The sequence below is a fragment of the Castor canadensis genome, chromosome X (genome assembly GCF_047511655.1).
Source record: "Castor canadensis chromosome X, mCasCan1.hap1v2, whole genome shotgun sequence".
NCBI lineage: Eukaryota > Metazoa > Chordata > Mammalia > Rodentia > Castoridae > Castor > Castor canadensis.
Window position 1 is genome coordinate 84,057,403 of NC_133405.1, and position 143,389 is coordinate 84,200,791.

A 143,389-nucleotide genomic window follows, 5' to 3' on the forward strand; every position below is an offset into this window, starting at 1 on the left:
ACAATTCTCAAGTTTCTTTGATAATGAGCATTCAGTTTTTCTTATGTCAGTTGGGTGCCCTATAAACAATACACAAGCATGTGCATGAAGACACACAATCTGCACTTACACATGTAAAACAGAAGACAAAGGCTTGTTTCCTGAGAAACCGTCAAAACTCACAAACCAGGAATTACTCGAGGCTCCAATGATGTGCTGCATCATGGCCCCTCAACATGAGGGCCAATCTTTCCTCTTAGGGGACCTGCCTGAACTCAGTCTTGAGATGGATTGCTGCTTTTCTGGTCACCACTGAGACAGTTGTGACAATCCCCTTCCAGGGTGCCCTTTCTTCTAACAATATGCACACTGGTTATTACCCTGGCACGTTTGTTCTCTCTGATAAAATTTCCAGGGGACTTTTGGATAACCCTGAGGGAGTGGTTGCATTAGGATGCCCACAAACTGCATCTTTCTCTCAATCCTTTCATCTTTTCTGGCCTTCTCAGTTCATGCTGACAATGGGATTTGGGGTCTTGCCTTAAATTTCTGTGGCTTCCATTGGGCATCTGGGTCAGGTTTGTAGGCCCAGGTGGCTTGAAGATTATATTTGACACAAATCCAATAGGAGCTCCTTAGTCTAGGGTCCTGGTATAATTTCGTAAAGGCCTGGGTGTAGGGATTTCTTCCCATCTTCCCTCTGTTTTGCAAAGGAGTTCTAGCTTGAGAATGGTGTTATAACACAGAGACCCATTCTCTAGTCAGCGCTCTCTGTCTCCCAGTTCCTACTGAAACCAGACATGGTTACAAATGAAAGCTAGTCTTTTTCTTGAGCCCTGCTCATTTAAATTCACCCTGGTTAGCCATTAATCACCTAAGAGGTGAGTCCTTTGGAATTCCAAAGCTGTTTCCCATGTCTACTCCTTCTATTGAAGGAAGGAAGGGGGAGAGAGGGAGGGAAAAAAGAAGAGAGAAGAGAGAGAGACAGAGACAGAGAGATTCTAGTGAGATGAAAGAAACAGAAACCTCAAGGCCTCCAAGAACTATTTGCATAGAACAGGTGTCAAATTCTCACAGGTGCTCACTTCAGATACCAGATCCCAGGTACAGATGCACGCTCACCAGGTCCAGGGTTCCAGAAATAAGGTTTGCCAAAATTTCAGAAACTATTGCAGAGACCACCGTTAGGGCTTAACCAGCAACCCAAGATAAAAGTCAAGGATCTCACAGCCGCTGAGTGCCAGGCCACTGGTCGTGGAAGGCAGAGAAGAAAGCCTGTAACCTGAGCGCCTAGAGCTGTTAAGTCCCTGGCTTCTGAGGCCTAGAGGCCTAAGTCCCTAGTTCTCAGGGACTGGCGCGACAAGGCCCTGAGTCTGTGAGCCCAGCCCATAGAAGCTTTTGGCACTCAAGGGCCCAGGATACCCAACACTAGAAGAGCTAATCCCTGCCTACTCCTGATTTCCACAGGCATAGAGCAAAAGAACCCCCTCCAGCTCACTGGTAACACTCCTGTGCTCTTTAAATCATTTCTAGATTATACGTAAAGAGCTGTTATACCATATCGCGTAGAGAATAATGACAAGAAAAGAGGGCTGTGCAGAATCAGTACAGACACGTTTTTTCCGAATGTTTTTCTTCTGTGACTGGCGGAATCCATGGACACAGAAGGCTAGCTGTACTTCAGAAGTGGTCGTTGATAACACCCCTCTCCACAATATGCCCTTCTCTTTCAGAGGCAGAGGGACTTGAGAGGGTTCCTCTGAGGCAAGTGTAGAGAGGGGCAGAGGTAGCTGCCTGCAGACATGAGTCCCAGTCCCAGTCCCTGGCCCCATCAGAAGGCAACAGCTGTGTTCAGTTCCTTGCTCTGGGCTGCAGCAAGGTAGGAACTGAGGGTCTGTCCATTTTAGAGATGAGGAGACTAAGACAGAGAGGCAAAGAAATTTGTCTGAGATCCTTTAGCTACTAGGCAACAGAACCGGGACAGGATTTCAGATAGTGTGGCTCCAGATCTCATGTGCTTGCTTCAATGCCTTTCCACATCACACTCCTGACAATACAGCACCAGTATCACATGGTAAGGACATTCCAATAAAGAAGGAGAAAGCTCCTACTATGTGCTGGACAGGCAAAGTCCCTGCCCTAATGGACTTACAGTGTAAATAAGTCTAGTTCAGGGAGCTAGACAATAAACCAAGAAATAAGTATATAATATGTTAAGTTGCAAGAAGTGCTTTGAAGAAAAACAGAGGAGCAGTATGCTAGGATCAATTTATTTTTCATTGCATATATTTATACACTTTATTGTATATATTTATGGGTAGAATGTAGTGTTTAGATGAAGGTGATATTTTCATCTAAACAATGAGATGGTCAGAGACAGCCTCATGAAGTGCTGATTTTTTTTGTGAAGTTGAGTATTTTATCATTTCTTCTTATTTTTCTGCAGAGCTATTGCTTTACCGTATAAAAATAGCACCAATAAATGCAGTACATTGTAAAATCAAGCTAGTACTGTTCTGGGGCTGAGGGTGATGTAGCTTAGTGATAGAGTGCTTGCCTAGCATCCATAAGGCCTTGGGTTCCATCCCCAGCGCCACGTACACACACACACAAAGAGATAGTATTGTTCCTTATCTGATTCTTTAAGCTAAAAAAAAAAAAAACCTTTTCACTTTCAGTTATTTACAATGGAAAGATCAATAAATATTTTGACCCAAATCCAGGGATGGTTCTAAGCAAGTTAGAACATAAGGCTTTCAATAACAGTTTATCCTGGAGTTACATAACTTTTATGACTAGTTTTTACCATGAACAGTTACATGGTTTCTGAATACTAGGGCATTGTGGAAAGGACACACCTTGTATATCTACAGCCACGAGGAAGTTAAGGGAAACTTTCTTTCAGGACAGGGTCCCGAATAGCTCTTTTTCCATCTGTGTTGCTGAAAGTTACCTTTTCTTTTTTCCTTTCCTTTCTTTTCCCATCCCCGATGTCCCCTTTCCTGCCAAGTCTCACTCTGTTACCCAGGGTGGTCTCAAACTCCTGGACTCAAGCAATACTCTCGCCTCAGCTGCCCAAGTAGCTGGGATGTGGGCAGCTTAAAAGTTGCTATTTAGAATCTCCTATCCACGACTACTGTGAGAAAGCCGTGCTGGGTTGTTTCATGATGGTTGACTTAGGGGCTCCAGTTTACTCCACAATGGACCTTCCGTGTCTCTCATACGCCTCTTTACTCATGAGTTCATCTAGCTCTGAAGGCTTCCTCCTTGGATCTTGACCAGCCAAACATCCTCTTAAGAAAAGATTTGTTGTCAAGCCCTGGATTTTCTGCAAGGCTTCATTGATTTTTAAGTACTTCTCCAAATAGAGAACAGAGCCTCTGGCAGCTTACATTTTCCAAGGCACCAAACTCTTCTTGCCTTTACAGTTGTGTCCCCACCTCAGGCAGATTACAGCAAGCCATATCTCCCAAATTCCCTGTGCAAAACTTCTGATTCCCACTTACAATGCCATGTTTGGTTGTATCCACTTGTGTTGCTCTGTGAAATCTACACTGAGAGCAGAGTGGGTCCCTTGTGCAGTGACCAGACAGTGCCACCTTCAGCCCCGTGGGCACCGGCTGACAGGATATGGTAGGCCTCAGGCCACAAGCTCCTTTTTAAATAGATGATTTTTTATGCTTTTTCTTGAGATGTAATTCACATACATTCAGCGATATGTTACATTTATGCACCCTGTATGAGCACCACCCAGACTAAGACTCAGGCCCCTTTCAGCACCCCAGAAGTTCCCTGTTCCCCAGGTTCCACCCTAGAGGTCACCACTATTCTGAATGCTGTCACTGTCAATTCATTTTGCTATTGTCTGACTTTTTCTACTTAGCATATTGTCTTTGAGAATCAAACATGCTGTCATGTATGTCACTTCATTCTTTTTTGTTGCTGTGTGTTTCTCCATGGGTACCCCACACTTGACTATTTGTTCTGTTGTTGGATGTCAGAGTTGTTACCATTTGGAGCTATCATGAATAAAGCTACTCTGGATATTGATTTGTTTCTTTATGTGTTCTAGCTATGAGTCCTTTACAGATGTATGGATAGGTGGGTAAATACACACACACACACTGAATATCTTGTCCCTGCCTGTGGTTACACTTTTATTCTCTTTTAAATCCTGTTTAGGATGTCATTGCCCACCTCAAGATTTCAAATGCATTCTCATTTTTTTCCAGAAGCTATTTTACCTATCACATTTAGGTCTATGATGCAACTCAAATTCACTTTTGTACACAATGGGAGGTAAGGAACAAGGATCATTTCCCCGTGTAGATGGTCAATTGCCCCAGCACCTTGTATGGAAAAGACTGCCCCTTCCTCCACTGAATCACAGTGGGGGGCTTTGTTAGAAATCAGTGACCATGGACATGGGAGTCTGTTTCGGAGGGGAGGTAATATTTGAGCTGAAGTGTGACTGAAATAAGTGAAGAGTCCAGCCATGGTGCTAAAGTCTGGAAAGGGTGAGGCACTGGCCTCAGGAGAAAATGTAAGGGAACGCCAAAGCCCTCAGTAATGATGAATAATATTTTGGCACAGTATCTTACAAATAGAATGCACACAGGAAATTGATTATAAATAATATATCAAAGTTGCCCGTAAGGGTAGGATGGGCGTTATCAATTTTCAATTATCAATTGTCTTACAGTCAATACGGCTTGGCACAGCACTGATGCATCCCTTTCTGAAGGTGAGATAGATGTAGCAAGAAAGTTGAATCGAATGGCCAAACACAAGGGAGGAGAGTATGGGAGAAAGCTGCCTGGAGGAGGTGGCTTTTGGCCTAGTCTTGGAGGAAAAGTAGGAACTTGCCAGACAGAGTGTGGGGCAGGAGTGCATCCCAGGCACCTTACATTGTGAGTAAAGGGACACAGGCCCAGAGAGCTTGGAACTGGGGAAGAAGCAGCAGGTCTGGTGTGGCTGTGCCCTGCCCACAACGGGAGGGAGAAAAGGCAGGAGAAGAGGCTGTAAAGATAGACTGAAACCAGATGGCAAAAGGTGTGCAGTTCCAGCCTGAGAAGTATGGGCTTGTCTTGAAGGTGAAGGGCGGCCCTACCTATACCTTCTGCAGGGGTGCATACAGCATTTAGGAAGCTGCCAGTCGAGCAGGGCTCCACCTCTGTCGGTAGCCTTGTCTGCTTAGGAACTGCGAAGGGAATTACTAAGAGAGTGTGGTTTGCACTGGAGGATAAGAGCTCCAGGGAAAGAAGCCCAGAGCAGAGGACCAGAAGATTTCTATACTCGCCCTACTCCCTCTTGGACCTTATCTGGGTTGCCAACCTCTGCAGCCCCCAGGCTTTCCAGCTGGATATTGGGTCACTGCCTTTGTAAGTGCAGATGTCACCCACTGTCCTCCCACATCCTCTCAGCAGGTGGCCAGCCACCAGTGTCCAATCCACTTCAGCACTGCCTTCCTGGACAAGTCTGCAGCCCTCCTTCCCCCCGCTCAGTGTGCTCTCCCACCCAGCAACCACAGTCTCTGAGCCAGGGAATTTAGATCTGGAAGGGGGCGTGTTCATGGACTATCTAGGATAATGACTCTCAGCCCTGCCTGCGAGACCCTATCTCGAAAAAACCTATCACAAAAAAAAAGAACTGGTGGAGTGGCCCGAGCAGTGAGAGCACCTGCCTAGCAAGTGTTAGGCCTTGTGGTCAAACTCCAGTGCCACAAAAAAAAATGTAGGTTCCCATCCAGTGCTCAGAGGTGGAAGCAAGAGGATCTTGCTTGGGCTGCATAGTAATTCTCTGCCTCAAAATACAATAAGTAAATGAAGAAATGGAAGTTTTCTAGGTGATTTCAATGTGCAGGTAGGGATGAAAGCCACCATCCTAAACTCCCTCGCTTACAGACGGCTGCTGACTGATGAGCAGGAGAGGACAAGGGAGGTAAAAGGGACAGGCCGCTCTGGGAAGGCAGTGTTGAAGTGGAGGGGGCACGAGGCTTAGAAGCAGTTGGCCCTCAATCTTATCCCCAACTTGCTATACCGTGGGCTTGGCTAAATCGCCTTCCTTTTCCAGAACCATAATCTGGGTTGGAGAGATGGTAATTGATAGCAATCTTTTCTCTGCAGAGCTCCAAAGTTTATCCTGAGAACCACTTGAAATATAGTTTGTCAAAATACATTATAATAGTCCAAGAAAAACACTACATGAACCTTAAAAGCTTATCTCTATCAGGATACAAAATTCATCTCCATTGTCAGTAATTCCTCCAACACTTAGGAGGGGGACATCCCATGGCCTTTCAGATCAGTACATCTGAATTGTTGTCTTAATTCCAAAAGGCAAGGGATCATAAACAGAATACAAAGAATAATGATCAAGATAATGCTCCCTTAAGTTTTTTTCTGGGTTTTGCATAAGCTAAGAGGTCACTTCGGGAACTAGTTAATCTGGCCAACTCCTCACAACAACCCTCCCAGATACATTGTTATTATCTCCATTGTGTAGATGAGTCAGAGAGGTGAAGAGCTTTATCTGAGGTCACACAAGTAAAACTCGAGTGGCACATTAACCAGACCAGCTCAATGAATTTACAAACCATCAGCATAAATCATAGGCATTTCTTCAACAAATGATACAGGAAAACTGCATACTCAAATGCAAAGAATGAAATTGGAATTTTACCTTCCTCTAGAAACAAAAAATTAACTTGGAAACCTAAATGTATAAACCTAAACTGTGGAACCATTAGTAGAAAACATAGGGGTAAATCTTCATGGCCTCAGATTTGGTAAAGAATTCTTACATTTGATACCAAAGAGCATGAGAAACCAAAGAAAAAATAAATAAATTGGATTTCATCATAATTAAGAACTTTTGTGCCTCAAAGGATGCTATCGTGTTAGTGAACAAGCTATAGAATGGAAAATATTTGTCAATTATATATATCTGATAAAGCTTTAGTGTTCAGAATAAAGGAGAACATTTTACAACTCAAGAAACAAGCCAATTCAAAACTGGGCAAAGGACTCAAATAGACATTTCTCTCTCCAAGGAAAATACACAAATAGCCGACAAATACATGAAAAGATGTTCAACATAATTAATCATTAACGAAATGCAAATGAGATACAACTTCACAGCTACTAAGATGGCTATAAAAATTTTTTTACAAAAAGAAAACCCACAAGCCTTGCTGAAGATGTGGAGAAATGGGAACGCTTATACTTTGCTAGTGAGAATGTAAAATGGTGCAGCCACTATGGAAAACATTTTGACAGTTCCTTGGAAAGTTAACCATAGCAGTACATATGATCCAGGTTTTCCACTCCTAGGTCAAACAAATTAAAACAGGTACTCAAACAGATACTTGATTACGAATGTTTGTAGTGGTACTACTCACAATGACCAAAAGATAGAAAAAGCTTAAATCTACCCATGAATGAATAAACAAATTGTATCCACACAATGAAATACTATTCAGCCTTAAAGGGGAATGAAGTACTGATACATACCTGGGTGAACCTCAAAAAACATTCAAATAAGTGAGAGAAGCCACACACAAACAGTCACATGTGGTGTGGTTCTTTTTATATGAAATAACTAGAATAGGCAAATCCTAGAGACAGCAGATGAGTGGTTACCAGGCGAAGGGATAATGGGGAGTGACTGCTTAATGGACATGGGTGTTCTTTGGAGATGATGAAGCTCTGGAACTAGAGAGAGGTGATGGGTTGTGCAACACTGTGAATGCACTAAACACCACTGATAAGTATACTTTAAATGGTCAAGCATATGTTAGATGAATCTCACCTTAATAAAAGCCTAAGGGGGATCACAGGTGCCATCTGAAAAATGAGACATGCCACCTAAGCAATCAGCTCTGATCCTGTATCTTATGGCAACATGAGCAACACGTTTCTATATAGTCAGAGCTTAGCTTGATAACCAATGGCAGCTGTAAGATGCAAATAGTGTCCCTGGCTAATTGATCTTGTTATACCCAGTTAATTCACAGTAGGAAAACTAGGGCCTCCCTGACTCCATGCCTCTCACTTTCCTACTGGAACCCGATTATGTTCCTGTATCCACCACTGTGCATGGTCACGTGTGTAAAGAGTGGATTTTCATTTTTAAAGCCTATTTTAGAGGTTCCAGCTCCTGGTCTATTATTATCTTAGCTATGGGTATATGACAATGTTCATGCTAATGAACTACTTGGGAAAGCCTACAATGGGTGCTTCTGGGAAAGGTGCTCTTGCTTCAAAACAGAGTTACCAAGGAAGAGATGATCTTTCCCTTTTTCTGGGCCATATTGTACCAGTGGCGGTCTTCAACCAGACTCAGGATGAAGCGAGGAATCAGATGGATCAGGGAAGAGCCAAGAGAGACACAGGGAGGTGGACCCTGAAATCCTCTCAGTACATATCCTGATCCATTTGTAATACAGGAGAACAATTGCCACCCACGGCTATTAATCCCTGATCCTTGGGGAAAGGGTCTTTGCAGATATCTTTGGATAGAAGATGCTGAGATGAGGCGATTATCATGGACTGTCTGGGTGGACCCTAAATGCAGTTGTATGTATCCTCCTAAGAGAAATGCAGGGGGAGTTTTGAGAGATACAGGGAGAAGAATGTGATATGATGACAGAAGTTAGACTGGTGAGGCTACAGCCAAGGAATGCCAATGATTGGCAACAGCCAGCAGAATCTGGAGAGAGAGAGACATGGGACAGGTTCTTCTCAGAGCCTCAGGTGGGGCTGTAGTCCTGCCAATATGTTGATTTCAGACTTCTGACCTCCAGAGAATAAATTTGTGTTGGGTTAAGCCACCCAGAGGATGGCAGTTCATTACAGCAGTTGGGAGAAGCTAAGATAATACTCTCTACCCCCACACAATCTTTGTGTCCCTTGAGCAGATTCTAGCCTCAGTGTAGGGTGGGGTTCCCATCAGCTCTGCTCTCTGGGTCAGTTTCCCACTCCCAGCCTCTGCACTGCAGCAATGAACTGAACTGTGCCATGTGGGGCTGATGAGAATTATGGGTGAATCTTACCTGCCTTTTCCCTACTGCTAACCAACCCAGCCATGCTAGGAGTTTCTGGAGGCCCTTCTGCTCCATGAATGCCAATACACCTGACTCCTAGCTTTATATGATCTGCCTCTAGATTCCTGGCACTGGGCCTATGGACCAAAACGTCTATCTCCTTGTTCTCTCCAAAGGTTGACCTCTCCATTCTCTTCTTCCCTACATCTCAGAAGCTACCTCCCCAGGGATATGGCTCATCAAATTCCAACACTCGAAGAGTAGTCAACCAGTCTACCAATCAGGAAGGGTTAGACACAGGAGAAGCAGGAGTGGTGCTCCCTTGCCACTCAAATCCACTACCTCTCTTCCCTGTATCCCAGACTCCTCCTTCGACCATAAAAACTTCAGAATCAGCAGGTATGAGTTTTAAATCCCACTGCCACACCCCACTTAGTTGTGTAGCTCAGGCCACTTCCCTAGCCCTTCAGTGCAAAAGACTTTTTATCTAGAGTGAATGTTGTCCTTCCCAGATTAACCAACGTGGTATCTGAACCAGATTATCAATATTTCCAAAGGTGGACACGTTCACTCCAAAAGGAGAACAATGACTTTTTAAAGGGACCGCTTATATATTTATATATGCACAATTTTTGTTAACCATGAGTACACATAAAGAATTCATTGCTGACACTACTAAACGTGCGTTACCAGTGAGACTGCCATTGTGTATCACTAAGCTGAGTACTACCCACAGCATTCTGTTCATATGGCATGGATTGGGCCATTGTGACCGCAACCAGTCTTGTGATGATCTGCCCTGTTAAAATATCCACATGGGATGATGATGATACTATGATGTTAATGGTTGATTTTTGAAAAAAATGTATTCATTTCTTTTTTCCTTTTTTTTTTTTTTTGTGGTACTGGGGATTGAACGCCAGGGCCTAGTGCTTGCTAGGTGTGTGCTCTACCACTTGAGCCACAGCCCCAGTCCCAAAATGTTCATTTTTTTAGAATATTTAAGATAAGAAGCCACCAGTGTCTAGAGTCTATGTGGGTGATCTTTTACTGGTCTCCCTTTCTCCTAGGGTGGTTGGTATCAAGGGAGAACTTTTGTGTCCCTATCCACAGTTCTCCATGGAACCTCTTGGCACATGGGAATCCTCATACTGAGGAAGAAAGGAGGACCTGCCTGGGGACTGTCTAGCAACCCCTCCCCCAACTCTATTCTCTTGTCTCCCCTCCAGTGAATGAAAGTGTATGGTCCCACCTCTTGAACTTAATTCAGAAAGTGAAACAAGAGAACATATTCTGGATAACTTGAATCCATGTTCTTGGGCCAGGATCACTCAGAATAAACTTTTCTATTTCCTTAGAAAAAGAAAGTTAAATGAATGGAAAAGTGGGCTAGAGAGGACCAACCATGAAGTCAGTAGTTGCCAACAGGACGGGAGCTTCTCCCCAGATGTTGTGGTTAGTTTTACATGTTAACTTGACTGGGCTATAAGGTACCCAGATATTTGGTCACACATTATTACGGGTGTGTTGTGAGGGTGAATCAGTAAACTGAGTAAAGCAGATTGTCCTCCCTGTGTGGGTAGTCCTCACCCAATGATAAAGAGGCTTCAAGAGAACAAAACTCAGAGGGAACTCCTGCTTTATTGTTAAGCTGGAACGTAAGTCTACTGCCTTTGAACTTGAATTGAAACATCAGCTCTTATTGGGTCTGGAGCCTGCTGACTTTCAGACTGTAACTTACACCATTGGCTCTCTTGGTTCTCCAGTCCTTGTGATGGGATGGGAGCTACGCATCATCTTGCCTGTGTTTCCAAATGGCCGATTACAAATCTAGAGACTTCCCCAGACTCTATGATCACAGGAGCAAATTCCTTATAAGAAATATCTTTCTTTCTATTTATATATCCTGTTGACTCTTTTTCTAAAGACCCTGATGATACACCAGGACATGAATTTCCTTCAAGACACAGGGCTCCTTCTGCCTTGGCAGTCCCAGGATTGAGAATCAGGAAATTCTGCCACTACCTTGCTATGGTCACTTAGGTAAATCATCCACCATGTATCTCTGGCTTTGGTAGAGGGTCCTGTCAGGTGAAATTATCAATACCTGCCCTGCCATCTTGCACAATCTTAGTGCAGCCAGCCATATGACAATGATGATGAAATTTTCTGCTTCTTCACGTCCACCTTTTCATCAAGAGAGAAAATATTTTTCTTTTTATTTCCTGGCAGAGAGAAAAAAGCCTTTAAGTAGGAGGGAGTCTGAAATACTGGCATCTGGCTTCTCCTGTATTCATTTCTCACTGGGAAGCTCTGGGCTGGGCCTTTCTGTCTTCAGGGTGTCAGTTGTCCCATGGCAATAGTAAGGAAGTTGGCTAAAACGGAGGACAGGAAGGTTTTTTTTTTTTATTCATATGTGCATACAAAGCTTGGTTCATTTCTCCCCCCTGCCCCCACCCCCTCCCTTACCACCCACTCTGCCCCCTCCATCTCCCCCCCACCCCCTCAATACCCAGCAGAAGCTATTTTGCCCTTATCTCTAATTTTGTTGAAGAGAGAGTATAAGCAATAATAGGAAGGAACAAGGGTTTTTGCTGGTTGAGATAAGGATAGCTATACAGGGAGTTGACTCACATTGATTTCCTGTGCGTGTGTGTTACCTTCTAGGTTAATTCCTTTTGATCTAACCTTTTCTCTAGTTCCTGGTCCCCTTTTCCTATTGGCCTCAGTTGCTTTTAAGGTATCTGCTTTAGTTTCTCTGCGTTAAGGGCAACAAATGCTAGCTAGTTTTTTAGGTGTCTTACCTATCCTCACCCCTCCCTTGTGTGCTAAAGCTTTTATCTTGTGTTCAAAGTTCAATCCCCTTGTTGTGTTTGCCCTTGATCTAATGTCCGCATACGAGGGAGAACATAAGATTTTTGGTCTTTTGGGCCAGGCTAACCTCACTCAGAATGATGTTCTCCAATTCTATCCATTTACCAGCGAATGATAACATTTCGTTCTTCTTCATGGCTGCATAAAATTGACAGGAAGGTTTTAAAACAAGTCCTGTCTGGATGGTTGGTACCAGTGGGAGGTGGGAGGACATAAGGAAAGGGTGTAGGAGGTGAATATGGTGGAAATGCTATGTACTCATGTATGAAAATGGAAAAATGAGACCTGTTGAAACTATTCCAGGAATGGGGAGGGGGGTTAAAGAAGAATGATGGAGGGGTGAATTCAACTATGATACATTGTAAGAAATTTTGTAAATGTCACAATGTACCCCCAGTACAACAACAACAACAACAATAATAAAATAATCCAAACAAGGAAGGTGGCCAAGAATTGAACCATCTTAGGAATCTAAGAAACACTGAAACACAACCACATACTTTTAGAGATGCCCTTCCTGAAGTCATCCCCCAGGCACTTGGGCCCAGAACTCTTCAAGCCCCAGCTACCAAGAGACAATTTGGCTTTGGGTCTGGAAAGCAGGCAGCTCTGATCCTGTTCTCCAAATCCAACCAATCTATGAGCCTCTCCCCATCCCCTTCAGAAAGCAGATTTGCTCAGCTCTGATGCTCAGAATGCACCAGGCAGTATGGTCTCTCGACTCACAAACCTGTGCATGAAAACTATGTCCAGGCCACTTATTTGCTTATGGCCCTTTCTTCAAGATTAACATTAGCTTCTAATTGCAAGAATTCTTTACAGGCTAATTTCCCATTAAAGAGACATGATTCGTTTAACACTCAGCAAGATGTGGGTCCCGGGTGCTTTGCAGTTGTTGCTAGCACCTAGCTCTTCTCTTCCCCTCCACCCCTTTGCCTGGGTCCTCTCTTCTGCCCTTCGTAAAGCACATCATTGATATCCTTAAAAAAGAAAGCCCAGTGGCCCCAAGATTACCAATGAATAGAGGTGGTCTATTTGAGGAAACTCACCCTCTCCCTGGGGACCTGTCACTAATTTCTGCTGCACCCATTCTCCCCAGACTCCATACACACACTAGTTGCTTCTGTTTAATGCTCTGGCACCTGGGAGGACCTAGGACCTTTCCCTTAATTCCCTGTCCCCGGTCTGGAATATATACCTAAGACTTTCCTAAAGGCACATGAACGATAGCAGGAGAGCAAACACACAGAATAACGTGGAGCTACATCATCTAGCTTACGTAAGAAGTCATTCCTGAGGCCCATGTCGGTCCCATTCCACTCTGACCTGTCTCCACAATGTGGGCATCACTCAGAAATCATGTCTGTGTATCTGCCCTTGCCAAGGGTAACCCCAAGAGCTCAGGGCTCAGACAGAGCTCAAGAGGTCATTTCCTCTCTCTCACAGTACAGGTGCCCGTGTGAGGACCTGCCGCTCCCTTAGGAAAAGGCACCTGCACATAGAGTGCCCGAATACAACCCAATCATCCCACCGTTCAGACCCATGAGACAGGAATTCTTTCTGTCCCTGGTCCACTCCTCACAACCATCTGCCTCTCAGTCTTCTTCCTTCTTTTTGGCCATCCACAAGCACAAGGTCTTTTCTGCTTCTGCCTTCTGATGTCCTTCCCAATGCCAGAGTAACAAAGCCTTCCTTAATGTCTGCTCTGTCTTTGATGAGCAGCTCAGGTAGATGGTTGTGTGTGCCTCTTCTTCGAGAGTCACATTTGTGCCCATTCAGCTGATATTCACAGTCATTCAATGAGCATAGACTAAGCTCTCTCAGGCCAGGTGCTGGTTAGGTGCCAGGGATTCTGGGAGAAAGCAGTCACGGTTCCTGCCTTCTGGTAATCCATAGATAGTTGAAAAATAGGCACAAAAGTGGGCAAGAAATGTGCAGTGGCATCAATGCAATGTGAGGAAACCTCGGGGCACACAGTGAAATCCTCAGATGGGGGTGGCGGAGGAAGACTGAGAAAGGTTTCCAAGAAGTCAAGTTCAACTTGTGATCTGAAGGAGAACTGAAAGCTAACTAGACAAAAGGCAAGGCAGAGGGACCGTACACATCCAGAGCCTAGGAAGAAAACAAAAGTATGACATATCCTAGGAACAGCAAGAAGGACTAGGGCCAGAGCAAGGAATGTGAGGGAGAGGAGCACGGACAGTGAGACACAGGGTCAGGGACAGGTGTGAAGACCTGGCATGGTACACCAGGAAGATGAGACTTTATCCTGAAGGCCTGATGGAGCCACTGAAGGAGGAACCTTGACTTTGGTTCCAAGGCAGAGAGTGGGTGTGGCCCTCAAAGGTTGCATGCCCAGTTCACACGACGATGTGACCAAGAGACTGAGCACCATCAGGGCTCTGAAGTCAGAGCTGCGCTGGTTCTTGTTCTTCCATGAGTGGCTTTGGACAAGTTCCTGAACCTCACTAGGCCTCCAAAATCGCATCACCTTTAAAGTAAGGCTAAGTACAGTACCAGCCTCAGAGGGCAGGGATGAGGGTTAAATGACATAATACATGCACAGCACCAGATGTCTAGCAAGCACTTGGTGCCGAGTAGTTATTATTTTGTATCTATTAAACCCACAAAGCTCTTGCCATGTGCCAGGCACTGTTCTAAGTATAACCTCATTTAACCCCTACCATGACCCTATGATATAAATAGTATTATTGTCACCCCCATTTTACAGATTAAAAAACTGGGGCATGGAGAGGTTAAGTCATTTGTCCTAAATCATGCACTCAGTGACAGAGCCAGGATTCAAAGTCAAAGAGTTGGCCTCTAGCAGCTGTGCCCGTATCCACTAGACTACACGGCCCGGTATCATCACTGTAATCATTATTACTATTCTCCCTTGCAGCATCTTAGCATAAGACACACCAGACCCTCCAGCTCTTACCTTAAAGCCTCCCCAGTCCCAACTAGGTGCCTCCCCAGAGATGCCATTTCCCATTCTGTTTTTACCTAGCAGCCTTCGGTACCTATATCTCCTCAGGACCTCCCGAGAAGAGCTAGGCTTAGTTAAGGAATACTTCACAAATGTGCAACTGATCACGTGAACACTTTGGACAATACATCAGCATGAACTTCCTCAAAGCAAGAGTTTGGAGGGAGCCCATCTGCCTCGGGACAGGGGGAGGTTTGATGGAGCTTTTAGAGATCAGTAATCAGAGGATATAGCAAATGCTCCATCCCCCGCAAGTCACCCACTGCTCATCAGTGGAGGCATGGAGCACAACTGGGAGCCATTGCCTCTGACCTTTGGAGTTTGTGCTCTCTTGTGACCTCTCAGGGCTGTGTCTCCCTCACCTGGAGTACAGCTCTGGGAACATAACCTTGGCTGCTCCAGAGCCTCGGAACTGTCACTTGGGTCTCAGGCAGCATAACAGTTCTGTTATGGTGAGCAGTGGCGGATGTCTGGGCAGAAGGAACTACCAAAACCTCTGGGAAAATAAGCCTAAGGAGGCCAGTGGTCAGCAGAAGCTGAACATAGTTAGTTCCACAAGCATGGGTCAGGGTAGTGAGACACTCCCCTGAGAACGACAGAAGGTTCTGGTTGGACTGGTGTGATGCCTCTCTGTGTATGGTATTGGGGATGTGGAAGTAAAGGCGAGAGACAGTGCCATATACCAGACCCATCTCCTTCCCCTCCAGCCTCCAGCAGATGGCATCCTACAGAGCTGAGCTGGGGGCCAGACCTCTCCATAGGCTGCTTTTGTGTGTGCACCTGTGAATCTTTCTTCTGTGCTGCTGTACGGCCACATGCCTGCATGCCCTGCATGTCCTTGCAGGGCCTTACTACAACACATCCTGACACTGAGAACACCATGAGGACCATTCTGCTGGTGACACTATGCCCAGATGGCTGTGTTCCCAGGAAACGTCACCATGTTTGACCGTCAGGTGATGGGCTCCTCTGAATAGTGCCTCATTCCTCGTTCCTCATTCAGGGTAGGGTCACCAATAGAGTGAAGTTAAGTGGTGAACTGAAGATGTCCTTTTCAAATAGTACTGGATAAAAATGCTCATTTTTTAAGCTGAAAGTTTAATGGTTTGATTTTAGGCCTTATAAGAATCTCTTTGTGCCAAAGCCATCTTATCAAGCAGTCAGAACACAATGTTCCTTGCATCCAAATGGATGTGCATCAAAGCAGTCAGGTCAAAATGTCATGTGCCCGTGTGAGGGTATGTGTGTGAGCGCCCATGCCTCTGCGATCTGAGCCTCACCAGCCACACGCGCTTCCATTTATGAGCATTTGAACCAGCCCCAGGTCTCTGAAGGTCTGGGAGCCTTGTTCAGCCTACACTGTATGTGGGGAGAGATGCCCACAGCATTCCCCAGAGAAATGGCCTGGCTGGGGGTGTCTACCTATGACTTTGGCCCTACACTTTTCTGCAGTGAAGAAATGAGGCTGACCGCTTGGGACAAGAGCTACTATTTTCATCTCCTTAGAGCTCAGAACCTCTCTCCACCCCCATTTCATCTTTTCATCACTGCCATCAGTCCAGCCCACCTTAACAACAAAGATCCTCTAGTGGGAAGTCATAAAATGCTTTGTAAAAGAGAAAGGAGATGGAGCCAGCCCACCTGACTGCGATCCCATTAGGGAGAAATGAGTTGAAGACGGTGGGCTTTGTAGGACCCCAGCCTTTCAAGGTTTTCAGGTAGAGAGAGGCCAGAAACCTAGCTTCTTCCAGTGCCAGCACACAGGTATCCTGTACAGTCTGGAAGGGCCGGGGCAGAGAAACTGGAATAGGGCCAGGCTGGGGAGAGTGCAGAGGCTAAAGCCAGGGCAAGCCTGGGTAGAACAAGGGGACTCAGTTCTGGGCTGTGGGCAGGCCTCGAGGTGCATTGACTAGATCCACTTCAAAGATGATAACAGGTCCAACCTCACTGTCATCCCCGCTCCACCATTGCTATGGGCAGGACTCTGGTTTCTCCTGCCTGGACAATGGCAGGAGTCACGCTCCAGAGCTCCCTGCTGCTCTTCTCTCCCATTCCGGCCCCCAGCCCACATGGCATCCAGAGGGAGCATCCTGAAACACAGGCCTAACTCCATCACCCCTACCTAAAACCTTGCTGCATCAACATTTCTCAAACTATGTGGCCTGGGATGGCCACTGGGATTTGGTAACAAAAGGGGTTCCAAGGACAAATAAGTTGGGAAGATGCTGGACCCAACAAAGTAATACAGGTGTCTTCGTTCACATTACACACCAGAATCTCAACCATGCTAAGATTTACTGCTCTACATGCCATATGCAATAATCTGGGACCTGGCACCTGTGGACCCCTCCAGCCCCTCGTCTTTACTCATGCTGTCCCTCTAACTGGAATGCCTTCCCTGCCCCTCTGCACCACCAAGGACTCAGTCTGTCCTTCCTCCAGGAAACCCACCCATTCCCCATCCCTCATTCTTCAGGCTGGACCAAGGTGTGTGTTCACCTTACACCCTGTGACCACCTCTGACTTGCCAACTTCCATTGTGTATTGGAACACTTTCCATATTTGTCCCCTTCATTGGGATTTTGAGCACCTTGCAGACAGGAGCTGGCCGTTATTCAACTCTGGGCCCAGAGCCCAGCACAAGTCCTGCCAGTTCTCAGTGAGTACTGGATGGACAGATGAGAAAGAAAGTAGGAAAGAAAGAAGGAGAAAGGTAGCTTAAGAGAGGGCTAGAAAGAGAGAAGAAAGCAAGAATTTGGAGACTTTTTTCAAGAACCCCTCAGGGGGCGGAGTGGGTGGTAAGGGAGGGGGTGGGGGCAGGGGGGAGAAATGAACCAAGCCTTGTATGCACATATGAATAATAAAAGAAAAATGAAAAAAAAAAGAACCCCTCAGGATGCCCAAGGTTCCATGTGTCAAACCAACGCAGCTGAAATTGAGTGGTATCTATTAGACGAGGTACTCTGTGTAGCTCCAGCAGAAATGACTACTCATTCTTGGCTTACATTGGCATCCAGTAAGACTATATCCCACACACAACAGCAAGGGGGCACAGTAGGCCAGGCCAGCCTGCTAATCCCAAAATGCTCACTAAAAAAGCTCAGATGGGCCAATCCCCAGGCAGGTGGCCCCCATTTGGCCCTCAAGCAGCATGTCCAGTGTCAGGTTCTACTGCATTGAGTCCTGGCCCTGAGTTGCCATGGGTACCTCCTTGGGACTGAACTGGGATGTAACGGCTTGGGGGATCACCCACCTCCATAGGGGGCGGTGAGATAGCTTGGTCCGTATCTACCTCCACCTATGTGATACACCTCTCATCTTTCTGTGTCTGTTTCCTTCTCCTTTCGTCTGACACTCGGAGTTAGGAAATAGGGAAAATATGGAAGCTAGAAATAAAGGCCAAAGTTAGGGTTTGGATGGGTTTCCTTGAGGGAAGAACCCTGGCACTCAGCACAGAACCTGATATACAATTAGGGTTCAGTAAATACTTGTTGGATAAATGAACTAAAGCTGAGGAGCATGAGCTTGGGAGCTAGAGTGGGACTCAAGGGACTCCAAAAGTCCTGCTTGTTCCAAAAGAATGGTTCCTTGCACCTGCCACATTCACCTTGGGATCGAAGCATTGTGTCTCCAGGGGACCAAATGGCACAGTGAGTGCTGGCCAGGAATGAGGATGTCTGCTGCCATTTCAAGTAAGTGGTTGGGGAAGGCCTCACTGACATTTGAGTAGGAGCCTCAAAGAGAGGAGGGAGCAGTCCTTGCAGATATGGGGAGTTGGGTAGGGTAAAGATGCTGAAGCAGGAGTGTCCAATAAGGTATACCTACACGGCCAGCCTGGTCAAAGCAGAGGGAAGGAGAGAATGGGAGGGAAAGTGGATGCAGTCAGAGACGGGGCAAAAGGTAAACTTGGAACTGGGTACGTTGGCTCATGCCTATAAATCCCTGCACCCAGGAGCCAGATTGGGATGATCAAGCAAAAACATTAGCAAAACCCCATCTCAACCAATAAACCAGGCATGGTGGCATGCACCTGTCATCCCAGCTACATGGAAGGCATAGGTAGGAGGATTGTGGTCTGAGGCCCTATCTGAAAAATAATTACAGGGCTGGTGGAGTGGCTCAAGTGGTAGAGTGCCTGCCTAGCAAGTGTGAGCCCCTGAGTTCAAAATCCCAGTACCAGCAGAAACAAAATGTGTGGTGATGTTTTCCTACATTGATTGCCTCTGCTGGCTGGGTGCCTGGCTTATGGGAATAAATGAAAAATAACTACAAAAGAAATGAGCATGGCTTGAGTGGTAGAATGCTTGCCCAAGGACCTGAGTTCAAACCCCAGTACCATGGGGGAAAAAAAGGGTGAAGTTAGGTCCTTGTGGACAGTCCTAAGGACTTGAATGAAATCAAAAGCCAATGGAGTTTTGAGCAGAGATCAAAACTAGATCTTTGAGCTTTTCTGTTCAGAGTGGGTTGTAAGAGGCAAGGGTTAGAAGCCGCGAGAGCAGCCAAGAAGCTGCAAGAGCAGCCAAGAAGCTGCTGCAGTGATCCAAGCGAGAGATATTAGCAAGGACCAGCATGGGAGCGGTGGAAGTGGTAGGGAGTGCTAAGACTGGAGAAAATCATGATTTGGATTGGATGTAGGGCATGAGAGAAAGACAGCAGTCAAGTATGGCTCCTTGACTTTTGTCTTGAGCAACTGGAAGAGTGGAGTTGTCATCTATGACTAGTCACCCCAGATAATCAGACCCATGCTGCAGGACAGAGGGAAGGCCAACCAAATTCCTGAAGAGTTCATCAACCTCTCCCTACCATCTGCTCAATGCAGGCCCACTACCAGTGCAGATCCTGGTTGAGTTGGAGAAGCCCCCAGGTGATCCAGATCTCTGGCAGACACAGGAGGAGACTCTACAAAGAGTCAGTGGGGGCCAGGTACAACTTTGAGGGGTCTGGTTCTTCTCTTGGGTCCTGGGTTTCTTGGGACAGGAGAGTATGAGACACTGTATTCCAGCATGTTCCTCTGCCCTCGGCTTCCTTTAGACAGCCCACTCCCCATCATCGTTCCCAAGGCTTCCAGAGGCCTGTCAGAACTGAGGAGTTATGAGGGCCAAGTTTCCCGGATGCAGTCCATGGCTGGTGGTTGGGATGAGAGATGGGGCTGAGGCTTTTGCAGTTAGAGAACACCGGGAGTGGCTAACTTTTTCCCTGTATAACAGGTCATATGAGGATCATAACCAAACAACCAAGAGCTATTGGGCAGAATGGGCACCTAGCTCAGAAATAAATTCAAGATTGAAGGAGTCTTGGTATTGTCTGTAGATCCTAAGCCTGCTGGCCACTGGCTGTCAGCCCTGGATGTGTGAGGGGTCAGCCCCCAGTTGTGAATGACCCTGTATGCAAGAGTTTCACAGTGTGCATCTCAGGACTCACTGATCAGGACTGGAGGGACATCTGTCACATCTCCCTACCCCAAGTCTTGCCAAGTTCCTCCTGAACAAAGATGACCAAGGCTTTAGTCCCCACTCTTGTTGTAAGGACCAGGACTGTGAGTTCACTCTCGCAAGTGAGCAGACTGCACAGAACTATCCCCACTGTCACACCTGCTGTGCTGGCAACCCTGGGCACTAGTGAGCTGGCTGCCCCTTTGGACGCAATAGGATACTTTAGGACAAATGGAACCTTCAGGAAAGCTGATGTTCCTCAGAAGGGCTCTCCAGGGAAAGAGGTCAATGTCCTTCATGGCTAACTAGAAATTTTCCCTGTCCTTCGCTCTTAAGTCAAATTCATTCTTTGGAGGTTGCTTCTCCTCTCAGCAAGCGCTTCTGGGCCTTCCAGAGCTCCCATGGCCCAGGTAAACCCTAGGCCCAGCCCTGCCCATGCCCCAGACTCTGCTCTATCTTCTTGGACCTTCTTACCCCACTGCTCTTTCAAAACCCTTCCTATATGGGGTGGCTATGAGAAGCCTCCTTCCTCCTCTCAGGAGTGCAGTGGAAATGAAGGAAAGTTAAGAAAGAGACTCAGTATCTTTGGTTTTGGTGCTATCACAAAATACCACAGATGGAGTGGTTTATAAACAATACAAATTTATTTCCCACAGTTCCGAAGGTTAGAAAGTCCAAGATCAAAGTGCCAGCAGGATTAATGTCTGATGAGGGCTGATCACTGATTCCAAAATAGCACCTTGTTGCTTCATCTTCTAGCGCTATGTCCCCCAAATAGCAGAATGAGTGGGTGGGCAAAAGAGCACTCCTTCCAAACTTGAGCCCTTTTATCAGGGCACTAATCTCATTCGTGAATGCTCTGCCCTCCCGACTCAATCACCTCCCAAAAGACCCCCTTCTTAATGCTGTTGCATTGAGGATTACGAGTTTTGGAGGGCTCCGCATCCTTCAATCCATAGCAGTGAGCACTGGGAAAGGCAGGTCCATGAGCACACACTCAGGCACGGAAGACTGGGCCTCTGGCTTGGAATAAGTCCTTACCGGCAGACCCAGAGCCCTTGCAAGCCTGCGCTAGTTTGTTGCCTGAGGGGAACTGTCTTTCCCTGTTCAGGACTGGCGCACTAGGCTCTGCTGAAGTGTGCTGCGTGCACGTTCTCAGGCATGCCCAGCTTTCTGCATTTCTGCCTCTAGGGGGTGATGGGGACTAGTCCTTCCTCTGTGCACCTGCTTCCCACCTCGCTGGCACACTCACTTTTCCATCCTATGACCCACGTGGCAGGGGTAGGCAAAAGTTTCTCTCTCCGTTTGGCTTGGTGTTTTGTTTTTTGTTTTTGTTTTTGTTTTGCAGTACTGGGGTTTGAACTGAGGGCCTTCACCTTGAGCCACTCCACCAGCACTATTTTTGTGAAGGGTTTTTTTGAGATGGCTTCGAACTGATCTCTGCCTCCTGAGTAGCTAGGATTACAGGAGCAAGCCACCGGCGCCCGGCTTGGTTTGGTTTTCTAAAACAGTTTTATCGAACCATAATTGTTACGAAAAACCGAACATGCTTAATGTATACAATTTGATGCGTTTAGACATGCAGATAACCATGATGCTATCGCCACAAGCAAAGAAAGGAACACTGCCACATCTCCAAAAGTCCTTTCCCTCCGCCCCCTGCCTTTTGTTGTGGTGAGAGTGCACCATACCTGCTGTCAACTACAGGCGTGGCGATGTGCCACAGATCTCTAGAACTTAGTCATGTTGCACAAGAGAAAACTTAGGGCTGGCAGACTCACTTGAGGGGTAGAGTGCCCGCCTAGCAAGCATGAGGCCCTGAGTTCATGCCCCGGTACAGATCTGAGAGAGAGAGAGAGAGAGAGAGAGAGAGAGAGAGAGAGAGAGAGAGAGAGAGAGAGAGAAAATTTATAGCAGTTGAACAGCAAGAAATTCCCCATTCCTTCCTCCACCGGCCCCTGACAACTACCACTCTATCTTCTGCTTCTTTAACTTCGACTATTTCATATAACTCATATAAGTGAAATCATGTAGTGTTGGTCTTTTCTTTTTTCTTTTCTCTTCTTGTTTGTTTGAAATAGGGTTTTACTATGCAGCCCAGGCTGGCCTGCAACTTGCCTCAAACTCATGATCCTCTAGCCTCAGCCTCTTAATTGCTGGGATTATAAGTGTGTGTCACCACGCCTGGCTAAATATTTGTCCTTTCAAGACTGGCTTACTTCATTTAACATAATGTCCTCCAGATTTATCCAGATTATCCATTAAATGATAGGATTTCCTGCTCCTTTAAAGCTAAATAATAAATAGCCTCGTGGTATGTACGTATCACTTTTTTCCCTTTTTAGCACCAAATTTTCTAGCATTTTTTTTGGTGCTGTGAAGCCCTGAGTTCAAACCCCAGTACCACCACCACAAATAAGAATAAATAAATAAATAAAAACCCACTCCTCTAGCCCTAGCACCAAATTTTCTTTATCTATTTATCTGTCAACAGAATGGGCTGTTCCCATATCTTGGCTATTGTGACTAATGCTGCAGTGAACATGGGATGCAGATTTCTCTTCAATTATTTTGAATATACAAGCAGAAATGGGGTTGCTGTAGGGAGGGCCTCACACTTGCTAGGCAGGTGCACTTATTGTTTGAGCCACTCCGCCAGCTGTTTGTTTTTAATTTTTTGAGGAACCTCCTTACTGCTTCCCACGGTGACTGCAGCATGTGTCACTCCCACTAGCCATGTACAAGGATTCCAACTACTTTACACCCTCACCACCATTCATTATTTTTATAGCTGTCAGAAGAGGTGTGGGGAGCAATCTCATTGTGTTTTGATTTGCATTTCACAGCTTGCTAGTGATGGAGAGTATCTTTGCATACGTGCAGTTGAGGGTTTGGTGAAACATCTATTCAAGTCTTTTGTCCATTTTTTAAGATGAGGATATTTGGGTTTTACCTATTGAGTTGTAGAAATTTCTTATAGATTTTGAATATTAACTTATTATCAGATAAATGGCTCGCAAATATTTTCCTTCCATTCCCTTTCCCTTTTTTGAGTGCTTCCTTTCCCGTGTGGGGGGGTTGCATTTGCAATAACCCTGCTTGTCTATGTTTGCTTTGTTACCTGTGCTTTTGTTGTCAAATCCAGGAAATAATTTCCAAAACTAATGTCAACCAGCTCTTCACCTATTTATCTTTCTGGTTTTACAGCTTCAGGTCTTATTTTATAAGTCTATTTTTATTAGATTTTTGTATATAGTGTGAAATCAGAGCTGATAATTTCTCCAGCAAGCTTCATTGAAGACACTATCTTTTTTTTTTAACTTGTCCATAAAATTTATTTTTATTTTTTTTTTTATTCATATGTGCATACAATGTATGGGTCATTTCTCCCCCCTTCTCCCACCCCCTCCCTCTCCCCCCCACCTCCTCGATACCCGGCAGAAACTATTTTGCCCTTATCACTAATTTTGTTGAAGAGAGAGTATAAGCAATAATAGGAAGGAACAAGGGTTTTTGCTGGTTGAGATAAGGATAGCTATACAGGGAGTTGACTCACATTGCTTTCCTGTACATGTGTGTTACCTTCTAGGTTAATTCTTCTTGATCTAACCTTTTCTCTAGTTCCTGGTCCCCTTCTCCTGTTGGCCTCAGTTGCTTTAAAGTATCTGCTTTAGTTTCTCTGCATTGAGGGCAACAAATGCTATCTAGTTTTTTAGGTGTCTTACCTATCCTCACCCGTCCCTTGTGTGCTCTTGCTTTATCATGTGATCAAAGTCCAATCCCCTTGTTGTGTTTGCCCTTGATCTAATGTCCGCATATGAGGGAGAACATAAGATTTTTGGCCTTTTGGGCCAGGCTAACCTCACTCAGAATGATGTTCTCCAGTTCCATCCATTTACCAGCGAATGATAACATTGTGTTCTTCTTCATGGCTGCATAAAATTCCATTGTGTATAAATACCACATTTTCTATTTTTTCCTTTTTTTTTTTTCCGGTGCTGGGGACCGAACTCAGGGCCTTACACTTGCCAGGCAAGCGCTCTTCCACTGAGCTAAATCCCCAACCCCAATACCACATTTTCTTAATCCATTCATCAGTAGTGGGGCATCTTGGCTGTTTCCATAACTTGGCTATTGTGAATAGTGCTGCAATAAACATGGGTGTGCCGGTGCCTCTGGAGTAACCTGTGAAGACACTGTCTTTTCCCTATTCTGTGTTCTGAGTCCTCTTGCTAAAGATCAGTTGACTGAATGCATGAGCTGAGTTCCAGATTCTCCACTCTGTCCCACTGGTGCATGTACCCTCCTTTATGCACATACGATACTACTTTAATTACTGTACCTTTTTAACACATTTTAAAATCAGGATTTCGATGCCTCTAGCTTTATTTTTTCTCAAGATCACTTTGATTTTTTGGTCACTTGTGGTTTCATATGAATTCTAGATTGTTTTTCTCTATCTGTAAAAATGTCATTTAGATTTAATTGAGAATGGCATTGAATCTGCTGAGTGGTTTGAGTAGTATGGATACATGGACAATTTTAAGTCTTCCAATCTCTGAACATGTGTTATCATTCTATACATTTGTGTTTCTTTAATTTCTGTCACCAGTATAGTGTATCTTTCAGTGGAAAAGTCGTCTTGTGCCTCTTTGTTTATTTCTAAATATTTTCGTTCTTTTCAATGCTATTGTAAATGAAGTTTTCTTTTCTTCTTTTTTTTTTTTTCAGTTTTGGGGCTTGAATGCAGGGCTTACACGTTGAGCCACTCTGCCAGTCCTCTTTTGTGATTTTTTTTCAAGACAGAGTCTCACAAACTATTTGCCCAGACTGGCTTGGAATCACACATCCTCCTAATTTCTGCCTCCTGAGTAGGATTACAAGAGTGAGCCACTGGCACCTGGCAGATGAGGTTTTCTGTTTTTCTTCTTTTATAATTCATTGTTAGCATATAGACACACAACTGATTCTTGTATGTTACTCTTGCCTCCTACAAACTTACTGAACTTGTTTTAGTTCTAGCAGTTTTTGGTAGCATCTTTAAGGGTTCTTCTCTGTCTGTGTAAGCAGAGATAATTTTACTTCTTCTATTGTAATTCGAATGCCATTTATTTCTTTTTTTATGCCTAAATGCTCTAGCTTGAAGTGCCAGTACTGTATTAAATAGAAGTCAGAGGATGAGCATCCCTGCCTTCTTCCAGATCTTAGAGGACAGTTTTCAGTTTTCACTCTCCAGTATGATCCTAACTGTAGGCTTGTCATACATGACCATGGAGCTGCTGAGGTGTGCTCTTTCATACTTAACCTGTTGAGCATTTGTATCATGAAAGGGTATTGAATTTTGTCACATCCTTTTCTTATCATCTATTGCTACGTTCATGAGTTTTTCTTCATTTTGTTAATATGATGTATCACATTTGTTGATTTGCCTATGTTGAGCCATCTTTACGGCCTTGGAACAAATCCCGCTTGATCATGGTATGAATTCTTTTAAGGTGCTGTTGAATTGCTTTGTTGAGGATTTTTACATCTACATTCATTGGAGAGACTGGTCTATAATTTTCTTTTTCTCTGTTATTTTTCTATGACTTTGGCATAAGTGTAACGCTGGCCTGTTCATAAGAGTTTGTAAAATTTCCCCCCCACTTCACTTTTTTGAAAAGTTTCAGAAGGATTGATGTTAATTATTCTATAAATGTTTGGTAGAGTTCTCCATTGAAGCCAACTGGTCTTGGGATTTTCTGGAGGGGGTGTTGGGAGGGAGTGCTTACTGATTCAATCTCCTTATCACTGGCTGTTCAGTTTTCCTTTTTGTTCATAGTTCAGTCTTGGTGGATTGTATATTTCTGGGAATTTATCCATTTCTCTTAGATTGTACAAGTTTTGAGAAATTATTGTTCATAGTAATCCCTTATGATCCTTTTGTTACCCTGCAACATCAGTTATAATGTCTTTTCTTTCACTTCTAATTTTATTTGAGTCCTATCTTTTTTCTTAGTCTAGCTAAAGGCTTGTCAACTGTGTTTATCTTTTTAAAAGAAAACCCCTGTTTCACTGATTTTTCTATTGTTTTTCTATACTCCATTATTTATTTTTACCATAATCTTTTTTAACTTCTGATAACTTAAGGCTTAGTTGTATGGTATTGTAATGTATTATATATTAATACACTTTATAGTTATAGTTTTTCTTAGTATTTTTGTTCTTTTTCTAGTTCCTTTTCCAATTTTTTTTTGGTGGCACTGGGGTTTGAACTCAGGGCTTCACTCTTGCAAAGCAAGTGCTCTACTGCTTGAACCACACCTCCAGTCTTTTTCTAGTTCCTTGAGGTATAAATTTATTTATTTGATATCTTTCATGTATGTAATGTGGGCATTTACTGCAAGAAACTACTGTCTTGCTACTGTCTTCACTGCATCTCATAAGTTTGACATGTTGTATTTTCTTTCTCCTTTTTTTGGTGGCGTGGAGTTGGACTCAGGACCTCACACTTACGAGGCAGGTACTGTTACCACTTGAGCCACTCCTCTAGTTTGTATTTTCTTTTCTATTTGTTTCATGATATTTTCTAATTTTTCTTTTGACTTTTCTTTCACCCATTGGGTGTTCAAGAGTGTGTTGTTTACTTTCCACATAGTTGTTGGACATGGCTGCTCATATCTATAATCCCAGCATGAGAAGGCTGTGGCAGGAGAATCATAAGTTTGAGGCTGGCCTGGACTACATAGCAAACCCTTGCCTCGAAACAAAAGCCCCATAATTATGAATTTTCTAGTTTTCCTTCTGCTATTAATCTCTGGTTTTATTCCATTGTGATAAGAAAAGATATTTGGTATGACTTCAATCTTCTTAAATTTGTTAAGACTTGCTTTGTGACCCAACGTGTAATCTATCCTGGTGAATGTCCCATGTGCACTGGAAAGGAATGTGTATTCTGCTGCCATTGAGTGAAATGCTCTGAATATGTCTGTTAGGTACATTTGTTCTATAGCCTTGTTTAAGCCTGAAGTTTTCTTATTGATCTCTTGTCAGGATGTCCTACCCATTACAGAAGGTGAATTATTGAAATGAGTTGCTTCATTACTGTCATCTTTGCTTTGATGCTGGGTGCATATATAACTATTATATTGACCCATTTATTGTTATAAAATGTCTTTTGTCTCTTGACCATTTTTTACTTAAACACTATTTTGTCCAGTATAAGTTTAGTCACCTCTGCTTTCTTGTTTACCATTTGCATGCAATAACTTTTTTCATCATTCACTTTCAGCTTGTGTGTATCCTTAAATCTAAAGTGAGTCTCTTGTAGGCAGGGTAGTTAGGTCTTGATTTTTTTGTACATTAATCCATTCTATGCCCTTTGATTGGGAAGTTTAATCCATTTACATTTAAAAACAATGATTGATAGTGGTGCCATTTGCTCATTGTTTTCTACCTGTCCTGTAGGGGTTTTTCTTTTTTTCCTCTCTTACTGTCTTCCTTTATGTTTTTGTTTATTATTTTTTGTACTGATGCTATTTGATTCCTTTCTCTTTTCAAGAGTGTCTTTTATAGGTTTTTTGGTGCATGTTATTTACCAATAAGCTTATATTAAGTTCTTATCATTATAGCAGTCTATTTTATACTTCAATCATATGTATGCTTTTACTTTTCACATACACACACTTTATTTATATCAGAATTTATATCTTTTATATTGTATATTAATACATTTTATAGTTATAATTTTTCTTTTATTTATTTATTTATTTTTATTATTTATACATTTAGTCATATGTGCATACATTGTTTGGGTCATTTCTCCCCCCGTCCCCCACCCCCTCATCCCCCATCCCCCTCACTTCCAGGCAGAACCTGTTCTGCCCTCTTCTCCAGTTCTGTTGAAGAGAAAACATAAGAGATAATAAGAAAGGCAAAGCATTTTTGCTAGCTGAGATAAGATAGCTATACAGAGAAATTCCTAGCATTGCTTCCATGCACAAGTGTATTACAACCCGCATTGGTTCAGCTCTACCTGACCTCTTCACTATTTCTCCATCACCTTCCCATGGTGGCCTCTGCCAGTTTAAGATTACTTAACTTTCATAATGTAATTAAGGATGATTTATACACTGTCATTACAGTATTCTATACTTGTCTCTATGTTTACCTTTATGTCATGAATTTAACATTTTTATATGCTTTTGTTTTGCTGTTTATTGACCTTTGCTTTAACTTTAAGAACTCCCTTTAGCATTGTCTCTACTAGGCCAGCCTCCCTCAGCTTTTGTTTTTTCAGGGAAAGTCCTTATTATTCCCTCATTTTGAAAGGATGGTTTTGCTCATTATAGTATTTGGGTTGGATTTTTTTTTCCTTCAATACTTTGAATCACTTCACTCCTTTCTGGCCTGCAAGGTTTCTGCTGAGAAATCTACAGATAGTCTGGATGATCTCCCTTGTAGGTAATAAGTCAGTTTCTCTTACTGTTTTCAAATTCTCTTTGTCTTTGAACTTTGACGATTTGATTATAATATATCTCAGTGTAAACTTCATTTAGTTCATCCTATTTGGGATCATTTAGACTTCAGGAATCTAGTTGTCTTCTTTCCTCCCCAAATTTGGGATGTTTTTGACCATTGTTTCTTTCTATAAGCTTTCTGTCCCTTTCTCTCTCTTTTCTCCTTATTGAACTCCCATGATCTGTACATTGGTTCACTTGATGGTATACCATAATCCTATAGACTTTCTTTCACTATTTTTTATCCTTTTTTATTTTTGTTCTTCTGGATTATTTCTTTTTTTCCCAACCCATGTCTCCCCATTCACAATACAGACCAGGCACAGTGCCTGGGCTGAAGGGTATACAGTGTAGGTGCACTTTGCCTCCTCTTTCTATACAGTCAATGTAAGAACACAGCCTGTGGTAAGCACGAGGAGGCCTCCTCTGGATAATTTTAAATGACCTGTCCCCAAGGGTTTTTTTCTTTTACTTGATCAAGTCTGATGTTGAAACTCTATATAATTTTTTCAAATCAGTTACTTTATTCTTAAGCTCAAGAATTTGGTTCACTTTTTTATGGTTTCTATCTCTTTATTGATATTCTCATTCTATTCATGTATTGTTTACTGATTTGGTTCGGTTGTCTATTTGTGTACCCTTGTGGCTCACTACACTTCTTTCATATGATTATTTTTAATTTTTTGTCAAGCAATTAATTTCCATTTCTTTTTCTTTTACCTCAGTGCTGGGGATCAAATCCTCACCCATACTAGAAAAGCATTCTACCACTGAACTACATCCCTAGCCATAGAAGTCGTTTCCTTGGGGTTAATTTATTTTGTTCCTTGGTAGAGTCACATTAGAGGCCCCTCCCTCCTCAAAAGCCTTCAGTGTTTCTCTACGGCTTAGACCATAGAAAACTAAATTCAAAGTCTCCCTGTGGGCAAACTCATTCCGTTTCTCTTCCTGTCCCCAGGATATTGCCCTCCAAACCAGTTCCCAGGTAACCTTCAACTCCCAACTGTATCTCATACTTTTCTCATTGCATCTGTCTCTATCCTCTCCCACCAATACTGTCCCTGTCTTTTGCAGCTGTACTCACTCTTCTAGCCTTCTCTGAAATACTATCTTGAAGTGATACTTCCTCTGCACCAGCCCATTAGGATGAACTCTTGTCCTCCTGTGAACCTCTCTGCCACCTGGCACATCTCCCATGTTTCCTCTCACATTTTAATCCTCTGGACTCTCATTTTCACTGGCCTACAAGGCTTAAGCACATGATCTAAGTCTTCATTGACACAGAGTTAGATGCCTAACTCTGTGTCATCCTGTGAGGGACTAGTAAGTACAAAGCCTTCCTAGAGGTGGGGCCTCTAAGCCACAGAGTAAGAAGTGAATTTGCCAATCAGGTGTGAACTTTATCAAGTATACATGTAACTGGGACCAGACAAGGCCTGGGAGTGATCAGTTAGTTGGAGACTCATTTCTTCTCCTCCTTACCTCCACCTATGGACTGTTCCTTAGAGAAGGAGCTCAGACCTGCTGTTTACCAGGCAATTTGATTCTTTGCATGTCCTCCACAAATTCTGGTTTTTCTTTGGGCCTTAAGAAGTCATGTAAGACAGCCCCCTGCCTCCAAGCAAGATGCTGCCAAATAATGGATGCTTTGGTGATCCATAGAATGAGGAACTTCTTTCTAATGTCAACCTCGATTTTTCCATCCTTGCCCTCCATCTATTTCCTCTCTTCTTCCACAGACATAGAAAACTACTTCCCATCATCCTCTGGGTGAAGACTAGGCTCAGTCACTTGTTTATCCTTTTAAGACTCTCTTTCATTTTCCATTTCCTGCTGAGTTTATCCCACTGATTCTAATGGCTACCACACTGCTCAGTCCCAGCCTTTCTTTGGACTTTGGAGTCTACTAGACCAAACCAATCCAGGCTCCCTCATTTGCTAGCTCTGTGACCTCAGGTAAAGTTACCTCTCTGGGCTTCATATTTTTTCATCCATAAAATGGGACTATTAATAATAAAAGTGTGACAAAAATAATAATAAGAAGAAATAATGATAATAAAACTGTCATGAAAAGTGAGTTAATGCATATATGGTGCTCGACACAGTACCTGGCATAATAAGTGTATAATAACTGTTAGAGGGGGAAAGGCATGTGAAATGTGTGAGCAGTATACTGTAGGCACAAAATAAATGTTAACAGCTCTGCCAATAGCCAACTTTCAGAAACAAATCGAGTGTACTTTTTTGGAGGTAATGCAGAGACTAACCTGGCTCCTAAGATGTAGTGAAACCAAGTGAAATGGTATCTCTGTCTCACTGTCCCCCAAGCTCCCTGTTGCCACCTCACTGGCCAATCTTGTTCTACCCACCCAACACTTTCAAGTCTCACAGATGTGATTTGTTCCATCTGGCTTCACCACTAAACTAACCGAGTATAATGTTGGGCAAGTTCTTTCCTTCATCTTTCTGAGCCTCATTCTAAAATGAGGGTTAAAAAGTATAGCCTGCAAGTATCTAATGAGAAAACAGATGGGCGAGCCATGTCAACCACACTAGAGAGGTTTGGTTTTTGTTTCTAATTTCCGTGGTACCTCCTCCTTTCCCTGGGCCCTGAAACCTGTCTCTCTTCTTAGCATTCTAATCTCTTAACCTCTATCTGCCCCACCTCCTATCTCCTCTGCTTCCCCTCCTCATAAAGCTGTCATTGTGCAGGACATGTTGGTGTTTTTCTATGACCTGGACAATGTGTCCCACTCAATAGAAGAGCTGGAGTCACTGATTCATCTGTCCCCCACTCTCTGGGGATGCTGGTTGGAGGGAGGCCAGCCTTAAGCTGAGGCCAGTTCTTGCCCCTCCCCTCAGAAGAGAGAAGGCTGAGAGCTCTGGGCCCTCCCTAGCACTTCCTTGGGACTTGCTCCATGCTTTTCCAGGCAGGAGCCCTGTGTCATGACATGCTTTCTTTTGACAGCAAGGAGCCTTGCCCAAGGTCGTAAGAGGCCCTGACAGGAACCTGCCTGCTGCAACTCTGGACTGGGCAGTATGGCTGCAGTGGAGTCGAGGAACAAAGGAGTGTCTACACTCCAGCAAGGGAGACAGGGTGTGCTGCTGCTGCGGGCTTATGTTCTAGGGCCTCCAAAGCGTGGAGACCAGCTTGCAGCTGTCCAGGCCTCAGGACGTCTTGCTGCTGAGCAATGTTTTACTCTTTCCCAGGCTCTGCCAGGCCTGGGTTACCATTAGATTGCAGGCCCAATACCTAAGGACCAGGGAGATCTTTTAATTTTAATTTATTTTAACATTAGAAAAGATGAATATAATAATAATCAATATAGACTAATTAGAATTATTTGTCTTTATATCAATGCAGTTATAAAATAATGTGTTAATGTTATTTATGGAGGAAGGGGCCCATGAAAGCCAAAGCACCTAGGGCCTGGGAAGGTTTATATGCAGCTGTAGACTGTGCTCAATCTCAGGCCATCACCCTTTGCTTGTTTTTGAGGTGCTGCAGCAGCCCAGGACCACCCTAGGGTCCTCCTTAACAGAAGATAGAACCCCAAAGCAGGGCAGAGAAGAACATCTTCAGCAGGCTGTGGAGTGGGCTGGGAAGGAGGTAGGCAGCCTGTTTGGAGCTCTGTGCATGGAGCTAGTACCTGCCCCACTCCCTCACAGCCTCTCTTCTCTTCAGCCAGCTTTCCTCCAACATCCTCATTCAAATGCACTTCTTCCTCTGCTCTACAGCTCTCCCCTGCCACTCTTGGTTCCCTCCCCATGCAACCACTCTGGAATGCCCTGTTCCTCCCTCTTCGCACTGGGCTGCAGTGGCAGGCAAGCTTGAGGGTTGGGTTGAAGTCCTAGTTCCCGTGCCTCTCAGACTCTCCAGTCTCCATCTGGAAAAGGTGATGTAACACATCATAGGGACTTTTGAGGTTGATATGGCATTCTGAATAGGAAGGTATTGGCATGATGCTTGGCATACAGCAGGCACTTAGTATCCACGCATTTCCCCCTGGGCAGTGGAAGGGGTGGATGCCATTCTCACCAGGCTCCTTCAAGTTCTGGTGTCCTCTTGTGCTCCTCCAGCCCCTGAGCTGCCTGACCCCTGGCTCTTCTACACCAGACCCTGTCTGGCCCCTGGGACCAAAGAGATGATTCTCACCTGTCTCTATCCTTGATGCACACAGCCTAGGCCAGGAAGCCTGGCCTATACATTTGAGGTTAGTTTTACGTGACAAAAGTCCACTTGAAAAGTGCTTCAAGAGCCCAGGGGTGGTTGAAAGACTCAGCTACAACTTAAAGGGGGTGAACCCTCAGGAGGGTAAAAGAGGGTGTGCTAAGTCTAGGGTGAGAGACCTTGCAGAGCAAGGTCAGCAGTGGTTACATGCTCACTTTGCGCCTGTGGCTATGCTAGGCAATCCACTGTATGCATTCCACACATTTTATGGAGTCTTGTCAACATCCTACAAAAGCAGGCCCTTCTCTACCCATTCATAGATGAGAAAACTGTGGTTTTGAGAGCAAGGTGGCTTGCACAAGATTCCACTGCTAAGAAGTGGCAGAGGCAGTGTTTAAACCCACCTCTATATGGCTCTGGACAATTTTAGCTGGGCCTCCCTACCTCCCTGAACTGGGCACTGTGAAGGACTGGAAACCGTTATCATGTGCCTGACCCTTGGGGCTCCCAGGCTAATTAGAATCATATGATTGCTACCTCAAGAACACTAAGTGGGGACAAAGACCTGGAAAGAGATGAAAATGACAATGGCAACTCAGAGAAGGGAGAGATCTGACATTCCTGGAAGCTTCAGGGGTGACTTCATGGTGGTGACAGGTTTGAGTTGAGAGTCACTATAGATGGGCAAGGTTTAAGGAGACCTTAAAATCTAGCGACCACTGGGCAGACTGGTGAAACTGTACAATAAACAACCTACATTATTTGAGTGTGGCTCAAGTGTTAAAGACACTTTGCAAGTGCAAAGTCCTGAGTTCCAACTCCAATCCCAACAAACAAAACAAAAAACCCACAACAACCTTCAGTGCTAAGGAATAAACCCATCTCTGAGCCTTCCTTTGCGTATATGGAAACTAAGTCCCTAGAAGGTTAAATAACTTGCCCACGGCTAAAATATGGCAGAGCCGAGCCATGAACCGGTGTCCTCTGAGTCTGTGGCAGAGGGAACTGAAGGGGCATGCCTGGGACCTGACTGGAGAAGGAGCATGATGGGAAGGAGAAACTGGGAGGGCGGGTAAGGCCACATAGTGGGGATCCCAAATGCTGCAATTTGGTAGTCATTTGGAGAGAAGCGAAGGAAATGATGGGTTTTGAACCAGAAAGACATGATGACACCCAATTTTAGAGAGAGTCACTTGGATCCGGTGTAGGTGGAAATGGGAGAGAAGAGGGACACTCCAATACTGCCCAGAGGCTGGAGGCAGAGTCCATAGGATTTGGCAACTTCTCATTGGGCCCCACCACAGGGGGGGGGGTCACCTACCTTGCCAACCTGCCCTTCTCCCTCTCTTCCTTTGATCCCTCTACCCTCTACTCCAGCCCTGCTGACTGTTCCGTCCTTGAAAACACCAACCTGTTCCCTGCCTGGGGCCATTGCACTTGCTCGCTTTTCCTCTGCCCAAAACTCTACTCCCGCGTCTTTCCACAGCTGATTTCTTCCCTTCCTTCAGGTCTTAGCCCAGTAGTTACCTCCTTGGAGTCTTCCTTCCTGCTCACCCTGAACAATTAACCACTCACTCACTGCCACCCCACCCCATTTAATAGCTCTCACAGTCCTTAGCATAGTTGAAGTTAACTTGTACATTTGTTGAATTACCTACCTCTCTCCACTCACCTGTCTATTTGAAAGTGTGTAAGTGGAAGATAGGAGTCTTGTCTGGATGCATGCATGTGCGTTCGTGCATGTATTGGTAGGGTAAAAGGTGAGTGGGAAGAAAGAGTTATGGTTGATGTGGGTGGGGATCAGAGATGGGCATTCTGGAAGACAACAAGAGCCGAAAGCATGGGGAGATCCTGTAGGGAAGTGATGAGGTTGGATTGGCCTATTGAGGGTAAATATGCAGGTGAAGCCTCCAAGTGAAACTATCCACTTGTGCAGTGGGAAGCATTGGCGTGAGCACAAGGAACAGATAGGGACTCTAAATAATGTTGTGAGGACATCTGCACAGAGGCATAAACTGAAATAACAGATGTCAGCAAGATTCCGAATGAGCAAGGTAAGGCAGGGAGGACAATGATAAGGAGGGACATTGAGGAATGCCTGGGGTTGGGCTGATGCTGAAGGAGAAGAGAAGTGTGGGGTAGGGCAAGGGAAGGTCAAGGAGTTGTGAAAGAACTGGGAAGAGATCTCAGAGCATGGAGGAAGAAGAGCTTCAAAAAGGAAAATGGCCATGGAGTCAACTTCTCAAGGAGGAAGTGGAGTGAAAGCCAATCAGTATTTAGGGTGCAATGAGTCCACTGGATGTTTCAAAGCTAGTGACGAGGTAGGCATGTCCAGAATGGTGGAAGGTGAGGCCATGGTGGTATGGAAACCAAGAGAATAGGTAGGACTTTGGATATTGTCTCAGCCTGTTTTGTGTTGCTATAACAAAATACCTGAGACTGGGTAATTTATAAAGAATAGAACTTTATTTGGCTTACAGCTCTGTAGGCTAGGAAGTCCAAGAGCATGGCACCAGTGCTATTTTGGGATCTGGATTATCCTCCAAAGGCCTGCATGCTAGACTTGGTTGCCAGCCTGTGAAGCCATTGAGAACCTAGTAGAGGGAAATTAAGTTGTTGGGGGTGGGTCCTTGAAGGAGATATTTACTGGCCCTGGCCTCTTCCTCTTTCTTCTTTTGCTTCCTGGCTGCCATGAGGTGATCAGACCAACTCCACTACACACTCCCGCCATGATGTACTGTGCCTCCACAGGCCCAAAGTGACAGAATCAAGGGACCATGAACTGAAACTTCTGAAACCATGAAACAAAATAAAACTTTCCCTTTTTTGAGGGGCTAGGGACCAAATTCAGGGCCTCATACATGCTAGGTAGGCACTCTACCACTGAGCTACATCTCCAGCCCCTTTCTCCTTTTTAAGTTGATTTTCTGAGGTATTTTGTCATAGTGACAAAGAGCTGACTAACATAGTTGGCATTTGCCCACCATCTGGGGGAATGCTTGCTGCATGATAACATAGTAGAGAGCACCTGAGCTTGCTAGCCTTGGCCTCTTTTTATCAAGCCACTGATGTCATCATGGGGCCACTTGACCTCATCTAATCCTAATAACCTCCCCAAGGCCCCACCTTCAAATACCATTACCATATGAATTTGGGGATTGTTTCCAGCACATGAACTCCTGGTGGGGGGACATATTCAAACCATGGCAGATGTTAAGTAGAAAATAATGTGCATGTCCACCCACCCAAAGCAGGGAAGTCATACCCCAAACCCTGCTTTTCTTCTGACACCCACTCTTCTGTCCCCAAACCTGCCTTCCTTACTTCCACCCCATCCACAGGGCCTGATCACATTTCCTGGAAGCTGGATGCAGAAGGCTGAGTCAGATGGCAAATTTAGAGCAAGAGAAGCCAATTCGTTTGAAGCTCTATTCTCATGTCTACACTGGGTAGGTTTGAAGGGCCATGCTGTGGGCCTGTGTACACTGAGCCAACTTTATGGAAACAGCTGCTGTTTATTGAAATAGGTGCCTCCCAGTTGCTGTCCACTGTAAAGGTCTTCTTTACATCTGGCTCTCCAAGGTCTGACATGCTTATCTTTGTGTGGCTTGTGTCTTTCTTTACCAATTTCACCTTGGGCAAATGTTGCCTTCTCCACAATCATATAATATTACAACAAATATATACTATTTGTTGAACCAATTGCTGGCCCACAAGAAAGGACACCCTTGAATCTCAACAGACATGGGAGAGCTGAGGGACCCTGCGAAGGGAAAGGAACCCTGAGAAGACTTGGATGTTAGGGTTGTGTTCTGGCAGCTTCCTGTCTCCTGTGACCCACATTCCCACACAAAGCACCAGCGGCCCCTTGTGGACTCTACCAAGGCCTGGCTGGCTCAAGGCTGCTGCTTCCCTTCCACCCACCAGCCCCAGCTCTCCTGGACTTGCTTTCTCCCAACAGTTACTTGGACACTTCCCGCGCTGTGCACAGCTGCAGGCCCAACCCACACATCTCCACTGAGGACCTGCTGTTTCACATCTGTGAATTATGCCTGGGCCACCTACCCAGGCAACCTTTCCATAGAGCATGTGCATGTCTGCTCTGGATCCATCCAGGCCACATGCCATAGCCATCAAGTGCCTGCTGTGAATGTGGGGCAGTACTGGGCAGCACCTGGCCTTGTGCCCAAGAGGGACGGGATGCCTGGCCATGACTCTACAGGACACACCATTTTGGAAATGTGGTTCTAGAGTAGCAGGTGTCAACTAGTATGCTTGTATGCTTGTATGCAGACATGCATGTTTGGACTATTGTGTTCTATTTAATTTTTTTTCTAATTCTCAGTATCTAAAAATATGTAAATTTCACGTAAGTATCTGACTTTCCAGATTCCCAGGAAAAATGTAAGCTGTGGCTGTATGAGTCTGTACCCACATTCCCACCTGCCCATAATGGATGGGAAGGGACTTTCTCCCCCTTTAGATAGGATATGTACTCTCTAAAAGCCATGGTCCTTACCCAGCATGCTTTGCTTACGTGTGCTACCTGCCTGGCTCCTATAGGAATTTCAGCTTGAGACTCCTGAAGTTTTCCAGGAAAGGAATGGGTTGGGCAGCTTATTAATGTGAAACAGCCATCAGGGTCTGAGCAGAGAAGATCTTGGAAGGAGAGTCTTCAGAGGCAGAGACAAAGGAATGATAGCTTGAGGCTAAAGGAGGGCACCCAGAACAGGCACCCTTTTTTCCTCCTTTCCTACCGCCCTTCCCTCCTGAGTTCATCTGTGTCCAAACCAAGCAGTGGATGCTGTTCTGTGTAACAATGGAAGATGCATAGTATTAGTAACATGACAAATAGCATTACAGGGACCTTGTTGAATGAGGTTGACTGCTCATAACCTCCCTATAAGGTAGTATTGTTTCCATTTTACATATGGGGAAACTGAGGCTCTTAAACACATCGCTAGAACCTTGGGCAGAGCCCAGCAATCCATTGCAACAGGCCCTCTGGGTGATGCTGATGAAATTTGAGACCTACTCTAGGAGTTCTGAGCACATACTTGGGAACAACACAGCCTGGATAACGAGCTGGATGGCCTCCCATGTTACTAACTTTGGAATCAAGTGTGCATTCATACCCATTTAGGGCTGTCCATAGCCTGGGCAGCAAGTCCTGCTCTCTCCAAACCCCAACCTCCTCATCCATGGGCCTCCAATCAATCGGCCTCAATTGAGGCTGGTCATACTTTGTCACAAGCTTGGCTCAGAGCATGTTCAGTTGCCCTGTCCCAGTCTGCACTCCCACCTAGTCTAAGCAGATTGGGGTGCATGTCCTCTATTGCCTCCTTCCACAGGCTTCTGGGCTCAATTGTCCCTACACACCTTTGGGCTTTCCTTCCTTATGCTGCAAGGGGCCTTGGCTGGCCCTGTAAGGGAGTGAGGTGGGACAGGTAAACACTCACTCCCTGGCCTTGGAAAACTAAGTGGAGGCATCCCAGGTGAGGGTGTGACCTAGAAGGTCTCATTAGCAGTTATGGGCTTGTGGGACACATGAGGAAGGCATGCAAGGCTTTGTGGTACACGTATTGCTCCACCCTGCTCTTGAGGGGAGGCTGTGGTAATGGCACAATGGATGGGGGTCAGCAGGCTGTTGATGGGTGGGAAATGACCACCAGGAGGTGATGGTCATTAGGAGACAGAGTATGAAGGATGCCCCTGGAAGGACCAGAGAAACCCCCAAACTGTCAGTGCTTTGGACCAGCGGCCAGGGATCACAGGCCCTGTTACACCAGAAGAGTATGGGGTGGTGAGTGAGACCATGGGCTACAGAGCCAGACTGGCTGTATTCAAACTTAGCACAATCGTTTACTGTCTCTGTGGCTTTAGGTCATCATCTCAAGCAGCTGTTAACTTCTCAAAACAGATGCATTCTGGTTAAGTGACATGAGACTATACTTTCTACCTGTTCCTTGGGACCAAGGAATTTTATGGCCGCAGAAACATAGCAAATCAAGGTCCCTTCCTTTGGGGGAAGTGAAGATGAGGGCACCAGTCTAGAGCCCTGGGCTTTGCTGGTCACTGAAGCCAGACCGGAGCTGCCTCAAGGCACTCAGACCTGTCTTAGGAAGGCGTGTGGGGCTGGGTCTCCACTCCTCATCCTTTGCGTGGACATGTGTAGGAGGAGAGGACAGCTTAGCCAGGCTCATCTTTCTTTAGGGCTACTGTAAAGGATGCTCGAGGTCATGCTTACAGGCTACTGCACAGATCCAGGTCATAGGATGGGGTTTGCAGCTTCTGCCTAGGACATGTCTTCTTCAAATTCTGCCTCCCTCACCCCAATCAGCTCCTCAAAACAAGAGCAGAGACCCTCCCCATTCCTCCTATGGTATCACCCCAAATCCTGACAAGGTAAGCTGGGACTCAGGAGAAGGTAAGGTGAATACTCACAATGTCTGTCCCCAGGCCCTAGTCCTTTTCTCAGCAGAAAGCCAGCCACAGATCCAGAGTGTATCTCCAGTAAGGCTTTATTGTTCTGATTAGGGAGCCTGTTGTATCCTGCTCTGCATTGCTCCCCTTATCAGAAGTGACCAGACTCTACTCCCACCGAGAGATTATAATACATTCAGGAGAGAATACATGTGCACGTAAATATTTGCGTGTGCATGTCCACATATGTACACAAATACACATGTATATTCTGACTATACAGCATGTATACATACAAAGAAACTAGGCTTAAAATCACAATGCTGTCTGAGACTCATCCCACCCATTTATTTGGCAGAAAGAAAAATAAAGCACCAGTGGGCTTTGAGTGGCAATTGCATTTCCATCTGAACAAAGATGGTCAGATGGATCACGTTAGAATAAGGCCCAGGTGGTTAAGATGGGCTCTTCCCTGTGGCTGGCTCAGGGGCCAGGTCTTTGCTCCAAGAAGGGGCTATTACTGTAGCCTGTTACCATAGGCAAAAGGGACAAGGACTCAGACACTAGTTTATCTGCCACTATGTGCTCTGCCTAGGCCCATGCAGTGGGAGTGAGCTCGATTACATGTAGACATGGTAGTGTGTGGCCAAAGGCTACCAGTGACCCCACGGAGTGACAAAGTGTGCAGCCAAGCTAAGGAAGGCTGGTTCATTGGTCTCTTGAGACTTGAGAAAGGAAGGTTCCCCACCCTCACGTCCCAAGCTATCCCAAATCGTCATGACACCTGCTAGGGGCCATTAGAACACCTCTAAATCGGCCTCATAGACAGGCATCGTATTTACATGAAGAAAACAGCTCCTGGTGGCTGGGGATGCCCCTGTGCTCTGCCCCTGTGCTCATGTGCTCCAGTTCCATTTCCGGAAAAGCCAGTTCAGGACCAATGTTGGCCCCAAAGGCAGGACCAGAACCTCACTTCCAACTTCAGAAGGCCCCTAGCACCAAACAGGATGGCTTGGCCTCTTGCTGTGGCAGAGAGCTGGGCCCACACACTGCTCTCCACCCCCCTTCCCCCTGCAGGTGGGGGCTGCTGGGGCTCCAGGCTGAGTGAGGGCCTCCTGGCAGGGGTAGGCAGCAGCGGTCTTCTTGCTATTAACGTGATTCTTTTCTCTTGGGAGAGCAGAATGCAGCATTGGGGATGAAAGTGGTATGGACATGGGACACCTAACTTCTCTACCTCTCTTCCCCTCCCCTGGATGTACAGAGCATTAGGAAGTAAGGGGATAGGCAGCTGGAGCCACCAAGCCTGGCTCTGCCCCTGGTAGCAGCCTTGGGGGCTGCTCTTGTTCTTTCCTACTTGCTCCCATGGTGCCAGGGAGCCTGGGCAATGGCAGCCTGAGGCTCACAGCTTTGTCTCAGGGCCAGCTGCCTGCAGTGTAGGGAAGGAGTCCCGGATCTTTGCCACTTCCATGGCACACAGGTGCCCAAAGACTTTGTTGTACCAGTCCGGAGAACGGCCCCTGTGGAGATAAAAGAAACCAAGCCTGAGCAGTGGTGTTTTCACTGGAGCTTTCACCAGGGGGAAGGAAAAAGGAGTTTCCCTCATGTTGGGCATAATGGTATGGGGTAAAAAAGTAGGAGCAGAGGCCCTTGAGGGGCAGGAGGCTAGGGCCAAAGGGACGAGGCAGGCTGTTCTGGGCCTGGTACCTGAGGTCAGCACGGCAGATGTGTGTGAGGCGGGACCGGCCCAGGCCACAAGGCTCCATTAGGTACTGGGAAGTGAGCATGAGGGCCCGCACCCCCGACTCTGGCACTGGTTGCTCGGGATCCAGGGACTGGGAAACAAGCAGGCACCCTCCACGAGGCAGGTCAGAACGCCACATCCTGTGGGAAGAACACATGCTCAGGTTCCTACTGCTGGCTCCCATCCCATCTCTCTGGTCCCCAGCCACAGTAGGGGGCAGCTGGAGTGTCTCACCGCAACACCACGAAGTCACGACAAGGATGGGGTGCCATGCTGTCAGTAACGTAGTGATACAGCTCCACCCCTGGCATCAATGCTTCAAGCACCTGGGCCCGTAGCAGGTCTTCATCCCAAAGGGCCCGCTCCCGTAGGACACGATGGAGGACCACAGCTGGAGGGGCTGCCACCTCTGTGGATGCCTTCCATATGCGCAGTGGGTGCCCATCTGGTGCCTGCAAGTCACAGGTTGGGATGGGGACCAATGTCAGGCTGGAGAACTGCAACTCCAGCCCCTGCCCAGGGCCTCAAACTGCAGGGCCTGGAGCCCCCTCACTCCAACCCTTGATGGGAAGGCTTGTCAGGCTCCTCTGCTCACACTAGACAGATCATGCAGGGCCAGCAGGGCCCCATCCTTGCCTTCCTTCCCAGACGCCTGCTCCTCAGCCTACTCGAGAGCACAGAGAGAAGCTGACGCACTTTCCCACAGACCTTTGGGGCCCTGCCGTGACATTGGTACAGCACATGGAATTTCCAGCAGTAAGCAGGAAGAGAAGGCAGAGGTCATCCTGGAGAGACATGTCATCTAGCATAGGAAATGATTCAAGCACCACAGCAAAAGTGGCCACTTATGGAGCCTCTTGAACCTGCCAGGCTCTGTGCAAGGTCTTCCACCTCAATTCTGTGGGGGAGGTTTTGTCATGAGCATTTTATGCATGGAAAACCTCAGGCTTGCAATCTTACTCCGAATCAGCATCACCAGTGATGGAAGAGAGGGGCATGGAAAGAAACCACCTCCAGCCAAGGCCCTGACATGAGGCTTTGAATGGAGGAGGAGTCTGAGAAGGTAGTCTTGGAAATGTCATGCCTGGGGCAGGCCAGGCCTGGCCATAGGATGGCATAAGCAGAAACAAAAGGCAGAAATGCAAGGTGTTTGACTGGGTGCAAGTGGGTGCTGAGGCTATTACAGTAGTATCATGTCCTGAATGAAGCTTTTGGGGGATGATTCTGGAAGGTGGCCCTGGGAGAGGTCCCTTGGGCTCATTTGGCTCTTGATTCCTTGAGGCACTTGCTTGGCTGGCTGATACCCTCCAAGTATGAGGCCCAGGCTTGGTGAGGCTGGCAGAGCAGCTTTTGTGGCCTACACCCTGCCCTTTCCCAACCCCAGAGAAAACACAGGGAATGTGGCGCCCACCTTCCTGCAGGCCAGCTCCGTGCACTGAGGCCCTGGCACGCTTGTCCAGCCTTTGAAGCGCTCAGCAGCATCCCGCAGCAGCTCCTGCACGCACTCCTCCATGTAGAGACTCAGGCTCAGCCCAGCTGCCTGTGCCTGCCGCAACTCAGCCAGGGCTGGGCCAGGAGGGCTGAGCTCAGCAGCACTATACAAGCCACACAGTTGCACCACCATGTCCTGGGGTACCTGAGAGGGCACACACACATTGGGCAGGGGGCCACAAGGAGCAGAAATCTCCTAGGGTCTATCAAGTCTGTACTAAGGGCAGCGAAAAGACTACTGCAGTGAGGTGGATGGGGGAAAGAACTGGAAACAGGAGCTTGAGGGGTAGTGTCAAGTTGGGCCTCTTCCCTGACTTGACATTCTAAGATCAGGCCTGATGTTTCTGGTGGATCTGGTAAGTAGTCACCTTGGCCAGGGCTGACTCACCTGGAAAAGTTTCTTGCAGTCGCTAATCATGTGTGATAGGCCCTGGGTGGCAGCCATGTTGTCACTCAAGTCCCTAGGACCTGGCCGGCCAACCAGGCTTCTTTTGCTCTTGATCCTGGAGGGAGAGGAGAACATGGCACCGGGGTACAAGATCAGACAGCTGACAGCTGCCTTCTAGCTCCGAGGAAGCCAGTTTGCCAGTCCTGCCCAAAAAGCTACCTGCTATCTTTTAGAAAGGTTCTGCTTCACAGTAGCCAACCAGCCCCAGACCCCTGAGGAATCAGGCTGACTCCCTTGGGATAAGACTGGCAGCCCCTAAAGGCAAAAAATCCACTGAAGCCAAACCCTCCCAGCATGGTCCTGACATGCCCTGCCCTGTTTCACCTGGGTGAGGGGCTGTCCTTCTTGGAGACGTTGAGGTGGAAGATGGAGGGTGCCAGGCACACTGCCAGGTTGCCAGCTGTCATCTGGTTTTCCTCAGCAGAGGCAATGTCACTTAAGAAGTAGAGCAGGGTCTGTAGCACTTCCCGGTTTTCATCAGGGAGCAGCAAAGTGGCAGCTTGCGCTGCTGCCAACCACTGATCCTTGGGGAGGACTGGAGGGAAGGAAGGGCAAAAGGGCCTTCCTTACTTCCCCAAAGGTGTCAGCATCCTGCTTCCAAAAATGCACAAGATCTGGCAGTCCCCAGGGGACTGAGAAGGAACAGGTTGGCTCTGGGAGACCTCCAGATATTAGCTCTAGCTCCTCTCATTGTGTTGTGCAGCCTTAGATAAGCCCCTTCCTTTCCTCAGGACCTCAGTCTACACTGCCATATAAATGGGTTTGGGGGAACAGTAGAATATGGCTATTCTCCAAAGTGCCTTTCTAACCCTAGAGAGTAAATGTTCCCATGAGTTCAAGGGTCGAGCCACAGGCTTATCTCCCTCAAGCCCTCAAAACTAGGCAGACTAAGAATAGGGCAGGTGGATGGGGAGAAGTACAGGGGACTCACGCTGATAGATCTGCAGGAAAGTGGTGGTGAGCTTGCTAGTGAAGATGGGCTCAGGCAGATCCCGGAAGTACTGCTTTAGCAGGTCAGCCACATCGTAAGCCGACTGGCCCTCGTAGCAGACATTGTCAGGGGAGGTCTCATTCATCTGACGCAGGCTCTGGATCCTGGACTTAACCCCAGACTTGCGGAAGATGCCCACCTGGCCCATTCAGAGGAGGGAGACTGTGAGGCCAGCTCTGGACTGGGTGTCAGGAGCATAGGCCACACTAAACTGTGAACCCTGGCAGGCTTCCTGCTGAGCTGGGTAGGCAAGACCAAAGAGAAGGCTTTTTATAGACTGGGAGCCAACAAGTAAGATGGCTGTCATGGAGATGAGAAGGAAGAGGTGACATTAGGCTGAGGCAGGCTCCTAGACCATGGGACTACAGAGCCCGGGCCAAGAGGAAGCTGCCACAGAGGTTCTGGCTGTAAGGAGGGGAGCTTTGGCTCCATTCTTGCTGGGCCGGTGGACAGCCCAACCCAAGGGAAAACCAGAGCAGTTCCTGCTTGGCCCTGGGCCTCCCCCCATCCCCTGACACCATCTCTCTGTAGGCTTCCTGGGGAGGGCTCACCTGGTCCAGGCACTGGCTACGCAAGTAGCGCATGGCTTGCTGAATGCTCTGTGGCAATGGTTGGCCTGTGCGCTGCACATGGATGAGAGGTGGCACCCCAAATACATGCTGTCCCCGGTAGTCCGGGGTCTTGTTCCTTTTCATAAACTTGGGCACTGACCTGTTTGGGTAATGGACAAATGATCAGGAGAGGGACACAATCTGGAGACTATCTATAGCCTCAAGAGTTGGGGTGTGGGGAATAAGGTGCACACCACATCCCCAGAGCCAAAACTTAAAGAGAACCTGCTTTGGGCCCAGTCTGTGGGAGACACAGAGAGCTCTGGTCAGCTCAAGGAGATAGTTGTATCAATAGGCAGTATTAGGCCAAGAACTTCAGGGAAGAACCATGAGGGTGGACAAGGGTACCTAGTAGCTTGGGGATGGCTGCAGAGAGGAGGTGGGAACTCAGCAGGCTCTTGAGGGACAGGAGGGTGTTGGCCCAGAGGATAAATGGGGAAAAGGCATTCCAGGCAGAGAGCACAGCATAAACAAAAGCAAAGAGGCAGGAGAAATCACATGGCACATCCAGGAAAGGTTGCCTAGTCACACTGGCCTTAAGATGGCATTGCTTGAGAGTGGTGGGATGAAGGGCAAGAAGGATGGAGCTGGCCTAGAACATGAGAGGATCATGACAGAAAGGAATCTGAACAACAGGAAGCCACAGGGCTGCTTATTTACCCAGATGACAACCAAAGCTGCATTTCAGAACCATCTCACTGATGGAAGCATAGAGGCTGGGATGAAGAAGGGACAACTGGAGGACCTAAGGTTCCCCACCCCACATCCAGCCTCCTGGCACAGCACACCACTCTACTGCTCTGTAGGCTCAGCCTGCCTGTTTCTGCCTCTGGGCTATGCTCATGGGGCCCTGGATGGGAGTCAGCAGCTCCTGTTCCCACTGCCCAGAGGCCACTCACCAGCCCCAGCTCTGTTTGTGGGGCACAGTGTACTTCTCCATGAAGGCGGTGAGCCTCAGCAGTGAGCCCTTGTGCAGAAGATTGATCTGGCCTGCAAACTGTCGGTTGATTTCCAGTGACTCTGAGTTAAGGCTGGGCCGGTGGGAGTTCTGAAAGCTGTGCCAACGGAGCTTCCTGGTGGGGGTGAGAGGGGTGGAGAAGGTAGAAGACACAGGTTTGGCTGTGTCCTTCCAGTCCACCTTTTTTCCCCCAAAAGAAAGAAAATATAGAGAGGTAGGAGCACCAGGGTCAAAAAAGCTATCTCGAGCACTGGAGGAATGGTAGCACGCCTGCCTAGCAAGTGCAAGGCCCTGAGTTCAAATCCCAGTACCACCAAAAAAAGCTTGGTCTCAGCTCCCTGGACACCAAAGGGCCAAGAGAGTCCCAGGGAGAATGGCCCTGAGCTCAAGCCCATTCATGCCAAAAGGCAGTGTCAGCCCTCTACTCATTTTAAGTCTACCGTGGAGGGGCTGCTCCAAGAAACCTTCATTGGCAGAGCTGAGGGGCAGAGACCATCTCTAACTCCCTCACTGCACAGATGAGGAAAGCGAGGCCCAAGCCACCATGTCCTCAAGGCCACACCAGGTGCCCCCGTTGTTCCTGGACCTAATGATATGAACTCCTGAGTCATGTGCTCTTTCTACTTTTCTCCTGAGACTGGCTGACTTGAAGTTATCATGCAGTCCCCAAGAACCTGCCCCTTGAGCTTTGCAACTAAGAAATGTGAGAATGAACAGGGACTCCTGACCTTGTCCCCATCCCGAACTCCCACCTGCAGGGTCTGGTAAGTGAGGCCCCAACGCCTGAATCACGCCGTTCACGGGGCACTGATGCCTGGAGTCCCACCAGGGACCCTGCAGCCTCAGCCTCATTCATGGAGTTTCCGCTACTGTCAAGTTCGCTGGAGGAGGCGACAGTGTCAGAAATGGAGTGTCCTTCCACAGACAGACTAGAGGCAGAGGTGGGTTCCCCAGCTGAGTTTGCTTCTTGATCATTGTCCTGGGCCATGGCTGGGGCTTCAGCCTTTGCCTGTGCCAACATTTCAGCCTCGGCTGGGGTCTGTGCTGAGATCACTGGCTGGACTTCAACCTGGACCTGGGCTGAGAACTTGCCATAGGCTGGAGTCTCTGCCTGGACCAGAGCCTCAGCCTGGCCTTCCACCTCAGCTGTGGCTATTTCCACCGATGAAGTAGCTTCCTCCTCTTCCTCTTCCTCCTCCTCTTCTTCTTCCTTACCCCCAGGCCCCAGGTCTGGGTACATGGCTTGTGACCAGAGTTCTACCCGTTGCTGTAGCCCCCACACATGCTGGAGGATGTCATCTAAGTGGGCATAGCTAATCCCATCCTTCTCCTCATCTTCAGCCTCTGCCCCAGCCAGGCCAGGTTCAGCTGGGTACAGTTCAGGCAAGTTGTCATAAGTGCTCGCATGGCTGCCAGTTGAACCACAGGAGCCCCGGCGCCCTTCGTAGCCCCAGCGCCTAGCAGGCTGCCAATCTGCCAGGCGATGTCCATCCTCCGGACACAGGCTCTCAATGGACAGAGAGCGAGGGAATGTGCCTGGCTTATGATCCCCAGGCACATGCACCAGGCAGTTACCTCGGTGTACCTGCTGAGGACTTCGGAACGTGGCCACAGGCCAAGCTTCCCAGACCCTCCGAGTCTCACCATCTCTGCCCCCAGCTGAGGTGGCTGTTCGGTTCTTGGCCCTGTAAAATCCAGCCGAGAGGAAGCCACGGCAACTGCGGAAAGATGAGCCTTTGGTGGCCTTCTCTGAGGTGGCTGCGCTTCGCTCAGGCTCTGTTTGCCGGCTATCACACTTTTCCTTCCGTCTCAGAGACTCAAGGTGCTTGAGGAAGCTACGGGAACGGTGCTTCTTAGCTTTATCCTGGGGACCCTCCTGGCCCTGAGTGGGGCTGAGGCGAGGCTGATCATTTGGGCTGGGGACATGGCCTAGCAAGGACAGGTTTGCTGGCTCAGGTGGAAGGCTCACGGTGATGGTTGGCAGGGAGGTGATGCTAAGCTCAGTGAGGACACTCTCACAGCTTGAGGTCCCCAGCAAGCTAGGGCTTGGTGGGGCCAGCAGGGCACAGGAGCCCATGGGAGATGCATGCTTGCTTTCCTGCTGGAAGGCCCAGTGGCTGCTGATGGTACACTGCTCTTCCTCTTCTGAGTCTTCATTCTGGGGAAGCACCACAGGGAGGAGTTAGAGAAGCCCAACCTGCAGTCCTACCTGGTACTCCACTCTGCCTCCAAACTCTTGGGGGGCTTTGAGGTAAAGGAGATTGCTTTCTGGTGGAAGACCTGGCCTAGGAGTGGGGAGCTGGCTCTGAGAGGACTGGAGGAAGCCAGAAGTCACAGACAGAGCCCAACTGTATGGTAACAATCATCTGATTCATTTACTCTCTCATTCCACAGATAAGGAAAGTGACACCTTCAAATGAGAAGCCACTTGCCCGAGGTCATACAATGACATGCAGGCCATCAGTGTCAGAGCCTCCTAAGTGTTTAGGCTTATAGTCTTAGATTAGAATTACAGGACTCAAGAGCTGGAGGGTAATCTAGATTTTCTAATTCATCACCTCTGTGGCAAAGCAAGGAAACTGAGGCCCAAACAGGGAAAGAGGCTTGTCAAGGTCACTCAGCAGTCAGTGGCCAAGCTAGGACCAGATTCCATGACTCTCCTGATTCGCAGGCCAGCACTCTGGCAACATGGCTGCCCCATCTGACTGCAGACCTCTGGTGGAAAAATCCCCAGAAGAAACTAACAAACCTTGTCTCCAGGGAACAATGGGATCATGAAGTCTGCTTTCCAAGGTTATGTACAAACCAAGAGTTCCCATGATTTCTATAACCCCAGAATGGCAGAGTTGGAAAGGCCTTTGGAGGCTACTAATCCAGCCTCCCAATTCATTATAGAATGGGAAAAATGAGGCCCAGAGGGGTAAGACCTTATGGGGGTATGATTGTGGGGTTCCTGACTTCAAAGACTATAGAGGCCACAATCTTTCTACCACAATATTCTGTCTCTGTCCTCATTTAAGTAATTTTAGCCATCCCAAACCAAGTAGTGAGGGCAGATGGCTTGCCCTAGGGAGGGCCATTACTAGGTCAAGTTGTTGGCAAATCCAAAAAGGAGAGGTAGGCTAAGTAGGGGCAGTGAGAGACAAGGGCCAGGCTACTTGCTCTCATACTCTCTCTTGTTGATGAGGCTCACCAAACTCCCAGAGATCTCACAGAGCCTGCTGTAGAGGGGGCTTCTTACATTTCCACCCCCAGGCTAGAGCAAGGCACTGTTCTGGACACTCCAGACTGCCAGGATACTGGAGCTAATTCAGAAGTAGTTTAGGCACATCATGGGAGCATGTTCTTGCAAGGCCAAGTCCTCAGTCCCATGTGTCATAAGCCTACAAGACCCCACCCTTGCCAGGATTCACCTGCTTGCATTGAAAATGAACCTCCAGCTTCATTGAGGCACAATTATTCAAGGTCATCAGCCTCCTGCAACAAAAAGAAAGTGTTTACTTAAGGCTCCCAACCCTCAAAGCCTGGCATAGCCTACAAAGACGTTCTCAAGTGGCCACCCACCAATTCACATAGCTGAGCCATCAAAGCTTCTCCCAAGCCCTACTGTCCATGAAAGCTTAAGTAGTGGACATGATGCTAGGAAGTATGGTCTCTGTCCTCCAGGAGCTTATAGACATGGAAATAAACCATAACAAAAATGGGACAGGTTTAAGAACAGAACAGGCAGAAGGTACAGCAGACACATGGAGAGTGGGACAAGGAACTCCCATGAAGAGATGGACCATAGCCAGAGGATGACAGAAATGGGATTTGGAGGGTGAGAGAAATACAGACTTCTATCCCTGGCTTCTATGGGAGCCTGTGACAAGGAAGAGAGAGACACGGTCAGTAAGTAGACCAGTGAGAGTGAGTGGGATCAAGGCTGTTAAGGTAGGTCAAACGCCATCTGGCAAAGGGCCTCAGGTATCATGGTAAAAGCTTTGCACTTTTGTATGTAGGCAGTGACAGATTTTAAACAAAGGAGCACCCACTTGGGGCTTTAAAAAGCTGACTCTGCCCCATTATTATGGTTATGATTATGAGTATTATAATTTTAGGTACAGAGTCCACATATGAGTGAAAACAGGTAGTGTTTGGCTTTTTAAGCTTGGCTTATATAGCTCAACATGATGATTTCTGGTTCCATCCATTTTCCTACAAACAATATATTTTCACTCTTCTTTATGGCTGAATAATACTCCATTGTATATATATACCACTAAATACTGTTTGAAAAGGGGGAGGAGACAGGGGATTAAGGGTAATAGAAGGGGTGAACTTATTCAAGGTATATCATATGCACCTATGGAAATACCACAACAAAGCCCCTGTACAATTAATGTATGCTAATAAAAATAATCTCTGCCTCATGTGAAACTGATGTTCTAGCAGGAAAGGACAAAATTTTTTAAGAGTTGACCCTGGTAGCTATAGATAGAATAGATGGGGGTTGGAATACAGAGACCAAAGCTACTTAGGAGGTTACTTTAGATCCAAAAAGAAATTATAGTTTGGTCTCAGACAAAAATGGAGAGACTGAATCTGAGACATGTTTGAGGGAATTCTGTTAAAATCGAGGCCAGTCTGGGCTTTCTAGCTAGAGTAGTAGGGTAGGTGAGGAAGTCACAGACACAGAAAACAGAATGAGGAAAGTAACTGCAGAAGCTGACTCTCGCTAATAATCTGTGTTCCTCCTCTGTTAGTAAGAGGGATGATTTTTTTCCATGATGAAACCCTTAAGTGGGCCCTTAGTTTCCTAGGCCTGGCCCTCATCCCCCTACCTGCTCAGGGCCCCCAGAGAGTCCTCGTCCAGAAATCTGTGGTTCTTCTTCACAGAGCTGATATCCAGGGGAAATGCACCTTCTGTGTGGCAGAGAGACGTAAAGATGAGTCTGGCAGGGGATCAGAAATTCAGCCTGAGAAGCCCTTGAGCTATAAGGGGGAGGAGAAGTGGGAAGGCAAGAGCCACAGAATAAGGAAAAGCCAGGAGTAAAAGCATTGGTGTTAGGGTTTGGAACATAAGATCTCTAGTTAATGGCACTGTCAGGAGGTAGTGGAACATTTAGGAGGTGGGACCCAGTAAAAGAAAGTTGGGTCATTGGAGGAATGCCCTCTTAAGGGGTATTGGAATCCCAGCCCCTTCCTCTCTCCCTGATTCCCAGCCCACCATGAGATGAGCAGCTTTCCTACACATCTGCCATGATGTTCTGCCTCTTCATAGGCCCAGAGCAATGGTGTCAAGCAAACATAGACTGAAATGTCTGAAACCATAAGCCAAAATAAATCTTTCCTCCTTTTCAGATATGTATTTCAGGTAATTTTGTCATAGTAACAGAAAATTGACAAACACAAGAGGGACTCAGGGAACTCTGGGCTGGCAGTTGGGGGAAAAGCAGAGAGACTAGGAGCCAGGAGCTGGACTGAAGGATTATGTCAGTCAGTGAGACAGGTCCACAGGGGAAAGCAGGCCTGAGACCCTGGCTGGCTGTCAAGAGCCAACCTGGGTTCTTTTCTCTCATTTGAGTTCTGGGCAATCAGATAGGGAACCTCCTCCCTGGCCCAAGATGCACTGGGGGAAGTAGGGAGGAAATAAGAATAGAAGGCACAGCATATAGCTAAACAATACCCCTCTATTGTCCAGAGCAGTGGGGCCCTCTCCCTGGGACTTGGGAAAGAGAAAGGAGAAAGGAGTGAGGAGAGAGGGAGAGAGAACTCGAGAAGTCCCACAATTCTGTCTTACTGGTAAAGCAAGCCCATTCACTCATTTACTCATTCAATGAATACTGATACCACTTCATGCCAGGAATACTGTAGTGAACACAGTGAAAATGGTCCCTGCCTTCAGAGAGTTTATAGTCTAATAGGAAACAGACAATAAGCAAGCATGAAACCATGAAAGACATGAGCCAAAGTGACAGGGTAGAGAGAGGCTGGAGGGGGTGTGGACTTTTGGAGAGAGGTGGTCAGCACAAGCCTTTCTGAAAAGGTGGCTTCTGACTGAGTCCTGAAGGCTGAGAATAAACAGCTGTGCAGAGAAACTAGCGAGAGTTTCAGGTAGAAGTAACACCAACATCAAGGCTCTGAGGAGCAAAGAGTAGAAAGGATCCTGGAATGCAATGAGTGTAGTCAAAAATGGAAGGCAGATAATGCAGTCTTGTCAGCCCACAGGACAACATTTGTGCTTATTTCACTTATCGAAGCAGAGTGACACAGATCCTTCTTGCTGTGGTGAAGAGTCAAAAGTACAGGAGGGCAAAAGCAAAAGCACAGAGGTTAAGAAGGAGCTGGCAGAGAAGGTGCTCATGCCTTTCATCCCAGCTATTTGGGAGATTGAGATTGGGAGGATCATGGTTCAAGGCCAGCCCAGGCAGGAAGTTTGCAAGATGCACCTCTCATCCCAAGCTACAAGGGAGGCTAAGATCAGGTGGATCTCAGTTCCAGGCCAACCCAGGCAAAAACATTTGTAGAGACACCATTTCAATGGAAAAAAGCTGGGCATCGTGGCACACACCTGTCATCCCAGCAATCTCGGGAAGCTTAGCGTAGGAGGATCATGGTCCAGATTTGCCTGGGCAAAATAACCAGAGCAAAAAAGGGCTGTATATGTAGCTCAAGTGGTAGAGAGCCTGCCTAGCAAGCACAAATCTCTGAGTTCAACCCCTAGCACAACACTAACAAAAAAAAGGAGGCTGGCACACTAGTCTAAGCAAGTGGTGATGGTGGTTCACACCTGATGTAGCAGTGGAGGTGCTGAGAAGTGGATCCATTGAAAACATATTCTGGAAGGAGAAAGGACTTGCAGAAAGGTTAAACAGATGGTACAAAGGAAGAAAGGAATTAAGGATGACTCCTGGATATGGGGCGTTAACAAGTGGGTGGATGGCGGTGCCCTGATCAAATGTTGGTGGTACCAGCAGGTCAGTTTTAAACCTGTTAAATCTCATTTATTGGATATGCTGGACAGCTGAGCAGAGATACTGAATTGGTGTCTGAATAGATGAAGTAGGATCTTGGGAATGAGGTCTGGACAACACATTTGGGAGTCATCAGAGTGCAGATGTACTTAAACAAGGATCTCATGGAAAAAATGAGAGAGTAGAAGACCTAAGCTGAGGCCTGAGACACCCTAGTACTTAGATGTTGGTTAGAGAAAACAGAGTAATTTAAGGAGACTGACATCAGCAGCCAGAGAGGAAGCCAGAAGGGGAGTGCTTCAGAAGCCAAAGGAAAGAGAGGGCACCTGCAATGAATGCTGCTGAGAGATAAAGAGAACTGGGAAATGAACACTGAATCTGACTCCATGGAGGTCACTGGTGTGCTTGACAAGGTGAGGTAGGGGTAAAGCCAGAGCACAATGGGAGCATGGGAAAAAGAGGGGAAGGGGAAAAAGCAATTATGATCCCTAAGAAAAACAGAGAAATGAAGGAAAATGAGACCATCACTGTGGGCAAAGTGAGGTCCATGTTAGGCCAAGGTAAACATTTTCAGGGGACAGCCTTCCCATTGTATCTATGTGAATGGCATCCTTAGAAGTGGCACAGAGCAGTGGCCCCAGGCAAGACAGGTTCTTTAAAACACCAGAGCCTGTGGAAGCTGATGAGAATGATCCAGCAGAGATGATGATGTAGAAGAGAGGAGTTGTAACTTCAGGAGTAAAGGCCCTGAGTAAATTTGAGCAGGGCCAGGATACACAGTAGCTTCTGGTGTGGTTAGAGAAAGGATGTGATTTGCCCATTTTACAGAAGAAAAGTTGCAGGAAAAACAAAGTTTTGGAATGGGGAAAGGCAAACAATTAGTGTCCTTACCTTCAAAAAGTTGAGCATATTGAGGAAATCCTGTTGCTCGGAGCCATTCACAAGCTTTCTTAGCCTCAGCTTCTAAAACAGAACAGGGTGAAAGAAAACAGGTAGAGAAATAAGGTTAGCAGAGCATTGTGGCAGGTGATTCAGAAATGGCAAAGGAGGCACAGAGGGGCTGGCACATATTTGCTCCAGGTCACAGCCAGCTAGGACACCCTCTGCTCCCTGAGCCCTACTCTGTCCTGGCCACGGCTTTCTTGAGCCTCATTTTCTGCCTGTTCCAAACCCCTCCCACTCTCTGTCCCTTGCCCAAGAACAGAACCCAACACCAGCAGCAACTTCCAGGATCATCTGGAGTCAAGGACCACTGCTAGTATAAGAAGCTACAGCTGTGTCCCCTACCCCCAGCCTTCTCAGGGAGCCACCCTTCCACAGCCCTGGTAAGAGCATCCTAATCCAGCTAGGAGACATGAAATGTTCAAAATATTTATTATTCCCTTTCTCATCATCATACCTAACATCCTCCAGCCAAATCTCATTTAATGCATACAATCACCAGCAAAGGTTTCACTACCACCACTGTATGTATAGCTATACAACAGGCTTGGAAAGAAAGTGACTCAAGCCAGGTATGGTGGCCTATGTGTGTAATCTCAGCACTCAGAAGGCTAATGCTGGAGGATCGTTGAGTTCAAGGCCAGCCTGAGCTACATAGTAAAACCCTGTCTCAAAAACCAAAAAAAGAAAAGAAAAGAAAAAAAGGAAATGACTGTCTACAATCTCACAGCAGACAAAGTGGTAGTGCTGGGGCTAGAATCCAAATTCAGTTTAACCCCAGTTTTGGTTTCCTGCCCAAGTGCTCTTCTTCCCTGATCACTCATCAAGTTCCAGTCCTCCCTCCCCAGGGGGCTTCCCAGGACAGCCACAAGCCTCCTTGGTGCCTCTATTTGTGGCACAATCCAGTGCTGAATATTGTGCCGACATAGTGCTGGCCTACAGGAATCTTGGAGGGCAATAGCTGGGTCAGCCTCCCTCCTCTGCTCTGGGAGTGCTAGGCACAGAGTTGGTGACTGCTGCCAGCTTCAGTGGAAATACTCAACCAGACTGAAGCCACAGAGAAGGCCCTCCTGGACACCAGAGTAGGTTCAATACCAGCAGCAAAGTTCTGGGACCGCCCAGGCAGTCCCTTGCTACCGAAGGACCTGTGGGATTGCGACCACAGACCCTGGCATTGTGCGGTTGGTGGGGAAAGGCTGCTGGCTTCAGCAGAGCTGCTTTGACCGTGAGGTTCTGCCCTCAATACTTCCTTCATTTCCTTAGTGCCTGTGGCAGCCCTGCTGACCAGAAATCTAAGGAGACTGGTGGGGGTTTTCCAAGACAGGAAGAGCTCTCTCTTCTCACAAGGAAATCTAGGAGGAGATCCTGGCAGCCAGGGCTAATAAGACAAAGGACTCTTAAAATACTCTTTCAGAGATGACAGGCAAGTAGACAAGAGCAGGAGAAGGTGGAAGGCAGCCACAAACAATCACAGGCTCCTCAAGTATCACACAGTGATAATGACTGGGGGTGAGGTGAGTGGAGAGAAGGTCTGGCAACCCCTGGAGCCCCAGCAGACTTTGGGGACAAACAGGAGTAGGACAGGGATGAACATCTGTGCCTTTCCATTAGTGTCTGCATCAGGTCAGTACCCATTCAGCATCTGTCTCTGCATATAGCTGGAGCCACGTTTGCTCAAGGCCATGATCTATGAGGATCAGTGTGGGATCATGCACCTATATATTCCTGCAGGTGCACTGCTCTGCGCATGAACCCACATCTCTGTGTGTGTGTGTGTGTGTGTGTGTGTGTGTGTGTGTGTGTGCACGCACATGTGCAAGCGAGTGCATATGCACGTGTTTCTTCTTACTGCAATTTCCTAACCTATGAGAGCGATATAGTCTCTAGCAGGACCTCTGAGAGGGACCTGAAAGTGTCTAACAGAATTCTGCTAGCAGTACCTCAGCCTTTCTGGCAGGGGGCGATGCAGGCCTGAGAAAGATCCACCTCTCCAGGTCTGGGAGATGTTAGACCAGCAGGAAGGGGAAGGAACTGAACACCAGCAGGGGGAGGATCTGAACTATATGGTTTTGCTGAGCTGGCTGCCATAACCACTTCCCTGTCCCCTGTCTGTGCCATAAGCCCCAGAAGATACTTCCAGGATTTCAGTGCCCTTCCTGGCAGCTGGCTCTGCCTCCCTGTCATCAAGACAAAAAGGGAGGTGCCAAAGATAGACTAGGTCAGAATTTCCAGAATTTCTCCTCCTGTGACCAGGTCTGGTATGGCCACTCCAGGCAGGGGAGTCAATTCCCTACATGCCAGGAACATACCCTTGAAACTCCACTGCAAACCTCAGCCAGTCACAATGCCAGGCTGAACAGAGGAGAGGTAGGGAGAGAAGTGCCCCCTCCCCTACTCCTCCCTTCCTCAGCCTGAAAAAAGGAAAAGAATGTAGTAATTAAATCCTAGAGCTCACACATCTGTACCATCTGCTCAAGCCACAGGGCCTGTGGAAGAGTGACAGGCTCTGCCAGCCTGCTCCACTAATGTTAGGTAGTGGTCCTAGCTGGGGCTGACAAGAAGGAGACCAGCTCACTTAGGTGAGCACCAGTTAGTTCATTCCTATCTAGAACCCTCTAGCACCTTGCTACTCAAAGTATGGTCCCAGACCAGTCACATCAATATCACCTGGGCACTTGTTAGAAATGCAGAATCCCAGACCCTTTCCTGTCCCAAACCTACTGAATCACAAATTACACTTTCCTAGATCCTTCTGCAATTTGCACACACATTTCAATTGGGAAGAATTCATCTAAATCACATAGCTCAGCAGTTCTCATTCCTGGATGCACATTAGAATCAGGTAGGAAGCGTTTTCAAAATACCAGTACCCGGGGCCCCCTTCCCAGAAGGCTAATTTAATTGGTCTGTGGTAGGACCCCCCACATCAGTATTTTTTTAAGTTATAGTATGGGACACACTGAGGCCTAAGGGACCTCAGGTCCCTTGTGATCAAGGTCACTCAGAGTTAAGTGTTACAGCTAAGACTACAACCCTGACCTTTTAATTCCATGTGCCTTTCCACTGCATTATGCCGTCTGCCCTCAGATGCCAGACAAACAAGAGTCTTAGACTCAAAGGAACCAACTCTAGCCTCCCAGCCTTTTCTGTTCCTTGTGGTCTAGTGGAATCACAAGACCACTCAAATCCTGATTCTGTCAGTCATTAGCTATTTGACTATGGGCAAGTTACAGAGCCTCCTTCCATTTCTTCCTCTGTAAAATGGGGGTCATGGCATCTGATTCTTACAGCTACTGAGAGCGTTTAAGTGAAACACTGGAGAAAAGAAAATCCCTTGACATAGGTATCAAGCACTCAGTAACTATGTTCCCTTCAGAATCCAACTCTGATTCTGAAGCATCCAAAAGAAAAAGGGGAAACTGGAGAAAGAGGCCCAGTTAGTACTTCCTCTGGGTCTGAGCAATGCCTGCACACACACCACTCCCAGAATTAGCCAAAAGGCTCAGGGAAATGAGGTTAGAAGCAGAATTTTCAAGGGGGCTGCAATTGCTCCAAGACAAAAGAGCAAAGGAGTTTGGAGCAGGGCTACAGCCTAAATTCCCCAGCAGCCCTCCTTAGCAGGAATCTAGAGAATGTAATGGGTTATTGCTGAACAGGATGTCAGGGACACTGGCTCCTGACAATACACCATCTCATGAAGGGCTAAGGAGGCCCTGAGGCTCCCTCCAGGATGGAACAGTCAGGAGCATATGTCTTGGTGATTAAGGGTTGAACTATGGTACTTTGCCTTCGTCCCTCTAACCCGTCCCAGCCTGCTCAGGCTGGACCAGGAGCGACCCCACCTCCTGTCTACTCTATTGACCCTCCTGTCTACTCTACTGACAGTAGAGTCAATTCACCTGAGGCTGGAACCCAGGCAGCGTAGACTAAGGATTAGCTTATATGCCCAGCAGTAAGAGTGACACCGGGCAGGCTGAGGCGAGTGAGGTAGGAATGTCTGTGGCCCCTGGCCCTAACCTCTGTGTCCAGATGTGCAGATTCCATGGCATGACTGACTGCTAGCAGTTTCAACAGCTATCTTTTGCAGGCGATGCTCTGGCCAAAGCTGGAGTGATGTGCCAGGACAGGTCAGTAACAGCACTCAGCTGACACACACTGGATTCCACCAAGTTTGAAGCTCAGACTCTCCCTGGAGAACCAGGGGAGCGGGTATTAGAAAACTTCACAGGCAAATCAGGCCTCAGAGCCATGGGCACAGGCTCAAGGAGTGTCGAAAAAGGATTGCAGAGCAGCAGCACATAGTTTCAGAGGTCAATGACAATGTCTGCATCTACATTCCTCTTAGCACAGAAGGAATGAGACAAAAAGCGGGGCTTCTGCTCCTTGCAAACACTCTGTGAATGAGGGTAGAGTTTATGCACCCAGGAAAAAGGCAGCACATATCCCATTGAGGAATTGTAATGGTGCCCAATGATGATAACGAAGTGGAACAAAGCCGGCTTCCCTGCTTGCTGCCTAAGTGATCTTAGGCAACTTGCTTCCTTCTCTGAACTGTGGTTTTCATGTCTATACAGTGAGGATTAACAACACCTCTTGCTGACTTTCATGGTTACCATGTGAAAGTGGCATATGAAAGTCATCAGAAAAGGCTAGTTTGGTGAAGGCTAGTTGAGCTTTGTCTAAGGTGTATTCAGATTGTGTGTTAGTTATAAAGAGATGAGAAAAGAGAGCTAAGAGAAAGATGGAAGGCAATAGGCAACTAGATTGCAGGAGGGAAGGCCTCACCCAGCCAATTTCACCAACCCCATTCCCGGACTGAGCACCCCCTCTTCACACCACTATTGGCAACTGAGTCCTTGTGCCTTGGAGTTACTCAATGTTCTGTGAGAGAGCTTCCCAGGCCCCAGGTTCATACTCTTCCTTCCCAACCATAAAGTCCAGCTCAGGCCCAGGTACCAGGTAAGACCCTGGGCCCAAGGCAAGAAATGGATGGGTGTCACAGGGCCTCAGATGAAAGTATCTCTTGTTAGGTACTGCTCTTGGATATACCATTCCATTTCTCCCTCACCCTCAGCTCTGGCTGTACACTAGCTCCTGGAGAGCTTTGAAAAATGCCAGTGCCCTGGCCCGACCCATGGCTAATTAAATTAGAATCTCTGAGGATAGGGTTAGTTTTCATTTGTTTCTTTGTTTCCGAGAGCTCTCTAGGTGATTCTAAAGTGCAGGCAAGATAGAGTCACTGCCCTAACAGTAACAACCAGCTAAACAGCCTCAGCCTTGGTTGGCTGTGTTCTAATCACTGGCCCAAGTTCTCTCCAGGCCTGAGGGCAGGGGCAAGAGAATGCAATAAAGGTCTGTGGTATTGTAAAGGTGATTTATTCAAATGAAGCAACTGTCAACAAATGTGTTTGGTCTCCTTAACCTTGCTTATTTAGCTTCCTATTGGAAAGGCATCTCTTTTGTGGCCCTCACCATAGGATGGGTTCCTTCTAATCATGGTCTGTCTGGTATCAGCACTGGCCTCCCCACCTTCAGGAGCACAGCAGGAAAAGCCAGTGTACTCAGGGGTAAAGACCCAGAATGCCACTGTCTATGTGACAACCCAGGTTCCCAATTAGGACCCTGAGGTAGGAGTTTGAGGCAGGCAGAGGGGCAGACTACCACTGCAGACCCTGCCACTGCAGCTGGGAAATGCCAGGCCCTGGCTAAAAGCTTCTCTTTAACCAAGATCATTTTTCTTGGTTGATCCAAGGCCCATTTCCTTTGCCCACTCCCCACCCCTAGAGAGGGAGCCTTCTCAAGAAGCTCTCTTCTCAAGAGCCTTTCGGGAGAAAGCTTGTATCTCAGAAGCTTATATCCCAACTGCTCATGACCAGTTCTTTCTACCCTCCCATAAGGTGGGCTAAACCAAAGGAAGTCTGCCCACCCAGCCTCCAGTCCTGGCACAGCACTATATCCCTGAGGTGGTGTTTCATCCCAATTTGCACAAGGGTGCCCTCTCAGTTGGCGGCAGCCCTGGAAGCAATGCTGTGGCAAGTGATTGACTGGCTTTGCCACCTCTCTGCAGCCCTTCACTGAGAGCCATCAGGGATTCCAGGGCCACTGAGACTTCTCTTCCTGACCATGGTGTGGACATTCAGAAGCATCTGCAATAACCTGCCCACTGGGAGATCCACCTCTCTCTACTTGCTGCCTCTCTCTACTCCTGCTGCTCTTAGCTGGAATTGCCACTCTAACTCAATTCTGGCAGGAGAGGGAGGCACAGGGAGAAAGGGAGGCAAGACTAAAATAGCTCCCATCCCACATTCCAACCTCGCCAGAGGGGCACCACAGTAAGGGCTGCTATATTTCAGCCGGCCTAGCTTGGCAGTGCTAGACGCTGGCTGGCCTCTGGCTCTTTAGATCTCAGGAGAGAACTGGGGGCCCCTGCTGCACCTGTTCGGATGCCAGGCTGTCTTAACCAGAACTACAGGGGATGCCAAGCTCCTGGGCCCCTATGAGCAATACTTTTGGAATCTTCCTGTCACAAATGAGGCACCACCAAAGCAAAAAAGCCCAAGAAGGTCCTATGGGATTGGGTGGCAACAAAATCTCAAGCCACCAAATGCTGGCCAGTGGCAGATCTGTGTATGAGGCTCTACCCTCGAATGTATCTCTCTCATTAACACTTAACATCCACACCTGTTCACAGGGCAAAACTTGTAGTCTCTACCACAGCAATTCCCATTGGGGACACTTACCCCTCCAGGAGACATTTTGGCAATGTCTGGAGACATTTTTAGTCATCCCAGTAAGGGGAGAAGAGTATCTGAAGTGTAAAATCATGAAAATCAGCCTCCACCTGAGGCTTCAAGACACCTCAGGCAGCCCTACCCATCTTGGGGAGGGTGTCCTAGGGGTGAGGTGAAGAGTGGATGCAGTAGTCAATGGAAGACCCTTTATGAGTCTGACACAGAGAGGTGGCAGTTCTGCTTGGAGTTTTTATAAATATGACAATTATAAAAAACTCCCTCAACAGTGGTCCCTCCCTGAAGCCATAGCTGAGTCCCACAGGCAACTGTAAGTGAGGAAGTCATGATGGTCCTGAGGTTAAACCAGACCCCTGGCCCACGGGGGCTACTTGAGAATTTGGGTTCAGGGCAGCCCTGCCTGTAACCTCCTAGGCTAGCAATTGACACAGCAGGGCCAAAGCAGACAGCTGACATTCCTGCCTCGTCCAGGGCTTTCCTGTGACAGTGAAGGTCAAAGCTGCCACCTGCTCCACAGCAGTTGCTACACTAGCTTCTTGTCCCCAGGGGGTCCTGCCCCCAACCCAGTCCCAGGCGCTCTGATAAGGTCATGGTGACAAAGAAAGACAGATGTTTTAGTAAGCCTTATGCTATTCCACCACCTTCAGTCTCTAGACTAGAGGCAACAGATGCCAGCTAAACTAGTCAGGGGCAAATGTTAGACTGGCAATAACTGCTCTCCACTGCCATATGGGTTCAAACTTTTGAAATGAAGGTCAGGCGAACTACGTTCAGGCCTTAGCTCCCTGCAACTTGTGTGTAGCCTTAGGTAAGCCACTACCTCTGTCTAAGCCTCAGTCTCCCATCTTCTAACTGTCATTCCCCCAATCCTGGAGCCAGAGCTGAGGTATGTTGTGACAGGCAGTGGCTGATTCAGTAAAGGGAGCCATCCTCCCCCAAAATTCCCTTCTGGGGGATCTCAATGAGGGTCCTCAATGGGGTGCCAATATCAAACCCATCTTCCCCCACAAACTAGCTCTCTTGTAGTTCTTGCCTCACAAAGCACCAAACACCTGGCCTCCAGTTAGCCTGGTCCTCCTCTGTCCTCACAGGAGTTTGGTCACCAGCTTCTAATAACTTTTCCATCAAATGGTTGTTTCCCATACCTAACTGTACTCCTGATTCCCACGCCTGGAGTACTTCACCCTCCAGGTTCCCAACCTCCAGCCTCTCCTGTCAACAGGCCATCCTACCAGCTTCTTCTCCCAAGAGTCCAGCCCTAACCCAGCCACTCATCCTACTCTGCAGCCTAATGGGCTTCTCTCTGCCCACAGCCTGGGCAAAGATCTCAGCTGCTTTCTCCAAGGCTCACTCCAAGGCTCTGCACATTCCAGAACTAGTCTGACTTGAAGCTGCAAAATCCTATTGATTCTTCACAATGGAGGTAAAGTATCCCAATACATGCAGCCTCCCTTGTGCTCTCACCAGCTCCCTATCTGATGGCTTGGGCTGATTCAGGGCCCTCAGCATAGCATTACTTTCTCAGCATGAGAGTCTGTGGAGAACAGATGCTCTACTACACTGGATCTATTAGTCTTGGTGTCCCAACGCAGTGTGGTAAGGGCTGCTGTATGTTCTGGCATCACAGACAAGAAACCCTGTTTCCCAACAAAACTGTGCAGGCCTCTGGTTCCAGCCCCTCCTCTCTGATCGCCACAGCATGGTGAACTGAGCATACGCCCTCAACCCAGAGCCACTGTACAGTGCTCTGTAGTGACTTGTGGAAACCCTTGTTCCAGGGAAGAAACCAAAGAGCCAGGAACCAAGGCCCAGGTAGGTACGAGAACAGAAAATTTTCTGATCTGTGCCTAAGGGTGGAAGCATTCTGACCAGATGGAGCTCTTACCATTGTCACCTATGCTCAAGTAAGGGCACTGAAGTTCATCTGAGAGATGGGACCTCCTGCTACCTCTCTCTAGGCCAGCAAAGTCTTGGTGCTTGCTTGTTTTGACCCTGTGCCACCACCTCTGTGTCCCACCTCCCTTGCCTACTTCCCTTTCCTTTTGCTGAGGCCAAATATAAACTCCCAGGCAGGAAATGCCTTGAAGGAGCCTGGCCCCACCCTGAGATCCAGAGAAAATTGTCTCTGACAGAAAGGAAATGGGCCTGAGAGAAGTGGCCTCCTCAAGAAACAGCAGACACAACCCCTCCCTGAGCCCTGCAGCTAGTCAGAGGAAGGGCTGTGATGCAGAGCACATAGCAGGGGGGCAGGGGTGACAATGTGACTGCTCAGGTCATGGGAGGACCAGGAGAAGGAAAACCCCAAAATGGTGACCTACCAGCTAGCTGTGTCAGGCCTATAGGCATAGAGATTGTGGGATATGGGGGAAGTGATAGGCTAGCAATATGGCTTTGAGTCCTGGCTCTGCTCCTTCTTAACTGTGACTGTGCTCATTAATGATAACAATATGTGCAATGCTGAACGTAATTATTAATACTAATAATAGATACTAATAGTTATTAAATACTTACTATGTGCCAGGCCCAGGGCTAAGGAATTTACACAGATCATATTGCCCAAGTTACTTAACTATCCTGTGCCTGTGTCCTCAGCTGTAAAATATGGATATAATTACAGTACCAACAGAACGTTTTTGTAAGGATAACATGAGATAAGTAGCCCAAGTATACTAAGCCATTGCTAAGCTCCAGGCATTTCTTTAGGTACTTTTAAAATGGATTCTGTCACTGAAGGTGCACAACAACCTTGTGAGGTAAGTGCTCCAATGTCTTTATTTTACAGATGAAGAAACTGAGCCCAGAAATATGGAGTAACTTCCCCAAGGTCAGCAGCTAAGAAGTGGTGGGCCAAGATGCAAATCCATGCAATATGGTTCCAAAGAGCAAGTACTACCAAGTGAGAATTGTCTTCATTAATTAAGGAGAAATTGCCTAGGCTCACACACAGCAGAAACACAAAAACACCACAATCAGGGTTTTTGCAGTATGAGCCCTTAGCCTAAAGCAAATTCCCATCTGCAGAGAAAGTACTGGATCATCTCACATCCAATTTGATCCCCGCAACAACCCCATACAAAGCAGGCAATGCCTATTGCATAAATGGGGAAACTGAGGCTATGAAAGGTCAGTTGGAGTACAGATGAGGCCAGGAGCCTGTCTAAACATCAAATCGCCTCCTGCTCATCGTTTCTGAGTTCAGCTTCCCTCAGATCTCCCATCTGAAGCTGCTCCCCATCCTCTGTATATATGTTCACCTAACATAGTACCTGAGCACGTACCCTAGGACCTACTCATCACCAGGCCCTATTCTGGACACTAATGTCTAACAACACAACAAAAGCTGAACTCTCCTGGTGTACTTGGCCCGAGACTCTTGCCAGCCCATCCTTCTCAGGGAGGCAGAAGCTAAGATGGACTGTCCTTCGAAACACCCTCTGGAACTCGTTTTGGAGACAAGATAACACAGCATGAGCTCCAAAGCAAGGGTGCTGGCAGGTGGCACAGCCTGAGGAAGGAAGCTTGCAGCCCCCATGGAGCCTGAGATGGGAACATTGGGGGGAGGGCTAGATCTTCTGGACAACTCCCCCACCCACATGCTCCCAATTCAAGCTTGAGCTACATGAGCTAGAGGGCTCACAAGTGTTAATCCAGCCAGCCTTCTGCCTGTCCCTACCCACCTACGCCTTCTAAATAATGCAACCCGGTTGTCAAGACAGCACATTAAAATGTCTCTTCTTCCCTGATGCCACCCAGCACCCTGATCCCCACCCTCAGTGCTGGAAGGTGCTAATCAAGCAGGCCTGGTGCTGATGCCAAAACCACCCCCAAAAATCCCTCCTGCACATCTTCCCCCACCCCAATGAGGCTCTACTTTAGAACATCAATACCCATTCCTTCCTGCTTTCCCTCCCATCTGCCAACCTTGGAGGTAGGAGGGGGCAGAGCAGGTAAGTAAGGACCTGAGAACTCCTAAGTGTGAGGAGCACTTTGAGGGAAAAGGGAGACCCAAACTCTGCTCTTGCTCCTGGCTAGGCATTTGGAGAGAAAGGGGCATGAATGTAGGAGGTACAGTCAGACTGGCTGGGTCCTGATCGCTGGCACCATTAGTCTTCAGCTGTGTGACCTTGGGCATATTCTTCTTTAACCTCTCCTTACTTGGTTTCTGTATATGTAAGACAGGAAGATGATAGCAATAAACTGCCTTACAGAATTGTCTCAGGGGCTAAGTATGTTCAAATGTGTCAAGGATTTACAAGAGTTCACTATTATTACTGATGCTATCTTCATTACCATAGCCTGTTAAAATGTCTTAAATGCTACAAAAGATGGCCATAGGAAGGATCCCTGTAGGTGGGCATTGCCAGGAAGAGCTTTTCTGGATGAGGTAGAATCTGAAATGACAAAAAAGGTCAGACCTAGTGCCCAGAGGTAGCATGTTGGAACCCTGCATATCCCCAGGTGAGTGAAAACAGCAAAGTGACAAGTCTGCACAAATCACTACTAAGCTCCAACGGTGAGAATTTTATTTATATTGTTGAACTGAATACTCAACAACTCCATGAGGTAGGTGAATATCTCCATTTCATACCAGCAAAGTAAAGGCTCAGAGACGTAAAGTCACTCAGGGCTGTATACAGCAAAATTCACTCTTCACTCTTGCCCCCAGTACCTCCTGACACCTCCAGCTGTGTTTTACTTCTGCTCTACTCTGGCCCTTTTCCACATTCCCCTCTTTTGTTTTTCCCATTGAGAAAGCCCTGACGGGGTGGGGTCTTGGTTGCTAGCAACAGATGTTTGGCCAAGGTCTTCCTACAAGCTCCCTGGCCCTGCCCTAGCCTAATTTGACCTCACTCTGAAGCAGAATGGTGGGCTGCAGGTGTCTGCCTATCTCACACCTCAGACAGGCCGGCCTTTGGCGGGCCCACATAAAGGACAGGAAATCCTAGGCCACCTCCCCTGGAGGTCACTCCCTCTACCACGGGAGCAGAGTTTCAGACCAGCCAGGCAGAGGTTCCTCTGTGGTGGGGAAGCTGCAGAGTCAGCCCCAGCTGCCTTGGCTACTGGGTGTGGTTTGAGGAAAACAGGGAGGGCTAAGCATCAGGAGACCTGAGTTCCAAAGAGTTCCAAATCCTCCCTTGCTGGACAGTATTTCCTCCCTCCCTGAACCTCAGTTGGGGATCACCAAGGGATCAGATGGTGGTGGCCGGGGGTGGGTGGGGGCTGATCACGCCATCTATTTTACTGAATTGCTCTGAGAACAGAATGGGACCATGGAAGTGAAAGTGCCCTGGAAACTAAACAGGAGGACTAGTCGTTGTCATCATCAACTGCTAGGGGAAGGAAAGACTGAGCTGGTGTTTCTCCCTGACTGATTCACTCTTCTAGGCCCTACTAAGGGCATGGTTCACACTCACTTCCGGCTTCAGTACGCCCTAAAATATCCCCTTCCCTACACCCCCACCAGCTCCAGAGACAAGGCAAGTGGCAGAAAAGCAGAGTAGGCTGAAAGCCTCCACGGCTCAGCAAGGTGAGCACCTACACTCACCAGGCTTGTCCTCTGAAGTGGACACCAATAAGAAAGCCTTACTTTCCAAGAGCTCCCCAATTGTGAAAGCTGGCTGGATCTGAGCAACAAACAAATCAAAGAGTTATATAAAGTGGCTGGACCCAAGATCTTGGTGGGGGGGGTTAGTGTGAACTTGTTGGACTCACCAGAAGTACACACTTTTGGTGAGTGTCATCTGCCAGAGAGGGTTATAGAGACATCATCCTGAAAAGTTCAGACCAGAAATAAACAGAGGAGAGTGAGGGGCTTCCAGTGTCCCATTTCCTACCCCTGTGTATTAAGGGGCCCACAAACAGTAGCACACAGAAGGGACAGTGATGAGGCTGGAGAGGGGGCTGTCCAAGGTCACAGAGAATTCTTGGAGGAGATAAAGCTCTTTGGCCTGGAGGAGATATGGAAGGATGTGGGTTCTGTCCTCAGACTTCCGAAGATCAGAGAAAGCGGACAGGGTCTAGGTGATCCCAGGGGCCAGAACTGTGACCCAGGGTTAGAAACCTCAGGGAAACACAGTTAATTTTTTATTAACATATTATATATATCAGGGATACATTATGACATTTACAAAAGTGGCACAGCCATCCCACAAAAAAGTGACTTTCAGCCATCCCACAAAATGAAAGCAATGGCTTGAAATATATGGCACTCCTGGGTGCTGAAGATGGGTGAGCAGGAACTATACATGGTGGGGAGACTCATGTCTGCTGAACTCTGCTGTATACCTATCTCTAGGGGGATCATGGGAGAAAACAGAAATTTGTCTAGAGCTGGCCTGTCCCTTCTTGATTCCCACAGAGTCCTGGGAGTCCCAGGAGTACCCTGGGCTGGTACTTACCCAGAGGGAGCAGGTCACTCATTAACTTGTGACTGAATGGGTCAGAGGGTGGCCACCTGAGACAGAAACAAGCCTGGGGAGGGGCTACAGAGCAAACTGCACAAAAGCCCATGCTCAAGGGGATCCCCAGCTGTGGCAACTCAGGACTCAGGCAGCCCCAACCAACCCAGACCACTGAGAATATTTAATGAGTGGGCCTAGATGAATTTGAAGCCAGGCTTTCATTTCCCTGTGGAGAAGAAAGAGGTACTGAGTGGAACCCATATTTGTACAGCTGGAAGAGAGCCCAAGAGACCCTGAGTCCATGCCACCCGCCCTGACCATTTTACAGACATGGAAGTCGAGGCCCAGAGAAAGCAAGTGACTTTAGTCACTCAGAGGCAGCACCAGAAATCAAGTTTCCTGACTCTGTAGTTGGCCCAGAGGGCTCACAAAATGTTTCCTTCTCTTCCCACTGAAACTACAGAAAACTGCTTGTGGTCTGGAGCTTTCTAAATTGGGTCTGGGTTCTGGCCTGACCCTTCCCAACTCCCACTGCTTGTCTAGATACAGGCTGTATGAAGAAGGCTTCCTCCTCCACTACAGAGGCCCTCAGCGTCTCAGCTCCCATACCCCTGCCTGGTGTGGACAGCCCCAGATCTGAACGGAAAATACACACACACACTCACTCACTCACACTACCTCACCCCATTCCCAGCAACAGCAGACTCTTTGGGTGGGCATTTCTTGCTCTTTTAGACTTTCAAATTGAGACCCGATCAACTCCTCCTGGAAACACTCTATCCCCTTCTGATTCTAATGCCTAAAAATCCCCTCACCTCACTGTCCATCCAAATCCCTGTCTTAACTCCCCTGCTCTTCTCAATGCCATCCAAGCTGAACCCGTGTCCTTCAAACAATGTGAATAACCACTTCTGTTTGCCCAAGCAAAGGACAGAGAGGCAGTATTTTAATTGGTCCCAGAAGTTCTCGTGACTAGGTGTTTGTCAATGGCCCTTGGGGGAAGGTGAGGGTTTAGAATAGAGTCCCTTTAAGGCCTGAGGTGGACAGGGAGTTAGTTAATAGCCATCCCCTAGAGGTGACTTTCCAAGGTGGTTATTATGTGGCTCAATCATTAACCACGCAGTGGCAGGACCCCAGGCTTGTTGGAAAGAGGCCACTCCTTTCCCAAGGACAGCCCAAGAGCAGGAGGCTGCAGCCAGGGAGAGCATTCTTAGGGTCTTTCTGTCCCTCTCCAACAGGTCAGGCTGTGGTGGGGCGGGTGAGGACAGAGGCCTGCACTGAGGGCAGCCCACATGGGGGTGGAGGAGGGCTGGCCCGGAAATGGAGGAAGTCAGCACACCCTTACTGAGGCAGGAGGGAAAAGAGAGACAGTGAGGGGTTTTATCATGAATGAGAGAGGAAGCTCCAAGCTGGGCCTTGGTGATTAGATGACAAGCTGGGAAAGACGCTCATCCTGAATGCATCCTGTTTTGCTCTAAACTGGCCTCAGGGGCCAGTGGCAGGGGAGGGGCCTGGGTAGAGAACAGCCTCCAGGAATTCTCCCAGGACTACTGACCTCAAGCTCCTGGGTGGCCCTGGAACTCGGGAGGCAAGTGGGGGAGTTAGAACGCTCATTTACTACTAGCTAAACGAAGGCCTGGACTTTCCTTGAGAAGCTTCCACAGGTCAGCCTGGGGATCAGGAGCCTCAGAGGCCGCTAACATAGGCCACCAAGGCGCCGCCACTAACAGTGTGGCATCTGTAAAATGAGGGACTAGGACTCCATAATCCCTCTAGCTCGGACCTTTCCTGGGCCTCTCTTCCAAGGTTCAGCTCAAATGTCACTGCCTCTTGTCAGTCACCTACTCCCCAGTCCAAAGCAATCGCTCCCTGGTCTGGACTCCCAGGGCAAAACCTCAACAACTGGAAATATGAATATTGACCAGACATTTGATGATGTTAAGGGACTGTTTTGGTATAATGTGATAGTGTGGTTATTTTAGAAATTACATTTAAGTAATTTTATATTTAATAATATTCAGAAATAAGATTTCTTTTAGAAATACATATTGAAATATGTTTAGATGAACTGATAATGTGTCTGGGATTTGTTTCAAAGTAACAAGAAAGGGGTGAAGTAGGTATGGGCCTGATACCTCAGGCCTTATTACACTAATTGTCTCTTTGGAAATATATCTGGAATTCACAGTATTTTTCAAAAACCCTCACTGAGGTAAAGAGTCTCAATGGGCCATGTATTATTCAGGCTACTAAGCCCCAGACTAGATGGCAGATTCCCTGAAAGTGGGGGTTATAACTCTGTGACCTCCATAAGTCCTCGCACCAAGCCTGAACTTAAATGACTAATAATTTGTACAGCACTTGGTGTTTACAAAGCACTTAAGTTATGAATCCTCTCCTGAAATTCAATGAAGTAGAAAAAGCAGGGAGAAGTTAAGGTTCTGAGAGGTTGAGAAGAGAGGGAGCCTGGACTTAAACCTCCATGTAGCCAAACCCTCAAGCCCCCATTCCTTGATCCATGCCACCCTGAACTCCTAAGGAACTTAACATTCGGTTCTCAAATTCCTGTCTGTGCTTGAGGTAAACAGGAACAGCAACTGTCTGGCATGAGAGTTCCTACCACGGAGGGCAGCTCAACACACAAACTCGGCACTTCAAATTTGTGACAAGGTCCCAGACTGTGGCCTCTAATCCACTGATTCCTATCTACCAGGACCCATGTACGAGTGCAAGTGTGCGCACGCGCACGTGTGCACACAAACACAGACACACACACTCACACACACACAAAACCAAGACCCCAAGTCACAGCTGAATAGAGCCTTAATAAACACTTGACACCAATAACTGTGTGCCCAGCCTAGTTCTAAACCAACCCCATCTGGGAAAATATAAAACACATCAAGGCCTGAGGGTACAGCTTGGTGGTAGAACATTTGCCTAGCTTGCCTAGTGTGTGCAAGACCCTGGGTTCTAACCCCAGCACCAAAAAAAAAAAAATCCTCACTGAGACCTCAAGAGCTGGAAGAGCCCACACTTCCCATCCCATCTTTGACATCCCCATCCCTATTTTATCTGCAGAGCAGCCTCCTGAATGCCCAAGGCCATGGACACTTATTCCTTACCAAACTAGGAGCTCAAGAAAAAAAATTTCTTTTATTTATTCCTAAAGCAACTCTTTTGCAGCCAAGGTGAGGGCACAGCTTGCCTTTGTTAAACTTGCCATCCACTGAACCCACATTTTCCATGGCTGGAACAAGGAGTTCTAGGAGTCTGCTAGCCAAAAAGCAGTGACAGCATCCCAGTTAGACACCACCCCTCCTCCCTTTGTGATCTTCTGGCTTTTGTGGTCCTGCTACTTTTCCTATACCTGGCCCCAGTGGTCCTCTGTTCCCTCTCCAACTTGTAGCTCCAAGAAAGATTTTTAAAATTTCAAGAAGACAGAGAGGGTCTAAGTTTGGGCTTCCTCGTGCCACTTTCTTTTGCTCCTCTGCTCAAACTCAGGGGTACTGGGGTTTAATGAGGAAGGCCTTGCATTCTCCTTGTAAGACTCACTGCCCTCCCCAGCACTCACACAAAGTACACAGCCCCAATGCCCACCTCTGCCCTCTTCTTACTCTTAACACCTTCCAATGTCACCTGCTGGCAGCTCTCCAGAGGTGAGGGGAGCTGCAGAAAAGAGAGGGTCAGCATACTCCTGCACAAGTGGCTTTAAGGCATGGAAGGAAGGCAAGAGAACAGAGAAGACTGGACTCTGTCCAGTGTGGTGTTTCCCAGCTCTAACTACAGAGGTCCAGAGAGCAGAAATTCCAAATCCAAAGTCCAGTACCTGGACACAACAAACACCACATGATATTGGAAATGAAGACCAGCCCAAAATGTCCAAACAGATGGCAGCTACAGCTTTAAGGTGAAAGAGTGTCACCCCCACACCCCTCCCAATCACCCTCCCCATCACACTCTTCCCACTCCATCAGCCACCCAGAAACCACCTGCTGACTTTCTTTTCCATGCCCTTGGCCTGCCCGCCCTCTCATCCCCAGACAAGACCTGTCCCTCCTTTATTCCAAATGCAAGTGAGGGGAAACTGAGACTCCGAGGATACAGATGGTGGTGACAGGGGTCACAACACTAAGAGTGGGGGTGGGAGCTGCCGATGCAGCAGGAGTCAGGATTTGAAAATAGCCTCAGACATGATTCATTCCCCTCCTGGCATCACTGGGTGCTCTGAGTGAGACCCAAACAAGCCAGGGCCCCAAAACTTGTAGGTTGCAAGTCAGCCTGACCTGGGTAGGGGAAACAGAGTCTGGAAGGAAATACCTTCCCAACAACTTCAGTCTAGCAGCTGTCTTGCTTCCCCTGTCCCCACACACAAGCATTTTCCAGCTGGCTCAGCTTCATAATCACCACAAAACTGTCCAACTACATAGCTCCTGTGGCCCCAAGCAACTCTGAGACAACCCTTTCACCTGCTGATTGGGAGACTGGCCCCCAGCACCTACTATGTGAATGTCAGGGCAGAAGAGACTGACACTGAGGCTCCCAGAAGTGGTGTGACTAGCCTAAGGTCACATGAACTGATCGAGCCCCAGTTTCCTGAGTGGTAATTCAGTGCTCAACTTTAACATGTGTTAGGAGAAGAGACAGAGAGAGAAGCCCAGACTAGTTTGGAACTCCCCAACTTCCACTACCAGGCCTTTCCTGAGGTTCTCTAGTCCAAAGTCATCTGAGACTTCATGGGCCTACAGAGGCCTAGAAAGATGCGACTTATCCAGAGGTTGTCACTTGCTCTCCGCAGCTACCTTGTTCCCAAGAAACTCCTAGGCATTCCTAGGAGAAGGCAGTGAGTGAGGCCATGGCCGTAGGGAAAGTCCATTCGGCCTGACAAGGGCTTCCTGGAAATGCCCTCGAAAGCAGAGGAGAGGGTAGGAGACGCGGCGTGATGGGCCCAATGCCCTGCCACTCCCGCTCCACCAGAACCCCCCTCTGGAGCCCCAGGGCCACGCTCCGGGCTCCAGCCAAGCGCAGAGTAGCGAGAGGACACCCGCCTTCCACCGCCCGTTCGCTGGGCTTCGCGGGGAGAGAGCACGGCGCTCTCAGAGGTCCCCAAATTTCCGCAACTCCAAGCCCCAATCCTAGGGACAGACGGAGGTGGCTCGGCTCACTTCCTCCCCTTCTCCAGCTTATGCCGCCCAGTCGAACCGCTAGGATAGGGGCTGGGCCGAAGCGCGCCAGAGAGGCTAGGCGGGGCGAGGGTCCGTCTGGGTGTCCCCTTGACGTCGCCCCAACTCTTACCTGGAGGCTGTGTCCACCCTTTTGGGTTCCGGCCCGACACAGCGGCGAACGGGCGGGAGGCGAGCACAGGCAAGACTGCTCCGCCCCGGGCACGCGCGGAGCCTGCGGTCGGGCGGGGGTATAACGGTGCCAGCCAGAGGAGCAGCTGCCGCAGCTGCTTTAGCCGTTGTCAAGCCGTGTCCACTCGCCCGCAGGTGGTGTGGGAGCTTCGGCTAGACCGGCTGCAGAGACGCCCCGCCCACCTACGGGAATCTCGACCAATGAGGGTGCAGCCCGGCCCACCAGCCTGCCAAAAAGCCGCCCAAGTCCGAGTGGGCGGGGCGCCGCCTCCCAGCTCCTCCAATCCCCGTGCCGCTGCCTTTCCCGCAGTTCACACCGCTGGGAGCAAGGAGGCGCCAGCCTAGAGCCGCCTACTGAGCTTGAAGGAGCAAGTTGGCTAGGTACACAGACTAATACTGAGTTGTAAATGTACCTGGCACCGTGCGGGGGCTTCAAATACATATGCCATGTGCACGAGAGAGTTCAAGTGACTTGTTCAGGGTAATTTACGGGGAGTCCACAAGCCAGCTTCAGTGAGATTTCTGATTAGCAGGCGCAACCAAGTGAGAACTGAATTAATTCTGTATTTGAGAAAGTTGTCATCCCCGCCTTGCTTAGGCAATAGCATTCTGCAACCTTCTCACTATGCCCACCTTTCTGCTTCCTCCAAGTCCAAATTTACCTCTGTGCAGCAATGCATGGAAAACATGGGGCACCAGCATCAATCATGGCAGGAGAGGGCTTCCAGGAATACTGATAGCAAGTACCACCAGAAAGCCCGTTCAAAGTCAACAAGAAACGGAGTGTTCGCATTTGATTTCTCTCATGCTTCCCTCTCCTCTCCACCCCTGGAAAGGTTCCAACACAAGCTCACAACCTTGATTTCACTGTTGAATTGAGAACTCCTATTAGCCAGGACTAACCAAGACCTCATACAGTCCAACTGCGACCCCCCACATTTACAATTACAGAAACTTAGGAAAGGTGAGTCACTCCAGGCTACTCAGAAGATCCATGGCAAGGACAATCCCTGCACAGTAGTTATTTTCTCCATACCTAACAGATGGGAGAAATGAAGGTGAGGTTCCTAGAATGCAGAACTGCATCTGTCTCACATGACTGCTAGAGGATTCAACAAAGATGAGTACAAAGATTTTTTTAAGGTCAGCAACTTTTTCAAGGTCACCTGAGGCAATGACAGAACAAGACCTAGCCTTGCCCCAGGTGCCCCTTCCTGCCCAGCCTCTAGTGTAGTAGTCCAAATTGAAATTCTCCCACCTTCCTTTCCTGCTGGCCCTTATGAAAATTAAGAGAAATGAGCTGGACATGGTGGTACACACTTGTAATCACACTACTCGGGTGGCTGAGGCATAAGGATTGGGAGCTCAAGGCCAAACCCGGGGGTGGGGGGCAGGGAGAGGGAGAAGGGAAATATGAATGAGATATGAATGAGAGGAACAACATGTACCCTCCTTTACTCTCAATATCAGGGCTGCAGCCGGTAGTGGATTTTGAATGTGGATGTAGCCTGCACACCAGAACTCATTCCCAGAAACAAAATCCTACCCAGAGTCAGGAATTCTTGTGATGAGTGGGAAGGGATACAACCTCCTTCCTGAGGCTGTAATATTGTCAGCATCACTCAGTCTCTGAGTGGAAGCCAAATGTATCTTACTTGTGCATAGTACTATAAGGACATAAACTTGTGGGTCCTGCCATGACCCTTTCTCTTTCCCTAAGAAAACCACAGAAGAGCTGATTCCATCCACTAGTAGTTCTCAGTAATGTTTACTAGTGGGTGAATAAATGTTGAAAGATAGTCAAGGAATAACCAGGAAGAAATTACAGTCATATGAATAATGAGGAAACCCGACTTACCTTTTAGTAGATACTTTTTTGAGGGACAGTGTCTGGCTATGTATCTCAGGCTGACCTTGAACTCTCTATCCTCTTGCCTCCACCTTCAGAGAGCTCGCATTAGAGGTGTGTGCCACCATGCCCAGTTTAGTAGATACTTCTGATTCAGATATGGTGCATTCTTAGACACCAATTTTTTTAAAAAGGCAATCAAACCAGAAAACTACAAAAGGTAAAAATATAAAAAGCACTCAAAAGTGCAAAAAACTATATAAAAAAAACTTCTATAAGTAAATACATTGGGAGCTTCACAGTGTGTGGTATAGAGTGGGTACTTAATAAAACCATTTGTTGAATGACTGAGAGAACACAATCAAGAAAAGCTACAATATTACTGTTTGCCCAAATACATTATGATATTTGGAAAGAGCCAAAGTGATATCTGGACTATTCCTTTGGATCTTTAAAAAACAAAAATCCCCTGCCAGGCCTGGTGGTGCACAAGGGTAATCCCAACACCTTGCAGGTAGATAGTGAGTTCAAGGACAGCCTGGGCTACACATTGAGTTGGAGTCCAGCCTCAACTACATAGCAAGACTCTGTCTCAAAAAAACAAAAACAAACCTTTCTTCCTTATCTCATGCACTTAAGAAAGAGAGTTCGGCCTCTTCAGAAGGGCAAAGATAGCTCGGCCCCTTTCATCCCACCCGCTCCTGCTCTCTGCTCCTGCAGCCTAAGGCAGTCCTGCACAGAACAGACATTCCATGATAGTGCCTGGAACCCATGAAGAAATGGTGCCTTTTACAGGCTTCTTTCTGGGCTGTAGCCTTCGTGACGCTGGAGCTAACTGGAGCCTTCAGGTCCTTGGCGTCCCATTTTCCACAAGCTCCCACTCTTGCCTATGGGTCCTATAATGCTACGCCAGATAGCAGCTCAGTCGTGAGGCAGTGCATGAAGAAGCGCTGAGGGCTGGCACAACAGCCTGCCTGTGTGCGTGGCGGGGGCGGAGGGAGATCATATGTGTGAGACATAGGGCTTTCCTCACTCCACCACCACAGCCCAGCTTCCTCCCACAAAGGAAGTATAAGAGACTCCAGAGCCAAGCGGCCTGTGTACAAATCCCAGCTCTAGCTATGTGACTCTGTACCTCAGTTTCCTCATCTGTGAAGTGCAGATGGTAATTACAGTTCTGAACTTGCATGGCTGCTGAGCAAGTCCCCTGAACAAATAAGCGATGAGAAGGGTGGCTGGCACATAGAAAGTGGAGACAGAACAGAGGGAGCTAGCAATGGTGTACAGAGGCCTGGATTAAGAAGTAGGAGAGCTGGGTGCTCCTCCTGCTTCTACCGCTTTAGGGCTGTGTCACCCAAGACAAGCCAAGGGCCACACAACCACCAGTTTCTTCACCTATAAATCAGGAGTAGTGTGTGATACCAAGAGAGCAAAGTGGAGACAGTGAGTGTGAGAGTGTCCTGTGAAGGCTGGTGGCAGGGGTCAGGATGGCACTGAAGGTACTAGGGATAAACTTCTTTTCAGGGCCTGTCTGCCTTTTTTTTTCTAGACTGAGGCAGAAAGCCATTCAACATCCCATCACCCAGAGGCTTCCTGAGACCCATGGGTGCCAATAAGCACTGATGTGAGGACTCACACAGTCAGTACAGCCCTCTGCACCAGGGAATGGGACTTCATCGAGATGTTGCAGGCAGACCTGTGGTCCCACTCTGCAATGGCTGAGGACAACATTAGGAAGGCAATGAACAGACCCTTGCACTACTCTTTCCATGGAAGACAAGGGAGCCATAGCAAATCATTCTGGAGAACTCCACTGAGGAGTGAAAAAAAAGGGGAATGGGAGCCTTGAGGGAGAAAAGAAGTATTCTTTGGTATTCCCCACCCAGCACACAACCACAGATACCCTCACACACAGGCTTCCACACTTGAACACACATTCCTCAGGCCTCCGTGAGCTCAAGGGGTAAAAGCTTGCTCCTGGTGGCTTGAGGGCCCCACCCAGCCTCGTGAAAGAGGGCTATTGATCAAACTCCCACAACATGGAATAGTCATGGTTCATTTAAAAAATCTCGCAAAGGCGGCATGGCTGTGGCAGGAGGACTCATTCGGAGACCAGCAGTTTAAGCAGGAGAGAGGCGAGGAGGCCCAGGTGGGGGTAAGGGACTGGAAAGGTGGAGGATGGGGGACAGAGAGCTGCACCCTGAGAGGAGCACCAGGACCCCTCTCAGCCACCCCGGGCACCAACATGGCTGTGCCCACCCACCACCCAGAGCAGCCGGGAAGGGGGAGCTTCGTACTGGTCAAGAGCCCTGGGCTGGCACGGAGGGAAGCTGGAGTGTTGGACAAGCCAGGCCCAGGTCACAGGGGCCCAGAGACCACTGAACCCCTCTGCTGTTCCTCCTTCAGCAAGGACCCAGAGGTGTTCACTCCCTCCACCTGCCACTGTTGGTAGCTCCTGGCTGCCTTTGGCCACTTGAACTGAGCACTGGAGGCAAAAAACCCAGGCCTGGCTCTTTCCCAGATAGCCAAGAGCTGTCATCCCCCCAACAAACACAGGCAAGGTGTCAGCCTGACAGGCCAGCCCCTTCAACCCCCACCATCCTCATAGCAGATCCCCAGGCCACAGCAGTGTGGCAGGCCCTGTTTCACACTCAGGATGAGCCCTGGTCCGGCCTCAAGGCTCTGTCTCAAAGGGGCCAGAGCTGTGCTGCTCTGGGCAAGGAGTACACATGCACTGCCCATCCTTCAGAGAGGTCTGTCGGCCCCGGCCCAAGCCATGAAGTGTGTCACCCTGGACAGAGCACTCTGTGACCGTGGGACTGACACAGACTTACAGAGCACGATGTCCGCCTCACCATCGCGGTCCCTTTCTGCCCTCAGAGTCAGATCACAGTGTGCCGAAGGCAGACAAGCAATGCAAGCCCACACCTAACATGGTTCCCTCGCCGTGCCCTGCACACACCCCTCACCACGCACCTGAGGCCAGACAGACCCTGCCTGAGCCCACCAACCCTCCAGCTTGCTCCTCTCTGGCTAGGCCCCTTCTCCTCACCTAGAAAAACGGGGGGCTGGGCCCCACTTTCTAGGGGCCCTTCTTTCCAGAACATTCTCTACCATGTGAGCTTCTCTATGTTCAGGTGGGTGTGGGCCTTCTACAGAGGAAGAGACTGGGGCTGATGTGGGGGTCTTCTGAGGGGGCGGAGCTGAAGAATGGGCCAGAAAAGACAGAGGAAAGAGGTGAGAGGGTGAAGAAAGGAAAGGCCAGGGTGGCTCACCAGGCTGAGACTGTGCGCCTGGGATGAGGTCTCTGCCCCAGCGGTGCCCTTATTTCTCCCTGGGGCCATGGCCCCCAGACGCCCTGAAAAGAGCTCACACCCTACCCCTTGCCTGGACGCTTCCATGAGTCCCTCCTGGGTTGCAGCTCCCAAGACAAAACCTGGTAGGGGAGGAGGAGACAGAGGAGCTCTTCCTCCCACCACAGGCTCCCCATCAGCCCAGCATGGCCTGACCTCATGCTGCAGCCAGACCAGGTGCCCAACAAGCTGGGTGCTGCTGGGGAGGGCTATGACTTTCACAGGTATTGCCCCACCCTGTGACTGTGGGGCTTGGGGCTCGGCCAACTCACCCCAGGTGCCCTAAGCCCACCTCTGAGCCAGCCACCCCTCTCCTGTCCCTGTAGGGCAGCCCTCAGAGCACCCAGGAGGACATCAGAAAGGACACGGTATGTGTGGTGAGCCTTGAGGCCAGTAGGCAAAGGTCTCGGGGCTCTGCTTGGCCTCGGAGCCCCTGCCTCCTCCTGATGTGCCCTTCCCCAGGCACAGTCCCCTCCACGCACACCCTCTCACTCAGAACTGCCCCTCTGATCTGACCCTTAGCCAACATCAATCAGCCAGGTAACATGGGCACCCACACCTTGCCTGTGCCAGACACTGGCACCGGATAGGCGTGGGAGGGACCTCATCAACCAGGGTCCCTGTCTTCCTGAAGCTGCCACGCCAGTGGTGGAGCCACTGGTGTGGGGGAGCCCCAACCAGACGATGCCCAACCCAGGCAGGTCAGGTCCCAGACAACAGGGAGAAGGTTAACTAGGGTCCCTGCGTGGGTGGGACCTCCTGTCCCTGCATCAACAGACACCTGGGAAAGTGGCTCCTAGACTTGTCCCCACCCCTACCAAGGCTCCTGGAGCAGAGGTCAGGACGCTGCGAGTCTGGCTTCTCCCAAGGAGGAGCTGCTTGAGCTGGCTGAGTGCGTTGTCCTCTCTGGACCTCTGGGTCCCCACATGTACGGACAGTCTGATCTGGGTATCTCAGACGGCCCTGTCTTTTGGTGTGTCCATTTCCATGGCAAGTGCATGGGGAGATGTTCTACCCAGTTGTTTATGTCCTCCCTGCCATTTAGGTGGGGGCAAGAGAGAAAATTTGAGGAAAAGTAGCAAGCAGTGCCTGGAAATTTTAAGTTCCAAAGAGACAGAAAGAGAGAGAGAGATTTCACCTTTAAAAAGACGAAGTGCCAGACACTTTGGGAGATCCCTGGAAGTCCAAGGAAGCCTTAGGATGGCACTTTCAAGCAATGAGAGCTGACCGGGTAGCTGGCTGCCAGGGTAGCCAGGCTGTGTTGTGATGCACAGACTGTATAGTAAGGGGCTTTGAGGTGACAGGGATGTAGAGAGGAAAAAGCCCACGGATGTGGAATCAAAAAAAGGGGATAGGACAGACCATGTTATAAGATGGGAAAAATATAGGCTGAGGGTCAGACGTACAGAGGACAGGAAGACTGGCAAGAGTGTGGACAGCCAGATGCCAGAGACAGAGACAAAGAAGGTCTTGGAGGAAAAGGCAGGAAAGGACATCATGTTTACAAACGCCTACTATGTGTTAGTGGCCAAACTGTTCTTTTTGTGTGGAGGATGACCGCAGAGGGGAGACCGCAGGGAAAAAGCCAGATGGACAGTGAGGACAAGAGAATGGGGTACCAGTGGGGCAGAGCAGGAGCCAACTAAGAAACAGAAGCTGCAGGCGGGCAAGCCGGGGTGGACTTTTAGACAAACGGACTGATAGATGGAAAAGGGACTAGAACCAAAGATCATCAAGGAGATGAGAGGACGGGAGCTTCGTGGAGTCGGAGCTGGAAGGCAGCCCAGCGCCAACCATCCCGCCAGGACCTGCCAGACTGTTCACCTGGTTTCCAGCGCGGCGGGTCCCACCGGGTGCCCTTCGCACCCCACAGCGTCCAGGTCCCGGGTTTCGGGAGCCGCCAGGCCGGGCCCCAGCCCCGCGCCTCGGCCATGTGTCCTGGGCGCCGCGCCGCCGCGCCGGGCGGCTCCGGAGCCCGCAGGCGAGCCAGCAAGGGAGGGCGAGCTGAGCGCTGGCGCCTGGGCTGGTTGCACCGGGACTGAGCCGGGCCAGCGAAGCCAGCAGGGAGCAGAGACCGGAGGGAGGGGCTGCGAGAACGAGGCTGCGGTTACCCCGCCCCCTCTGCCACTAGAAGGTTCCACGCCCCGGCTTTGTGCAAGAACACCACCTTCTTCTCAAGCTAGATTAGCCTCAAGATGTCTACTGTCCACTCTGCCTCCCCATCGCCATCGGGCCTGCCCTGAACCCAGCCACTTTTTGGCCTTTTGTACTCCACCCCCTATTAAGAGGTGTCTCACTGCTACACCCCCTCCTTCCTGCTGTCATACCCCAGTGCAAGACAGTGGGAGGGGGGTCTTCTTAGTCACAGGTCAGCCCCTCCAGCTCCTATCTGCACTAAATCTCACTAGCCAAGTGACATGGAAGAAGACCTTGGGCAACCACCAAATGAAGAGAAAAATGATGGCTCCCGCCATCTTGGCAGACTGATTCACACCTTGGACTCCACCAACCTCCTGCTTTTCACACACATACACACACCATTTTCCAACTGGCTGGCCAGTGCAATCAGACCAGCTGAGTTCCAACAAGGATACCTTGAAATCCCAGTCTCAAGAATCTCCTGCAGAGGAAGCAGTCCTTCTAAACTCACTTGAGTTACACATGGACAAGGGAGGCCTGGGAATGCATCCTCTAAGCACGGACAATTTTCTCTGTGTTGGAGGACTGTTGTGATGAACTGAAGGGCTGAGCCTGGTGTCTGGCATAGAGAATAGGCTTCATAAAGACTAGCTTTGGGGCTGGTGGAGTGGCTGAAGTGGTAGAGCGCCTGTCTAGCAAGCATGAGGTCCTGAATTCAAACCCCAGTACCAAAAGTAAAAAAAAGAAAAACAAGCTTTTGTTCTCCAAGGGCTCAGCTCTGGGGATCTACACCAAAAAAGTCTGGAAGCAGGACTAACTGTAAGATACTTAACCCGTCCCTATCCCCCCCATACACACACACACAGCAATCCAACTTGCTTTACCTAATGTGCAGATGGTGGGAGGGAGGGCCTAGCTAAGCTGAAAGTTGCCAGTTCTCAGACCAGGTTATTTCTACTCCACTTCTCATGGTGACCAATAGAGGGGCCAAGATTCTCATACTAGCTGTGTAGGAACTGCATATAACCTGTGCCATGACTCTTCCCTGAGCCTTAGTTTCCTCGTCGGCAAAATGAGGGCAGTCATCTCATGTCACAGTGGGAATAGTGAGCACTGCTTGTAAAGACTTTTTTGCGTGGGCCTCTTACCATTTACAAAGCATGTTCAATACTCCCATTGGGTCACAGGTCACAGTTCCTCCCTCTACTGGCTCCACACCTTGTGCCTCATCTAAGGGAAGCAGCCCTATTTGTGAGGGATAAGCTAGTGAAAGGAAGAGGAGTTAGCAGTTGGTATGTGCTGGTTGGCATGACATCTATACCCACTTTTTGTAGACTCAGTGTTGGAACTGCAAGGGAATTAGAGGTCCCATGTTGATCTCTGAGTCGTTGATTCCTTTCCCCAGGGCACTGCAGACACATAATAGGTGTTGACAGCTGGGTATCGTGGCTCACATCTGTAATCCTAGCTACTCAGGAAGCCGAGATCAGGAGGATCAGGGTTCAAAGCCAGCCTGGGCAAATAGCCTGTGAGGCCCTATCTCGAAAAAAACCCATTACAGAAAAGGGCTGATGAAGTGCTCAAGGTGTAGGCCCTGAGTTCAAACCCCAGTACCACAAAAAAAAAGGCATTAACAAAATTACTTATTGGCCAAATGCATTTATTCTTTTTGAGGGGAAGGGTGGGACTGAGGTTTGAACTCGGGGCCTCACACTTGGTAGTCAGGCGCTCTACCACTTGAGCCACTCCATCAGCCCTGTTTTTTGTATTGAGTATTTTCAAGATAGGGTCTTGCAAATATATGCCCAGAGCTGGCTTTGAACCTCAATCCTCCTGACCTCTGCTTCCTGAATAGCTAGGATTACAGGCGTGTGCCACCAATGCCTGATGAATGTATGTATTCTTCATGTGGAGATGAGGAGTTGCCCAAAGTCACACAGTATGTCCCTTTCAGAACCAAGGCAGAAACCTGGCTTGGTTCCTGCTTCTAGTAGATCCATTTACATCATGGAATTCTTTTTGGCTTTCCCCTAAGTGACCATAAATCAGTGGGGAGCATATTCCCCCTCTCTCTCATTCTTTCTGGCCTATCAGCAATCACCATTCTGGACCAGGGCATCCAGGATGGCCAACCATTGGGATACATCCTCGGTGCCCAGCTTAGTGCAGCTGACTGGACCCTGTGACGCCTGAGTTTCCAACAGCTCCTGCACTGTCCCTGTCACAGAAGCAAGATCCCCTCTGAGGAAGAGGAGGCCCCAGTCAGCTTCCTCCAAGCACAGGAGTTTCCCTTTTGCTCTCTGGTTGGGCGAGAGTGTAGGACACAGCCCCTCAGCGGCAGCAGCTTAGAAGGAAGGGCGGCCATTTCCGACCCTGCTCAGACATCTCCCTCCCTGCCCAGTTCCTCCCAAATTTCCTGAGTTCTGCTGCTGCAGCCCCAGCCAGAACAGTGAGAGGAAAGGGCTCTCAAGATGCATTTGAATCACAGAAACTTGGAGCTAGAGAGGACCTTAGAGGTCATTTATTCCCAAAGCTTTTCCATTTGCAGGAATGCCTGCTTTTGCTGAGGAGCCAGCCCATCTAATCCACCCCTAACTGATAATACTGCTGTGGGAGGGGGTGAAGAAAAGATTTGTTGTTGTTGATTTTGAGAAAGGGTCTCACTATGGAGCCCAGGCTGGCCTGGAACTCACCATCCTCCTGCCTCAGCCTCCTGAATACTGGAATTACAGGTGTGCACCACCAAGCCCACAAGAAAAGATCTAATAGAACCTTAAGTGTGTTGAGCACTAGCTCATCATTGTCAAGTGCTTCTTGAGTATTACTTCATGTTTATCACAACCCTCTAAAGTAGGTGTATTATTATTGTCATCCTCTTTATCAGCCACATTTTGCCCAGGGAGGAACTGAGGGATGACAAAGGTAATGCAACTTGCTAAGTTCACAAGGCTCTCAGTGACAATGGCAGAAGTTGAACCCTGAGTCCCCATTTTCACCATAGTGGTGAGGATCTTTCCTCTCTGAGCCAGCGCTTTTATGTTGCTATAACTTTTGCATTTATGCACCCCTCCAGGCTCAGGATGAAGAATGTGAAGAAACCCTGGGGCACTGAAGATGTAACCTGAAGCTGTAGCTGCAAGCAGGGAATGTCTTTGAAGTCCCTGCTTTTATCTTAAACATCCACTGGAGTTTGCCAGTTGAGTCCAGTGTATATCCCCAGTATTTTCCTATACAAATTGGTGTTTTCTTCTTAAGCCTTTGACCAGAAGATGGGCCACCTTGGTCCATATCACTACCTTGTCCACCAGGGGTTCCAGGTACCTGGCGTAAGATAGGCCCTCAGCCACTGAGCAGAGCTGTTGTTGGGAGCCAACATTTTAAGCAATTTCTATATATGATTAAATCATCAACTCTGTGAGCAAGTCAAATTATTATTATCATATCCATTTTCAAATGAGAGAACTGTAGACAGAGAGGTTAAGTGATTTATCCAAGATCACAACAGTTTGGCCTGTCAGATCTGGCTAGTAACTACTATACATTCTGCCTCTTTGGTCACATGAGAGCTTCAATTACCTTCCTACCTCCACCACTTCCTGCTAGGACAATTGATTTGTTCCTTGGCAGAAGTGAGCCTTATTCCAACTAGGTGGGCAACTCGTTTGGGACAGAGACGTGATGTCTCTGTCCCCAACCCTACCTTTCCTCAGCTCAGTGCTAAGCCAGGGCTAAGCATACCACAGGGCTGTTCCTCCATTCATATTTGGCAACTATTTCCTGGCTGCTGACAGTCTCAGGCCTAGCACCTGTTGGCTGATGGATAAGACTCTAGCCTTTCACACAAGAGTCCTCTGCCACCCTCCAAGACAAAAATCCAGTTTCAGAAATGGCTGCCTATCACCTACAGAGACAAGTAGATGCTTCTAAGGCTGACATTCAACAAAGTATTGCCCAAGCTCCTTCAGCCAACTCAACTGGACTTCCCAGAATACATCATGCTTCATTAACACTTCAGTGTATTACAGGTGCTCATCTCTCTTACAGGAATGCTCGTTCTTATTTCCTTTGCTTATATCACAAACACTTATATAGTGCTTTTAACCTACCTGGCATTATTCTAAGTAGGCCCTTTGCACATTCTAACTCACAAGCTCCTTTTAGAAACCCTACAGTTACTATTGTCATCCTGTTTTGCAGATGAACAAACTGAGGAACAAAGAAGTTGAAGTATTTACTCTACTTCTTGCACCTGAAAAATTCCTACCTCCTTTGAAGCCACTTCCTTTCTGGATGATTCCATAGCTTAGCTATATCAGCCAGTCATTCCATACTGAGCTTAGTTACCTGTGTTTTTCTGCCCAGTAAGAGTTTGGGTCTTACTGAAGGCTGGGTCTGTGTTTTATTATTGATGGCATATCCATTGGTCAGGAAGGGGTGTGGCACAGTGTTGGCACTTACAGAATATTTGGTAAAAGTTTGAATGAGTAGTGAGTGAGTGTGTGGGCAGGTGAGTGAGAAGGCCAAAAGAAGCCTTGACCAAATCAAAACACTGACTGAGAGCTTTGGGATTTTCTCCACACACAGCCTCCCCACCCCCACCCCATGCACTTCCTGCCCTCTGCCCCCTGTCATTCATGTGGGCCAGATCAATTTGGTGCCCTAACCCCAAAGCCAATCAAGTTGAGGAGGCATCTCACTAGCTACCAAAGTCAGCAGCTCTGGAGGCTTCTTTGGAATTCTCTGGAAAACAGTGTTCACTGGCTTCTCAGTTTCCCCTTCAATACCGCCCCTCAATGTCTCTGTAATTCAGCGCTTATGGAAAAGATGGCAGGGCTTTGATAGGAGCCAGGATTTGCTGTCTTTGGTCTGAAACACCATGCTTCTGTGAACTTGCTCGGTCCTTCCATTGCTGGCCAAATGCACTTGATAAAAAAGTAAAGGAGAATTTAGGCACATCGCTGGCCTCCAGCCCTGGCTCTGCCATTCAGTAGTTATGTCTAGTTATGGAACCTCACTTTCTTCACTTAGAAAGTAGAAATATTATTTTCTGCTCTGCAGACCTCAAGACAACGGATGCACAAGCACTTTGTAGGTGCAAGATGACTGGCCACAGATAGAATCATGGGGGACAGCGGGGGTGGGGGGCTTCTGCCAGAGCAGCCCGCGGTTTTCCAATGACTACTAGCCTGATCCAGACTTTGTGAAATAGAGGAATTCCCAAGTCTTTGGAGCCAACCCCTAGAAAGTTGGAGAACGCCAGTTTCAACACTCACTACACCATATCACATCACTTCTCTGTGCCTCACTTGTTAAATGGGGGCAGGAGGGCTGGGGGTGTAGCTCAGTGGTAGAGTGCTGGTCTAGCCTGTGTTAAGCCCTGGATTCCTTCCCCAGCACTGCAAAGCAAACAAACAAATTTAACACCTGCTCCCTCCCCAAATGGTTATGTACATCAAATAAAAAAGTGTCCCTCAGCAGGAAATGCCCCCTGGCCCCTCCAAACCCTCCCCTCCCCCCTGTATTCTTCCTGCCCCTGAATCTTGTAGGCTGCTCAGTTTTAATGGCCACTAATTACTTCTGGCTTTATCCTGGAAGTAGTGACATAGCTGCTTCTCATATCTGTCCCCACTCCCTGGCCTTAGTACACATCCCTTCACTTTAGTCAGAACTTGCAGCCACCCCACCCCCTCTGCCCATCACCTGGCAGTTGTAGCACTGACATTCAAGAACACAGACCCTGCAGTCTGGCTCAGGGATCCAGGCCTGGTCCATTTCAGCAACTGGTCTGACCATGAACAAAAGCTGCTTTTGTGTTGAAGGAGTGGTTTGCAGCTTAGGGGTCAGAAATCCTCCTCCTGCATGCCCATCCTCTTGTGACTAGTCAGGAGGGCCTTGTTTGCATCCATACTTGGTATGTTCCTCTGACATGCTAAGCCAGGAATGAGAGGGCACTGAGTGGTCAGGGCTGGCACTCAAGGCCAACCTGGAGCTGGTGCCGTCAGAGAGCAGCTGGTCCACCCCTCATGGTACACATGGTGTTCCTGAGGTCCATCTACAAAAAAGAAACCAACTCAGAGCCCTGCACCCAGGCTTGGCCTTTCAGTGTGCTCCTTGCCTTGTCCGGCTCCCAGATTCAGTCTTCCTGGGCTCTCACGGAGCCTAAGTGGCTCAAGCGATCTGGTCAGGGGAAAGCAGTCCAGAGAAGTTCTCTGGGGGGAATTTCTACCCAGTGTGCTGTCCCCAGGTAACCCACTGAAGTCCTGGAAACTAAAGTTGCCAACTCACAGATTCTTAGATAAACAGCACTAGCAGCAGCATGACCTGGACAGATAGGGACGCAAATACACCATATAAGCTGTGAAAAGGGCAGGGCACCAGGCCTTCTCCCCCACCCCGAACTTCCCCTACAACAATGGCTTGGAAGTCAGACCACTGTCCGGAACCCTGAAGGAAAAGGAGCCCTGTGAAAATGCCAACTCAGGTCAAGAGCCCAATCGGAAGGCCTGAATGGCGGGATTTAGGCCCAAGTCAGCTAGATCCCACAGACTACAGACTTAAGGGAGAGGGAACTCACATCCCTTGTCACAACAGGATAGGGCCTTGGCATGTTGTCTTGAGGTCTGGGTGACTTAGAGGATATGACTTTCCAGTGGGGCTGTTCCACTCAGACACTGCCCTTCCTTCCCGCTCACCTTCTTCCCCTAGCTCTTCTCTGTTCCAAGCTGGGATGTTTGTTCTGAATTCTAGCTTAACCAAGGAGGCTGTTCTCTGACCAACTTTTTGTCCTCCATGCATGGTGGTGCCATCCATATCCCACTCTGCCTTAGGCTGGCTGTGCAACCTTGGGCATGTTACTTTCCCTCTCGGGGTTATATCTTCATCTGAGCATGATAGAGGTCAGATGGACTAGATCAGTGGTTGGGAAAGAGCCTCAAGACCTAACTCAGGAGTGCTGGGGGAGGGGAGAACAGGGAAGGAAGAGCCAGAAGGCTGCAGGTCTCCATGTCTCCCCCACCTTGCTCCATCAAAGTTATGCTGTTTGCATACAGTTTATAGTGAGGTTTCTCACAGGATATAATTTGGTAGGGGTGGAGAGAGTTTGCATCTAAAAAGCATTTCAAAAGACAGTTTTTGCTTTTTGGGTTTTTTTGGTGTTTCATTCTATGTAGCCTAGGCTGTCCTCAAACTCTCAACCCTACTGCCTCCACCATACTGAGTGCTGGGATTGTGGTGAGCCACCATGCCAGGCTTTAGATATGTTCTTGCACCTTGGCCTCAATTGCATGCTGATCGGTCATTAAATAACAAGTACAATACTCAGAACAACACCCAGCCCCTAGCAATGATACCAATAGATACCATTTTGAGCACTAACTAAATGCCAGATTTTGTTCAAAGACTCTACCTGGGTCAATTTATTTGATCCTTCCAAACCTTCTCACGATTAGTATCCTCATTTTAACGATAAACAAATTGGAGCATTGAGAAGTTTGGCAACTTGTCTAAGATCACACAGCTAACTTGTGCTGCAACTAGAATTTGAATTCAGGCATTTGGACAACCTGGAGCCTGTGCTGGCAGCCAAGGCAGGCTACACAGTGCCCTCACATTGGCGTGCCAGATCTGCTGAGGTAAAGCCTACAGTCTGGGGCCACTTCTCCAAACAGTGGGCAGTGGAAAAGCGCTGAGTTTGCTAAGAAAATAAGGAGTTGGTAGTGTGCTCAGAGCCAAGAAGAAATCGAATTGCAGATCTGGTGGGAATTTCAAAGGTGACTGGATGCCCCAGTGGGCTAGGACTCTGCTGAATTGCTCTGGTTCAGCCCTTCCTGTCATTCCAAATCTCCATTCTCCTGGCTTAGCCTTCCTTCTTCCTTTTGTACTCCTTTTCTGCACACTCCTCCCCATCTTTCTCTTCCTCTGTCCTCCCTCTCCTTACTCAGCAAGACTCATAACAAGTTGCTAAACTGCAACCCTCATATTTCTTCTATTTCTACTTTCCAGGGCAATTTTGCAGCTGGTCCCGACTGCTTTTCCTGATTGATCCTCCCTTGTCTTTGGCCATATTCATCTCTCCTCGGCTCCCCCTACCTCCCCCAGGCTTCTTCCTTCAACTTTAAGCCCCTTAACCCGTAGATACTTGATAGAGGCTTGCCTCTACTTGGTTGTCAGAGCCACTCACCCGAGGGACAAGTCCCTTCCCATTTCTGGGGCTCAGTTTCCCCATCTGTTAACGGTTGAAAGAGAGTAAAGGGTTGGATTAAATAATATCTGAAGAGCTTTCCAGTTCTAATTTCCAACAGTTTATATCTGGTTGATTTAGAAAATTATATCTTCTTGGCCATGTCTTTCTACTCCCTTTAAATACATGCACTTTTTTTTTGGCAAGGAACTTTGAAAGTGTTCATTGGAACCAGAATCTGAGGAACTGGGAGCTAAGGGAGGTGGAAAGTGGAAACAAGAGTTGCAGAATTTTCTTTCTTTCTTTTTTTTCTTTCTTTCCAGGCTGGGTCACAGATTTTCCAAAGTAACAAAAGTGCATGGGGACAGGAGGATAGGGGTGGATGAATAGCATTTTGCAAGCCAAGAAACTGAAGAAAAATGGTCCTTCTAGCTAGGTTCAGCTTCAAAAACAAGTCAAGGAGCTGTGTGCCCAGAACCACCTCTTGGTGCATAGCATGATCCCAGGGATTCAGTTCTGTATCCCCCAGTACCACTCAGGGCAGCAGAGACAGAGACCCCCTCTCCTCCCATGGGCCAAGTTTTCTGTTTTAAAGAAAGACGCTTATGTTCATGTTACAGAGACCATGTGGAGATAAATAGGGCCTTCCTTGCAGTTCCCAAGGTACTTTCATCTCATTTTGACTTTTACAGCAACCCTGTAAGATAGGGGAGCTAGGAACCGTTATCCCATTTACAGATCAAAGAGAGACACAATTCATCCAGGCTCATCTGATGGCAAGTGGAGCGGAAAACAGGGATAGAACAGATACAGCCCCAGTGCTCTGTCCAAAACTTCACGCTCTTGAATTTTCAACAGCTTTGACAAAGATGATTTCTGAAAAGCTATAAGGGGAAAAAAAACCCCACAATTTGTAACAGTGACTAACTCTGGAAGTGGGAATGTGAGGAGTTATGGGACTTTGTCTCTCCATTCAATATCCAGATACACAGGTTGAAATGGTTACTCGGTGCATGTCTTTTATTTTTAATCCATATGTGAAAGAGAACAGCTCAAACACAAGGCAGAACTTGATCCATGCCACAAGACAGATATGCAGTATGCTGGGGATTTGAGAGAGGGAGGGGACAGTATTTGAGCTGGGCTTTGAAGAATGGCAAAGGTCTAAACAGACTGAGATAGGGTGGAGAGAGGTCTGGAGAATCCCAGAGACTGCAAGTCAGCCATTCCCACTGAGCAGCTGTTGCTGACTTCTGAGACAATGCCCCTGCCTGGAAGAAATCTATCCTGAACATTTAGGAGCATAGTGGGTAGGATTTCCTGTTTTCTTTTCTTTCCTCATTTTATATTGTGAGGTACCTGGGCCAGAGCCCAGAGCTTGGGAAACACCTGTTTTTATCCACAGCCCCTCACCTGGACCATGATCTCTGATTGCCCTGGGCACTAGCAGCTGGGCCAGTTCAGCCAGATGTGGGTAGAAGAAACCACTAGGACCAATAGACTTACAAAAAGAAAGGGGCTGTAGCCAGGCATCTCGTCTCCCAACTGCTTTTCATCGTTCTTCACCAGGGTCCAGGATTCACTGTCAAACTATCCAATGATCAGAGTGATTACATTTTTGGAAAACCAAAGCCAAAGCCCTCTCCAATTAGGTTCATAGAAACAGAAGGTAGGAGCTAGAAGGGCCTTAAAAGCCACCCAATCCAATCCCTTTATTTTGATGGTGGGGAAATCAAGGCCCAGAGAAGAAAAAGGACTTTTCCAAGGTTGCAGAGCTGCTAGCAGCCAAGTCAGCATTCTGACATCCTGGCTGGTAGTACCTTAGCCCCATTGCTGAATGACCCTTGCTGTGAACTGGCCCTTTTCAAAGTGGCTCACTTGGAGACATGAGCAGGAAAGCACATCTGGTCTTTGGAGACCCGAGGTGTGCGCAAGGCACATCTGATCCTTCTAGCACTCCACCTGAAGTTTGCCTCTGGCCTCTACACTGCTTCCCTGCAGTGGGGGTGGGGCTCTGGAGTCAGGATTCAACATCTGTCCTCTCCAAGCTGAAGCCGAAGCCCGGGGGCTCATTCCTGAGGCCTCCGCTCCTGTTTCTTAATCTCAAGTCAGATTTCTGGACGAAAGAAACCCTTTTTCCCTCCCCCCACCTTACTGCCTGGGCTAGTCATGGGTAGTAATTTTACCATCATTTCATAACTATCATTTGTGTGTTTTCTGGGAGCTTATAGAGTACTGTAAGTGTGGACCTGTGTCCACACTTAGGTCCCCAAAGCCAGGACTTGGGGAACTCCAATTTAAAACTGAGCGATACCCTAAGTTTGGTTGTAGACAACTGTAATCCCAGCATTCAGAAGATTGAGGCAGTACACGTGTGAATTCAAGAGTTACATAGAGAGATCCTGTCTCAAAAAAAAAAAAAAGGAAAGAAAAACCCCGAGAGAACCGAGGCTCAGAGAGGTGATCACACAGCTAATAGGTGACAGAATTCAAACTTCAGACTCAGAGTTGTCTGGTTCCCCCAGAAAATGAGTTCTTTTAACCACCCTAAGACTACCTTGTATGCTTGTTTCTTGGCCAGGAAGGATATATGATGGGTGGATGAACAAATGGATGGATGAGATAGATGCCAAGCACACCCTCTGGGGCTGGCCCTGCATTGGATGTGAGGTTACAGACACAGATGGGACGAAAGTTGCTACCCTCAAGGGAGCCCACTACCTTCACTAGTGCTTCTCAGACTTTTGCATCAAAACACCCTCAAATGGCTGGACACAATGAACTTCTCCATACCCAGACTCCAGGAGCTGGAGGAGAATCCTCCAAACCCTACAAAAAAATCCTACAAATCCTACAAGTGAGAAACTTCCTTCAAGTCTCCACTTTTATTTTACAAATTTATGAAAGCTTTATATGCAATCAAAAGTTCTATGCTTATTTTAACATAAAATGACATTTGGATCCCAGATCTTCTGGGAAAAGCATGCTATCATAAGCAGATACTCTTGGAAGCATCATCTAGAAAGAGGTTTTGCCTATTTTGGTCCCAGGGAAGTCAGTGGTATGTTTTGGTCCCAGGGAAAAGTCAGTGGTATGTTTTGGTGTGTTTTTGTGAAGGTCTTATCAAACTATGAAACTAAGATTTTTGGCAAAGAGTTATGTGTGTACCTGTAGACGCTCCAGAGGTACGTTCTTGCAGGGACACGTTTCTCTGGAAAAAAGAAATAGTCCACACTTCTACCCTGGAAGCCAGTTACAAACTAGCCATGTTTCTCAGCCCAGAAACCAGAACTGAAAAAGACCCTAGAGGTCCTGGAAGGTTATTTTTTTTCCTAAAACACCCTTTTTGCATTGACCCTTTTAGCAACAAGTGGCAGGGGAGCAAGATGGCACCCACCTCCCAGACAAACCCAGAGCAGCCCATTTGGGGTGAGAAAGTAGCCCCCAAAAATCTACCCCCAAAAGAGATATTTGGGGGCTGGCAAAGCCCTTCCTTGCTTCTACTGGATTTCTGAGAACAAGAAGCCTGTACTTTGTAAAGCCTGAATGTTGGTCCCCTATTTTCATGTTCTGTAATGAATTTCTGTCTGTTTTTTTCTTGGTTTTAAAGGAAAGTTCTGAGTGCCAGCCTACTGTGGTGATTCTCAGAAAAACAAGAGAGTTTGGACTGTCTCTTGGGCCATAGGTCAATGGGAGCAGTACATCTCTGGGGGGCAGATGTGCTGATAAGAGCAGTGAGATCAAAGTTTGACAATTCCAAGTGGCGGATGGGGTGGGGAAAGGGCTGAAGAGTCTGAAATGACTGGCCCTCCTCTCCTTAAAAGTCTCCTTTTGGTCTTCTCCTCTTTCCAAACCTTGAAGGGCTTTGTGTTTTGTTTTTAATAAGGAAGGTCGTTCCCTTCCCCTGTGGAATGTATTCCCTGAAATATCCTGCTCCAGGGACAAACGGACACAGGGTTGGAAGCCTCTGTTCTCAGGAGCCCTACTTCCTATGTTTTCATTTTTCTTCTCAAAACGCAAACCAAACCAACTCTTCCTGTTTCAGGGTTTGGGACATGGAAGGTCACACAGCAGGGACCTCTAGCAAACAGGTCAGAAGGGGCCTCGGAAGCTGCCCCTTGGCTGCCCTGCCATGGGGGGTACTGTTGGAATGGAATTCAGTCCTAGAGAAAGGAGAGGAGGTTGTGGTGGGGGAGCAACTCTGCCTCTCACTCCACCGTGCTCTCTCTTACCTTGGTCCTTTCCTTACCTCATTCAGACCAAAAACAGGGGGCCATGGGCCTTTCACACGCTCTGGGGCTGATCTTTAGCCTTTGTTTCCTGTCCATTGGGGGACAGTTTGGGGAGGTAGTCAGGACTGTGAGAAATGATTTGAAGATCCAGGACTAGTCACTGTGCGGAGGGACAGATTCTGGGGAGGACACTGTGGATGAGTGGGGGACTTGGGTTCTGGTCTCAGTTTTGTCACAATTGGCTGTATGTTGTGCAATCACTCACTCTCTTTGAGTTTCAGGTTCAGCAACTTCAGTGAGAGCATTCGTCTATGTAAGTTATAAGGTCCCTTCCACCTCAGACTTTGGAAAATCCTGAATGTCAGCAGTCACAGGAAAGAAGGAATATTACTCTCAAGAAATTTCAAGGGGTGAAAATAGGAGCACTAGGTATGTTGTTGTAAGGCCAATTCTGGATTAATATAAAGAAGAACTTTCATTAGGCACGGTGGCATACACCTGTAATCCCAGCAGTTGGGAGGCTGAGGCAGGAGGATCAAGAGTTTGAGGCCAGTCTGGGATATACAGATACACTGTCCCCCAAAAAAGAGAAGAAGAAAGAAGAATTTGGTGACATAAACTTGTTTTCAACCTATATTCATGCACTTAATAACAACATAAGGAAGATAAAGAAACCCATGAGATTATAAGGCTTCTAAATTGCACTTAAAGTGGTAAAATATTGTTGAAAAATACACTGTGAAACTTAAATATGAGCCTGGTGTGGTGGCACATGCCTATAATCCTGGCACTTGGGAACCTGAGAGAGGAGGATCGAAAATTTGAGTTCAGCCTGGCCTACATAGCAAGACCCTGTCTTCTTAAAGGTGGAAGAGGAAGAGAGGAGGATGAGGTGGAGGAGAAGAAGAACCTTCAACTGAGCGTAGAATGAAAAAGGATGCTTCGCTATACCTGAAGAGTTTGGTTAGAGCCCACACGACCAGGGAGCAGGACTGGCATAAAAGGAGCCAGTTAGCAATTAAGTACTAAACTTAAGTGTGATCTCCAACATTTATTTTTATGTGACAGAATCCAGTCTCCAAATGAAATCTTCATTTCATTTGGTGGTCTTCCGGACCATCAGAATGTAAACTAGATTTGGAGGAGTGAAGCAGGCATGAGATATCCTTCAGCTTGTCCTCTCATGTCCCCCAAGGAATTTCTGGGGATTCTGGGGCTCCTCCACACTTGGTTTGCAAAGCACTGTTAACATGGTCCTTCAGTATCCTTCCTGCCTTGAAATGTAGGGCAACCTTGAGGTTTTGAGGGTTTTGTGGAAATGTATTTTACGTGGGTCTGCACCATTGTCTGGAACCACTGGGCCTTCAAGGCCCTGTCTTGTGACATTTTATCATCTGGAGGCAGCAGAGGGGCTCTGTGTCTATGTGTAATAGCTAGCTCAGAGCTGAAATGATAGGGAAGAAAGTCTGCTGAGAGGAAGAATTTGTCAACCTGATTACCAGTAGTTCTATTGCTAGGCCATCAAAAATAAAAGACAGTTCTTGGCAGGTTCATTGTCAATGTGAGGCCCTGTGCTTGTTCTGGGAATACAGAGGTCAGGCAGATGTACCACTGGACAAGAGCTCATGGTCTATAGAAGAGACAAGAAAGAAAAGAAGCCAATGCAAGACAGCATGATGTGTTATAATAGAGATGCAGATGCAATGGGAAGAGAGCTGAGAAAGAGGGCTGGCAAGGCCAGTGACAGTCCAATACGAGGAGGGTTCATCATGTCCAGGAAATGGTAAGTTGTCCCATGGGGCTCAGAAATGTGGGAATGTGGTGGGAGATGAAGCAAGAAAGCAAGGTCATTTAAGTTGTAAATGATTTTGTGAAAGACCTTGAATGCCAATGCAAAGAAGTTGGACTTTGGCCAAAGGTAAGGAACAATCAAAGATTTTTGTGCCTGCCCAGTTAAAGTCTTTTTTTTTTTTGCAGTACTGGGGCTTGAACTCAGGGCCCACACCTCGAGCAACTCCACCAGCCCTTTCTGTGAAGGTTTTTTCTGAGATAGGGTCTCTGGAACTATTTGCCTGGGCTGGCTTCAAACCATGATCCTCCTGATCTCTGCCTCCTGAGTAGCTAGGATTACAGGCATGAGCCACGGATGCCCAGCTTAAACTCTTTTTAAAGAGAGAACTCTGGTGGCAATATGGAGGGTGAACTGAGACAGAAAGCATAGTGGCAGGGTGACCAGTTAGGAAAGCAGTAGCCACCATCCATGCCAAGGCTGCTATGGGCCTGGATAGAGGGCCGTGCCAAAGGTAACAGAGGAAGAGCAGATTTAGGAAGCAGTACAAAGAGGTCTCATGGCCATGATTTGGTTACTGAATAACAGCAAGTGAGAAAGATGGAGGAGTCCAGGTGGCTCCCATGATTTTTGTTTAAGTGACTGTGAGGATGATGGTGACTAACCAAGAAAGAGCGTCCTGGGGTTGGAGAAAGTTTCCAGAGGAATAATGAAAATGATGACCTTCAGTGTTACGTGTGAAGGATTCAAAGGACCTTCTGGGGTGAAAGCGTCCAATAGCATTTCCCAGGTCCTTCTCAGTGCCAGTGGTCCACCTGCAGTTCCCATTCCCTCTCTATCCCCTGATCTGGATTGGCTCAGGCTGGAAAATGGCCAATGACACTGTGCCTCAGTACGTTTGTCCAACCCGCAGCTGTAAGCCTGGGTGGACTCTGCTTTACATTCCTGAAAACAGGAACTGGGGACCTGCCTTCCCAGCCCCTTTGGCCCCTTTGGACCCCTTAAGCTCTTCCACAGTCCTGGGAACCCTTCCTCCATCCCAAAGAACATCTTGAAATTGCCCTTTCCACTGACCCTACCCTCGCCTCTCAGTCTGACTTCTGGGGAGGGGCAGGGGATGATAGGGACTCAAAATGCAGATGCTCTTGGGGCCTTCTAGTTCAATCTTCTCATTTTTTTGGACAATGAAACTAAGGCCCAGGGAGGGGAGGCATCTAAGTTAAGGTCACAGAAGGAGTTAATGGCAGAGATGAGAGTAGCTGCTAGGTCTCTCAAAGCCCTGTGTTATTGCCTGGGTTGAATTCACAGTAGATTATGGTTGAAAGATTTTTTGTCTCAAATAATAATCAATTCCAGATACCCCTTAACTAAGTAGATCTTTATACTATTCAAAGTTGCTGGGTAAACTAGCTGTCAACTGTTAGATAAGCCATGCCATGCAAATGTTCTTTATAAAACAGCAAATGTTAAACAACCAGATTTATCAAGAATTAGTTCCAACAATGCTTTAATCGTTTTCAAATACAGGAAGTGGATTGAATGATGGCGATGATGGTAAGCTTCACATGCTTAGAGTTGAGTCTGCTGCCCTCCTGAGCCTTGGAAGTGACACCCAATAGCATCTTAAATGAAAGTATTTAAACAAACAAATTTGTTTCTGTTTTCTATTTTCTACCTTTTCAATAGGCTTTCCCACTCCTCAGAGTTGGGGAGGGCGTGGTCTGGGGTGACTGATGGATGGAGTCTGGTGCAAGGCTGAGCCTGCAGCCAGACTGGAGCCAGTTGGGTTGGAAGCAGGGGCTCTTGTTACAGGCAAGCTATTACCCCCCAGGTCGCCTCAGCCACTTCAGTGGGAGCCTGGAGAGAAGCCCTGCATGGCTCTGGGCAACAAAAGGAGCTTTGTGCCCTGGGAGCCAGGGGCCCCAGAGAGAGTTTGGTGGAGGGTGATGAGAGGAAAGGCAACCAGTCCCCTCACCTCTGCGAACTGCTGGGCAGGGGTGCTAATGGCATCCACAAAACTGTGCGGTCGGTAAGCCAAGAAGTCATTGAATTTCAGAGCAGCATACCCTTAGAGGCCCTTTAGAGCAAATTATTCATTTTATAGTTGGGGACACTGAGGCCCAGAGAGGGGAAGGGGAAGGCCCAAGATCACACAGCCTGCAAATGGCAGAGCCAAAACTAGAAGAGAGAGCTTCTGTTTTCCCCATTCAAAAGTACTCACTTCAGTACCTGAAACGCCATGTTGAACTGGGGGTTTATTTGCAGGAAGTAGGTTTCCTCTTAGGCTCCAGAATCTATATCCATCTTAGGGACAATTCATGCTCCAGAAATAGTGTGGCTGGGGGTGTGGTTCAAGTGGTAGAGCCTAGCAAACACAAGGCCCAGAGTTCAAACCCCAGTATCATCCCCCTCTCTCCCCAAAAAAGAAAGAAATGAGAAAAGAAACACAGTGTGAGACCTTGGAAGAAGTGTGAGGTGACACATGGCCTGAAAGCCTGAGTGTGGAGTGAGTCCCCAAGGCTTGAACCTCCTCCTGATCTGCTGGCTCCTATTACAACTGGTTCTGTATTTTCCAGTGTTAGGTTTATATTGGCATGAGAGGTTTGGGATGGTACATTGAATTATAGTGGACATATATTTAATTTATTACATAAGGGAAAATGTAATTAGAACCTCAAAACCTAATCTCATAAGTATTATTGCTTAGGGTGAGGTTGTTGCTTAAAATAGGGTTCATTCAACAAAAAATTGAGTACATAATGGCACAGGATAAAGTGAGGGCAAAAATTCTGAAGTTGCTTCAGCAATAAGTGAATTTTGGGAAACACTATGCTATTGGATCCTCAGATGGACTAGAACAGGGTGCTCAAGATCATCCAGGTCATCCTCCCGGGCTGGAGCAACGCCACATGAGTTGAGACCAATTGGATGCTCTCCTAAAGACAGCACCAAGGGGTCCCATGAACTCCTGCCAAGGTTTCCTTGGCCCATGGGACCACTAGGACAAAAGTAGGACCATGTCAGGGAAATCTTTGGTTGGTTCATCCTAACAGGAAGGAGATTATATGTGCAAATGATATGCAACTGTCAGCTTTGAGTCAGTGTCTCTAAAAAGTCCCTAGTTGGTCCTCTCCTCCATCACTTCTGTTCTGCTCTGGTGACACTCAGGAGCACAGCATGCAAGGACACACAGTGTGCAGATAGCAAGGCTGAGGTTCAGAGAGGGGAAGGCGCTTACTGAGGATCATTTCACCAGGAGTAGCACAGTCAAGACTGGGCCCCAAACAAGTGCTGATTCCACCGTCCTCACTTCCTTCCCCAAATTCCTGCCCCACCACAACCCCACCAGGCAATCTTGTCAAGCAAGGCTCACTTTCTTCAGACCTAAACTCGTGGAGAGCCTAAGAGGCTGGTAACGTTCATTCCATGCAGTAAGCCCTATTTTATTATTGTAGACACAGGTCCAGAGAGAAGTGACCTGCCTGGGCTCCCACAATGAATCTGTAATGAAATTTGGGCTACAATCCAGGTGCCCTGATTCCATAATTTCTCATAATTTCTGCCAGATTGTCCTTGACTCGTCCTCAGACAATGTGCTCATGTTTGCCTTTAAACAGACGTTTTTGAACTTGAACCTAAAGAATTACCAGGAAATTACCAGTCCCATCTCACCTTCATGGATGGCAACCACTTCTGCCTGGCCCCACCACCCTAAAAGGTGCTCCTCTGTCCTGAGTAAGCCATGGGCCACTCAGCCACGTGGTGCCCACCTTCCCTGGGTTCAGCACTGGCTTCTCAGCCTGGCACAGACATTCTGACGAGACAACTCGGCAGCTGTGAGTGCATTCGTCTGGGAGCAGGGGGTCCACTATTTCAGGGCCTGAGGGGTTTCTTTTTAGCCTCAGCAGCTGGTGTCTCTGAAATGGAGAAGTTTGTCCTTCCCCAGCAGCCCACAGACCTCGTGCCTCCAGAGGTCTCTGGTGCAGAGCAGGAACTGCACTCAGCAAGAAGCCCTGGAGTGGTGGAGGGGGGACAGGGGCGTGTTGGAGAAGCAGATGTATGCTGCCATATGCTGATCGAAGCAGTGTTCCTACTTCAAAATAGGTGCCCTCTCATCTGCCGTCATGGCAATGCAAATAAATACCCCACCCTGCCAGTTCTTCTTTTTCACTAGCCACTACCCAAGAGTACAGGGTCCTAATGTGGAAAAGTCCTTGGGGAGTCCCTAGATCCCTTCTCTGCCTCCTGGCAAGACTGCACACAAACCAGCTCCAACTACTCTGCAAGGTCCTTAGGAATGAGGCTGCCTCTTCCAATACCTTCCCAAGATGCCTCACCCAGGCCCTCAGCATATCACTCTAGCCTCTCTGTTTCAGTGACCCCCAGCCCTAGCTGCTACCTAGGAGCTCTGCTCATTCAAGTTGTGAGCTCATCCTGATGAAAGAGTGGAGCCAGTGGGATGGCTGGGGCCAGGTAGCAGCAGAAGAATGGCTTGAATGAACTCAGCAAAGCCTGGCCTGTGTATGCCATGAGCTCCAGCTCTGAAAGCAAACCCTTTTCTGGCCCAGATCCTTCTTTCTCTTCCTTCCCAAAGCACTCATCCCTATCTGGACCGCTGCAGACTCCTCAGCAGAGGAAAGCTGCCTGCAGAGTGCCGCTCAGGTGTGCGCATCAAGGAGGACACCAGGGGGCAGAAGGCAAACAGCAGTCAGGCTCAAAGAAACTTGCTAGAGAACAAAAGGAAGCAATTGGTTCTTTTGTTTTGTTTTGTTTTGTTTTTTTCTTGGCAGTACTGGAGTTCACACTCAGGGCTTTGCTCTTGCTAGACAGGTGCTCTACCACTTGAGCCATGCCTCCAGTCCCTCTTTTGTTCTGGTTAGTTTGGACATGGGGGTCTCATGTTTTGCCCAGGTCAACCTAGAATGTCATCCTCCTATTTTACACTTCCCGACATAGCTGAGATGACAGGCACACTCAAACCATAGTTTGAGATGGGGTTTTGAGAACTTTTTTTTTCGGTACTGGGACTGAACTCAGGGACTACCCCTTGAGCCACTCCACCAACCCCTTTTTTGTGATGGGTTTTTTTGAGATAGCGTCTTGTGAACTATTTGCCTGGGCTGGCTTCAAACCTCAATCCCGACCTCTGCCTCCTGAGTAGCTAGGATTACAGGCATGAACCACCAGCGCCCGACTTGTCTTGGGAACTTTTTTCCAGGCTAGCCTGAAAGTGATCCTCCCGATCTCAACCTCTCAAGTAGCTAGGATTACAGGCATGAGCCACCGCCTGGCAAGGAAGGAATTGTTTCACCTTGAGAATACTGTGTCCCCTTAGTCTCATTAGCCATGAAGCTACTTCTTCTTGGAAGCCTCCCAGATAAAGCAAGTGCTGGGAATGTCAAGGACACTGGACCCCAAATGCCAAGTCTCCTTCCTTCCCTCTCCACTTACCTGTTCCTCTTTCCTGATGTACACACCACCCCACATGCTTCCCAGTGTGAAGAAGGCATTTGAGAACAGCACATGGGTGGCTGCCACGAGCTGAGAGCTCTGGGGAGATATCCTCCCCTGGCTCAAAGGCAAGAGCCAAACTTCCAGCAGAGAAATGAAGAGCCCACAAACCAAAAGGCAGGGCTGGAGGAGCCAGGCCAGGCCCAGGAAGGTGACAGCCACTGGCCCCATTGTGGACCCATCAGCTGGTCCATGAGGACCGCTGAGCAGTTCGTTTCATGAGCATTTGTGAGCCGCGCGTGCCACTCCTCGTGCACTTACCAGCATTCTTCCTCACTTGCAGCAGTGGAAAGCACTGTAAAGGAAACAGAAAATAAGTCATGGCATTATAGAAGTGCAATGTGGAGACTGAAAGGGCTCTTTAAAATCAGCAAGCTGCTGCGCATGGTGGCTCACACTTGTAATCCCAACTACTCAGGAGGTAGATTGAGAGGATTGCGGTCGAGGCCAGTCCTGGGCAAAAAACCACAAAACCCTACCCCTAAAATAACTAAAGCAAATAAAGGGCTGGGGGCATGGCTCAAGTGGTGGACTGACTGCCTAGCAAGCATAAGGTCCTAAGTTCAAGCTCCAATACCACCAAAAAAAAATCAGCAAGTTCTATCTACCCATTTTTCAGAAGGACACATCGAGGCCCACGGAAAAGAAAAATGAAGGAGAAAATGAAGCCTAGAATCCCAAAGTCCTGACTGTCCACTCCACACTACTTCCTCCTACCTCACTGGCTAATTCCTCTACTTCATTTCCCTCTTACAAAATGGAGAGTACTCCCAGGTTAGAAGACTGGGGACAGTTTGCACAGTTCACAGAATTTTTCCAATGTCCGACAATAAAGATGATCAAAGAACCAGTCAATATGTATGTGACATTACTATCCTTGTATAGCTTTGGCCAGGCTAGAAGCAAGGTGTGTTGGTAGAAATGGAAATCTTTATAATTGGAAACCCCAAGTTCAGGGCCACCTTCCTCTATATGTAACATTGGACATCATCCATAACCTCTTGAAGCTCAGTTTCTGCACCCATAAGACTAGGAGAATAAAATTTTTTTTTGTGGTACAGGGGTTTGAACTCAGGGCCTACACCTTGAGCCACTCCATCAGTTCTTTTGTGTGATGGGTTTTTTTTTTTTTTTTGAGATAGGGTGTCTCAAACTATTTGCCTGGGCTGGCTTTGAACCTCGATCCTCCTGATCTCTGTCTCCTGAGAAGCTAGGATTACAGGCATGAGCCACCGGTGCCAGGCTAAGAGAATAAAAATCTAGACCTCACAGGCTTTATGAGAAATTAATGTATCTGAAAGTACTTTCTAAAAGCACAAAGCACATTGCAAATGCACTCAACAATTATTTAGGGAGCATCAATGCCTTACTCTGCTAAATGCTAAGGTTATAACAGTGATCTGAATGAATAAGGTCCTCATAGAACCAAAATCCTAGTGGGAAGTGACAATCAATAACAAAGAACTAGGGAAATCCCAGACATCACAAGAACTAAGATAGAGAGATTAAAAAAAAAAAAAAACAGGAGGAGATAGAGGGTGACTAGGAAGGTGGCCACAGGAGGTCTCTCAGAGGAGCTGAACTTTGAGTAGAGGTCTGAATGTCAGGAAGGATCCAGCAACGTGAAGATCTAGATGCAGAACATTCCAGGCAGAAGTTGAGAAAAGAGAGAAGCAAGAGCTGAAATGCACAGGGTTTCAAAAACCAGGGTGAGGATTTGGGCTTCGATTGAAATCCCAGTAGGGAGCCATTGGTGATGCACAGCAGCAGAATTCGAAGATCTGCTTTCCACCCTAACAGAATCCTGCGGGCTGCTGGCTGGGGTGTGGACTACAGAGCTAGACTGAAAGCAGGGAGATGTGTCAGGAAGCAATGGCAGGAGCTTGGGCTAAAATGGTGATAAAGATGCTAAGTCCATAGTTAAGAAGGAAAGAAACAAGGAAGGGTACTTCTCAGAGATAGAAGGATCTTCTTGCCTATTCTCCTGCCCTAACAGAGCCAATCCCTAAATTAACCCAAAGGTTATCAGAAAGGACTTTTCAGAGCCTGTGCCCTATCTCTTACCCTTAGACAATGACTGCCACAACCGGTGCAGACACTTGAACACAATGATTCCTAATCCTAAGAAGATTTGCCTTAGATCATCCTAGAATGACAAAGGTCAGGTCTATCCTTGAAGACCACACTTTGTCCACAGGAAAAAGGATGCCTTCCCCGACACTCGTGTTCTTTAGCGGGGTCTTTGAGGGATGTTAATGTGAGAGAGAAAACTCTACAATAAGATAAGCATGACCAGAGAGGGACAGATAAGAAAGTCCCCTACAAAGCTACAAAGTGGAACTATAACTAAGCAGGTCAACAGAATTCTCAGTGGTCGACAAAAGAAGAGAAAAAAAGAGAAATGGTGATGGGGTAGAAGAGGAGGAGAAAATAGGCATCTGTGATGTCTTCAAAGTGACCGCTCATCAGGAAATGAACTGATAATTGGGACAGACTACTACTCTGAAGTCCTGCTCTAGTTATATGAATTCCCCTCTTCTCCCATCCTACCAGCCCACTCCATCATGATTATGACAGAATTAGGCCTACTTCAAAAGATAACTGGGGCCTGACGCCAGTGGTTCACACCTATAATCCTAGCTACCCAGAATGCTGAGGTTGGGAGGACCAAGGTTTGAGGCCAGCCCAGGCAAATAGTTCTTGAGACTTCATCTCCAAAAAAAACAGAGCAAAATGGACTGGAGGCGTGGCTCAAGTGGAACAGCACCTGCTTAGCGAGTGTAAAGTCCTGAGTTCAAACCCTAGCCCCCCCACACACACCCACACCCACACAAAAAAAGGGAACTAGGCCTTAAATTAATACGGGGATTTATAGGTTACAAATGAGTGATCTTGGGCTGGTGGAGTAGCTCAAGCAGTAAAGTGCCTGCTTTGCAAGCATGATTCCCTGAGTTCAAACCCCAGTCCCACCAAAACCAAACAAACAAAAAAATGACTGAGCTTCTTTGGCTGTCACAATCATACTACAAGACTAGGTTTTATTATCCTCACATGAGGAAAGCAAGGCCCAGAGAAGTGAAATGACTTACCCAGGGCAACACAGCTAGCAAATGTCAGCATTAAGTCTGTACTTGAGGCCTGTGAGGCTCCTGATTTTATTGCGTTTGACTCTTTTTTCTTTGGGTTGCAGGACAGCTTAAGTTGGGCCAGGACCATGACTCCCATTCTACTTTTGACCTTGATCTTGATGCTTTTTGTTAGCTGAAAGCCTTTCAGGGGAAGATGAGGAATGAATGCTTACACCCTAGAGTTATGCTGCAGAGTCTCCTGGCTCTCCTCAACCCAGGAGGCAGAAGTGCAGCAACTACAAGACAGTCACCCTGGACCCCTGGACGAAGGCCAGCACTAGCAGTGACATCTTCCCGTCCAGTGAGTCATTCCCTCACAGCATCTCCATCCCTTTGCTCACTCACTCACTCACTGGGTGCCTCCTTGGCCCCGTGCTGTGCCAGGCACTCGGGGGTCGACACAAATCACTTTTTCGTTTTGTTTTCTTGAGACGGGGTCTCACTATGTAGCCCAGGATGACCTGGAACTCGTGATCCAATTACAAGTGTGCTGCACCCACCAGGCCCTGCTAGAATTGAGACAAATCAGACCGGCTCCCTGCCGTTGAGGAACTCACAGCTAGGTGGGGAAGTTGTCACATGCACAAATTATCACAACTCATTAGGTGCTCTTGGAAAACACAGAGTCTTGGGGACTGAGTAGAGGGAGTAGGGGTCCATTGTCATGAGGACCTGCATGAAGGAAGCAGCGTGTGGAACAAATCTCATAGGGTGAGTGGTTGACCATCAGGCAGACAAGGGGACCAAGAGTAGGACAGGCAGAGGAGTGTCAAAGAGGGTGCTTTAAGGAACCGAGTATAGTCTGGCTGGAGAGCAGAAAGCTTGGACTTTACCTAGAGCCCAGTGAAGAGCCGCTGAAAGGGTCTGAAGAAGGAAGTAACAGAGTCACGTTTCAGAATGTTACTCTGGCTGGTGGAGTGGCTCAAGTGGTAGAGCGCCTGCTTAGCAAGTGTGAGGCCCTGAGTTCAAACTCCAATACTGCCAAAAATAAAAAATCTCCAGAATGTTACTGTGGCTGTGAAGCAAAGCATGGATTAGGACTGGGCAGGAGGCTTAGGTAAATCAGAGGCAGGGGCCAGAGCAGTGGTCAGGTTCTGGGATAGGCAGTGGTCTTTGGGGATAGGAAGGAGAGTGTTAATATATGGACTATTCATACGGTTAGAGGCAAAGTAAATGATAGGGTGCAGGGTAAGACTGAAGTCCTGGCCAGGTGCCAGTGCTCACGCCTAAATTCAGGAAGCTCACAGTTCCAAGCTGGCCCAGGCAAATAGTTTGCAATTCCCTAGCTCTAAAATAGCCAACACAAGAAAAGGCTGGCAGAGTGGCTCAAGCAGTAGAGAGCCTGCCTTGCAAGTGTGAAGCCCTGAGTTCAAACCCCAGTACCACCAAGACTGAGAGAGAGAGAGAAAGTCCTAGACGACTCCAAGGTTTTTGGCCTGGCACCTGGGTGGACACTAGGGCTGTTAACTGGAACCAGGAATGGAGGAAAAAGTGGTTCTGGGTTATGGGAGGAAAATCTTCCTGTCGCAGTGAATCTTGCCTTGGACCAGGTGAGAACATCTCAACGGGGTCTGGGAGCATCTGCCCAGAGAAGGCCACTAGGCACTGGGATAGACCTGCGGATACAAAGATGCACAGAGGCTGTCTGTGGGAGAGACCTGTGGTCTAGTGGAAGACGGAGTGGCCAGACAGGAAAAGCTGATGAGTTTTTGAGAGAAGACGAGAAACATGTTGAAAGCAAAAAAATAAAATAAAAGTCAAAAGTGGGATAAAGTCAGGCACCAGTGACTCACACCTGTAATCCTAATCACTCAGGAAGTAGAAATCAGGAGAATCCCAGTTCGAAGCCAGCCCAGGCAAATAGTTTGAGAGACCCTATCGCGGAAAAACCCATTACAAAAAAGGGCCGGGGGAGTGGTTCAAGTGATGGAGTGCCTGCCTAGCAAGTGTAAAAGCCTTGAGTTCAAATCCCAGTACCACCACCACCACCACAATAAAAAAAAAGCAGATAAAAGAAGAAAGATGGTTGCTGGGTGGGATGTAGGGAAGTTTGAGAGGGGTCATTCAGATATAGGCTGCAAAGGCTACTGACAGGCTCAATTCAGACCCAGGGAGTCCTCAGCCTTGTGTGGCTGAGACCAAGCTCATTCTCCCTAGCATCCTTTCTGGATGCCCACAGACTCTTTGACCAGTCCTTGCCCTGCTGAGGGAAGACCTGGAAAGTCATCTTTTCTTTTCCTTGCCTGATTTCTCTGCTGTACCCCCCAACTTTGCTGTCCCCTACCTTCAGTCACCCCTGGTCAACCCTGTGCCATAGACCCAGGCCTAGGGCCACAGTCATGAGAGCACGTTCCTCACATTCCAGCCTCCCCCAGGCTTCTCAGCTGGGCCACACAGAGCCCTATTCACAGCCTGGCCCTCTTCCCTCTACAGTGGGCTCTCACCGCCCCCAGGTCCTGCCGAGCTTTTGCCAGCACAGACTATGGGCACTGTGGAAAGCAGGCTTCCCTGGCCTCTCTGAAACCGACTCCTCCGTCTCTTGGGGTCTCTTAGCTAGAAGGTGGGTACCACCAGTTTGGCCCCTCATACGTGCATGAGTGCGTACATATTCAGGCACACAGTAAGCCCTCTTTTGGCTAGGCCTAGAACAGGAGCTGTATTGAGACAGGATGTTACTGGACATAGGGCTTGCTGAAACACAGTCTGGATCCTTGAGCTCACAGTCCAGCATGGAGCCAGATAGGTACATGGGAAGGTATGTAAGCTGAGGCTGGATTGAGCTTGCTACCAGGTCCAACATTGAAGCATTTTTGTCATGGTGCCACTTTTAAACCCGTGCCAATAGCTTAGGAGCTTGTGCTCATGTTCAAGGTGCAGTGTCCACTGGTGGTGGGGTGCTTGTAGCCCTGGACGATTCCAGTCTCTTCCCTGGAAAGGGCAGAGGAGAGCTGGTTTAGAGAAGGCCTGACTGACAGGCATCCTGAACTTAACCCTGCCCCTTTGACCAATTCTTTGCTAGGCCCCAGACTTGGTGCCTGTAATGATAGGTGCGTCACTGGCAATTCTTATCCTTCCATCAGAAGGACGAGGATGAGAGACAATTCCAGCTGGGAAAGAACAATGCAGAAATGTCTTCTAGAAGGTTTTTGTAGAACTCAGAGTCTGGGATAGCCTTTTGAGAAATCCCCCAGAGGAACTATCTCCTGTCCCCTCACTGAGGGTGCCAGCAGTCCCACACCAGCTTGGAGAGTGTCGGCCTCTCAGAAGGACCAAGTCTCCATTTCTACCCACTGGGATTACTGTGGTCTAGTACCTACTCGTCTACCCAGCAAAAGGGACCTGACTGGTAGCCTCAGGAACACTGATCATTTATGTTACTCACCACCACCACCATGCACACACAGAAATTCCTACTGCCTTGGGCTCTTTCCCCTCAATTCCCTCTCCCACCAGTCCAGACAGGGCCTCCTTCTCCATTTCCCACCCTCACTCCTCACTTGGCCCCAGGGCTGCTTCAGGCCTTGCTCCTTGCCTTCTGTCCCTGCACCACTCTTAAATCCTCCTCAACTGTCCTCCCCGCCTCCACAGCAGGCCAAGGGCTGGCCTGGGAGGAGCATGTATAAGCAGCTGCAACCCCCAGGGTTCCCTGGATAATCTCAGGAATGTCACATCCCAAAGACTTGACTTTCCCACCAGCCAACAGGGACCCTCCTTCCTGCCCAGAGCTTGGGACTCTTTCCAGGAGGGGGCCTTAAAGGGGTGCCTGTAAGGACTGGAGGGGAGAGACACAGTGCTTCCAGTGTGATATGGAGCCTCTTTTTCAGACCCTGAACTAGTCTGACCAGGGTTGGGAGTAGAGGTGGGAACAAGAGAAATAGGGGAATTACCCAAACAACTCACTTCCTTAGCACTCAGGGCCGTAACGTCAGTGTTTGCTTATGTCTTTTTACTTCCAAGACATGCCTCAGTTTTAAGCTTTCCTCTGCCAGGTGAGGAAGGGAATGGCAGGTAAAAACTTTCCTTATTTATGAAACAAGGAGACTGGGGGTCCAAGTCACGGGCCTAGAGTCACCTGGACTAATCAATCCACCACCTTCCCATTCTACTCATGTTTGCTGAGCACCTACCATGTGGCAGGCTTTTTTACATATTGGAATCAATTAGGAAGTAGGGAATATTCTGTCCATGTTGTAGATAAGGAAACTGAGAGACGCAGACTCAGAAAATGTGAAGAGGCTGAGGAGCATGGGCCAGCTACTCCTTTCATCATGCCACACTCTTTCCTTCAGCTCCCAGAGGCAGACCAACCCAGGGCAGAAGAAAGGCCAGGGAAGGTGAGCCCATTCCTAAGTGCACGACTTCCTTGCTTCTGCATGCTAGCAGGCCCAGCCTTGGAACTGCCCGCTGGCCTGGACTCTAAGGTCCCTGGCAATGGCAGCAGGGCTCAGGGGTTGGCCAGAGGGATAGGGTGGAGGAGCTACCTTCCCCCACCCTTCTGTGAAACCTCTGACCCTAAATCCCAGCACAGTCCATCTGAGCTGCTGCTCCTTGTTATTGTTACTGGTGACTTGGAAATGCGGACCAGGCTCTGGCTCCCAGAGCTTCCCAGGCCTCCAGCTGTTCTCAGGCCCTAGGGGCTGCTGGGAGGACCAGCCTGGGCTCCCCTCCTTCCTCCCCAGGGACCTGGAGTGGAAATCGCTGACATTTTGGGAACAGTAACTTTTTTTTCATTTGGCCTTAAAGTTCAGGGATGTATATGTGAAATACAATGAGATTGGATTCCTTCAGAGCTGGAAGGACACAAAGATAACTAGTCCAATCCTGCTACTAGGCTGAGCCCAAGATTTGGCCCAAGACTTCAATGTCACAGGAATTTCCTGGACTCCAGTGTGGTCTTCCCTCTGCCTTGAGGACGAGGCCAGTAGTAGATAGACTAACACTGTCAACTGGTTGGATGAACACTCTCCTGTACTGAAAGTTTCTGGCCTGAATCAAATGTGCCCATGGACAGGGTCCTTGGGAGTGGTGCCAATGAAAGCCTCCTTTACGTGCACCAGACAGCAAGCTCCCAGCAGTCGGAGGCCTATGGCTATTTTCTTCTTCATTGTCTCTCTCCTTGGGGCCTAACAGTGCCTGATGAAGAGGAGGCCCTGAATAAATATTCCTTGGTTGAACTGAGTGAAGGAATGAATTGCTTAAGGCTAAGGAAACTCTTCCATTTCATTCAAGATAGCAACACAAAAGCATGTTGATGGTCTTTGCCATCACTTCCTTAGATCCTCCTCACTATAGCCTCGTGAAAGCAGAAATTATAATTATGCCAGGGGACAAACAAGAAACATGGCTAATGCCACTTCTTAAAGAGCTTAGAAGTAGTAACTCATTTAAGCCTCACACGCTATCAGGTGGTTGCTATTGTTGTCTGCATTTTATGGAGCAAGAAAGTGAGGTTCAGAGGGGTGAAGTAACTTTCTGAAGGTCACACAGCTAGCAAGTTGTGGCTCAGAAAGGATTGATTCTGTGCCTTCTTGTTCTAGATACCTGTTCTTTCCACTGTGTCAAGAACACCAAGGTTGAACTCACACAGAAATTTTGAAGCCTCAAGCTCAGGGTGTAGCTCAGCGGTAGAGTACTAGCCTAGCATGTGCGAGGCCCTAGGTTCCATTCCCAGTGCTGCCTAAAAACTTTCAGAGCCTCTCATTCTGCCCCCTCTTCCTATCACCTTTCACACTCAACCCTTACACGCAGGCAAATCTCTTTCCTGACTCCAACCTTACTGTCCCGGTTGAAGTTTCCTGTTCTTTTCCTTCATAGACTGACTCTTCAGATTCGGATTCACGTGCCAGGCATTTCCCTGGCAGTTCCATTAAGGAGAGGTGACTGGCACGGGCACGCTCAGCTTCCATGTGGCAGAGATGATATCTCGCTGGCTCTGTTCCCTAGTGCTCTTTATGCTACGCCCAGCTACCTTCCATTGTGAACCGAGGAAGTCCTAGACAGCTTCGCGGATCACCCAGAAAGTGACTCATACCTCGCTTGAACTCCATCTGTGCCAATAACTTCCCACAACCTGTCCTCTTGCCTCACAGATACATGATGTATGCACGCACCTAGGCAACTTACAATTACCCATGCAGGGACAACTCACAGTGTGGTTATTCACACGTCTTGAGAGCCAGTTCCCATCACTCAGCTGACACAATAGCTGGCTGGGCTCAGAGCTCTGCACAGAAAGCCTCGAGGGTGAAGCCTCCTTCGTTGGGACGCAGGGCCTTGCCCTGCCACTGCTAAGTGGTTTTCCCATGACCACTTGAGAGCCTGTGTCATCACTTTTTTCATTGGTCTGGTAATTGAGAGGTGGCTGTTTATGTGCACCTGGGGTATACACCACCACTTCCACATGCAGACACACACACGTTTACTTCAGACTGTTGCTGAGCCAGCAGCAGTGTCCTGAAATGAAGCGGACTACCTGAGGAGATGGTGAACTCCACATCATTGGAGGTGGGCCCGTGTGTGGCAATTTGCTGTGATGTGGTGGAGAATGCTCCCAGCTGGGCACTGTCATCCTAGCTACTCAAGAGGCAGAGATCAGGAGGATCGCGGTTTGAAGCCAGCCTAAGCAAATAGTTAAGACCCTATCTCAAAAAAACAAAATCACAAAATAGGACTGGTGGAGTGGCTCAAGTGTAGAGTGTCTGCTTAGCAAGTGTGAGGCTCTGAGCTCAAACCCTAGTACCATTAGAAAAAAAATAGAGGACACTCCTATGTGGAATGCGGAGATGACATCCAGAAGTCTCTAAGGTCCCTTCCCAGCTCTGAGAGTTTGCATACACTCATGTGCACTCCTCAATTCCCCACACTCCCCTGCCCCTCTACAACCAATACCTACTGCATGCAGAGGACTGGGGCTGTAGCTCAGTGGTAAAGCAAATGCTTAGCATGCATGAGGCCTTGGGTTCAAATCCCCAGCATCCAAAAAAGCTGATATTTATGAGACGCACTTTATGTGGTAGCTTGGTCTGGCTTGGGTGACAAGGGCAAAGGAATGGAAAAGTAGGGTCATCCTGGAAGCTGGGAGTGGAACTGCTGAATCACCCAGTCATTGTTGCACTTATACCCCATATCTTGCTAGGCGGGGTCCCAGCAGACTGGGAAGCTACAAGCTGGCCTGGGGGCAGAGAGGGTTTAGGGTGTGAGCAAGTAGTGTAAGGAGGGTGTACATCCACCTCACGCGCATGTGCGTGCATAGAATTCAGGTCTGCAGGGGAGAGGGAGATAGCCTGACTTCATGTGAATAGGTGCCTGGGCATCCACATGGAAGTACTTCTGTGACAGTGTTCGCAGGAGAGGGTGCTTGGGGACATGTAGCTGGGTACACTCAGGAGAGCCCTTATGCACATATGCTCTCCCATGCATGACCTAAGTACATGAGTAGTGACTGGAGAAAGGCATGGTGGCTGTGTTGGATCACAACTGGGTACCGAGTCTTCCTAGTTTACAAGGTACTTTTCTGTTCATGAGTTGCTTCAACTCCCATAGAAGCCTTGTGGGCAGGTAAGACAGGGCTGGTATCACATATATGTATGTGTGCATGTGTGTGTGGCATGTGTACAGATGGCCCACCTAGTATTTTGCCAGAGACAAGTTGTGTTTGGATTCTGTCACAGCACAAGTAGGGAGATTACAGAGTATTACACATTGCCATATTGAATCTGGCTGTGTCCCAACTGCCTTCCTGTGACCTTGGGCACATCTCTTCCTTCTCTGGGGAAGAGCTCCTCAGTTGCCTCATGAGTCATTGGAGGGTGGGATAGATGACCTCTCAAGGCCTTTCCATCTCTGATACTGTGTGAATTATCTACCTACGTTGTAAGTCAGAGGAACTGAGGGACAATGGGGAGATTTGAGCCTCTCGAAGTCATCGAGAGGTCATAGCTAGAGATGGAGCTCTAGTGGGAGCTCCATCTGGATAGGAACAGATATGTCCTGGGCTTTCATTCTGTGCACAACATGCGGCTAGACACTGGAAGGGAACAAAAGGTCACATCAAAGAATCAAAGAAATAATGGTGTGTGTGTGTGTGTGTGTGTGTGTGTGTGTGTGTGTGTGTACGAGAGAGAGAGAGAGAGAGAGAGAGAGAGAGAGAGAGAGAGAGAGAGAGAGAGTCATGTGTCCCAATGTGTCTCTTCGCTTCCTAGACCCTGGAGGGGTCAAAGCAGACTGAGGGGCAGTTGTGGCAAAGGAGTGGACAAGACCTAAGACCCTAACTCTGCAGTTTCCAAATATGGAATAAACCTTGTTCTTCTCTTTGGTGCCCCATACACCGTTGAGAAATCTGCTTTCTGCAAGTCATGTGTACTAACCACCCACTCTATGGCAAGCATGTGAAACACACAACCTGGTTGAGTTCTCATGGCCTTTCTGTGAGGATGCACTGCCTAGCATCCTTCTGGGAGCGAGGAAACTGAGGCTCAGAGAGGTTGTGTTCAAAGGCACACGGCTAGTATGTGCGCATGTGCATGGGAGGCAGGACTTAAACCCAAGTTTTTCTGCTTCCCTCCACCTCATATCTCTTTAGCTGACAGACAGCCCTTTGGAGTTGGAGAGGGGGCTCAATTTCCCCATCAGGACCACAGGTGTGGAATGAGATGATCTGAGAAGGTGCTTTTAGTGAGGGCAGCCTCTCCACAGCCACACCATTCCCCTCAGGCAGTTTTCCCCAGCCACTGTGACTGCTCAGAGAGAGTAGGTGGCTCAGAGCAACCCTTGGCCTTGACTGGGCTGACCAGCCCAGTGCACCTGCCTTGATAACTGGGACCTTAAAACAGCAACATTGGAAAAGGGGGGTTGAGACCTAAGCAGGGCATGGTGGCTTACACCTGTAATCCCAACTCTTCATGAGGCAGAGATTGGAAGGATTGTGGTTTGAGGTCATCCAGGCAAAAAGTTAACATGACTCTATCTCAATCAATAAGCCAGGCTTGGTGGTATGTGCCTGTGGTCCCAGCTACATGGGAGGCATAGGTAGAAGGATCATGGTCTGGTCCAGGCCAGCCTGGCCAAAAGTGTGAGACCCTACATGAAAAATAACTAAAGCAAAAAAGGGCTTGGAGGTATGGCTCAAGTGGTAGAGTGCTTGCCTAGCAAGTGCAAGTCCCCAAGTTCAAACCCTAGTACCACCAAAAAATAAATTAATTAAATGAGGCCCAAGCATAAATAGGGTCTGGCAAGCTACCTCTTAGTCTGATATCCAACCGTGTATCAATTTGTGTCTGCTGAGATCACACACGACTACAGTGTGCACATGTGCCTTAGAGCTCTGTGCATTGCCACTGTATATCTGCATAATTTTGGTGGATGTGCCTGGATTTCTGCCTCTGTATCCCTGCATTTTTGTGGGGGGGAGGGTATGTAGCTGTGTGTGTGTGTGAGTCTACTTGCTTGTGTACATGTGCTGTGTGTGCATGTACATTCACATGTGTTTGTCTTTATGGGTGTGGGCACACTTGAATGGCATGCCCGTGCATATGTGTGTATCTGAGCTGCACAAAGGCATGTATATATCCTGTGTGTGGACATGCACATCTGTGACTGTGATGTGTGTGTCTTGTACCTGTGATGAAGCTCACCAACCTTCTCTTGGGACTCTCCTAGCCCAGTGGTTTTTAAGTGGCTGACACAGGTCAAGGGCGTTTGTTGGGCATCTGAGAACTTGGTCTATTGTGTGCAAATGGGATGGAAATTCATGCCAAGTCCCCAGAATAGTTAACTAGAGTAGTAGACAGGGTGCCTGTCAGGCCTCAAAGCTCAAAGGCATTTTCTATCCAGCTGTTCAGCACAATGTCCCTACCCTATCTCACTGCCAACGAAGTCACCTCCTTCCTCACCTCCACTGGGACCCTTCCACACTGTCCTCACCTGCTGCTGCCCCGTGCTCTCCCTAAAACCATCCATTTAATTATAGCCCCACTTTCCTGAAATCACACCCTCATATGCCAAAACTATAGCTTCCAGACTTTGGGACTTCACAGATAAAGAAAAACAATTTTTAAGCAGATAGCATGCCACAAACTTTTTTTAGTCTGCTGAGGGCAGACATTTTTAAAAATTCTCGCTCCTGTTTTGTAAAAGAAAGATCATTTGGGGCTGGTGGAGTGGCTCAAGTGGTAGAGCACCTGTCTAGCAAGTATGAGGTCCTCAGTTCAAACCCCAGTACCACAAAAAAAAAAAAAGATCATTTGAACCCCCACCCATGAAGGAAGGGCACAATTATCTCCAAATGAAGACTAGTTCTTTGAGTTGAATTAATTTAGCTTTATGAAAGCTGCACTAACATTATTAGCCTTTCTTTTCTCCCATTCTACTGCAGATGAGTTCTCATTCAGGATCCCTGCTAAGACAGGGTCAGGAGCCCATGGTCAATTCCAAAGCCTTTAGGAAGTGCCCTTGCACCTAAAGGTTTGGGCCTCTCTCCTCAAACCCCACACTTAAGCCACATCACAAATGAACCATTCTCCCAGCCCCCCACCACCCTACAACTGCCTGAAAAGTCTTGCTCATGCAGTTCCCTCTGCCAGGCATGCCTGGAATGCCCTACCCCCCCCACTTTGGGACTGATAGACTCTTCTCTTCCTTCCACCCTCAGGCTCAGCCCAAATGTGACCTCCTAGGAAACCTTTCCAAGTCGCTCCCTCCCAAGGCTTCCAGCCATTCCTTCATCCTATCTTAAAATCAGCCTAGTTGTCTCAAAGTCTTCCCACTGGGTTGCATTGCAAGCAGTCACATCATGCCAAAGAAGGTATGGACTTAGGAGTCCAGACCTCAACCTGCCTGCCACATCTGAGTGGCCTTGTAAATATTGTTTAACCACTCTGTGTCCTTTCCCCAGCTGTCAAAGCAGTAAAACCTTGAGTTGTGGTAAAGATTGCCCCCACAGTGAATGAATAGCCGGTGCCCAGGTCTAGTACCTAGCAGGTACTACATACATATTCGTGTCCTGGTGTTTGAGAGCAGAATCAGAACTTAATGGCATTTACTGACTGACTGAGTGACTGGCACAGTGCCTGGCATGGAGCAGGCACTTGGTAAATCTGTCACTTTTCTTCTCTCCTTTTTTGTTTGTTTGTTTTTGTTTGTTTTTTGAGACAGAGTCTCAATATGTATGCCTTGAACTCTCCACCCTCCACCTTCCTCCTCCTGCCTCAGCTGTTTTGTTTTTTGTTGTTTTGGGGGGGGTTGCAGTCTGGGGGTTGCAGTCTGGGGTTTGAACTCAGAGCCTTGTACTTGCTAGGCAGGTGCTCTACCACTTGAGCCACTCCACCAGCCCCCTACTGAGTACTGGAATTGCAGGTTTGAACCACCTTGCCAGCTCCCTGGCCCTTATCCCTCTTTTTGACAACAGAGGCCACATCTTTGTTTTTTGGGGGGTTGTGTGCGCGTGCTATTCCCATACTGCCTACCACACAATAGGTGCTTGGTATGTTGATGGAAATTAACAACGCTAATAACAAATACCACTATTGTGTGGACACTACACGCCAGGCATTATGCTAGAAATGTGACATACCTTAGCTCCTGTATTCACATACATTTAATATGTAAACAGTAACACTTGCCCCTGACTAAATAAAGCTAGTTTAACTGTCGTCTTAATTTTAAAACTAGAACACTGAGCCTCAGAGAGGTTGTGGCAAGACTTGGGAAGTGGCAGAGGCAAGTTTCATGAAAAGAGCCCACTAGCTTACTTATTTCCGTAGAAAGTGGTAGAAGATCACAGAGCTGATTAAGTGACAAACTTGAAACTTGAACCCATGCCTTTCTAGCTCCAAAATCATCAGGCGGCTCGGAAGCTGGTCAGGTCTGCCCTTTCCAGCCACCACTCCATGGTCCCAGCTGCCTGCTCCCCCGTGGACAGTGGGCTGGGCTGAGTTGGGTGGCTGCTTACCTTCACTTTCCTGAAGCAAGACCAGAAAACGTCCAGCAGAGGCATGGTGGGCGTGGGGAGTTGGTAGGACCCGGCAAGGCTCTGCTGGGCATGAGCCTCTCCCTCTCTGGAGACGAGGCTAGAGGGGACCGGGGGCTCGGCAAGAGCCAGCCCTGGCCCTGTGCTCCATCAGCCAGCACTGTGAGGGGAGAGGCGGAGAGCAGCAGCTGCTAGAGCTCAGTAGCCTTGACTGCAGGCCCCTCCCGAGGCCAGGCCGAGGCTGAGGGAGAGAAGAAGGGAGGGACGGAGGGAGAGAGGCTGGCTAAGGAGGAGGGACCAGGAGGCGGGTCACTGATTCAAACTCGGCACCGTTAACCAGTGGGCTGGGACTGAACAGTAATGCCAACTGAAATTCACTGAACATTACAGTTTTTCAGCCTGGGTATCCATGCTACCTCCTGGCTCCCACACCAATCCTGCCACCTGCAAGCTGGCACGCCTGCCAGTTTTGCCTCCTGGCTGATTAACACATCAGCTCTCTCTGGGGGCCTCCAGGTACAACCAAGGCCACACAAGGGCTATGGAAAGAGGGGCTATGGAAAGAGTGCCCAGGGAAAGGACTGAAGCGGGAGATCCTTCCGCCTGGGCAGGACTCAGAAGGTATGAAGGCAGTTGGTGGAAGGGGAAACTCCTCTCAGACAGAAGCCCGGGCCCTGCTGCACAGGGTCATTCTGCAGCCCTGATCTAAAGTCAAGAATCTTGACCGTCTGGCACTGCGAGGGAGCCCATCCTTCTGGGTCTCAGTTTCCCGGCTGTACAATGAAGGGCAGGGTTCAAGGTCTCTAAGGCGTCTCAGGTCTGCCCTATGAGTCTTGTTCAGGGTTAGGTGCAGAGCAAGTCTGGAAGAAACCCCATTCCAGACAATTACACCTCTCAGAACTTCTGGAGCTATCCCTGGGAGTTCACAGGAGGTCAGGAAATGCACCCAAAAGAATCATCCATCCCCGTGCCTCCAGACAGAGTGGCATTCCCCAGGTGGTGTAGACTGAGTGTACCTCCTTTTCTGAACATCTTCTGAAAAGATGATGGCTTCCTCCTCAATCTCTTCTAAGTTTGGAACACTTCAAGTCCTAAAATCTAAACTTGAATCCTCTGGATGCCCTGAAGTCAGTTCTTTCAGTGGAAATAGTTAGCACTAGGCTAACTCTGGAGGCTTCTGAACAGAAAGGCATTAAGAAACAGTGACAGAGAGAGCCCTCAGAAAGCAGAGTGCATGGCTGGTGGCCAGAAGACTCCCAGGGACCCCATGGCAAAGGGCCAGGTTTGAGTCTCTGGGGGCGCATGTCATCATGAGGCCCAGAATAACTTATTCACCAGGCCTCATTTTTCTTTCAGAGACTGAGTTGGTCAGGCAAAGGGCCAGGCCCTGGGACCGTGGAAAGTCTTAAGCCTGCTTTGAGCAAACTTCTGCCTGCCTTCGAGGACTTTTCTTATCAGTGGTTTTTTCCTGAACTTCTCCCAGAAAATCTGCAAGAGTCTCCACAGCTCTGCTGACAACTTACTCTGTGGCCCTCAGTTTCCCCATTTATAACCTGAGGAGGTTGCCAGAACTGACCTTCTCCCTAGCTCTGTCCTTAGAAGTATCGCAGATGTGAGTTCTGTTGGGCCAGGTCAGGAAGACAGTCAGCAGGAGCTAAGATGAGTGGCTCTGTCCCAGCCACCTCCCACTGAGGCCAGGCTTCTAGGGGAAGGGAAACATGAAAGCCAGTCCACAGAGTGCCCTCTTCCCCTAAGGAATCCGCTCCCCCCCACCCCGGTTTCCCTAAGAAGAACCATGGAGGTGTGACAGTGTGGCTGCCTATGATGGCCATGTAGTCTCTTGCTCTCTGGAGCTCATCTCCTTTTGGTTCAGGCCCCTGGAAGGAAGTGCATCCACTGAGACTACACTCAGTGGGACTGCATTCAGGAGGCAATAGTGCACATAGGGACCCAAGAAACAGAAGGCTTCTAGTTCAGCCCTGGCCTTTTCATGCCTGTTTAGCCTTGAGGTGGTGGAGGCCATAAACGTCAGAAGCAGACCCGTCCAGATTCATCTCAAGACAAGCCCAGCTCTGTTACTCTCTCCCTGGGTGGCCCTGAGCCTGTTGCTGCCTTAGTTTGCCCATCTGTAAGATAGGAAAGAATACTGACCTTGTTGGGAGGTTTAAACTGAATGAGTTAAACCACAATGAAAATTCTCAATAAATGTTATTGGTATTTTTTATTCTTCAAATGTTATTTGGAGAAACAGAGGCTCTGGAGCCTGACAGATTTAGATTCAAATCCTGGTGCTACCCTAGCCATGTGCCCTTACAAAAGCCACATTCCTTCTGTAAGCCCCTGTAGCTTCATGCTTACACAAGGGCACTGCCGTTGGGTGCTGACAAGATAATATTCACATGCCCTTTCTGTGTGTGGCTCATAGGAAGTGCAGAGTAAATGTTAGCTCCCCTCTTTCCTCTTCCTGTCCTGAATGCCCCTGACTCCCTGCTTCTGGGAGAGCAGAGGCAGCATTGATTCAGCATCATCCACATGTGAGTTCAAATCCAAGCCCAGCTACTTTTTGGCTGCATAATCACTTAAGGAAAGTCACTCTACTTGGGGACCCTCCATTTTCCTGACTGTGTGAGGATAAAGATCCCTGCTCACCTCCCAGGGTTGTCATGCAAGAAGGGACATGAAGGCCTGGTATGATGTGAGTTCTGTCCTTTCTCCACACCCTGAGTCCAGCAGGGCCTCCCTTGCCTCACACCTGGGCCTGCCATGATCAATCATCACAGCAGGCAGGAAGCCTTAGGGAAGGTGGAACCAGGAGGGGTTGGGCAGTGGGGTATAGGCAAACAGGGAGGCTGTCCCATCAACCCTCACCTTACCGGTTGCCTTATTTCCCCACCTAAGAACTGGCACTGCCCACGATGGGCGTCTTGTCTAGGGCCTGAAGTGCTGGTCTATGCCAAGGGATGCAGGGAAGAGTGGTCTGGGATGGCCAAAGCCTGTGGAAGGAAAAATGATCTCTGTCCCAAGGTCATTGTGTTCATTCCTGTGCAGGATATTGAGCAGATCACATCTATGGCAATTGGGAGGGTGGGGAGGTTATATATGTGACAGTAGCCTGATTAATAAGCATGAAGCCCTGAGTTCAAACCCCAGTACTGCCCCCTCCAAATTAGCATGTGACAGGAAGTCAGTGACATACTAGAACAGGACTGCTTTATACCATTAAAAGTTAAGGACTCTAGGGCTGGTGGAGTGGCTCAGGTGGTAGAGTGCCTTCCTAGCAATCATGAGGCCCTGAGTTCAAACCCCAGTACTGGAAAAAAGATAAGGACTCCAAACAGATTTTATTTATGTGGTTTATATTTATCAGTATTTATAATTTTAGAAATTAAGATTTAAAGAACATTGATTGATTTGAAAAACACACTTAAATAATTTAAATGTGAACATAAATAATATTTAAAAGTTTTTATTTTATGAATAATCAACATTTTTTTCCAAAACAAAAATAAATCTACTGAGAAAAGCATCATTTTACATTTTAACGTCTGGCTTAATGGAAGACAGCTGGAGTCTCACAGCTGCTTCTGCATTCAGGCTGTTGGGAGATACGGATTGGGTTGAAGTATATGAAGAAAATCTTGCCTCCTGCAGATAAGTACTTTCAGAAGAGAGACCTCACTGACCCTTAAAAAAGTTCTCAGGGACCTCCAGGGAATTCTTGGCCCACACTTGAAGAATCACTGCATTAGATGCTAATTGGACCACATCAGAAAACCCTGGAACATCTGAGCTAGAAGTCCTTCAGAGTATCCAGTTTGAAACCACTCATTGTGCAAAAAGGGAAACTGAGGTCCAAATAAGTCCCCAATGTCACACAGCAAGTCAGCAGCGAAACTCAGATTTGGATCCAGACCTCCTGCTTCCCAGAAAAGTTTTCCCACTGCTTGTGTGTGTGTGTGTGTATGGTGCTAGGGTTTGAACTCAGGGCCTGCACCTTGAGCCACTCCACCAGTTCTGTTTTTGTGAAGGATATTTTCGAGGGTCTCACAGACTAATTTGTCTGGCCTGGCTTGGAACGGTGATGCTCCTGATCTCTGCCTCCTGAGAAGTCAGGATTATAGGCATGAGCCACTGGTGCCCAGCTTCCCACTGCTTTTGAATAAAACGCAACTTTTAGTTCTAAGGGAGGCAGCTGTGGTACAGTGGAGTGCACCTGAGCTTGGGTGCTGGAGAGGCTTGGGTGCTAGCTCCAGGTCGTCACAGAGGTAGCAGTTGGAACTTTCCAAAACCTCCAAAGATCAAAGTACAGGCTGGGATGTGAGGGCGATCTGGCTGCGACATCTGTCACCCCATTGATCGCCAGGGTTGATTCGGCTGATCTGGCTGGCTAGGCGGGTGTCCCCTTCCTCCCTCACCGCTCTATGTGCGTCCCTCCCGAAGCTGCGTGCTCGGTCGAAGAGGACGACCATCCCCGATAGAGGAGGACTGTTCTTCGGTCAAGGGTATACGAGTAGCTGCGCTCCCCTGCTAGAACCTCCAAACAAGCTCTCAAAGTACAGGCTGCTCCATAAGGTAGTGAGCTCCCTGTCACTAAATGTATACAAGGAAAATGTTGGTCTGACTAACCTCTCAGGTTCCTATCAGCCTCAAGAGCCTAAAAGACGAGTCTGTAAGTGCCTCCCAGTTTAGGCAGGGTTCCCATAGCAGAGCCAAGTCATTTGCTTTTCCAGATCAATGCAGGAACATGGTAGGTGAAATAAGCCCATGTTTATTTTATTTAAAAAAACTATTTATTAGGGTGAGGCATGGTGATACGCATAGGTAGGAGGATCATGATCCGAGACTGGCTCCAGGCAAAAGCAAGAGCCTATCTGCAAAAATAACTAAAAGCAAAAAGGGCTGGGGGTGTGACTCAAGTGGTGGCGTGCCTGCCTAGCAAGTTCAAGGCCCTGCACTCAAAGCATAAAGCATAGTACCGCCCCCCAACAAAACTATTTATGTTCTCATGTATTTACTCTCTACCTTTTATTCAACAACATCCAGTCATTCATTCAACAAATCTTTATTCGACATCGATATACCAGGCAAAAAAAGTGCCTTTATCCAACAAAAATCATAAGTGATTTGGGATGAGAGAGATACATCTCATTGTACTGGAAAACTGCGTGTCTCACCTCCTTTTATTTCAGTCCTATTTTTCCACATTTTGTTAACATGTATTGTACAACGTGGGGGAGATTCAGTGTGATAGTTGCATATATGCACATAATATATGTTGAGCATATTCACTCCACTCTTTTGCAGCCTTGCTCCCTTAATACCGTTTATTTTAGCGAGGCCATGGACCCAACTACTGCATGTGTTGTGTGGGGGGTAATACTGAGGAGTTTGAAAAATAAACCTGGGCAGAACTGGGCACTTGCGTTTCATCTTCTCGCCTTAGTCTCTGATACTTCCCAGTCTTTCACTTAATGCATTCCACTGCAGCGGAAGGGGAGAGAGCCAAGCCCAATGGAAATCAACTTTCCTAACATTCCACAGGAAGACAGGGATTTCTGAAAGGCACAAATCTGGATTTCTGGTTCCAATCATTACTGTGGAGCAGAAGCACAGAGGTGCTCCTAGGAGACAAACATCTGTGTGGCAGTCTTGGAACAGAAACTCAGTCCCCTGGAGAGGGCTATGGTATCATGTGCAGCTCCTCGAGGGGCAGAAGGCTTCTCCTGAGGGAACACTGTTTCCGATGCACACACATGTTCAACGCAGTCTCTCAGGCTGGCACCTGGCACCTTCTGCCAACAGGTGGCAGGAGCTTATATCCGGGCCTTTTACTTTTACTATAATTCATTCATTCATTCATTCATTCATTCAGTACACTTTACTCTGCGCTTGGCCTTGAGGAAACAGAGATGACGATGATGATCTATAACCAAAGCAAACATTTTTTGAGCACTTTATGTATACCCTTTTCTGTTGTAAGTACTCTCATTGTAAGTTTTCTGTTGTAAGTTTTATCTCATTTAGGAGTTTCTTTGGTTGGTTGGTTGGTTGGGTTTTCGCAGTGCTTGGTGCTTGCAGGGAAGTGCTCTACCACTTAAGCCGCATCCCTAGTCCCTTTTGCTTTTAGGTTTTTTTTTTTTCAGATAGTGTCTCGTACTTTTTGCCCTAGCTGGCCTCAGACCTCCCAGTAGCTAAGATTATAAGTGGGCACCACCATGCCCACCCCCTCTCAACTTTATGTGGAAATTATTCATATAATTCCCACTTTACAGATGAAGAAACTGAGTCTCAGAGAGGTGGAAAATCTTATCCAAGATCACACAGCTGGTAAATGACAGAGCTGGGGTTCAAGCAAAGCCATATGACTCCAGAGCCCACGCTTTGATAATTTTACCATCTGCTCAGATGTGATCCCTCCAGCACAGGGCTGTCTCATGCTTCACGGGAGTTAAGACAAGTAGACAAAGAGATCTGATGCAAAATAGAGGATGAGGTGGTAGAAATACAGTGATGAGGAAAGTGTTTTTGGAGGCTCGATGAAGGTCCACTCAAGGCAAGAAATGGTGTTCAGGTTGAAAGATGGGCAGGATTTGGGGAAATGATGATGAATGTTCCACACAGAAGGAACAGCATTTGCAGAGGTCTAGAAGTAGGAATTTAGAAATTACATATGAGAAAGTTCATTCAAGTGATCTGCAGTGTAAGGAGCATAGTCACCACAGTGACCAAATCAAAGTACACGATTCCCAGTCAAGTTTCAATTTCAGAAAAAGAATGAATAACTTTTAGTATGTCTGAAATTCACATTTAACTAAGGTCCTGTATTTTGTATGGCAAGTCCATAAATGGGATACCACAATGAGAAAGGGTGGATTCGAACCAGGCCGTAGTAGAGGGCCTGCAATGTCAAGTTAGGTAGTTGCCAACTGACCTTGAAAACATGCCTCTTTGAGCCTCAGTCTCCCCAATCCGTAATGTGAGAGCACTGGACTAGGCCAGTGGTTCCTAAATGTGGTGCACACTATGATTTTTAAAATATAGACTCCTAGGCCCCTCCCCATATTTACTGAATGAGAATCTTAATGGGTGGGTCTGATTCTCTGCCGATTCCAACAAATGGCTGGGTTTGGAAAACAATGGGCCCAGGTAGCTTTAAGGACCCTCCCAGTTCTGAGTTCCTTCTGTGCTGAGTTTACTCATCAGCAAGGCCCAACCACTTCCACGAGTCTTTAGAACTCCACTTCCATCCCTCTTCCAGCTTACAGAAGGCCATCAAGTTAAATGACCCCACTACAAGGAGTTCTGGCAGGTTGGTGGGAGTCAGGGACCAAGCATGGCTGGGAGTTGGAGGTAGACTTGGGTATGTATGTCACATGAGCAGCAAGGCAAGCAGCCAGGGAATGAGGCAGTCTCTAGAAAAGGGCTGAGATGCTTCTTAAAGAAGTGAAATTCCTGCTGTTGTAAAAGTCTGGTCTTACAGCTGTCAGGGCCTGTTAGTGGGAAATACAGACTTCCCAGCTCTGGAATGCAGGGTGCCTGCCTACGGCCACAGTGGCTACTGCCTGTAAGTAGGTCACCTCAGCACCTCCTAGCTCCTGTAGCTCCTACCCCAGCCAGCCTGGTGTGCTGAGTTCAAGGCAAGGCAGGGGATATGAGATCTACAAGGACCAAGCTCTGCTGTGTTTCCTAGCAACTGTTACCTTGGACCAACCCACTCCACCTCTCCAGGAGGCCTTGGGCTCCATTCCTCAGTGAGGGCTCCTCATGGCCACAGCTGTCTCAATGGGGCTTGCTTAGCAGAGCCCACCTGCCAACAGGCCCCAGCTAGGTGTCACAAAAAGTAGTGGCAAGGGGGAGCTCAATCTTATGAGCACCTGGTTATCAGAAGGACTGTAGGCATGACCACTCCAAATCATCTGCACGCAGTGCAGCCATCTTGACTCTGACAAGTCAGCCAGAGCCTGACATGGCTAAGAGGGTTGGAGGGCAGGAATTCTGTCCAGTGAGGAAGGAAGAGGAAAGGGAAAAGAAGTCAAAGGTGGGAAGGGGGACTGAGAAAGGGAAGGAGAAAGAAACATACTGGTTTAGAGCATGGGCTGGGCCAGTGACACAGTAGAGACCCTAGGCCCTTCCTAGGGCCCTTGAATGGCCCACAGATAAATCTTGGAGACCCTGAGTTAGTGGCAGTGAACACTGGGAACCTTTTTGCCAGGTTTGGTAGATAGTCGAATTCTTTGTAATGGGTGATCATGGCCACAGTTTGCTGAAGCAAACTGCCTGAGGTGGCAGGACCTGGGCAGGCCTTAAGGAACAAGCCTTGCAGTCAGACAGGTAGAACAGGCTCTCTAGAGAGCTGAGGTGACAGGAAGCTGTGGGGACATCTAGGGGAGCAGTAGAGGTCTTCAGTCTTGCATGACGTTTTGGGGAGAATGCAGTTAACTGACAAGGAGTTTAGGTGCAGGCGATGCTCAACCCTTGCTATAGGTTCAACCTAGAATGTCCCCCAGAGGCCTAGGTGTTGAAGGTTTGCTTCCAGCCTCTGGCCCTATTGGGAGGTGGTGTAACCTTCAGGCATTGGGGCCTAATGGGAGAAAGTTAGGTTTTGGGGACGTGCCCTTGAATAGAATATTGAGATCCTAGCCCTTTCATGTCTTTCACTTGCTTCTTGGCCACCATGGTGTACTCATGAAACCATGAATCCAGACAAACCTTTCCTCCTTTAAGTTGATTGTCTCGGGTATTTTGTCACAGCAGTGGAAAGTTGACTAACACAACACTCTAGGAGGCTGTTGGGGAGGTGGCAGGAAAAGGGGTTATGACTGCAGGCACCAGGACCCTGGTGGGGAAAAGGAGCCGGAAGCAAGTCTGTGAAGGGACCAGCAAAAGCATGGCAGGGCTCAGCGCTCAGTTCACCAAGAGTGGAACCTAGGGATGAGGACAGGGGTGGGCAAGGTGGGGACTTGGTCACTGCTACCAGTCAAGGCCCAGTGACTCAAACCAGGGCACAGGGATAGGGACAGCTCACAGCAAGGGTCTGGTGATGAGGCCAGCAAGTGGTCTTAGTGTCAGGATGGACGGCAGAGATGGAAGTGGGCCTAAGGTGAGCTGGGTACCTTGCGAGGTCAGATAGTGGACGTCACATGAGACCAAATCCAGGGCAGAAGAGCCTGGCTCCCAGCCTGACACAGCTCTGCTTGCTCAGCTTGGCACAGACACAGCCACAGTGGCCAGAAGGTTTCTGCAGAGGCTCAAGGTTAGTGAAAACAAGCCTGGAGATGGGAAGTGTGGTCTTCTCTTTTTTCTATTTTTATTTTTCTATTAGCGTATATTAATTGTACAAAGTAATGGGTTTCATCTTACATGTATACAATGTCCTTTGATCATAGTCACCCAACCATCATTGCCTCTTGTCCCTGTCTCCCTCCTGCTAGTCCTTCCCCCTCCAAATAATCCCCCTTCTACTTTCAAAAAATTTGAATTCTGCATGTGCCAGAAAACATGTACTTGTCTTTGTGAGACTAGCTTATTTTGCTTAACATGAATGATCTCCAACTCCATCCATTTTCCTGCACATGAAATAATTTTGTTATTCTTTATGCCTGAATAATATTCCATAGTGTATACATACCACCTTTTCTTTATCTACATATTCTTCATCTGTTGATAGGTACCTAGGCTGTTCCCATAACTTTGATATTGTGAATAGTGCCACTATAAACATAAGTGTGCAGGTGTCTACTGTATGCTGACTTACAGTCCTTCTTGTAATGGTGGTACAGCTGGATCCTTTTAGCTTTTTGAGGCACCTCCATACTGGTTTCCATAGCGGGCACACTAATTTACATTCTCAGAAACAGTGTAGAAGGACTCCTTTCCCCGATATCCTTGCCAGCAAAGTGTGGCTTTCTTTGGTGACTTGGTGAACCATGAGACCTGGGACTAACTACTACTGGGCTTCTGTGCCTCTGTTTCCCCGTCTACCATCAATCATAGAGTTGAGGGAAGAAAATGCCTAGAATGTAGGAGAAAAAGGCAAAATAAGAATAATAACAATGATGAGGATGGTGAAAATAAAACTAATAGTGACAAAACAGTGAGAAGAAAATACAATGATAACATCTACCAAAATGAGCATGATCAGGGCTAGCACACATTGAGCACTTCCTGCTGGCAAACTGGCAGTTAATGAGAGCATCGTCAGGAGCGGGGACAGATCCACAATTATCCACACTTTCCCCAGCTACCCAGATGACTGAGTGGTCAGGGGTCAACTTGTGGCTAAGGCTAGACCTTTGCTCTATAGAAGACACACCACCCTTCTCAAGACTGCAGCACTAGCCACTAAGCCCAGTGCCTCTCTTCTAGTGTCCTTTCCCCGCTCCCTAATCAAGACAGAGTGGTTTTAGAGCTAAGCCCTGACTTCACTGTCCTGGGTGTAAGGAGAAAGAGGGACATAGGTCCAGTCTTGTTTGAAGCAGTGACTGCACGTGGGATTTGGGACCAGGTACTTCTCTTTGTGAATTATCACTTCTCCACTCAACACATTTCATTTAAACACTGAGCAAATGCTTATCATCAAATACTGTACCCCAAGGACAGGGGCACAGGCCCTGACCCCCTGAAACTTACATTCTAGTAGGGAAGAAACAACAAATAAATAAGAAAATACGTAGTACAAATAAAACAAAACTCCAGGTAATGATATGGACCATACAAAATGTAGAAGGGGATCAGGATGACAAAGCAAGGGTGCTCAGGAAAGTCGAGCCCAGAGGCCTGGGGAAAATGGCCTCTACCTCAAAGGGCTGTTGTTGCGGCCCATAACCTCAAGTGGTGAATGCCTACCAACATTGTCACACTGTGGGGCGGGGAAGGGTGATTCCTAGCCTTCTCCTTAGCACCAGGAGGGTTGTAGCTTGGCCTTTTGCTCTTTACCTCAATAGAGACACCTTTCTCCCAGCCCCTGCCTCAGGGATCCTCCCCTCCCACCAGTTCAGTGTTGCTTGTTTCCCAGATGCCGCAGCAGTCCTCTTTATAAAAGGCCACTACCGAGGAAGAAGGCAAAGCAGATGCCAGAGGCCTGGGGTGTGCTGCCCATGGGCACAGGAAGTGGCACTTCTGGAGCCCTATAGCTTCCACCCAGGAAGGCCAGAGGTCGAGGGCATGAAAAGGGAGGAGAGCGGAGAGGGGGTGTCCCTGGATAGACAGTGCCACTCCTGGAGAGGAGGGAGGCTTGGAGGCAGCCTGGGATGCTCATGAGCCCCCTGGCTTAGCACTGCCTGTGAAGGGGCAGGGACCATGTAGCTGGGAGGGTCCCTAGCAGCCACACAGCCCAGCAGCTCCTAGAGCAAGAGTGTGCACCAGAATGCCCTGGAGCTGTCCCCAGGGATGCAGCACAACCCACATCCCAACTCCTGGGGTTCTGCCTCAGGAGCTGGTGAGCAGAGCCTGGGGCACTTCTGTGTTTTGCAAGTGCCTCACATATGCTGATTTTGAGCCATTGCTTTGGCTTAACCTCCTGTGTGACAGATAAGGAAACCGAGAACCAGAGGGCAGCAAAGTGTGTCGCAAGTCCCACGGAAGATGAAAGCACCAGGACCCAATCTAGAGTCAGCTCTATTCCAGTCCAGTCTTCCAAGTTCATCCTGTGTCCTTACTTTCCAGCCCACGTTTCTGCAGCCCCACCAAAAGCCTCAGGTTCTGACCTAACCTACCAAGTCCAGGACCCAGGGAATGTGGTGGGGGACTCTTACCATAGGCGTGGGAGTCCCCACACTAGAGCTTAGGGACTCCAGCTCAAGTTTATCTTTGACTTTCTTGTCCTTGCATCCCACCCTTGTGCTGACCCCTGGTGGCAAGGCCACGCAATGGGCAGAGAGGCTAGTTTTCTTGGAAGTTTCTGGAACTCGCTAGGAGTGTGCCTCTCATCTTTCAGATGGGAGTGAATTGGACCCCATTCAGAAAGTCAGGCAGTCAGCAACTTCCACTGCACATCATTTGCTGTGGGTTTGCCCGAGCTAAGCAAGACACAGTCCTGCCCTCAGAGAGCTTGCAATCCAGTCTCAGAACTAGAACAGAACCAGTCTCAGAACCAGGAAGGAGCCCTAGGCTGAGAGGTGGGAGGTATGCTTTGCATTCCTAGTTCGGCCCCTTAAAGCTGGGTGCTCTAGAAAGGAGCCGGGCTCTGCGCAGTGACAGGAATGAGAAGGAACACTGATCATAGTCTGGGCTGTGTCATTACTGTCAAATGTAGACTCTATTACATTTCCTTCTAGAATCCTCTAATTTGGAATTATGTACTACAGTAAGGCCTGATTGTCACCTTGGTGTCCAAGGTGAGCACATTTTGCCACAGGGTTCCTTGGGTCCATTTGAGGTCCACAGAGAAGGCCAATCTTCTCTAGGTTGGACCACTAGTGGAGACCATACTCGCTGCTTCCCCAAATACTGGAAAGGCCCTCCGGAGGACAAGGACTTGATTTGACAACATAAAGAAAATAAACCATTCTGTAATCCCCCCCTCCCCAAAACTCAGAGTATAGAAAAGAAAAGTCCAATGTGCTCCAGCTCAGAGAACACAAAGACCCCAGATAAGAACCACCATTGTGAGTCTTCACTCCTATTTCCTGTGTGGGAAGCAGGAAATGTTTCTCTCTCCCTTCTTCTGTTTCTCCCTACTTTATCCTGTTAAAGTAAAATTAATCCATGCTAAAAACATCCACCTTGAAATGCTTTTCATCACAGATCTTAAGTTACTGTGATTTTTGTAGACACTGGGGAGCTGAGGGACACACCCACATCTCTGCCCCTCCTCCGGCAGTGGGTGGGCAGGCCTTAGGGGTGCCATATGGCTTTCTATGCCCAGATCTGCATGCAACCTTGACTTCAGAGGGAAAAGGATGAGGGAGAACTGGGAGAGACATTTGACATCTTCGATGCTCAGAGGTGTCAAGGACTTCTTACTATTCTATCACCCTCAAAAGTGTTGTCAACAACTGTCCCCCCTTAGATAACAGCATGCCTGCTTTTCTGAGAAATCTCCACCCTCCATTTGTTTAATGACGCTGTCATATTCTCAGGCCTGTACTACCACTGCCTCCTAAAACATACGTCCTGACGACAGCTTCTGACCCAGAGTTAGATCTAGAGCTGGTTGGCTGACCCAAGGCTGAATCTCTGAGTCCTTACCCTTGGGCTTTTTGGGGGGAGGGGCAGTACTAGGGCTTGACCTCAAGGCCTTGTGCTCCCTAGGCAAGTGCTCTACCACTTAGCCACCCTCCCCCAACACTTTTCCTTTTTAGTTTGTTTTTCAGATAGGGTCTCAGGCTTGTGCCTGGGATGGCCTCAAACTGCAATCCTGTTACCTCTATCTTCCAAGTAGCCAGGATTACAGACATGGTCCACTACGCCTGGGCCACCCTTGGGCTTTTCTAATTAGAGGCTGGGGAAAGGATTCAGTCTCTGATTATAGCAGGCAGACAGACCATGTTGTCATGTGAAAAGAACCAGTCCATGGGAGGAGATACTGAAGCTGACGTGCAGAGAGAAGGTGGTAAGGGAGACAACTGGCAAGGTGTAAGGCTTTGGCTCTAGTTGCTCCAGAGGCCCACTTATATATCCTTGCCTCTCTTGAGGTTTGTTTGTTCAACCCTACATTATGCTTTTTTTTGGTAATGTTTGGTTGGTTTCTGCTACAGTTTATATGTTGGATGTGTCCCAAAGGCCCATGTGTTAAATAAAGGCTTAGTCTCTGTGGTGGTGCTACTGGGAGGTGGTGGAACGTCCTTTGAGAGACGGAGCCTTGAGGGAGGTCCTTAGATCAATAGAGGTGTGCCCTCAAAGAGGGCTGTGGGACTCTGGTTCTCCCTCTTTGCTCCCTGGCTCACTATAAAAATGATTTTGTTCCAGAATATGCACCCACTATGATGTGATGCCTCTCTATAGGCCCAAAGCAATGGGGCCAACCAGTCACAGACTGGAACCTCCAAACTTCTGAGCCAAAATAAACCTTTTCTCTTTATAAGTTAATTATCTCAGGTATTTTGCTATAGTGATAGAAAGCTAACATAGTTTCTAACACAAAGGACCCTGAAACATTTCCCATCCTTGAACTTTCACCCTCAAATCTTTTACAACCAGCACTGTCAAAGTGCCACAGGAGAGAATCCAGTGTGACTCATTTTCTTATTTGACATCTCTGCTGACTTTGACTGCTGATGACTTTCTTGTCCTTGAAACACTTCTCTTACTTGGGTGGCTCCTCGCTGTCCTTATCCTCATCTTGTGCCTCCGGTTTGTCCCTCCTCTGTGTACTCCTTAACTGTTGCTTTACCCTGAATATCATCTCCCTGGATGATATCATTCTTTTTTTTTTTAGGTAGGGTCTCACTGTGTAGCTCATGCTGGCCTCAAACTAGTAATCCTCCTACCACCTCCTCCCAAGTGCTGGAATTACAGGCATGAAGCATCATGCCTGGCTCCAATCTTGCATATCTTATTCATTTTCAAGCTTCAACCCCCATTTAGGTACTGATGATTCCCAACTTTTGTTTTCAACCCAGACCTCTCCCAGAGCCTGGACCCATTTATCCAGTAACCTACTCAACATCTCTGCCTGTGTGTCTCACAGGCTGCTCACATTCAACACATCCAACCTTGAACTCATCATTTTGCCCTTTCCTGTGTTCCTTACTCTAGTGAGTAGATACTCCCAAAAGCTCATCAACCTAAGCCTCCAATATCCCATCCCTGGGTTCCATCAGTTCCACCTGCTCAATATCACTCTCCATTTGGTCTTTTTTTTTTGGTGGGTCTGGGATTTGAACTCAAGGCCTCACAGTTGCAAAGCAAGTGCTCTAGCACTTGAGCCAGACCTCCAGTTCATTTTTCTTTGGTTATTTTGAAGATGGCATCTCAAGAACTATTTACCTGGCCTGCCTTGAACCACGATCCTTCTGATCTCAGCCTCCCAAGTAACTAGGATTACAGGTGTGAGCCACCAGCACCCGGCTTCCTTCTTCTATTTACTCAGTGTTAATGGTGAAGGAGATATATGTAGCAAATTAGAAATTAGAAATGGTCCAAAAAAGTGCCCTATCTTATGGAGAGGTGGCAAATGCCAACTTTTGAGACTGAGGAATCTCTGAAATAAAATTTACTGAGCCATTGCAGACACCAGCCAGGAAAAGGACCAGGTCCGGGGATGACTTCTCACAACTCCCAGAAGCAGGCTGGGAAAATATCCACTGGACCTAGAGCTAAAAACATTCTTATTATGAAAAATTGAGAAGGGAAAACAAGTTCTTTACATTGATCCTGCTCTGGCTATAGATAAGAGGGGTGGGATAGACAAAACTGGGAAGGCTTTGGGGTAGGAGTAACTATTGCCGCTGGATTGGTCGGGGGTGGGGGTAAGCAGGATGTGGGGGTGCCTGGGTGTTCGCCATGGGAGGTGAGTGAAGGTTTAACATATATTTAGGAATGTGAAGGTTGTTTTTGGCCAATAGCTGCTAAGTGATTAACCTTTTTAATCTCTCCTCCCTTCTATCCTCCTGCCCTTGTGATTAAATTTAAGACCTCTCAAGATTTTTCTCTTATCACAGAATTGTACCAAGCGGTTTGTAATTAGCTTCATTATTACCATACACATACCTAACTCTGAGTCTTCTCAGCCTCCCCATTCCTAGTATCTTTGCCCCGGGTCAGGCCTCCACTTGGACTTGGGGATATTCAAAGTGTAAGAGCCTTAGTGCTCTGGAAGTACATCAGGCCACCACAAGGGGACAGGGAGAGAGTGAGAAGCAAGGGCTCTGCTTAAGCCACAGCAGTGCTAATTGGTTGATAAGTTGGTTTATATACTGTGATCTATCTGAAAATTTGTTGTAGCTGGGCACAGTGGCTCAAGTCTGTAATCCTAGTTACTGGGGAGGTAGAGATCACAATTCAAGGCCAACCCAAGCAAAAAGTTCACAAGACCCCATCTCAACCAATGGCTGCTTACTGTGGTGCATGTATATCATCCCAGTTACGTGGAGAAGCACAACTAAGAGGACTGAGGTTCAGGCCAACCCAGGCATAGAGTGTATCTCTATCTCAAAAATAACCAATGCAAAAAGAGCTGGGGGCATGCCTCAAGTTGTAGAATGTCTGCCCAGCCAGTCCCAGTATGAGGCTCTGAGTTTAATCCCCCAGTGTCACCAAAAAAAATTTATTGGAATAAAAGGTTTATACGAGAGAGGCAGAGACACAGGGACAGAGAGAAAGAGGGAGGAAGGAAGGTGAAAAACCCTGAACTAAATTGCAACAGCCTCCTAACTGTTCTCCCTGACTCCAGTCTCCACCCCTCTGCTTTGCTTTCCAACACTCCATACAAATTTTGGGTTACGCAATTATGTTTTCAAACATTTTTAAAACAAATATTGCATGAGAAGGTGTTTTGCAATAAACAATCCAAACAAGAAGTCTATAGACCGGGGCCTTCCAGCTTCAGCAGAACGGGCATCTTGGACTGATAATTCTTTGTCATGGGGGCTGCCTCAAGCTGGCTGTTTAGCAACATCCCTGCCCTCCACTAGATTCTAGTAGCACTCTCCCAGCTGTGACAACTAGAAAAACATCTGGAGATATTAGCAAAATCTTTCCCTATTGAGAACTCCTGCTAAAAAGTACAAAGTGTGTGTCCTCTGCACCTCTGCCCATCCCACGACCCTCTTCAAAGATGATCGTTGGTAGCAGCTGGCATCCAGCATTCCACACCTTGTCTACGCATGTTCGTCCCCATGTGTCTGCATAGCTAGCTTGGTGGCCTTTCCAAAATACAGATTTGATTCTATTATTCTTCTGACCAAATTTCTCTCAAATCACCTGCAAGAGAAAATGCAAAATTCTTACCCAGGCCTAAAATGATCTCACTACCTTCCTCCTTCAGGCTAGTTTCCTACCAGCCCTTCCTTGTGGTAGAGCCTCCCATGATAAATGCTAAAAATGCCATAAACTCACCTTCCCATCCTCCCCTGCCTTTCAAACACCAGGAAGGGACTCCAAGAGACATCTGATGGAGTGCTTCAGGAGAAGGTTTTCCTGCCTACTGTAAGGACACACACGGAATGAAGTGGTCCTCTTCTTCCCTGTAGGTGGTTATGCCTGCATGTGACACAATAACCAGCTTACAATCAAAAAGAGAGACATTGTTGACAAACCAAGAATTATAGGTCAGAAGGAAATATTATGGTTTGGGTCTGAAATGTCTCCCAAAAGTTCATGTGTTGAAGGCTGGGTTCCCCATGCAGCAGTGTTCAGAGGTGGGGCCTTGGGGAGGTGATTGGATCATGTCGATGGATCAGTTCCCTGATGGATTCATGCCTCAATGGGCTTTTGGGTTTTTTTGTTGTTGTTGTTGTTGTCTTTTCTTTTTTTTTGGTGCTGGGATCTAACCTCATGCATGCTGGGCAAGTGTTCTACCACTGACCTACATCCCAGCCCCTTAATGGGCTTTTGGGTGCTAGTGGAAACTTTAGGAGGTGGAACCTAGTTGGAGGAAATAGGTAATGCAGGATGTGTTCTTGAAGGGTGTATTTTGTATACCCAGCCTCTCTCTCTCTCTCTCTCTCTCTCTCCCTCTCTCTCTCTCCCCCATGGATGCCATGAGCTGAGAAACTTTGCTCCTACATGTGCTCTCCACCATGATGCACTGCCTCACCACAGGGCTAAAAGCAATGGATCCAGACAACCATCAAGTGAAACTGTGAGCCAAAAGAAACCCCTCCTTTAAGTTGATTGTCTCAGTTATTTCATCACAGCAGCGGAAAACTCTGGGTCCTTCATGACAACATTGAGTCACTGAACCTGCCTGGAAGCCATCTTCCTTTTGACTTCTTGTCATGTGTGATAAAAGCTTATGATATTTTATTTACTTATCCACTTACTGCAGTTGAAAGCCTCGTAACTACTACGTACCTTATGCTACCAGTGATAGTTGCCTAACTCACCAGTACACGCCTATGTGCATGCTGGTGCCTCTGCCTGGAATGTACTCACCATAGCTGCCTGACCAACACCCTTACATCACATCCCACGTTAAGTACCACCTTTCTCCCTATGAGGACTTCTAACCTGGAAACCCTATACCTGGAGATGGTGAACATCGTCCTTTGTGAATCTATTTCATCTTGTTCGTATTTTATTATAAAATGTGTCACATTGAGTTTTGATCTACATATATGTCTGTCTCTTCCAGGTGACTGTGAGTTCTTTGAGGCTATAACTGATTCATTTCTGAATGGATGTGCTCAGCCTAAGGCAAGGCACAGAGTAGGGGCTTAGTAAATGATCACTGAGTCAGTGGGGTTAAGTGGATTAGTGCATGAATGAGGATTGAAGGGACTAAGCCAGCCAGCTGAAGAGACATGGCAAAGAGAGATATCTCCCTGCTTCAGCCTGTACTAGCTAGGACCTCACAGATCATGAAAAGGGAGGGTTCAATGGATGAGAGAGGCCTTTATAGAACCTCAGTCCATTCATCTGTAGCACTGCCACCACTTCTGTGGTCAGCAGGCTCTGCCTTTGAATCAAAGTAGAAAAACAAATGTTAACAGTCAGCCCCTTTTTCCAGAGAAAAATAATCATCTCAGAGCACAAGATCCTAATGAGATAAACTAGTAAATTGTCCTTCAAAGTGTCTGGTTGTTAGAAGTGTAGAATCTCAGCCAGGTGTGGTGGCACATGTAATCCCAGCACTCAGAAGGCTGAGGCAGGAGGATCAGAGTTCAAGTTCAGCCTGGACTATATAGCAAGACCCTGTCTCAAAAAAAAAAAGAATAGCACCTCAGGCCCCAAACCCAGACATTTGAATCCAAGCCCTCATTTTAACAAGATCCTAGTGTAAATCCTATGCACATTAAAGTTTGGAGGGCCTTGTAGCCCATCTCTCTACAGAAAGAGTAGGGCATTTTCTCAAGTACAAGCAATGCAGCTTCCTCTACTCCCCAACACCTCATGGAAAATATCCACAGTGTGTCTTCATCATGACCTTGGATGTCTTTTCAACTTGGGTGTTCAGGATGGCTTACCATACTTCAACCTAGCTCTGTTAGGGTCTGCCCGGTCACCATAGAGCCCGAAGAAGTGCACATAGCCAGCCTTCTTCCCTACCTGTTTCTGAGCAAGCAATCCTGAAAGGAGGGAGGGATGGCTCAAGCTTAACTTACAAGGGCTTAGGAAGGAGAGTCTTCCACACTTTTCTAAGACTGGCATGCTAGAAGCCCTGGAGATCTGGGCATCCTAGCACACACCTGTAAGCCCAGCACTTGAGAGGATGAGGCAAGAGGATCTTGAGTTTTAGGCCAGCTGAGGCTACATAGTGAGTTCTAGACCAGTCTACATAGAGGTACCCTATTTCCAATAAAGGAAGAAAGATGGGTTTGGAGTGTTCCTCAGTGCCTCAAAAAAACAAAACCCTGGATAATAATAAGTGCTAGGAAGTGATACTCAACTATGTCACCACTGCTGTGGCACAGGCTCTAACCAATCAGAATGGAGCCCATAGCCATGATACCTCTGAATATCGCGCTTAACCGTGAGGGCTAGTCATAAAGCAATGAACATGTTCCAAAGCCCTTTCACTCTCCCTTGATCTTTACAACCCCCCACAGGGCATGTTTTGACCACAACTAAAGTAGGTCTCAGAACGGTTATGATGTGCTTAAAAATCCTAAGAGCACAGGAGTGGTGGAGCCAGAATTTGAACCCATCTGTCTGCATTTCCATGCTGCAGCTCCCTCACTATGTCCAATTCCTTCTCTCCTTGCTTAACACACCTACACCCCACTCTTGTGGGGCACTCCCCAGCTTTAAGGACTGAGTATCCAGCATGGTGCCTAATGTGGAAAACTGGAGAAAGAGACAGATGATCCAGCAATGTCTCCTCATCTCAGACCCCAAATGGGAGAAAAGAAAGAGAGAAACCTTTAAAATCCAGTGCTTTCATTTTGTCATAAGGAAATGACTCGTGATATAAGAGACAGGCTGAGCATCACGTACAGAACCAGAAAGGACTAACAGATTGATTAGTCTTGGCCAAGCACAGTGCTTCACACCTATAATCCCAGCTTCTCAGGAGACAGAGATTGGAGGCTTGTGGTCTGAGGCCAGCACCAGACAGAAAAGCATGAGATCCTATCTGAAAAATTACTAAAGCAAAAAGGGCTTGGGGTGTGGCTAAAGTGGTAGAGTGGTACAGAGCCTGCCTAGCAAGTGCAAGACGATGAATTCAAACCCCAGTACCGCCAAAAAATATTGCCTAGTCTAACATCTCCCACCATCACACCCATTTGGCAGATAAGAGAATGGTAGCCTAGAGGGATTCACCCGGCTGACAGAGCAGGTTAATAGCAGAGGGAGCACACAAATCCAGGTTCCACATAAATTCAAGATATGGCTCGTTCTATCATTCTCTTCTGGTCTCCCAAGACATTCCTTTTGCAAAAACAGAGAAGGGCAGTCCTTTGATATATGTGACGCACTTTTAAAAGTATAATTTCTCAGTGCTCAGAATCAATTAGCCAGATGATTGCTGGAAAGCTCTAGGTAGGAAAAAAGAAAGAAACACTTTACAGAGCCTTCCACATTCTAACCGTTTGAAATTTTGAATCCATTTGAGCCTGTTGCATTTCATTCCTCATCTGGAATTTTTCAAAAGGACATTTCATGGCAGTAATGATTTTTCACTTTAGGCCACCTTCTGTAGCAATCAGGCCATCCCATCTCACGTACCATGGAAGAATGCTGACCGTTGGAGCCTTTACAGCTTTCTCCCATGATTGCTTTCCCATCCCACCTTTCATAGCCTGCCTTCAGCCCCGAGGAAGAGTCAGACCAAGGAGAAAGAGGAAGGGCAGCGGAGCATGGTCTACACCAGAGGACAAGGAATTCTCCTAGCAGGGAGCAGCCCAGCAAACCAGCACCACCCACCTCCCTCTGCCTGCCATCAACTTCCTGTGGCCTTGGGAGTACCATCCCAGCTCTGCCACTCTCGGTCATATATCCGAGCTTCACTTTCTTCATGTAAAACTTGAGCAAGCTGCCATGTGGAGATGTGGTCATCATGTATGTGCACAGGGCTGTATGGGGGAAGAGCAGAAAAGAGTCACATTTTTGTGAGATGGACTGGCAGGGAAGGAGGATAACACTGGGTGAAACTTGTAACCCTGTTCCTACCTGATATACATGAGGTGGCACCTTAGCAAGCATCACCTGCTGATCCCAGGGATGTATTCCTTGTCCGAGCCAACCCTCCAGGGGTGCGTTTCTATCTGCAATGATGAAGGAGAGAGCGCACGTGTGGTCTGTGAGGTCGGGAACCCCAGGGCACACTATGAAACAAGTCCAAGGGAAATGGTGGTATGTGGGGGGAGGGCATTGCCTTGGCTAGGCTGAGAGGACAGGTGACTTGTCTGAGCTTTGAAGACCTCTCCACAAGTTTCCAGTTTCAAAAATGCCCCACCAGCTCCCTCCCTTCCCACAGAGGCAAGCAGAAAGAGAAATCCCTCTTGGACTTCTCCCCATGCACTTGCCATGGAAATGGACACACCAAAAGACAGGGCCGTCTGAGATACCCAGATCAGACTGTCCGTACATGTGGGGACCCAGAGGTCCAGAGAGGACAACGCACTCAGCCAGCTCAAGCAGCTCCTCCTTGGGAGAAGCCAGACTCGCAGCGTCCTGACCTCTGCTCCAGGAGCCTTGGTAGGGGTGGGGACAAGTCTAGGAGCCACTTTCCCAGGTGTCTGTTGATGCAGAGACAGGAGGTCCCACCCACGCAGGGACCCTAGTTAACCTTCTCCCTGTTGTCTGGGACCTGACCTGCCTGGGTTGGGCATCGTCTGGTTGGGGCTCCCCCACACCAGTGGCTCCACCACTGGCGTGGCAGCTTCAGGAAGACAGGGACCCTGGTTGATGAGGTCCCTCCCACGCCTATCCGGTGCCAGTGTCTGGCACAGGCAAGGTGTGGGTGCCCATGTTACCTGGCTGATTGATGTTGGCTAAGGGTCAGATCAGAGCGGCAGTTCTGAGTGAGAGGGTGTGCGTGGAGGGGACTGTGCCTGGGGAAGGGCACATCAGGAGGAGGCAGGGGCTCCGAGGCCAAGCAGAGCCCCGAGACCTTTGCCTACTGGCCTCAAGGCTCACCACACATACCGTGTCCTTTCTGATGTCCTCCTGGGTGCTCTGAGGGCTGCCCTACAGGGACAGGAGAGGGGTGGCTGGCTCAGAGGTGGGCTTAGGGCACCTGGGGTGAGTTGGCCGAGCCCCAAGCCCCACAGTCACAGGGTGGGGCAATACCTGTGAAAGTCATAGCCCTCCCCAGCAGCACCCAGCTTGTTGGGCACCTGGTCTGGCTGCAGCATGAGGTCAGGCCATGCTGGGCTGATGGGGAGCCTGTGGTGGGAGGAAGAGCTCCTCTGTCTCCTCCTCCCCTACCAGGTTTTGTCTTGGGAGCTGCAACCCAGGAGGGACTCATGGAAGCGTCCAGGCAAGGGGTAGGGTGTGAGCTCTTTTCAGGGCGTCTGGGGGCCATGGCCCCAGGGAGAAATAAGGGCACCGCTGGGGCAGAGACCTCATCCCAGGCGCACAGTCTCAGCCTGGTGAGCCACCCTGGCCTTTCCTTTCTTCACCCTCTCACCTCTTTCCTCTGTCTTTTCTGGCCCATTCTTCAGCTCCGCCCCCTCAGAAGACCCCCACATCAGCCCCAGTCTCTTCCTCTGTAGAAGGCCCACACCCACCTGAACATAGAGAAGCTCACATGGTAGAGAATGTTCTGGAAAGAAGGGCCCCTAGAAAGTGGGGCCCAGACCCCCGTTTTTCTAGGTGAGGAGAAGGGGCCTAGCCAGAGAGGAGCAAGCTGGAGGGTTGGTGGGCTCAGGCAGGGTCTGTCTGGCCTCAGGTGCGTGGTGAGGGGTGTGTGCAGGGCACGGCGAGGGAACCATGTTAGGTGTGGGCTTGCATTGCTTGTCTGCCTTCGGCACACTGTGATCTGACTCTGAGGGCAGAAAGGGACCGCGATGGTGAGGCGGACATCGTGCTCTGTAAGTCTGTGTCAGTCCCACGGTCACAGAGTGCTCTGTCCAGGGTGACACACTTCATGGCTTGGGCCGGGGCCGACAGACCTCTCTGAGGATGGGCAGTGCATGTGTACTCCTTGCCCAGAGCAGCACAGCTCTGGCCCCTTTGAGACAGAGCCTTGAGGCCGGACCAGGGCTCATCCTGAGTGTGAAACAGGGCCTGCCACACTGCTGTGGCCTGGGGATCTGCTATGAGGATGGTGGGGGTTGAAGGGGCTGGCCTGTCAGGCTGACACCTTGCCTGTGTTTGTTGGGGGGATGACAGCTCTTGGCTATCTGGGAAAGAGCCAGGCCTGGGTGTTTTGCCTCCAGTGCTCAGTTCAAGTGGCCAAAGGCAGCCAGGAGCTACCAACAGTGGCAGGTGGAGGGAGTGAACACCTCTGGGTCCTTGCTGAAGGAGGAACAGCAGAGGGGTTCAGTGGTCTCTGGGCCCCTGTGACCTGGGCCTGGCTTGTCCAACACTCCAGCTTCCCTCCGTGCCAGCCCAGGGCTCTTGACCAGTACGAAGCTCCCCCTTCCCGGCTGCTCTGGGTGGTGGGTGGGCACAGCCATGTTGGTGCCCGGGGTGGCTGAGAGGAGTCTCCTCACCTCTTCCCTGCTTGTACTGCTGGTTTCCACGTGAGTCATCTTGCCACAGCCATCCCTTCTTGGGGAGATTTTTTTCCCTTATTTTTGTATTAGTTGTACAAAGCAGTTTCATTGTGATATATCTATACATTCATATCATGTGTTTTTCTAAAGTTCAATTCTTCAGTCGCTCTTTCTTTTTAACAATTTTAATTGGCTTCATTATTCTATTTTCAGACATACGTATAAAGTACTTTAATCATATTCATCCCCCCTAAAAAAGTCTCTTCTTTCATCCTCCCAACTGCCCCTTGTTCCCACCCAACATTCCCACTTTCACTTTCATGTCAATTATTTAGGTTAGATTCCACCTATAGGAGAAAATATGCAGCATTTGTCTTTCTGATTCTGGTTTATTTCACTTAGCATGATGCCCTCTGGTTCCATCCATTTTCCCACCAATGACATAACTTCATTCTTCTTTATGGCTGAGTAATACTCCACTGTGTAGATAGATAGATAGATAGATGATACAAAGATAGAGATAGGGATAGAGATATCCTGCATTTTCTTTATGTGATCATCCATTGATGGCACCTAGGCTGATTCCATAGCTTGGCTGTTGTGAACAGTGCTGCTATGAACATCAGTACACAGGTGTCTCTATTGTACCCTGACTCACGTTCCTTTGTATACATGCCCAGGAGTGCTAGAGCAGGATCGTATGGTAGGTCTACTTTCAGTTTCTTGAGGAACCTCCACACTGATTTCCACAGTGGCTGCACTAATTTACATTCCCAGCAACGTGTATCAGGGTTCCTTCCCCCATCCTCCGACACTCCACATCTTCACCAGCATTTGCTGTTTGTTTTCTTGATGACCGCCGTTGTTACTGGGGTCTCAATGTGTTTTCAATTTGCATTTCCTCTATGACCAGGGATGTCAAATATTTCTTTATGGATTTATTGGTCGTTTTTACTTCTTCTTTTGAGAACTGTCTATTCAATTTGTCCATTCATTAATTGGTTTATTTGATCTTTTGTTATTTTTGAACTCTTTGTATATTCTGGATAGTAGTCATTTTCTTGATGACTAACTGGCAAAGATTTTCTGTCCTTTTGTAGGCTGTCTCTGACTCTGATAATTATTTCCTTTGATGTGCGTGCAAAAGTTTTTTTTAATTTGATGAAAACCCATTTATCAATTCTTATTCTTATTTCCCGAGCAATTGAGGTCCTATTCAGAAAATAGCTACCTAAGCCTCTACATTTAAGGGCTTCCTATGTTTTCCTGTAGAAGTTTCCAAATTTCAGGTCTTCCTTTAAGGTCTTTTATCCATCTTGAGTTGACTTTTGCACAGGGTGACAGATAGGGGTCTAGCTTCAGTCTTGTACATGTGACTATCCCACTTTCCCAGCACATTTGTTGAAGAAGCTGTCTTCTCTCAAGCATGTTTTGGTTCTTCTGTCAAAACTCAAATGGCCGTAGCTGTGTGGGCTTATTTCTGGATGTCCTATTCCATTGGTCTAGGTGTCTGTTTTTGTGCCAGTACTGGGATTTTTTAATGGATCATAACTTCTCCACGTTGTGGGGGTCTGATCTATAGCCCATTTTCATAAGGCTGGGTGGAAGTCCCAGGCCACCTGGAAAGAAGCCTTTACCTTCCCTTTCTGTGTATGTGTAGTTATCTTCTGGATGGCATTACATGCCTTTCCTTCATTTCAGAAAGCTTTGTCCTTTGAGAAGGCAAAGGACACTGGGATGTACCCTGAATCTGGTTCCCTGAAAGGCCCCGAGGATCGGGGAGCCTTTGCCTCATGATATGATGGTCTTTGGCCAGCCAGTGGCTTCTGGGCCTATTTCTCTCTCTGCAAAGGGAGGCACAGAAAACCTAGCACCTGCTTCTCAGTGACCATTAGCATTCCGAAGTCACATGTGAAGCTCCTTGACCCCCAGTTTCCTTATCCATGAAATGGGTGTACTTAGAAGACTAAGTGCAGCACTAAAAGGACAGCTTTTGGCAGGGGCAGTTGCACACTCTGTATGAGCAAGAGCTGTTTTTACAATAGTTTTTAATTCAAGAAATATTTTCAATACACAGAAATAGAGACTAACATCCAGGCATTGAGTGCCCCCATTTAACAACTATTTCCCGTGTTTCCTTCCACTGTCTGCATCCTTCCCCTTTTCTTTCTCTCTTTCCCAAGGTGAAGATTGTTTGGAAGTTGATTCCCTGAATATCACTTTCCGGAAAGATTGACTGGATACACTTCGTACAGCTGTATCTGTAACCGTGTTTAGTGTCTTTGATTATGCTTTCCATGCTAGATAATCTTATCGGAAGGCTCACACTTCAGCAACTTGATTTCTTCACTCTGCTTCTCAAAACACCATTAAATCAGGTTAAAAATCATAAATGTTGATAGTTTGTTCAAAAGGACAGTCCCTGGACAAGGAGTAAAGCAGTAAGAAGCCCCACTCCCAGGCATTCGAGCACAGTTTAGAAAGCAGAGAGGAGGAAGGGTTTTGATGCTTTTTCCCTAATTGCCTGTTATAAAGTAACGTTCTTTCGGGAGCAGGTGGAATAAGCAATGTATCCATGGCTGGTCGATTTGATCTCATGAATGATGCTGACGAGGACGTAAGCTTACTTTTTGTGCTCTATGACCAGAACTAACATTTTGGTGTGAATACATGGCAACTTATGCTTTTCCTATTGATGGGCATTAAAGGGTGAATATTTTTACAATTACAAACAATGCCGAAATGAATATGTTCACATGCACATCCTGCCTCACATACGGGTTTCTTGGGATATACCTAGGAATGGGCCTGTTTGGTCTTAGAGCATGTACGTCTTTAACTTTGCTAAATATTTCCAAATTACTCTCCAAGATGGTGGTACAAATCCCTATTAACAGTGAAGTAATGAGAATTTGTATTTTATGGCATTGACGAGTATTTTTAAAGAATTTCTGTGTAAAACATACACCTAATCTGAAAATCAAGTAGTTCAGAAGGGTTTACAATGAACATTGAAAGAAAGTCTCTCTTCCATAAAAATCAACATGAATATTAGCAAAGTTATCAGAATTTAAAATTTTAAGGGTTGGGTGCAGTAGCTCATGCCGATAATCTCAGCTACTCAAGAGGCAGAGATCAGAAGGATTGAGGCCAACCTAGACAAAAGTCAAGATACAATAGACACACCTGCACACCGATGTTTATCACAGTACTGTTCACTATAGCCAAGCTATGCATACAACCCAGATGTCGTACAACTGATTAATGGATCAAGAAAATGTGGAGTTTTATTCAGTCATAAGGAAGACCAAAACCATGGGGTTTGAAGGTAAATGGATGCAATGGAGGACATCATGTTAAGTGAAGGAAGCCAGGCTCTGAAACAGAAAGGCCACATGTTTTCTGTCATACGGAAGATAGATACAAAAGATAAACATATACACAAAACCAGCATGAGCATATGCAAACTCATATAGAACATGGTTGCAATAGCAGAGCTACTCCATAACACTCAGAGGAGGAGGGAAAGGAAAAGAGAATGCTAGTCAATAATATCAAAATACATCACATCTGTGCAGGTAGAAGACCTAACGATATGTACTGAAAGCTGTTGAATAATGGGGGGTGGGAGAGAAGGGGTAAGGGAGAGAAACAGAGGACATTGAACTAAACAAAGTAAAGTACACTCACAGAGGGGATACATGGAGAAACCCCTTTGACCATTGGCTTTGGAATTAATAATGCAGGACAGGACTGTAAAATAGGTACAGTGCGTAGGGGTACTTGTGGGAGGGGAATACAGGAGATGAAGGTGAGGGAATATGGTTGATGGGCTTCGTATACATATATGAACTAGAACAATGAAACCTCTTGCAACTGCTTTAAGTGGGGCGGGGAGGCAGTTGGGGGAGACATGGGGCGATCTAACCAATGTACAATGTAAGGCCACTGGGAATTGGCACAAGGGTTCCCCCAGTACAATGAAAATATGCTAATAAAAATGAAAAAGAAGATACCTGTGGAAACCCTACAGATAGCATCAATCTTAAAGGGGAGAGACTGAAAGATTTTTCCCAAAGAACAGGATGAAGACAACATGTCTGTTCTTGTCACTTCTATTTAGCACTGTATTAGCCAGGGAAATTAGCTAAGAAAATGTAGTTAAAATGCATCCAGGTTGGAAAGAAAAGGTAAAAACTATGTCTATTTGCAGAGGATATTATCTCGAGTATAGAAACCAACCCACAGAAATCTATTTGAGCAAATAAATGAGCTCAGCAAGTCTGCAAAACTGATATGCAAAATCTTTTTGTGGTATTGGAATTTGAACTCAGGTCCTTGTGCTTGCTAAGCAGGCGCTCTACCACTTGCACCACATCCCCAGCCTTTGAACTGTAGTTCTTATAGCTCCCCTACTGCCTGCCACGTATCGAGAGACGGCAATGTGAAAAGGCAGCCACGGCTACACAAAATTATATGATTCCATTTGTTTTTTAATTCAACTTGAGAGATTCTGGTTCAGACAACATGTATTAGGTGTGTTCATCTCCATTTTCCCACTAAGTATAGCCCAAATCCTGGGTGCTGTATATAAAACAAATATCAGGCCAGGCAGAAATTGGGAGGATTGTGGCTCAAGGCCAACCTGGACAAAAAGTTCCCACAACCCATCTCAACCAACAGATGGTCACGGTGGTGCACGCCTGTCATCCCAGCCACGCGAGGAAGCACAAATCAAAGAAGCACAGTCCTGGCTGGCCCTGCCATAAAGCAAGACGCTATCTAAAAATAGCCTAAGTAAAAAAAGCACTGAAGGTGGGCTCAAGTGGTAGAGCTTCAGCTTAGCAAGTGTAAGGCCCGGTACTCCAAAAGAAAAGAAAAAGAAAACCGCAGGGTTTAGCACTGGGTCAGTGCCAGCAAGTGCACCGTAAAGGCAGTTTTAAGCACGAGCTAAGAATACCCATCTTTGGCTAATTGTGGATAGATCCAGGAAAGAGACAGGAAAGAAAGCATGGTCCTGCCCAGCAACCAGGAAGTGTGTTGTTTGGGGTTTCTCTGCTTTACAGGCACGCTTATTTGTGGGGCTGCCCAGAATCCAGGAATCCCACAGACCCCGTTAGTTAAAACACAGGAAAACTGTTCTTTCAAAGAGAACAGCCCTGCTCTCCCAGTAACAATGTATACACCACTATTTAGCTTTTTGATTTGGTTTGGTCTGGTTTGGTTTAGTTTTACAGTGCTGGGGCTAGAACTCAGGACCTGGTAGGCAAACGCTCTACCACTGAACTACACCCCCAGCCCAACACAGCTTAGTTTTAATTCTGTTGACATTATCCAGAGACGATCTGCAGTAAAATCCTGACTGCACAACGTCCTTGCTTAAGATTAGCTCAGTGGCTTTCAACCAGGAACAGCATTGCCCTCAGGGGACATTTAGCAGTGTCTGAAGTTATCACAACCAGTGAGCTGCCACTGGCACCTCGCGCGT

General features: G+C 47.9%; 1 protein-coding gene and 1 non-coding gene across 5 annotated transcripts; both read right to left on the reverse strand.

The window, feature by feature from the left end:
* Window positions 1-29,105: 29,105 nt before the first annotated feature.
* On the reverse strand, window positions 29,106-29,237 carry LOC141420144 (small nucleolar RNA SNORA51). The gene has a single exon (XR_012444830.1). It is a non-coding gene; the product is annotated as a small nucleolar RNA SNORA51 (small nucleolar RNA).
* Window positions 29,238-39,484: 10,247 nt separating this feature from the next.
* Stard8 (StAR related lipid transfer domain containing 8) lies at window positions 39,485-114,382 on the reverse strand. Of its 4 annotated transcripts, XM_020185006.2 has the most exons (15): window positions 114,179-114,382; window positions 99,365-99,398; window positions 53,497-53,568; window positions 50,473-50,554; window positions 49,063-49,126; window positions 46,402-47,807; window positions 45,591-45,764; window positions 44,632-44,791; window positions 44,021-44,219; window positions 43,414-43,624; window positions 43,030-43,144; window positions 42,562-42,786; window positions 41,385-41,602; window positions 41,114-41,290; window positions 39,485-40,926 (listed from the first exon to the last, which is right to left on the reverse strand). In XM_020185006.2, exons 1-15 carry the CDS (start codon window positions 114,221-114,223, stop codon window positions 40,809-40,811), a joined length of 3,300 nt encoding a protein of 1,099 aa, XP_020040595.2. In that variant the 5' UTR covers window positions 114,224-114,382; the 3' UTR covers window positions 39,485-40,808. The 4 variants fall into 4 exon arrangements, with proteins under 4 accessions (XP_020040595.2, XP_020040594.2, XP_020040596.2 ...); XM_020185005.2 differs by lacking the exons at window positions 99,365-99,398; window positions 114,179-114,382 and adding an exon at window positions 79,078-79,232; XM_020185007.2 differs by lacking the exons at window positions 99,365-99,398; window positions 114,179-114,382 and adding an exon at window positions 71,993-72,160.
* Window positions 114,383-143,389: the final 29,007 nt, after the last annotated feature.

Coding starts and splice junctions, on each gene's coding strand:
- Stard8 (XM_020185005.2), bottom strand. CDS start 79,186: ATGGCCGAGGCGCGGGGCTGGGGCCCGGCCTGGCGGCTCCCGAAACCC. Junction 53,569..79,077: donor CCCGCCGCGCTGGAAACCAG/GTGAACAGTCTG, acceptor GTTCTGTTTTAG/AAGCTGAGGCTAAGAAAGCT. Junction 41,603..42,561: donor CGGAGCTGGCCTGCAGGAAG/GTGGGCGCCACA, acceptor TGTGACTTGCAG/GCACCAGATGGGCACCCACT.